Genomic DNA, 144,179 nt, shown 5'->3' with positions numbered 1-144,179 from the left:
ATGAACAAGGATTCTTGCTGCACTTTGTGTGGGTAATCAGGCCAAGTATATGGGACTGAAGCTTCTTTTCCAGGTAGGTTGGTCCTGCTGTGTTTTGTCTTTAGTTGAAATGGGGAACTGGAGGGAGGAAGATTGTGTTTCAGGAGAAACTATGGTATTAGATGAACGTTTGATTCCTGGGTGGCCATGCGGTCACCCATGGTGTGGAGCTGCTCAGGATGCCCCTTCTCCACATGACAAAGCCAGAAAGATGCATGACCAGATTCCCCATGATTGAGGAACTGACAAATAGAAAGTGGGGACTGAAATCGACCCAATAGTCCCACAGACAGTGCTTTTGGATAGATGCAGAAATGGACCCTTCTAGTCTTAAAGCTTGAAACTTACATTTGTTTTATCTGAGTTCATTCCTCAGGAAAGGACCCTCAGCCTCTCAAAAAGCATCATAGACTTGAAACTCAGCAGATGACAGCATCCAGACAATGAGATGTCAGATCCCTCACTCATCATGAGTGCTTCCTCACCCCTCCCTAGTTCCTCTTTTCCCACCCACAGTCACATTTCTTCCCTGCTAAATAAATCCCTCACTTTAGTTGATCAGGGATATTGATTTGAGACTGATCTCCCATCTCCTCAGCTGCAGCACCCAATTAAAGCTTTGTTCCTTGGCAATACTCAACGTCTGAATGATTGGCTTCCTGTGAGCTGAGCAGCAGGGCCTAGACCAAACTCCTGGGCTTTCAGTAACGATACATGTACACTTTTAAAAACCTCAATTAATGGGTCATGAGATATTGAGAAATTGGAATGGCCTCAACTTGGCCAATTCTGAGAAAACACGCTGTGCTTAAATGTCAGGGCCCTGCTTCCTGACCTCGACAGTATATGGTTGATTTTGAGTCATAGCAGATGAGTGTGGCCTGGTTTAGTGTTTTATAGAAATATAAAACATGGCTGATTGCATTCATTTTAAATCCAAAAAAAATTTCCATTTCTGGTGAGAAAATTTTGTTAAAACCAACCAAACAAACAAACAAACATAGAAGTATATGAACAAGACAATGAAGGATTCCCTGCTTCCCAATTTCATTTGATTGCTGTCTTCTGTTATATACTACAGGGAGGAAAGGGGCAAGGTGCCCAGGAAGTCCCATGTCCTGTTTTGACAATCATCTGGCCTCCTTGGGCAAACAGAAAACAGGGAAAGCATCAAGAAAATAACAGAAATTTTGCAGAAATTTCATCTCCAGTCTGGGCGCAGGGGCTCACACCTGTAATCCCAGTGCTTTGGGAGGCCAAGGTGGGCAAATCACTTGAGGTCAAGAGTTCAAGACCAGCCTGGCCAACATGGCAAAACCTCATCTCTACTAAATATACAAAATTTAACCAGGCATGGTGTCCCACGCTTGTAATCCCAGACACTGGGGATTACAGTCACTTGAACCCAGCAGACGGAGGTTGCACTGAGGGGAGATCGCCCACTGCCACTGCACTGCACTCCAGCCTGAGCAACAGAAGGAGACTCTGTCTCAATGCAAAGAAAAAAAGAAAGAAAGAAAGAAAGAAGAGGGGAGGGAGAGAGAAAGAGGAAGGAAGGAAGGAAGGGAGGGAGGGAGGGAGGGAAGACAGAGAAAGAAAGAGAGAAAGAAAGGAAGAGAGAGAGAAAGAAAGAAGGAAAGGAAGGCAGGAAGAGGAAAGAAAGAAAGAAAGAAAAAGAAAGAAAGAAAGAAAGAAAGAAAGAAAGAAAGAAAGAAAGAAAAAAGAAAAGAAAAGAGGAAGAAAGGAAGAAAGACATTTTTCACCTCGGCACAGGAAACTCTATGACCGAGGCTTCAGGGGCTCTTCTCTGGCCCTAAACTCGCAGAGGATTTCTGCCTCATTTTCCGAGGTGCAAATGAAATGATAGAAGTCGATCAAAGGAGAAGGCAGAGAGAAAGCAAGAAGGATGGCTCCTTCCTGCAGGTCCACCTTCCTCGAGTGTTGCTTGTGGGATAATAGAAATGCCTTGACATGAGTGGGTGGGAACTATTGCTACTTATTAGGAATTCAGAGCCTCCAGCAAATTCCCATTGTGAGGTTCCATGGTGTAATGGTAAGCACTCTGGACTCTGAATCCAGCGATCCGAGTTCGAGTCTCGGTGGAACCTTTCTGTTTAATTAGGACGGCAATGCCCTGTTTTACTCCCTAAAAGGAATGGGGATTCCGCTGACGTTCAGAAGCTCTTCGCGGCGGGCCTCCGTGTCCCTTCTGCTCCCGCTGTCTGAGCCTCGCGATGTACCCCGCGCTCCTCATCCCCTCTTCAGTGTTCGGGGTCCCAGAAACCGAGTTCTCACAGTGGTCCAGACCACAGGGAAATCGCCGAATCATCCAATCGGGGTCACCGAGCCTGGAGGGTCCGCTTTCAGGGCCAGCCTCCTGGCACCCAGCAATCGGAGGCCCGGACCCCCCCGCCAGGGACCCGGCGACCCAGCAAGTCCTCACCCCCTCTCAGGGCGGCCCTGGGCCTCGGGGTGAGAGGTCTTCTCCACTAAAAATGCTGCCGCCCCTCAATCCTCGACCCCGAGATTCCTTTCAACCGGGAAATCTCGTAATGGCACCCATTGTCATTTTGGTAAGTAAACGGTGGCGTGAGAAATTCTGATGGGGTTAGCTCAGTCATTGGAGATTGTGTCTCAGTTTAGGATCGATGGTTGGAGACCTAACTTGGGAGTAGCACTGCTTTATTCACGTGGTCCAACCAATTCCGAATGTTAATTTATTCTGTTCTTCATATTCAGATTTTTATGCCGAATTTCTAGCTCCTACGTCTCTATTGAGGGCCCTAAAAGTCGCTGTTTCACTAAGCTTTGGAACCTGACTCCGGGAAATTTCATTCTTTCTTCCCAAGATCTCAGCCGGAAAGAGAGATCCGCGCGGGCTGGGAGCGCGGGTTCTGATCCTCGGCCGCCCTGGCCGAGCTCCCGCAGGACCACCGGGAGGAGGAGCCTCAGCAGCTCTGAGGGGCGAGTCTCTGACGGTGGGGCTCCCCCTTGTCCCGTCAGGACCCTGCCCCAAGGAGAAGACGCCTTAGGACGCTACCAGAGTTAAAAATGTTTTCTCCTGCTCTTCAGAGCACTCGGGATGAGGTTCCTGATGGGTCTTGGGAGCGAACTAAGATGTCACTCCAGGCGCTCAGGACCATCACTCTGATTTTCATATTTTGGGGCTGAGAGTGGTTACGAAGGACTGAAAAACGCCGCAGTCTTTGAGGGGCTCAGTTTGGAGGACAAGCTGGGGGAGAGGGGGTGGTGAGAGGACACCTTGGCTCCTTGAAGTGGACTGTCAGGTAAGGAAACACAAACTCCGTTTCCCCTTGCAGGCTGGACTGCGGGGCCTGGGATGGAAAATTGGACAGTCAAAGAGTAACAGTATTTATGTAGAGGTTGGCTGCATTCATTAAAAATTGTTATCCCTACAGATAAGTGTACGAAGGGACCAGGGCACTGCTGTTCACCACCAGCTTTGCAGCATATGTAACTTTGATAACAGAGTATGGTGCATAAAAAATTCATTCCTGTTTACAAAGAATTGATCACAACCAGTTACAGGTTTCTTTGTTCTTTCTCCACTTCCACTGCTTCACTTGACTAGCCTTACAGGAAAAAAAAATCATCTGTCAATATGATATTGTTTCAGTAGATCCTCAGTCCACCCGTTCCCCACCACCTGAAAGTAGCTGGAACAACAGGTGTGCATCACTTGCTGGGCTAATTTTTGTATTTTTAGTAAAGACGGGGTTTTACCATTTTGGCCAGGTAGCTCTCCAACTTCAGAACTCAAGTGATCTGCCTGCCTGGGCCTCCCTGCACCTCCCTGCTGGGATTACAGGCATGAGCCACCCCACTTGGCCATCATTTGTATTTTGAATTTAAATATTTTGTAATCATCACTCTTCAAAGATTCTGGGTTTTGTTGCATGTGCATGATGGGATTCAGGACATGCTACTCCAAAATATAACATCTTGAGGTATCAAATATTTTATGCTAAAGGAATTTGAGTAAACAGCAGAAGCAGGAAGGTCACTGTCACCCTCCCCCTGCCCTTCTTCCCTGAAGTCGATTGTAAGATTCTTATGTGAGAGGTGCTCTCTCTGTACCCAGAGGAAAGGTGCATCCTGGAGTGTGAAGACACAGGGACACAGAGAAGAGCCTGAACACAGAGGCCTGGCTACTAGCTACACAGAGGCCAGTTTGTTACTGTTAGATCATACTTTCACTGTCTTATCATACTTCTCCATGACTATCCATTCTTCAACAAAACTACTGTTAAAAAACAAACAAGCAAAAAACTGAGGTTTAGCTGTTCCCATGGGCCTTCATTTTCTTTCGAAGGCGTCCCTGTCATGTAAAATTTACATTAAGTAAATACGTCTGCTCTTCTCTTGTTAGTCTGTGTTTTCCTGTAAGGGTCTCAGCAGTGAACCTAGGCTGGGTGAGGAAAAGTCATATTTTCTCTGCTACATGTACAAATGTCTTCCACTGTAAAAGTATAAAAATTTTATTGGGGCAGATTTGAAGCAAGAAATTGAATCATTATTCCCCTTTGGATGAGCTGAACAGATGAGCTAATAAACTCCCAGTTACCCCCACATAGAAATACTTCTCTAGCTTATTCCCTGAAGCTCCTTGAGGGTCAACCCTGCTGGAGATTGAGGGGCCTTCCTGGGATCTCCCAGCCCAGGAGGTTACTGCTGGTGAGAGGATTACTGCAGTCTCCCTGGGAGGGTGCACGGCCACTGGAAAGTATCACTGCTGTAACTTCCATACAACTGGTTTTCATCACATCTGCTCTTTGTGCAGTGTTGCAGGCAAAATACAAGAGCTAACATGCACATGAGTAACACATGCACATCATCAACTGTGCAATCACAAAGTGCCACATGTCACGCAGAGTTGATGAGTGTGTGTATGTTTACTCATTTAGTCCTTACCTCAGGCAGAGGTCACACCATCACCTTCATCTTCCATATGAGAAAACTGAGATGCACAAAGACGTTAAGTGAGTTGCCCAGGGTCACTCAGCCAAAAAAGGAGGATTTGAAAGTGGGAATTTGAAGTGAAGGCAGCCTATCTCCAGAAGACATTCTCAGAACCACTGTGTTTCTACTGCTCCTAACAAAACCACCCTTGCAAAGATTATGACAGTGAGAAAAACCTGACATAGGAAAACTATGACTGTGAAAGAAATCTGACCTAACTGACTGCATCTTGCTTCTAACCTCTGAGCTGCCTTTGTCCATTCCTGGGCATAGGCCAGGCTAACTATGAGAAGAGTTTAGTTCCAAGTCTAAGTCTGAAACAGAGATGATTGCCCATTTCTGAGACAAACCCTTTCCTTTCTTGGGGATCAGACCTCCTTAGCAAAGCTAACAAAGCAGGTACGAGATTGGAAATTATGGCTCAGGAGCCATGCAGCCAGAAGCCACATGATTCCTAAGCTCCCCAACTGTGCCTTTATATAACAGTATTAGTGTCAAACCTAAGATTTGACAGGGTGTTCAAGGTATTTTTCAGACCCTGCCTTAGGATGGACTAGCTGGCACACCCAGACCTGTAAACTGGCTCATCTGGTCCTGTGGCCCTCACCCAGGGACTGACTCAGTGCATTCAACAAGCTCTGACACTGTGATTTCATCCCCAACCCAACCAATCAGCTTTGCCCATTTCCTAGCCTCCTGCCTGCCAAACTATCCAACAAACAAACAAACAAACAAACAAACAAAAAAACCCTAGTCTCTGAATTTGTGGGGAGGCAGATTTGAGTAATAATAAACCCCTGTCCTGGTCCCTCAGCTGCCACTGCATTGATTACATTCTTTCTCTATTGTAGAAAGCCTGCTGTTCTCAGCTGCATTGGCTTTTCTGGGCAACTAGCAAGATAAACCTAGCGGGCAGTTACACCAATAAAAGATAAACACAAATGGTAAGCATGCTTGAAAAGAAATGTAAGTCTGTATATTTCTTTTGAAGAAACACAAAAGGAGGAGGAATGATAAGACAGGCAATACACTGTCCTAAATATTTTCATGATTCTCCTGCCTCCCCCATTTCCTTCTTATCTCAACGACTGCTCCCCAGAAAACTTCAACTTTAACATGGTCCTGCCAGAACTGGGTTTGTCCTTCCCTTTACATTTTCCTGTCACCTGCCCCACACCCCTTCCATATCAAATCTGTTCTTTCACTTCCAGGTCATTGAGTTTTTCCATTTAAAAATATGAAAGACACAGAAAGAAGAAGATAATTAGTCACCCATATTAGCATCACCTGGAATTAAGTACTCTTCACATATGTACATATTTTTCTTCCAAACAATTTTAAAGTTACTCTCATTAAAAAAAAAAATTATACATGCTTAGCACAGACCAATACACCAATACAGAAAAAGTACAGATACATAAAATTTCTGATCACCTTAAGTTCAAAATAACTTGTTAACATTAGGGCAAAACTCATCGAGTCATGTTCTTCTGGTATATCTACAGAGAGAATGTATATTTTAGCTAGACTGTCCCCCCTGCCCCACGCACCCATAAAAGAAAAAGTAGAACAATAAAGATATATATATATATGGGAGCTATATATTTTATATATATCCATATATATATATCTATATATATGGGAGCTATATATTTTATATATATCCATATATATATATGCTTTTGTAAAATTGAGGTTAGACTGTATTTTTATTTTACAAATATTCCATTTAATAGTGCACGAATTTAACTGAAGACAGAGACAGAAACACAAACGAAGGAATTCCTGAACTCTCAATCACATTTAAAGAGATACTTTTCTAAAGGAATCTTCTAAAGCTAAACGTACATTAAATTAAGTAGAAGGCATTATGATTTGCAGTGTTTTGTTTTTTTTTTTTTTTTTTTTTGAGATAGAGTCTTGCTCTGTCACCCAGGTTGGAGTGCAGTGGGGCGATCTCGGCTCACTGCAACCTCCGTCTCCCAGGTTCAAGCAATTCTCCTGCCTCAGCCTCCCAAGTAGCTGGGACTACAGGTGCACACCACCACACCCAGCTAATTTTTGTATTTTTAGTAGAGATGGAGTTTCACTATGTTGGCCAGGATGGTCTCGATCTCTTGCCCTTGTGATCCATCCGCCTCAGCCTCCCAAAGTGCTGGGATTACAGGCATCAGCCACTGCGCCCAGCCTTTTTTTTTCTTTTCTTTTCTTTTTTCTTTTATTTACTTTTTTTTTTTTTTTAGCATGGCATCACTCACTCTGTCACCCAGACTGGAGTGTAGTGGCGCCAGCTCAGCTCACTGCAACCTCCACCTCCCAGGTTCAAGAGATTCTCCTGTCTCAGCCTCCTGTGTAGCTGGGATTACAGGCCCTCGCCACCACACCTAGGTAATTTTTTTTTTGTATTTTTAGTAGAGATGAGGTTTCACCATGTTGGCCCGCCGGTTTCAAACTCCTGACCTCAGGTGATCCACCTGCCTCAGCCTCCCAGAGTGCTAGGATTACAGGCGTGAGCCACCGTGCCCAGCCCGCAGCCTGCAGTGGTTTTCTTATTACTTTTTACAATCAAATTGATTAAGACATTGGTTGAATACGGTACAATGCATCCATTTCAAGTTTGATGACATGTCTATTACTCCAAAAGGTTCTTTTGTGCCCTTTGTAGTCAGTCCCCTCGACTCCCTGACCCCAGCAATCAATGGTGTATTTTCTGTCACTATACAGGTTAGTTTCACCTGTTCTAGAAATTCAGCTTGATGGCGCCACACAGGATGCACTCTTTTCATCACTCAGCATGAGGTTTTTGAGATTCACCCATTCTATCTCATGTTTCCATAATTTGTCCCATCTTCCACTGGATTAATATACCACAATAGGTCCATTCACCTCTTGATGCATGTGAACCATTCCCCGTTTCGGGACTATTGTAAACAAAGCTGCTAAGAACAAGTTCTTTTTGTGAATATATGTTTTGTAAATTCCATTTGTCATTCTTTAGTATTAACTTATTTTGTAAAAGGATGTCACCTTCACAAGTGCAAAATTCATTCAAATGTTTTTTTAAAAAAGTTGAGGTCTGAAGCAGAAGTCTACACAATTTTCTTTATTATATTTCATAATTAAGAGGAAGAAACTTTATCTGGGATATTGTTTCCTATCAGCAAATCCTTAATGTAAGTCACACAGGATGCTAGCTGTACTATTAGACTATCTTCTGTAATCTGTGCAATAACTCGAAGAAGTACTTCATGTTATTATTTTCCTGTAACACTTTCCAACTTGAAGTCTAGCAAATTGAAGGACCTGGCCCAAGGTCAAACAGAAGGCAAGTGGCAGAGCCAGGACTGGAAGAAGGCCTTCCCAAAGGCAGACTGAAGCTCACGTCTTTGTCAGAACCTCGGTATTTCTGATGCACCTGGAAGCCAATATCCAAGTCGTTCTCAGCCACTGGATTGGTGGACTGCTTTTGCTCAGAAACTCCTCGATCAGGAATCTCAAGCATACGTTAGTGATGACGGTCTCGAAACAAGGGACATTTCTTAAACATTCTAAAAACCCGTTTGCTCATCGGTAACGCAATGAAAGTTGTTTTCAGTCTTGGTTCATGTATTTTATATTTGAGCAAGGCAATGTCCGCTGCTGAGGTTAGAAGTAAATGGCTCGACTTCATCAAGCTAGCTCAGTCCTTAGGACGTACGGCTTCCACTCGCAGTGTCCTGAACACTGACTGGGCGTCCTGTGCGTTCTAGCCTGTTTTCTTTGGAGCTGCGGGTTTCTGCACTGCACCGGGATCGGGATGGCAGAGGCTTCTCGGGACATGCGGATCTATGAGTGCCGTCCCCAGTGTAGCCACCAGGGGACGCCATAGGCCTTCATGCCGTGGTCCTCCTTGCCTTTTCCGTTTGGGCCAGGTAGTTTCTATTGACCAGGACATTACAGATCAGAAGTGGGTGGGGTCAGAAAACACACCCTGGGAGAGGCTGGCAAAATGCCCAGAACCGCCATCACTAGGCCTGGGTTTTTTTTCTGTAGTGGAATTCTCGTGCTCATGTAGTGCAGGGACAAAACCAGTTAGATACTTCTGGGAGCTAAAAAGAGATGAGCTTACAATGCCATTTGAGAAGGGGTATTAAGGAAACGTCCGAATTTGCCAGGATACTGATGCTTGTCAGGTGCAAAACGCAGGTTGAGAGAGAGCTAAGTATTTTCTGTCCATGATGGTGATAAGCGAGGGCCTGAAGAAAGAGGGACGGGGGAGGACACTGGCGCCAGAGATAGAGGCGGCTTGGGGGTGGGAAGGATGGGTCGGGGTGCTATTTAGAAAGTTGCCTGGCAATGGATGTAGGATGTGGAAGGGAGACATCAAACAAGAAGCTGTCACTTAAATGAAGTCTGAAGAAAGACTAGATATGTAAACGGCAGGAGATAGTGGACCCGGCTGCTCATAAAATTTCCCGCCTTATATTTCAGGGAGGATCGCAGCGCATTTTCGCCAAGACAGGTGAGACTGCGGTTCTGACCTGAGGGTCTCGGGATGAATTGCGTTCGGGCACCTGAGCGCTGGCAGACCCCTTCCCCTCCATAAAGTAAACGTGTTATGTCTACAACCCAACGGGGACACTAAGAGCCCCAAAGGCCCTGCTTTCATCCCAAAGAACAGCGCCGGTCTGCGTAGTTTGTACCTGGCTCTACGAGGTGAGAACACATTCCCCGCTAGCACAGAAATCCTACAAGCTCCTGTGGAAGGCTGCGGTTAGAAGCAGAGGCTGTGTAAAAGATGACTGGGTGCTAGGGAAAAACACGAAGATTTTTACAGAGCGTGAGACCCCAAGACACTGGAGACCATGGACCAATCTCCGCAAAAAGCAGCCTCGTGTTGAAAGGAAGGAGCTGTGCGGCCTTCGCCCTACTTAGTTTGTGTTAAACAGGAACATAACGCCGGATGCTTATTTCTCCCGCAGGAACGACGTATCCCTGTGGGAGAAATAAGTTACTTTCTGTTTCCCTGCCATCTGGCTGTAAGAATAACAGGGCACCACCAAGATTATACACTAATAAAAGCAAGAAGTAGACCTTTGAATACAACCTGCTTTCGCACTGCAAAATTCAGGGAAAGCGTGAACGCAGTCCCCCACTACCACAAATTATGCAGTCGAGTTTCCCACATCTGGGGAAATCTCAGAGAGTCAGCACATCCGGAGTGCAACGGATAAGCCTCGCCCTGGGAAAGCTACCTTCATGATCATGGTATCTCCCCTGCCAGGTAAGTATGAGTTCATATACCTCCGCCCTGCCACAGCTCCATAAGCCTCAACCTTTACACACACGGTCACTTGCCCCGCGCACCCTTCCCCCGCCGCCGCCCATGCCACCCCGAGCCCACCTAGCCCTGACACATAGCTGGGACTCTCACGTCCAACCGGCGGTCCTGGACTTGCTCCGAAAGCAGGAGAAATCCTTCGTGGGAAGCAGCAGCCCCTGAGCTGCCTCATCTACATAGGAATCGCCTTATCCGTGATGTCACCAACAGCCCTTTCCCGGTCCCCGTCTGCTCTTCCGCCCCACCCTCCGCCACTTAGCCGATCAACCAGCTGCGGGAGCCGGCGGAGGAAGTGACGCCTGCCTCTATCTCCTTTCCCTGCCTTCCCCGCCCCTGGTCTTTCCCAAATAAGTAGTTTCTTAGCCTGTGATGCCAAGGACCCCTTTGGCGGCCAGCTGGAGCCTGTGCGCTCTTCTTCAAATAATGTCTTTTAATGCGCAAACTAGAAAGTTTAGGATTACAAAGAAAACCGGTTCTTTTCACATACGGTTATCCTTGTGATACAGCATTCCGCTTGACATTGGAAGTCGTTCAATATCAGAGAGAAACCGTATCTATGAAACTATAGAGGCTGCTCAGATGACTGCAAACCAGCCATCCTTACTTGTTTTATCACTAGGAGTGTTATAAAGACGGTTGTCCAGTTTCATGAATCTTGTAGGGTTTTTTCAAATACAGCAATGTACAAAAATGTGCTGTCCCAGCAGAGCACACTGGACACTCAGGCATGGTGCTGGAGTCGTTTTGTCGTCTCTTCACTGCCTTCTCTAGACCTTAGCGCTTACCTCATGTTAACATTTTATATGCTGCAAAGACAGAAACAAAGTCATCCAAATTTGGCAAAAATATTTTGGGGAAATGTTATTTCAGGTGTTTAACTGATTACTTATAATATGTAGACTACAACACCAAACTCTGACAATACTCCGCAGACTTATTAATGGTTTCCACCCCCATCTCTGCAAATCTGTCAGGCAAGTTTTTCCTGCTCTTTACTTTCATATAAACTGAGTCATACAGTGTGTAGTGGGTTTTTTGGGGGGAGTGTTACTGCCCAACAGGTTCACTTTGCCTGCTGCCTAGACAGAGCCAATTTTTCAACACAGGGGAATTGCAATAAAGAGTTATTTAAAGCCAGCCAGTTATTTAAACAGCTGGCTGTGTGGGAGACCAGACTTTTATTTTTACTCAAATCAGCCTCCTCAAGCATTCTGGGACCAGTTTTTAAGGATAATTTGGTGGATGGGGGCCAGTGAGTTGGGAGTTTTGATTGGTCAGGTCGGAGATGAAATCACAGGGAGCTGAAGCTGTCGTCTTCTGCTGGGTCAGTTCCTGCGTGGGGGTCACAAGACCAGATGAGCCAGGTTATCAGTCTAGCTGGTGCCAGCTGATCCACTGAGTGCAGGGTCGGCAAAATATCTCAAGCACTGATCTTAGGTTTTCCAATAATGATGTGATCTCCAGGAACAATTTGGGGAGGTATAAAATCTTGCAGCCAGAGGCTACATGACTCCTAAACCATAATTTCTAATCTCGTGGCTAATTTGTTAGTCCTGCAAAGGCACTCTAGTCCCCAGGCAGGAAGGGGGATATTATCATTTTTGTTTCACAGCTAAACCGTAAACTAAGTTCCTCCCAAAGTTGTTTCAGTCTGAGCCCAGGAATGAACAAGGACAGCTTGGACGTTACAAAGAAGGTGGAATCAGATCAGATCTCTTCCACCATGACAATTGTCCCAGTTATAATTTTTGCAAAGGCAGTTTCAGAAGCAGAGGCATAGGTTTGACTTCTTTCACTCAGTCTTATGTCTATGAATTTTTCACCTTATTCATATGGTTATTTGTTTCTGTGTGTCTTAAACTTTGTATGAATATACATTAACTTACTTATTCATTTGACTATTGTTGAACATGTTGACCTAAAAGAAAGAGGCTGAAGCATAAAATATAATTTAGAGTTTACTTGAGCCAACATGAAGACAGCTGCCTGGAAGACTCACACCCAAGGAATCTTGGATCTGAGCTCCCTTTGGCCTTTGTCACAAGCAGGATTTTAAAGGTCAAAAGTGGGGACAGACAGTGGGCTGATAGGTGCCTGTCAGGAATTCTCATTGGTTTACAGGAATAACATTGCTTGGTGATTGGCTATATGTTGTTAAGTTATAGGGTATGGGATATAGTGTTTGGTGTGGCATTATTAGGATAATTTACAGCTACTTGAGGTGATATCAAGCAGTTTCAACAGATGAATACATAGCTCAAAAGGAAGGAATGGAAAGGGGTTGCTGTCTCTATTTAATGTCTCTCTGGGCCTGATCATTTGAAAGGGCTCACATTCCTCAGATAAAATTTTTTTTTTTAATCTTTCTTCTTGAAAGCATTGATGATCAAAAGCTCAGTCAAGGTGTCCCTCTTTGCCAGAAAGGCTCATTCCCAGATAGTCCTATCCCAGGCAGGGGACAGGGGACAGGGGACAGGGGAGGAAAGGAGCCACCTCACTGAAGAATTTTAAGAATGCCAATTTAAATAATGTCCAATTTAAAGGGCATTATGACCAGACACGGTGACTCACACCTGTAATCCCAGAACTTCAGGAGGCCAAGGTGGGTGGATTGCTTGAGTCGAGGAGTTCAAGACCAGCCTGGGAAATATGGCAAAACCCCATCTCTACAAAAAATACACAAATTAGCCAGGTATAGTGGCACACACCTTAGTCCCAGCTACTCAGGAGGCTGAGGTGGGAGGATTGCTTGAGCCTGGGAGTTCAAGGCTGCACTGAGCTAAGATCACACCACTGCACTCCAGCCCAGGTGACAGAGTGAGACTCTGTCTCAAAAAAAAGAAAAGAAAAGAAAGAAAAAGGGCATCATAGAACAGAAAAAAAAAAAAAAAAAAACAGAGGCCTCAGTTAGGTCTACAGCTGCTGTCACTTGTTGAATCATCTCTAGTCTTCAGAATACCATGAAATTAGTTTTCTCAGAAGTAAAACAATGAGAAATACATAACAATAATGACATTGCACTTCATCATTCCATGCCCTTAGACATTTATGGGGCCATGGATGGTGATCTTTTCAAGAGACAAAAATAAACGCTGGTGCAGAACAGGTAAGTGCTCTATAATTTGAGTACATCAGCTTTTGGGCATTTAAATCATGGGTCAGAAATTTACAGCAAGAGAGCAGGTTGGATCCTGATAGCAGGAGGGAGTGTTTTTCTTTTAACTTTCAAATGGCATCATGGTGTTTACCACTTTCATTTCAGAGTGAAGTGACAATTTTTTGTTTGGTTGGTTTTGTACTTTTTATTTTTATTATAATTACTTTTTGAGGCAGGGACTCACTCTGTCTCCCAGGCTGGAGTTCAGAGGAAAGATCACAGCTCAGTACAGCCTTGACTTCTTGACCTCCAAGGCTTAATGGCTCAGCCTCCTAAGCAGCTGGGATTACAGGCACACACCACCACACCCAGCTTATTTATTTATTTTTGGAGACAGGGTCTTACTCTGTTGCCCAGGCTGGAGTGCAGTGGCATCATCAGGGTTCACTGCAGGCTCGAACTCCTGAGCTCAAGCCATCCTCTCACCTCATGCTCCTGAATAGCTGGACTACAGGTGGGCACCACCACACCCAGCTAATTTGTATATATTTTGTAGAGTCAGTGTTTCACCATTTTGCCCAGGCTAGTTTCAAACCCCTGGGCTCAAGTGATCCTCCTTCCTTGGCCTCCCAAAATGTTGGGATTAGAGGCCGTTATTTTGACAATACGATTATGATGGGTTAAACTGAGACATGAGGCAGGAAGGTTAGGGTGAGTCAGACAGATTCAATAAGCAGGCTTTGCTTGATATGACCCTGAGTTGCATCGTGAGTGCAATCAGGAGGAATACTGGTGAAATTTAGCACAGGATGTACCAATGGGTCATTATGGCCAAAAGTGGTTGGTGGTTTAAGGTGGCAAACCCAGCACCTTGTTAAATTTCCCACAGTGCAATGGTTTGTGAGATTGTGATTGGAGAATTATCCCTCCCTGCTATAATCAAATTAGGGACAGTAAAACAGAAATCTGATCATAGGTATTTTGCTGTGTATGTATGTATATGTATATACACATACACGCAATAGGACTAGAGTGTCATATCTTAAGAGAATACATATAAGGTGATTTTACCAAAACCACTAAGAGAGGACCCCTACAACTTAAAGGAGCTCTAATGGTGTATGTATTCCAGTCAACAGGAAATGAGATTCTTTCAGGTGTAGTGAACACTGGAATTGTACTGTTGATACAGGCCAGTATCTTGGGCAAAAGTGGACTACAACAGATGTCAGCTACTTGCCATGTCTGTCAGGAAGATTGAGTTACCTTTAAATGAAAATCTCCACTGACAGATATCCACTCTGACAGGGTTGCCTTTTACAAGAGAAACATGAATCCATGTGTCAACGCCCTTAAGTTTACTGGCACAGATTGGTTAGTAATACCTGTTGTGAGTCAGGTGCAGTGGCCCATGCTTCTGGTCCCAACTATTTGGAAGGTTGAGGCAGAAGGATGGCTTGAGCCCAGGAGTTCAAGGCTACAGTGAGTCATGATTGTGCCACTGCATTCTGGCTTGGGGAATAGAATGAGATCCCATCTCAAAAAAATAATATAAAATAATAATAATAACTGATGCGGTCCCTTCCAACAGTCTTGGGAGGAATATTTTATTTGATGTTGTTTCCAGTAAACAACAACATCTCCAGGTTATAGGCCAAGATTTTTGATATTTTCATCTCCCAGGAATTCATTATGAAAGGAATCCTGTGTTAATGTGGAGTTCTTAGTAAGTTTTGTGAGATCTTAGCAGTAATGGAGAATGTCACCTTTAAGAAGTACAGATTCATAAGCACCTTCACCTAACCACTGCATGGGTCTTCCTGTTATTTCAAAGAGAGAGAGTGTGGACATTTTCCAAAACCAGTGGGAGATCCTTGGCCAAGAAAGATTAAAAACTTCTGTTAGCTTTGCCAATTGAGTTTTTATTGTATCTTTAGTGCATTCCATCAGCCCAGAAGATTAGGAGTGATATACACAATGGAAATGTTGGGACATAGACAAAACATTGCAAGTGGATCCAATTACCTGACCAATGAAGTGTGTTCCTCAGTTGCTATGGAGTTCAGATGGCACTCCCCATGAGGAATTACCTTTTCTAATCACAATCTACCTACTACTTAGGCTGTGGCTCATCGGCATGGTAATGCTCACCCCAGTGAGCACATACAAATTAGCACCAGAAGGTATCTGTAACCCTGAGATGGAGACAGCTGGGTAAAGTCTAAGTGCCATTTCTCAAAGGGTCCTAAAGGTAAAATGTTCCTGTGACCCATGAAGGGGTTTTCCAGGGTTATGTTTGGGACAGACAGTATAGCAAAAATTAACCTTTTCTGCAATCATAGGCAATGATTTTCAATACCATTGCTTTCCCCATGCTAACATTTTGTCTGAATTCCAATGAGTCAGCTTATGAAGTACTGTAAAAAGGGTAATTGAAGCCTAAGGGGTGGATCAGTGTATCATTGGGCCCATACCATAAGCCTGTTTCTGGAAGAAACTTGTTTCCTTTATCCTTCCAGAGATCCCTCTCCTGCTTGGGAGCTCCCACTTATGCTTCTTCTTCTTTTTTTTTTTTTTTGAGCCAGAGTCTTGCTCTGTCACCCAGGCTGTAGTGCAGTGGTGCAATCTCTGCTCACTGCAACCTCTGCCTCCCAGGTTCAAGTGATTCTCGTGCCTCTGCCTCCCAAGTAGCAGGGATTATAGGCATGTGTCACCATGCCAGCTAATTTTTCTATTTTTAGTAGAAACAGGGTTTCACCATGTTGGCCAGTCTGGTCTCAAATGCCTGACCTCAGGTGATCTGCCCACCTCGGCCTCCCAAAGTGCTGGGATTACAGGCATGAGCCACCGTGCTCAGCACACTTGTACTTCTAATGAAGTCTTCAATGGGTCACAAGTCAGCAAGGTCATTTCAAGAAGTTCTGTGTCTGATGTCACCTTCAGAGCTGCATTCTTAGCTGCAGCATCAGCAAAATGGTTGTCCTTGCTCTCCGGAATATCTAATTTTGAATGACCAGGAATTTTGATGATGGCCAAAGATTCAGGCTTTCAAATTGCTTCTAAGATGTCAGAGACTTATTGGTCATTTTCGATGGCTTAACATGATGAAATCAGAAACCTATGTTGCTTCTAAAGCATTCCAAAATCATCACCTACTCCAAATGCATCTCTGCTGCCAGTGTAAATATTAGGCTGAGGTGAGAGGATTGATTGAGCCCAGGAGTTCTTTCAGGTCCAGCCTGGAAAACACAGTGAGACCTCCTCTCTAGAAAAATATCAAAAAACTAGCTGGACATTGTGGCATGCACCTCAGCTACTCGGGAGGCTGAGATGGGAGGATTGCTAGAGCTGAGAGATTGAGGCTGTGGTGGGCCATGATGGAGCCACTGTACTCTAGCCTAGGTGACAGAGTGATAACCTGTCACAATAAATCAATAAATAAATCTCAACCATTTAAAAGATGAATGGCAGATTTGCTTGGCCTTTTAAGTGCATTGCTGAATTCTCCAATCTACATTTTTAGGAACGACCTGGGGAATGGCAACATGGAGGTATTTGGCCAAAATGCAGACCCTTTCATTGTGTGCTTCAGTCTGTTTTTAAGAATCTTCTAAAGGATTATTCCAATTTGCCCTTTTCAACCATTTAGTGGCCCTGCCTTCTTGCACCAGCATTTGCATTAATTGATAAAGATCAGAATGTCCAGACTCAAAAGTTTGGACAATTAAGTCAAATTTCCTCCCACACACTATAGGATATTGGAGGCTGCTTTAGAATTAGAAGGGGAAAATGTGTTTAAATTTCAATCACGGAAGTCTTTTTTTTTTTTTGATACAGAGTCTTGCTCTGTCACCCAGGCTGGAGTGCAATGGTGTAATCTCGGCTCACTGCAACCTCCACTTCCCAAGTTCAAGTGATTCTCTTGCCTCAGCATCCTGAGTAGCTGGGATTACAGTCATGTGCCATCATGCCTGGCTAATTTTTGTATTTTTAGTATAGATGCGGTTTCACCATGTTGTCCAGGCTGGTCTTGAACTCCTGACCTCATGATCCACCCACCTAGTCCTCCCAAACTGCTGGGATTACAGGTGTGAGCCACCACGCCCGGCCCAGGGAAATCTTTTATGATATTCTTAATTCACATTTTGGTGAAGCAGTATACAGAATGGTAGGCTCCCCTCTTCCTGTGGGTTTTACCTTGAAAGGGGCTGTAAGAACAGAAGTTTCAGGGAAGAGGCCAGGGCCCTGGGGACATTCCTCAGGTGATGGTAATGGAAGAACAGGCAAAGCAGGAAAAGAGGGCTCAGGTAAGGGAGACTATGCAGGTACAGGGGCAGGAGAAAAAGGAGCAGTTGGGGGCAAAAGAGACAAAGCCTCTTCAATGTTTCTCAATTCAGAAAACATGTCAGTTTACCTCCTTCAGTTTACTTCCTCACTGGAGGCAATTTTCTCAGTTCTTTTAGAAATTTCTAGGTATCATTGGAAGTAAGTCTCCCATTTAATTTGGTTCTAAAACCAAATTCTTCCAATTGTGCACACTAATAAATTATTTTAAGCATTTCAAAAGATCCGAATTTTCTTCATTCTGCTTATGACTTTTCCTGGTTAGGTGGGTCCAGTTTCTTGGATATTTACAGGAGGATGCCTCATAAGTGTTATACATAAACCCAGCTGGTGTTTCTAAAGGCGTTTGTTTCTTCACAGTGTGCTAAATTTTGAAGCTCAATTTCCCATAATTCCGGAGCTTTTCAGATGACCAAGGCCTGCGATGTGTTTTGGGTCACAGTGTGGTGCTTATGAAGTCACTCCTACAGATAACACCAGAGTTGTGTATCGCTGTCTCAGTGGTTCCCACTGTTTCTAACCACCAGGTGGCCACAGAGTTCATGTGCTATGGGGGACTCGTCCCACATATACCCTCCCAGAAGAGCAGGAAAGGGGGTTGATAAAAGTGTTCTTCTGATGGGGAGTGTCCTACAAGGCCACCTTCACATGGTGAGTAATGACCCCAACACCTCTGCAACATCCCCGATCACTTGGAGGATCAGCAGGAGCAGATCACTTCTTTTCTTCAGGGCAGGGGAACACACCTCCGCGTGCACTTTCCAGTTAAGAACAGGAACTAGTCACAAATGAAAAGCTAAGTCTGAATGTTCAAAACAACATGCTACATAAAACGAAACCACCAGGGCCTACCTGCCAGTACCTTGACCCAGAACTTCATGCTGAGGACCAGAGGCAGTAAAGGCAGAAGCTCTCTGGAGAGCTCTTTGCCTGACTGTGACCCAAACCTTCTGTCCTGATGCAGAGGTGGAAAAGGCAGTTATTTCCCCCTGAAACTCAAACCTCTTACTCACATGGTAAAGACAGAAAACCTCCGTTCTAGAAAGGGAGAGCTGGAAAGGACACTCAAGCAAATTCCAGGCCTTCATCCAAAGAGTGGGAAGGTCCAGATTTCAGGAGGATTCTCCACTTACTACTGCCCAACTGTTTCTCTCAGAGTCAGAACTCAAGGGCTTCAGAGCTGGCCAGGCACCCAGTCCAGGGGGAATGTGGTGTGATCTGAGAGATGAAAATACATGCCCCCTTATAGACTAAGGCAGACTCTAAGGTTAAGGAAACAAAAGTTAGCTACAGGTCAAGGGTTCAGGGCTCATCTGGCATGGCAACTTCCTGAATTCCTATGGCTACAGGAAAAACCACACTCTTGCTAAACTCCTTAACAATAGGAGCTAGCAAGCAAATTGTCAAAATCTTCCCAGCCCTTCTCAACCTGATTTACAGTCCAGATCACTAGACCTCAGATGGGACAGAGGAGTGGCCTTCTATTCTCTCCTGATAAGCAACTGCAGACCTCAGGCCAGTTTCAGCCATGTTACAGGGACTGCACACAAACCGACTTCGTGTCCAGTAGTTCACCTTTTGACATAAAAAGCCAATTTCCGCCTTATTTTAATGCTAAAATCCCTTCCCAATGTGAAGATGGGGTACATGTTACATATATGTTTACCCGTTGCACATGAGCACAATACCCCTCAGAAATGGACTTTCACCAAACCTGCTGAATATGTGTAACTCCATGGTGTGATACACACCCTGTAAGGCACAAAAACCAACCTGCCTTCTCTCTCTCTCTCTCTCAAGAGAAAGCACCTCTTCAAAGACACACACCGGAGACTGTCTCTTCCTGGACTGCAAACTGATCTCACCAATAAAATTCTTACTACGATTTAGCCACCCTGGAGGCCTTTGAGAGGACAGTCAGATGGTCAGATATGAGTTGCTCTGAATCCTGCTTCCAGGGCAAAAAACGTCGGCCTAGAAGGAAGGGGCTTAAGCACAAAATATGATTTATAGAGTTTATTTGAGCCAGTGTAAGGATAGTTGCCTGGAAGGCTCAGACCCAAGCAATCTTGGATATGGGTTCTGTTTGGCCTTTGTTATAAGCAGGTTTGTAAAGACCAAAAAGGGAGTCAGGGAGTTGGCTGGTAGAAAGTTGCTTGTCAGGAACTCCCAGTGGTTTACAGAAATAACATTGATTAGGGATTAGCTATACATTGTTCAGCTACAGGGAGTGAGAGATGGTGTCCAGTGCACATGATTAGGTTACTTTATAGCTAACTGTGGCAATAGCAAGCAGTTTCAGTGGATGAATACATAGCTCAAAAGTGGGGAAGTGGCCAGTGGCAGTGGCTCACACCTGTAATTCCAAAACTTTGGGAGGCCGAGGTTGGTGAATCACCTGAGGTTAGGAGTTTGAGACCAGCCTGGCCAACATGATGAAACCCCGTCTCTACTAAATATACAAAAAAAAAAAAAAAAAAAGGCAGGCATGGTGGTTCATGCATTTAGTCCCAGCAACTCAGGAGGCTGTGGCAGGAGGATTGCTTGAACCTGACTGGAGGAGGTTGCAGTAGGCCAAAATCCTGCCACTGCTCTCCAGCCTGGGCAACAGAGTGAGATTCCATCTCAATACAATAAATTATTTTTTAAAAAACTTTAAAAATTTTAAAAAGCAGGGAAGTAGGATGTGGTTGCTGTCCCATTTTAGTGCCTAGCTCTAGGCATGCTAATTTGAAAGCACCCATTTTCCTCACATGAAAAAGTTCTTTTCTTTCTTTTCTTTTTTTCTTTTTCTTTCTTTCTTTCTTTCTTTTTTTTTTTTTGGAGAAACACTCTCACTTACTGTACCACCCATGCTAAAGTGAAGTGGCATGATCTCTGTTCACTGCAACCTCCATCTCCAGGGATCAAGCGATTCTCATGCCTCAGCTTCCTGAGTAGCTGGGATTAGAGGCGCCAGCCACCATGCCTGGCTAAGTTTTGTATTTTAGTAGAGACGGGGTTTCACCATGTTGGCCAGGCTAGTCTTGAACTCCTGACCTCAGATGATCCACCTGCCTCAGCCTCCCAAAGTGCTGGGATTACAGGTGTGAGCCACCATGCCCAGCCAAGGCCATTAATTTAATCTACAGCTAAATCTATTATTTTTTCATGTTACACATTCAACAAGAAAAGTTTTCCCTAATGAAACATCACATTTAAAGCATAAGTAGTGAAAAAAAAAAAAAAAGTAAGAGATAGGGTCTTGCTGTCATCCAGGCGAGACTGCACTGGTGCAACCACAGGTGACCAACCTGGAACTTCTGGGCTCAGGCAGTCCTCCCAGCTCAGCCTGACTTTTAACATTCTAGACATGGCATCTTGCCCTGTTGCCCAGGCTGGTCTCCAACTCCTTGCCTAAAGCAATCGTCCCACCATAGCCTCCTGATTTGCTGGGAATACAGGTGTGAGTCAACCAGCCTGGCATTGCAAAAAAAAAAAAAAGTCATAAATTATTCTTATTCTTTATTTTATTTTGAGTTGAGGTCTTACTCTGTCACCCAGGCTGGAGTGTGGTGGTACCAATGATAGCTCACTGCAGCCTGGATCTCCTGGGCTCAAGTGATCCTCCTGCCTCAGCCACCCAAGCAGCTGGGACTACAGACATGAGCCACTGTGCTGGCTAGTTTTTTTTTTTAATTAGCTCATTTTTTTTGAATTTGTAGAGACAGGTGTCTCACCATGTTGCCTAGGCTGGTATCGAACTCCTGGCTTCAATCCTTCTTCCCTCCTTAGCTGCCTAAAGTGCTAAGATTACAGGTGTGAGCACCACACCCTACTTAATTTTCATATTTTAATTTTATATATGTAATTATTACTGTCCTTAAGATAATTGAGGCAGTAATCTCTTTAAAGTTTTAGAGACTTAATTTAAGTGTCCACTCCACTGGAAGAGTATGCCAATTGGTTTCATAAGAAAATTTATTTATAAATCAGAAAAATTCTTTCCACCAAACTAGGGGGCATTCGAAAGCAAATAATTGCCTTAAGTAATATCATTTAAGGTGTAAACAGATGCAATGGTATCTATTAACAATGCTTCTCAGTGTGGGAAACAAACTGAAAAAATGAACATCATTAGATCCTTGGAAAACCCTCACTGCTGAAAATCTGAGTGATTGTGGGATACCCTTTTGAGTCTTGCAGGACATTCTCTTTCCGGAGCATATAAAAGTGAGTAAATCATTTCTTTTCATCCATTTTAATTAAGAGCTGAACTTCCTTGATGTTCTGGAGATTATTAAATTTGATTTGTGACCAGGCTCAGTGGCTTACGCATGTAATCCTAGCACTTTGGGAGGCCAAGGTGGGCAGATCACTTGAGTTCAGGAGTTTCAGACAAGCCTGGCCAACATGGCGAAACCCCATCTCTACTAAAAATACAACAATTAGCCAGGTGTGGTGTCACATGTCTGTAATCCCAGCTACTCAGGAGGCTGATGCACAAGAATCACTTGAACCCAGGAGGCCAAGGCTGCAGTGAGCCAAGATCATGCCACTGCACTCCAGCCTTGGTGACAGAGTGTGACTCTGTCTTAAGCAAAAAAAAGTTTTGATTTGTATAGTTGTGAGAAGTGCTTATATTGCTGACTCCATTGCTTATTTGTGATCATATAAATCCTTTTCTCCTTTCTGTAGTGTGATTTAACCTTAATCCTTAAAGGACATGTATTTCAGCTGGTTAGAGTTTTTTAGCTAGTAGAAACCCGAGTATACAAATCAAAGAAAACTGCTCCTTACCTGCCACAGACTTAGTTTTCTTTCTGTACTAAGATTTCTTTTAGGTATAGTAATTTGTTAAAGCCATGAGATCCTATGGAATGAAGTTACGTGGGAGGGGGTCATTCAGTAGTAAGATCATCCTTATAATAGAGATGCCACTCTTGCAGATATTGACAGCTATTGGGCCCAAAAAATTGTTACCAAACATTGGAAAGACAAGATATGAGCAAATTCTGATTGCTGCAGTCTCAAATATCAAGAAATACCATTATCCTCAGGACAATGAATAGACAATCAAAAAAGACTCACAGACTAGATTAGCTGTCATGTATCACCAAACAGGGACTGGATCCTTGTCAAACACCACCCAACAGAGATTGTCCCCAGAAATTCACTTCATAACATCAAAACCAGAAACCCACACTGATGCCACTGATGGCAGAAAACAATGATGCAAAAATGAGAGAGAGAGAAAGAGAGAGAGGGAGATAGAGGAAGGACTTGTCCAATTACCATGCTTAGTATATAAAAGCAAAAGAGATCAATTTTTGCTCATGAACACAGAAGAACTGAGGGAACAAGAGCCAATAGCTGTAAGGATCCAGGTCTGCACCAGGGGCCTGCAGGATTCTGTTGGCTCCAATAATGGGTCTCAGATGGGCTAATTTTTATGGGCATAGCCTCTGAAAAAAATCAGTCAAGAAATAATATAGAGAAACTTATCTGCATGCTCATTCTCCATTAATATAGAAGGGAAACTGGCATTAGATGGTTTTCATCAAATAAAAGTAAAATCAAGATTTATAAAGAAAAGAGAAAAGAGGAGGAGAAAAAAAATGTCTGGGACCATTGTGATTTTGCTCCCTTTGGATAAGCGACTTGGCAGAAAGCTATCAAAGAGGTCACTATGACCTGTCTTGTCTGGACCAAAGTGACTTGGTCACCACAGGAAACAATTACAGGCTGGGCACAGTGGCTCATGCCTATAATACCAACACTTTGGGAGGCTGAGGTAGGCAGATCACTTGAGCTCACGAGTTGGAGAGCAGCCTGGGGAGAGCAGCCTGGGCAACATGATGAAACTCTGTACAAAAAATACAAAATTTAGCCGGGCGTGGTGGTGCACACTAGTAGTTCCAGCTACTCAGCAGGCTGAGGTAGGAGGATCACCTGAGCCCAGGAAGGTTGAGGCTGCAGTGAGCCATGATTACACCACTGCACTCCAGCCTGGGTGACAGAGTAAGACCATGTCTCAAAATAAATAAATTAAACTTGAAAAAGAAACAGGGCCAGGCACGGTGGCTCACGCATATAACCCCAGTACTCTGGGAGGCCAAGATGGGAGTATCACGTGAGCTCAGGAGCTCGAGACCAGCCTGGGCAACACAGTGAGACCTCATCTCTAAAAACTACATACATATATATATTAATAAATATATATAATAAAATATATAATCAAATATATACATATTATACATAATATATAATTGTATATATTTATTTTCATATAATTATAATAAAAATATGTATACATTTTATTATATATATAATAAAATATGTATATATTTTATTATATATATAATAAAATAAAAAAGAAACAATTACAGATGTTGGAGGACTTTAAAATATCTCAGCCAGGTGCAGTGGTTCAGGCTGGTAATCCCAGCACCTTGGGAGACTGAGGCAGGAGGATCACTTGAGCCCAGGAGGCTGAGGCTTACAGTGAACTACGATCGTGCCACTGCACTGCAACCTGGACAACAGAACAAGACTCTATCTCAAAAAATAAAATAACATGTCTTAGAAGTTTAGCTGTCCATCCTATGCAACTGAATATCTGTGTGTAATGTCCACCATGTCCTTCTGTTTTATCTCCCCCTTACTTAAGCCAGGAAGGCACTTGTCCTCTTATTAGAATATCATTGGCACATGACCAGGCGTGGTGGCTCATCACTGTAATACCAGCATGTTGGGAGGCTGGTCAGGAGTTTGAGACCAGCCTGGCCAACATGATGAAATCTTGTCCCTACTAAAAATACAAAAATTAGCCGAGTGTGATGGTGCAGGTTTGTAAGCTGAGATCACTCCAATGCACTCCAGCCTGGGCAACAGAGCAAGACTGTGTCTCAAAAAAAAAAAAAACAAAAAAAAAACAAGGAAAGAAAAGAATATTATGGGCACATGTATAGAAAGTTTGTTAAGCCGGGTGCGGTGGCTCACACCTGAAATCCCAGCACTTTGGGTAGGTCGAAGTAGGCGAATCTCCTGAGCCCAGAAGTTATGGCTCCTGGGGCCAACCTGGGCAACATTTCAAGACCCTATCTCTCAAAAAAAAAAAAAAAGTAGGATTTCATGGTGCACATCAGTAGTTCCAGCTATTCTGGAGGATCACTAGAGCCAGGGTGGCAGGGACGGGCGGTGAGTTTGCAGTGAGCTGAGATCAGGCCACTGCACTCCATCCTGGGTGACAAAGTGACACGTAGTCTCAAAAAAAAAAAACGGGGGGCGAATTTGGTGTGTCGGCAAGTAAATGAAGAAAGGTACATTATTAGAGTTGAGAAATAAATTGGAATATGATTTGGTAACTTTCCCACAGAAGATAAGTTTGCTAAATGTGCTGAAATTAGAAGCATTATATAAGGCCCTGTGCAGTGGCTCATGCCTGTAATCCTAGCACTTTGGGAGACCTCGGAGGTGCCTGAGCCCAGGAGTTTGGGGACCAGCCTGGACAACATAATGAAACCCGTTCTCTACAAAAATACAAAAGTTAGCTAGGCCTTTCGGATGCGACAACTGATTGTGCCACAGAGACACAACCCTAGTGTCTTGGGACTCTGGGAAGATATAATCTCCCCCGTTTATCTAGTGATCGATAATGCACGAATGCTTTAAAAGCTGGAGCAGGCGGCTGGGCGCGGTGGCTCACACCTGTAATCCCAGCACTTTGGGAGGCCAAGGCAGGCGGATCACGAGGTCAGCTGATCGAGACCATACTGGCCAACAAGGTGAAACCTCCTTCTCTACTAAAATACAAAACGTTAGCCGGGCAGGGTGGCGCGCGCCTGTAGTCCCAGCTACCCCAGAGGCTGAGGCAGGGGAATCTCCTGAACCCGGGAGGCGGAGGTTGCAGTGAACCGAGATCGCCACTGCTCTCTAGCCTGGCGACAGAGCAAGACTCTTGTCTGAAAAAAAAAAAAAAAAAAAAAAAAAAAAAACTGGAGCAGCCGTCCCTCAGTGGGTTCTAGCCACCAACCTTTAGATTAACAGCCGAAGGCGCTAACCGATTGTGCCACAGAGACACGTAGTGTACCTTCTTCTGGGCGCTATAGGAAGGTGCACTCACCAAACACTCCCCAACCCTCCCATCCTCAGAGCCCACCAGACAGTAGGACTGTGCAAGGCCTTGGAAAACCGGAGAGATTACAGCGGTGAATTGTGTTGGTCTCGTTGGAGACCCGCAGGTTGGGAGATTCTGGAACCAGGACGACCTTGCCCCTCACCTGCATCAGAAGCCCCCAGAAACGCCCCGGCCCCGACCAGGACCTGAGCCGCCTGGGGGCCCAAGGGAAGCTGAATGCCCAGTAGGCTCCTGGGATGGCTCTTCCCGTTCTTTGCTCAGCCTTCACCCAGTGAGGGAGCCTGTGCCCACCCTGCCCAGTCACTTTAGAGGCCGCTGAGGAACTTCCGCTGCCATCTTCGGATCCTGTGTCCCGCACGGGGGCTCCACCAGAGCAGGGATCATGGTGAGGATCGCTCGTGGGTCCCCTCGCGGGGAGCAGGGTCTGGCACTCACCAGAGCGCACAACTAGGACTTGTTGAATTAATCCATCGCCCCTTTAGCTTTTACTCCTTTGAAGGGCCCTGAAAATGGAAATCATGAAATATTTTTCCATGGGGAAGTTTTGTTTTGTTTTTTTGAGATAGGGTCTCGCTTGGTCGCCCAGGCTGGAGTGCAGTGGCGCAAACATGGCTCACTCAGCCTCGACCTCCCGGGAGCCATCGTCGCCTTTAGCTTTTAGTCGCTTGAAGAACCCCAAGAATAGAAATCATGAGATTTTTTCCACGGAGAAGTTCGTTTTTCAAAGCGTTTATTCACGTTGATTTCTCGGCATCCCCCGGGGCGGGCAAGGGGGAGGGCCTCCAGTGCACCTTCTATCGCGGTGGAGCCGGGGCGGCTCAGCTGGGCTGTGGTCGGGTCCTAAAGCAGAAGGGCAGGAGCGGGGGAAGGGAAAAGCAAAAGCAGGGAAAGAAGCCGAGGAGCGGTGGACCAGACATCCAGACCCCCTGAAAGCCTCTTGCAGAGGCACAGGCTAGATCTTCTGGAGGTGAGAATTGTTTTTTGTTGTTGTTGAAGCAGAATGGGGAGAAACTGAGGGGAAAATTGAGAGAGAACATGGAATAGCTCCAAACGCGAGGACCTATAACTCCCCAAGAATAACATCTTCCAGAAGAACTAGACAGAAAACTAGGCATCTGGGAACCCTGAAATCCCTGGAGGAGTAGCATCATCATGACCCTCTGTGTTCCTTTTGGCAAAGGACTTGCTTCCTTTGTTTATACGATTGTTGGTGTTTGTTAAATAAATAAAACCCTTTTCATATATCTTTGAAAGTACATTGCCTCTATTATTTTATGATTACAAATAATGCTGCAGTCATCATTCCTGTACACTTATCATTGGCCACTGGTGTATTTCTATAGGGTAGAGGCCTGGAGAGCAGTTGCTCCAGCATAGTGTTTACATGGTTTTTATATCATTCCATTTTCTTTCCTGTCTTGGCTTATTAGCTATAACTCTTTCTTTCGTCTGGTCCACCGCTCCCTAGCTTCTTTCCCTGCTTTTGCTTTTTCAGTGATGACTTTTGGGTTTCCAGAATACATCTTTATCAGTGCCATCTAGTGACATTCCACCTCCCCTTCTGGCCATTAGGCTAGTGTTGTCATGTAATTTGATTTTAGACATGTTATAAACCCCACAATCCATTATTATTGCTTTTGTTTAATCTGTCCAATTTTTTAAAAAGATTTATATAATAAGACCATATATATTTAACTATATACATACCGATTTCCAGTAGTCTCCATTTCTTTGTGTAGATCCAGTTTTCTGTCTTGTATCCTTATCCTTAGGCCTGGAGGACTCCTTTTGCATTTCTTGTAGTGTGGGTTGCTGAATTCTTTCATTTTTTGTACATCTTTAAATGTCCTCATTTCAGTCACATTCTGGAAATATTTTTCATGTTGGCATAGAATTCTAGGAAAACTTTATTTCTTTCAGTACTTTAGGATATTGCCACTTTGTTTTCGTAAAACTGGCATAAAGTGGGCTTCCTGTGCTTGTTATACAATTTTTGGAATGTGTATTTAAATTAAAAACATTAAAATGGGCTGGATGAGGTGGTTCATGCCTGTAGTCCCAGCACTTTGGGAGGTGGACACAGGAAGATCACTTGAGGCCCAGAGTTGGAGACCAGTGTGGGCAAGATAGCAAGATGCTGTCTCTCATATATATACACACACACATACATACCTACATACATCGTGAATGTCCTAGATTCATCTTAAGTTCCACCAACAGTGCACTTAAAGTAAAATGTGCCCAACCTGAGGGTCAAACTTACCTGCTGATGTGTAATATGTGTTTGTGACACATTCTCAACAGCATTTGCTTGCCCTAGCATAGTGGTTATTGTGTTTTCCTCACATCTCAATGTCTTAAGTGCAAAACCTGTCAGAAATCATTTCCTTTGCCAAAAGATTCAAAAATACTTTTTTTTTTTGAGATCAGCTCACTGCAACTTTCACTTCCCATGTTCACAGGATTCTCCTGCCTCAGCCTCACGAGTAGCTGGGACTACAGGCCAGTGCCAACACACCCGGCTAATTTTTGTATTTTTAGTAGAGACGGAGTTTCACCATGTTGGCCAGGCTGGTCTCAAACTCCTGACCTCAAGTAGTCCACCCACCTTGGCCTCCCACAGTGTTGGGATTACAGGCATGAGCCACCGTGCCTGGCCTAAATTATTCTTACTTCAAGTAAAAGTGCATTAAAAACAAAGTTCTCAGTTGCATCCCTGGAATCCACAGAAAGCCCAGGAGAGACAATCAAGTGCTACAGGATCAAGCGCTAAACAGAAGAGGACAAAGCGTGGCTTCCTCACTAAGAGTCAGGGCAAAGTTTTCTGCTTTGGTCTCCAATGGAGACCGGAACTCGGTGCCTTCAGATAGGAAATCTCCTAGGATTTCTTTCTTTCCCTTGGATCTACTCCCAACACCTCCTTTCTGTTTCTTCAAGACCTTTTTGGGATCCCTAATGTGCAGGACCTAAGGGGCTGGTGCCCTTCTCTACCCTCCTTGCCTGGGTGTCTTCAGTGCCCAAGATCACCCAGAATGTTACCACCTGCAGGAGACAGCAAGAAGACCAAGGCGGGCGTTGGATGCAATGGGAACCACAGAGTCACTGTGTACCTGTGCCTCGTGGGCTCCTAGCAAATTGAATAAACACCTCCTGAAGCTTCTCTGCAGGTCACAGGGAAAGGGTGGCTGCTGACTTGGTGGGAGAAGCATCAAGAAGTGTCACGAGGATCTGGCCCTACCCCTGGGCCTTGAAGACAGGCCTGGTTAGGCTGATTTTGATGGGTAGGCCCAAAGAAAAAGGGCAAGTGTGGCCCAAACCCTGGCCCTCAGATTAAGGCTTTCAAATGTCTGATCATTTTGATGTCAGTCAGTAGAATCCATCTTGTCTTTATCAGGAGACTCCTTTGCCAGCATTCAGAGATCTGGCATTCCTGCTGCTTGCTGCACAGAAAACCAATCACTGAGACGATTATTGCAAAGGAAGGGGTTTTAATAGGGTGCTGCAGTGGGGGAGATGAGAACTCAGTCTCAAATCCATCTCCCTGACCAATCAAAACTAGAGGTTTAGATGGCAGGGAAGAAATGTAACAATGTGTAAGAAAACAGGAACCAGGGAGGAACAAGGAAGCAATCATGATGAATGAGGGGTCCCAGCGTCTCATTGTCTGGATGAATTTCAGTTCCTTGATAGCTTTTTTGAGAGGCCTGAAGGTCATTTCCTGAGGAAGGAGCTCAGAAAAAACAGATATTAAGTTTCAAGCTGTAAGACCAGAAGGGTCCATTTCTAGATTTATCCAAAAAAGCTACATAGGAGACTATTGGGTGGTTTTCAGACCAAGAAAGAAAAAGATTGTGCAGACCAAAGTCTTCAGTTAACCAAAGAAAAAACATAATTTTCTGACCAATAGGATGTATGGGGCCAGAGAATGACCAGCCTATAGAAGAACTGTTTTTTGTCCTGAGCATAGGGGAAGGATGAAGTTGCACCAACTAAGGTGGAATCAAGCTGCAGATGGGGAAAAATCTGGATTTTGGTTCAGAGCCCTGGGGTCTTCCTTGAAAGTCTCTTTCCTTGAAAAAGGAACCCTGTCTTGGTTTCTGCATCTCTCTGAGTCCCTTTAGAGGTTGAGGATGCTGAGGTCTTGGTGCTTGGCCCCCAGTAACCCTGAGTGCTTCCCCTCCTGTGGGGCAACCTGGCCTAGTACCCAGGCCCCAGCTCCAGCAGCCATTTCCCCCAAAGACCATTTCTAGGTCAGTTGTGAGGTACAGGCAGGACAGGGCAACTCATTCTGAGATTTTTCACCCGGGAAGGCCTTGAGCACTGTGGTCCTGCAGAACCACTGTCTCTCTCTTTTGGAGAAAGCAGGGAGGAAATGACCTGTGCAGAAGGAAGCAAGGGCTGCACCTGCACAGGGGAGCTGAGGCAAGCAGGGCAGTTCCAGCCTGTCAATGTAAAGGACACTTGTCATCTAAGAGATTGGGCTGTTATTATTAATTTTGAATTTTGTCAATATGAACTGCATGGAAATTTGTCTTATTTGTAGGAACCTTACAAGACCTCTCATCTTATATTCCAGGGAGAATTGCTGCATATTACACAAACACAGAGGTGAGGCTGCCTTTCTGACCTGCAGGCCTGGATGCCCTATGCAGGGGCACCAGGGCACCAATAAAGCCCTTCCCATACAAAGAGCAAGCGTGTTATGTCTGCAACCCAATGGCACCAGTTCCAAGTACAATTTCTACTTGGCTCTATGAGCCAAATACACGTTCCCCCCAGCACAGAAATCCTACAAACTCCCATGAATGCTATGGTGAAAAGTAGGGGCTGTCCAGATGTGATGGATCACACCTGTAATCTCAGCAGTTTAGAAGGCTGGGGCAGGGAGGATCACTTGAGTCCAGGAGTTGGAGACCAACCTGGGCAACATGGTGAAACTTCAACTCTTAAAAAAACAAAACAATAACAACAACAAAAAAAACAAGAACAGAAATTAGCCAGCTGTGGTGGCTCATGCCTGTGCTACTCCAGAGGCTGAGGTGGGAGGATTGCTTGAACCAAGATCCCACCACATACAATGAGACTCCGTCTCAGGGAAAAAGACAAACAAAAAAACAAAAAGAGGCTGTGTAAGAGGTGATTCTGGGGACAGCAGAAAAACACTGAGGTTTTCAAGTGGTGTTAAAAGCCAGTGGGCCCTGGGAACCATTGAGCAATCTACAAAGCAGGGAAGCCTAGATCCCTGAGCTCCGCCTGCCAAGTTCCACTGCAGCTAACGTGAGAGACCTCCCCCACAGAGACTGAACTTTGCCTCCCGAGGAAACAAGTGACTACAGACATCTGTCCCAGAACAGTAAACAAGAAAACAAGGTCTCACAAAAATAAAAACAGCTGACCACACTATACAATCACTGAGACCGAGCCTGCGACTACAGGAGAAAAAAAATGCTGTTTATTATTCATACCATGAAAGACCAGGGGAAAGTGCGAACACAGTCCCCCACTACAGTTGTGGGAATCAGGAGACCAGAGAGACCAATGTGTGGGACAGGAGGATTTTGAGTGCACTCAGGCCCAGCGGATTAACATCCAAAGCCTGAGCCTGGAACAAAGACAGGGCTTGACTTTTTTTTTTTTTGGCGGAGTCTTGCTCTGTTACCCAGGTTGGAGTGCAGTGGCACGATCTCGGCTCACTGCATGCTCCGCCTCCTGGGTTCACACCATTCTCCTGCCTCAGCCTCCAGAGCAGCTGTGACTACAGGCACCAGCCACCACACCCAGCTAATTTTTTGTATTTTTCATACAGACGGGGTTTCATCGTGTTAGCCAGGATGGTCTCGATCTCCTGACCTCGTGATCCACCCACCTTGGCCTCCCAAAGAGCTGGGACTACAGGCATGAGCCACCGCATCTGGCCAGGGTTTGACTTTTACACACTCTTCTGAAAGGGGGTTGGCTAGTTTGAATTGCGCCACGGGAATTTGCTGTCATGAAACTCGCTGGGCAGGCTAGAGGGCTTACAGAAGCAGAAAGAAGGCAGTTAATCAAACTGACAGGTCTTGCAATGCAAGCATAGCTGGTGACCTTGCAGCTGCACTGAAAGGAAATCAGGAACTTACAAAACCAGAAATGGTAAGGGGGAAAGAGAAGGTAGTAAAGGCATTTGTTGTTTTTTCCTCTTATCCGTGCTAGGGGCAGACTGTGTAGAGAGAGTCTCTGGAACTCATTCCTTGGGGCTCTGGCTTTTCAGACAGTGTTACCAAGGATCTGCTAGGGCTCTATCTATTGCTGGCCTTGGAGTCAGTCAAGTACTGTGAAGCTCAGTTATGCAGCTGAGTTTCACACATTAGGGGAAACAACAAGAGAACAGCACATCTGGAGTGCAATGGATGAGCCTCAACCTTAGGACGAATCTCTCTGGTAACCATAGGATTTCCCCTGCCAGATAAGTGGCAGTCCGCATACCTCCGCCCCACCACAGCTCCATATGCTTCACCCTTTACACGCACGGTCACTTGCCCTGAGAACCACCCCCGCCAATCCCCAACCACCCCAAGCCCTCCTAGCCCTAACACACAGTTGGGACTTTCACATCCAGCCAGTGGTCCTGGACTTGCTCCTACAGCACAAGAAATCCTCTGTGGCAAAGCAGCAGCCCTGCGCTGCCTCATCTACACAGAAACACCCTATCAGTGATGTCACCGACAGTGCCTTTCCCAGTCCCCTTCTGTTCTTCCGCCCCACCCTCTGCCACTCAGCCAACCAACACGCTGTGGGAACCAGTGCGGTAAGTGATGTCTGCCTGTCCCTCCTTTCCCTCCCGCCTTGTCCTTTGGAGAGGTGTGCCGAGACCCTGCATCTAGTCTCTCCCAAAGAAGTGACTACTTAACCTGTGCCCGGTGGAGGGCCCTTCTGGTGGCCAGATGGAAGCCTGTGCACCCGTCTTCAAATGAAGGCTTTTAATTCACAGACAAGAACGTTTAGGATAACAAAGAAAACTGGTTCCTTTCAAACCTGGTTATCTTTGTGAAGTAGCATTCTGCTTAAAATTGGAAGCCCTTCAATATCAGGGAGAAATCATATCTATGAAACTAGAGAGGCAAACCAGCCATCCTTACTGGTTTTACCAGTAGTAGTGTTATAAAGAAAGTTGTCCAATTTCATGAATCTTGTAGGTTTGGTTTTTTTGTTTTTCAAATACAGTATTGTACAAAAGGGAAGTGGAATGCGGTTGCTGTCTCAATGTAATGCCTCTCTGGGCCTGAGAATTTGAAAAGGCTCACACTCCCCATAAAAGTTCTCTTCTTCACCAGGCGTGGTGGCTCACGCCTGTAATCCCAGCACTTTGGGAGGCCGAGGTGGGCAGATCACCTGAGGTCAGGAGTTTGAGACCTGCCTGACTAACATGGTGAAACCCCGTCTCTACTAAAAATACAAAAAAATTAGCCAGGTGTAGTGGTGGGCACCTATAATCCCAGCTACTTGGGAGGCTGAGGCAGGAGAATCACTTGAATCCGGGAGGCAGAGGTTGCAGTGAGCCAAGATTGTGCCATTGCACTCCAGCCTGGGCAACAGAATGAGACTGCATCTCAAAAAAAAAAAAAAAAAAGTTCTCTTCTTTCCTCATTCTCCCTTTAGATAAAAAGTCCTTCTTGAAAGCATTGTCTATCAAAAGTTGTGTCCCTCCTTGCCAGAAAGGCTCATTCTCAGATAGTACTGTCCCACACTGGGGGCAGGGGAGGAAAGGAGCCCTCTCACTGAGGAATTTTTAACAGCACCCAAAAGCTGAATTGGTGTGGCATCAGAGAATGGAGACAGAGAGAGAGAAAGAGAGAGATCTCACCCAATCCTATAGATGCTGTCACTTGTTGAATCATCTCTAGTCTTCAGAGTACCATGAATTTAGTTTCTCAAAAGAAATAAAACAATGAGAAACACATAACATTAATAATTTGAGTAGTAGAAATATAATGCACACAAGAATGATAATCACAAAGCGAGTCTGTATCCTGGAACAGCAAGGGAAACTTACTGCCTATTCCATTAGGCAGCCAACTGAAAACATCAGGGAAAACATCAAATCCCATTTCTTCTTTAGTGATTTCTTGTAGCCAAGTGGCTTCTTTTCTGATTTTTGTTAGAGAAGGTTCTACTGCGTGGGAAACATTTATGTATATGCAACAAAAGGTATTTGCCACCACACATACATCTCCCTGCTCAGCTAAATATATCATCTAGAGTGATGTGATTTTCTAGTACAACCTTAGCCAGTGAATAAATAGCTTTTTATTGAGCTGCAAAAGAGGCTGCAGTTTCATCAGCAATGTTTTTCTTTTTCTTTTTCTTTCAGAGACAGTGTCTGGCTCTGTTGCCCAGGCTGGAGTGCAGTGGCTCCATCACAGCTCAGTGCAACCTTGAACTCCTGGGCTTAAGTGATCCTCCTGCCTCAGATGCCGAGTCACTGGGATTACAGTCCAGAGCCACCATGCCTGGTTTTCATCAACAATGTTTCCTGAGGTTACAGAAAGATTTGTAATCCTGGGAGGAAACACTCCCTTGAAGCAAAAGTATTCTCCCCCCAACAAATGCAAGGAGCTATCTTCTTGATAGCCAGGCAGATAATTCTCAGGTTTTGCCCCACAGAATCTCTATCTAAAATAGAGCAGTGGTCATGCCTAGTGAAAAGTTTGAGGGAACTCGTCCAATGTTGGGTTTCTTCAGAAATATATATATATAGCTCTGAAGAAGACATATATATAGATCTTGGTGAAGCGGTGTACACAATGGTAGGCTCCCCTCTTTCTATGGGTTTGGGTTTTACCTTGAAAGGAGCTGTCAGAACAGAAGTTTCAGGGAAGGGGCCAGAGCCCTGGGGACTTTCCTCAGGTGATGGTGATGGAAGAAGAGGCAAGGCTCAGGTAAGAAAGACTATGCACATGCAGGGGCAGGAGGAGAAGGAACAGTTGGAGGCGAAAGAGACAAAGCCTCCTCGATATTTCTCAATTCAGAAAACCTGTCAGTTTACCTCTTTCAGCTTACTTCCTCAATGGAGGCAATTTTCTCAGTTCTTTTAGAAATTTTAGAAATTTAGAAATTTCTAGGTCTCATTGGAAGTAAGTCTCCCATTTAATTTGTATGGTTGTAAAATCAAATTTCTCTTTTTTTTTTTTTTTTTTTTGAGACAGGGTCTCACTACATCACCCAGACTGGAGTGCAGTGGTGTGATCTCGGCTCACTGCACTCACTGCTTGCTGCATGACAGCCAGTAAATCCAGGGACAAGGTGTAGGGGCAAGGAAGGTGACTTTATTCCAGAGAGCCACCAAACTGAACAGATGGTGAACTAATATCCTAAAGAACCATCTTAAATTAATACGATTTTCAGACTCCTTGTATGTTAAGGAAGGGAGGAAGAAGGAGGTGGTTGAGGTGAAGAGGTCTGACAATGACAGACTTATGGGCTGCAGTGAGAGCCAAATGGGATGGGGAAAATTATTTGTCTTTTGTCAGGTCACAATGGTCTTACAAATCTTCAACATAACACTGTTACTTGTGCATACAACCTCTTTATCTTCTCAGGAGTCAGTTTGGGGAAGGAATTATGATCATCTGTGCTTTAAAGTTAAACTGGAAGCTAAATCCCTCCAATAGATAGCTTGGGAGGGGCCTATCTGCAGAAATAAGAAAAAGCAGTTAGGCTGAAAGATATCACCACAGGGTAGGAAGGGTTAGGAGCAAAATGCAGTTAGTCATGCTAGGCCTCCTTTTCATTGTTATATATTTATTTTACATTGTTATATATTTAATTTACTTGAACACATAATTTTAATTTTTTATACTTTTTTTTTTTTTTTTTTTTGAGCTAGAGTCTCACTCTGTTGCCCAGGCTGGAGTGCAGTGGCGCAATCTTGGCTCACTGCAACTTCTGCCTCCTGGGTTCAAGCAATTCTCCTGCCTCAGCCTTCTGAGTAGCTGGGATTACAGGAGCCCACAACCAAGCCTGGCTAATTTTTGTATTTTTAGTAGAAACAGGGTTTCACCATGTTGGCCAGGCTGGTCTCGAACTCCTGACCTTGGGCTCCTGAAGTGCTGGGATTACAGGTGTGAGCCACTGTGCCCAGCCTAAACAAGATCATTAAACCATTCTAATCTGTCAAAAGAGTCACACTGATTTTTAAAAAATAATGTAATGGGCTGGGTGTGGTGGCTCATGCCTATAATCCCAGCACTTTGGGAAGCCGTAGCATTCAGATCATGAGGTCAGGAGTTCGAGACCAGCCTGACCAACATGGTGAAACCCCGTGTCTACTAAAAATACAAAAATTAGCCAGGTGTGGTGGTGTACACCTGTAATCCCAGCTACTCAGGAGGCTGAGGAAGAAGAATCACTTGAACCTGGGAGGCAGAGATTGCAGTGAGCTGAGATTGCACCACTGCACTTCAGCCTAGGTGACAGAGTGAGACTCCATCTCAAAAAAATAAAACAGAATAAATAAAATAAAATAATAATGTAATGAACATTTTCATGTCTTTATATATTAAATATTTACATTATTTAAATTGTTCAAAAGCATCAAGGATTCCTATCAACTTCATTTCATTCATTTTATTGTCCAAACTATCAAGACCATTAATTTAGTCTACAGCTAAATCTATTATTTTTTCACGTTAGAAATTCAACAAGAAAATTTTTCCCTAATGAAACCTCACATTTCAAGCATAAGTAGGCTGGGCGAGGTGGCTCACACCTGTAATCCCAGCACTTTGGGAGGCCAAGACAGGTGCATACCTTGAGGTCAGGAGTTTGAGACCAGCCTGGCAAACATGGTGAAACCGCGTCTCTACTAAAAATATAAAAATTAGCTGGGCATGGTGGCATGTGCCTGTAATCCCAGCTACTCTGGAGGCTGAGGCAGGGAAATAGCTTCAACCTGGGAGGCGGAGCTTGCAGTGAGCTGAGATCGGACCACTGTACTCTAGCCTGGGCTACAGAGCAAGACTCTGTCTCAAAAATAAATAAATAAGCATAAGTAGTAAAAAAATAAAATAAAATAAAAAATAAGGTACAGTGTCTTGCTCTGTTATCCAGGCTTGAGTGCAGCAGGGCAATCACAGCAGACCAGCTTGGAACTTCTGGGCCCAGGCAATCCTCCTGGCTCAGCTTGCTTTGCATTATTTTAGAGATAGGGTCTTGCCCTGTTGCCCAGGCTGGTCTCCGACTGCTGGCCTAGAACAATCCTTCCGCCTCAGCCTGTTGAGTTGCTGGAAGTACAGGCACAAGACATGCAGCCTAGCATTGTAGTAAAACAATTTTCAACAAATTCTTAATTTTTTTTTTTTTTTTTTTGAGTAGGGAGTCTTACTCTGTTACCCAGGCTGGAGGGCAGTGGTGCAATCATAGTTCACTGCAGCCTGCCTCAGTCTCCCTAGTAGCTGAGATTATAGTCATGCATTATCATGCCTGGCCAACTTAAAAAAATTAGCTAATACTTAAAAATTTGTAGAGACAGGGGTTTCACTATGTTGCCCAGGCTGGTCTCCAACTCCTAACCTCAATTGATCCTCCCTCGTCAGCCTCCTAAAGTTCTGGGATTGCAGATATGGGTCACCATACCTGGCTTAATTTTCTTAATTTTATATAAGTGATTCTTATTATTCCTAAGATAATTGGGGCAGTGACTCCTTTAAAATTTTAGAGACCTAATTTGCCTATTCACTTCACTAAAAGAGTATGCCAATTTTTTTCATGAGAAAATATCCTATATTTATAAAGCAGGAAAATTCCTTCCACCAAACTAGAGGGCATTCTAAAGAAACAAGTTTTGTTAGGTAACATCACTTAAGGTGAAAACAGAGGCAATGGTATCTATTAACAATGTTTATCAGTGAAGGAAATAAACTGAAAATACTAACATCATTAGATCCTCAGAGGGCCTTCATTGCTGATAATCTGAATAATATTGTAATACCCTTTTGAGTCCGGCAGGACATTCTCTCTCCAGGGCATGTAACGGTGGGTGAATAATTCCTTTCATTCATTTTCATTAAGGGCTGAACTTCCTTAATGTTCTGGAGATTATTAAATTTGATTTGTATAGTTGTGAAAAGTGCTAATATTGCTGATTCCATTGCTTATATGTGATCATATAAATCTTTTCTCTCCTTTCTGTAGTGTGGTTTAAACTTAATCTTTAAAGGACATGTATTTGAATTTTTCAGCTGGTTAGAAACCTGAATATACCAATCAAAGAAAACTGCTCCTTACATGCTACAGATTTAGTTTTCTTCCTATACTAAGATGTCTTTTAGATATAGTAAATTTGTTAAAGCCAAGAGCTGCTATGGAACGAAGTTGGATGGGAGGGGGGACCTGGAGTAATAAGATTACTCTTGTAACAGAGATGCCACTCTTGCAGATATTGACAACTATTGGGCCCATAAAATTTTTACCAAACATTGGAAAGACAACATATGAACAACTTATCATTGCTGCAGTCTCAAATATCAGGAAATACAATTTTTCTCAGGACAATAAACAAACAATAAAAAAGACTCACAGAGCAGATTAGCTATCCAAACAGGGACTGGATCCTTATCAACACGACCCAAAAGAGATTGTCCCCAGAAATTCACTTCATAACATCAAAACCAAAAACCCACACTGATGGCAAAAAATAATGATGCAATAATGAGAGAGAGGGAGAGAGAGAGAGACTTGTCCTATAGCCATACTTAGTGGGTAAAAGCCAAAGATCTCAATTTCTGCTCATGATACTTAATAGAACAGAGGGAACATGAGCCAATAGCTCAGTGGGTTCAGATCTGCACCAAGTGCCTGTTGGATGCATGATTCTACTGTCTCCAATAATATGTCTCAGATGAACTAATGTGTTTTTTTTGTTTGTTTGTTTGTTTGTTTGTTTTTTTGAGACAGAATCTCGCTCTGTCGCACAGGCTGGGGTGCAATGGCGCGATCTCGGCTCACTGCAACCTCCGCCTCCCGGGTTCACACACACCACCACGCTCAGCTCCTTTTTTTGTTTGTTTTTTGTTTTTTTTTTGGATTTTTAGTAGCGACGGAGTTTCGCCATGTTGGTCAATCTGGTCTCGAACTCCTGACCTCAGTTGATCAGAAGTAGATGAGGTCAGAAAACACAACCTGGGAGAGGTTGGCACAATGCCCAGAACCGCCATCGCTAGGCCTGGGGTTTTCTTCTGTAGTGGAATACTAGTATTCATGTAGTGCAGGGAAAAAACCAATTAGATACTTCTGGGAGTTAAAAAGAGATGAATTTACAGTGCCATTTGAGAAGGGGTTTTAGGGAATTTGCCAGGGTACTGACGCGTGTCAGGTGCAAACCGCAGGTTGAGAGAGAGCTAAGTATTTTCTGTCCATGAAGGCGATAAGCAAGGGCCTGAAGAAAGAGGGACCAGGGAGGACACTGGCGCCAGAAATAGGAAAGGGCTGCTTGCAGGTGGGAAGGAAGGGTCGGGGTGCTATCTAGAAAGTTGCCTAGCAGTGGATTTAGGATGTGGAAGCGACACATCAAACAAGAAGCTGTCGCTTAAATGAAGTCTGAAGAAAGACTAGATATGTAAACGGCAGGAGATAGTGGACCCGGCTGCTCATAAAATTTCCCGCCTTATATTTCAGGGAGGATCGCAGTGCATTTTCGCCAAGACAGGTGAGACTGCGGTTCTGACTTGAGGGTCTCGGGATGAATTGCGTTCGGGCACCTGGGCGCTGGCAGACCCCTTCCCCTCCACAAAGTAAGCGTGTTATGTCTACAACCCAAAGGGGACACTAAGAGCCGCAAACGCCCTGCTTTCTTCCCAAAGAACAGCGCCCCTCTGCGTAGTTTGTACCTGGCTCTAATAGGTGAGAACACATTCCCCGCTAACACAGAAATCCTACAAACTCCTGTGGGGGGTGCAGTTAGAAGCAGAGGCTGTATAAAAGGTGACTGGGTGCTAGGGAAAAACACGAAGATTTTTGCAGATCGTGAGATCCCAAGACACTGGAGACCATTGACCAATCTCTACAAAAAGCAGCCCAGGGTAGAAACGGAAAAGCTGTGTGGCCTTCACGCTGGTTACCTTGTTACAACAGCTGAGGCTTCTTATTTCTCCTCCTCCTCGGGCAGAGAGTCGACATGTTACTTCCTATTTCACAATCTTCCACTGCAAGAATAACACCTAGGACACCACCCAAGACACAAACCAACAAAATGAAAACATAACTCTTAGTATACCGGCTATTCTTTAAAGCACAAAGAAACAGGGGAAAGCGCGAACGCAGTCCCCCACTACCACAAATTATGCAGTCGAGTTTCCCACATTTGGGGAAATCGCAGGGGTCAGCACATCCGGAGTGCAGTGGATAAGCCTCGCCCATGGGAAAACCACCTTCGTGATCATGGTATCTCCCCTGCCAGGTAAGTATGAGCTCCTATACCTCCGCCCCGCCACAGCCTCACACGCCTCACCCTTTACACACACGGTCACTTGCCCCACGCACCCCCAAGCCCTCCTAGCCCTGACACACAACTGGAACTCTCAGGTCCGACCAGCGGTCCTGAACCCTCTCCCACGGCAGGGGAACTCCTTCCTGGCGAAGCAGCAGGTGGGGAAACAGCAGCCCCTGCGCTGCTGCATCTACATAGGAGTCGCCCCATCCGTGATGTCACCGACAGTGCGTTTCCCAGTCCCCGTCTGCCTTTCTGCCACTCAGCCAACCAACCCGCTGCCTGAGCTGGCCAGCGGAAGTGACGTCTGCCTCTCCCTTTTTCCCTCCCGCCCCCGCATCTTTTCTCCCTTGAAGAAGCTGGTCATTAACCTGTGTTGCAGAGCAAATTTAGGCGGCCAGATGGATCCTGGGCACTCTTCTTCAAATAATGGCTTTCAATTCACAGACTAGAACGTTTAGGATTACAAAAGAAACTGATTCTCTTCACATTCTTATCCTTGGGACGTAGCATTCCGCTTGAAATTGGAAGCCGTTTAATATCAGAGAGAAACCATATTTATGAAAGTAAAGAGACTGCTCAGATGACTGCAAACCAGTCTTCCTTACTGACTTTATCGCTGGTAATGTTATAAAGACAGTTGTACAGTTTCATGAATCTCGTAGTATTTTTTTGATGTTGTTTTTTTTTTCCAAATTCAGTATTGTAGAAAAATATGCTGCCACAGAAGAGATGATTGGATACGTGGTGTTGGACTTTGTCATCTCTTGCACAGCCATCTCCAGACCTTAGTGCTTACCTCATGTTGGTTTTTTATATTCTGCAAAGACAAAACCAAAATAATCCAAATTTGACACAAATACTTGGGATACATCTTATTTGAGATGTTTAATAAATGTCTGGGTCATCTTTTCTTACATTGGATTATAACGCAGGAAACACTGTGAAGTAAGCAAAGTTGGAATTCCCAAGTCAAAGACCATTTGAATATTTACAAGTAGATTTGAGACAGGAATAATACAGGGTGGTCGCAGGGTAACAAATTCTAGGCAGCAGATTTACATGACTTGAGGCTATGGGCTGATAAGACGCTGAAAAACCAGAGTGTGGACCAAGCTGGCTAAGACTGACTGGACCCAATGTGGTGCTGGATTTGATGTAGGTTTTGCCTAGGCCCTCATTATATGCTCATTAACATACGAAATCACACACTCACCAGTGCCATGACAGTTCTGAGACTAATATGTGATGTAAAAATGGATGGCACCACAGTTCCGAGAAATCTCCACCTTTACCCAGGAATTTTCATGAATATTCCACTCCTTGGTTAAAGAAACCCATTGAGATGAAACCCCAGAATCCATTGTTCTCTTTTGGGTATGCCTGAACTTCCCTTTCTTGAGTGTGTACTTTTTGCTTTGCAATAAATCTCTTCTTTCACTGTTTGCTGACTCATCCTTGACTTCATTCTTGAGATGGTGTCAACAGCCTGGACACCACGGCTGGGGTCAAGATCCCACCAATGTCGGGGGACCTTTCCCAGCCCACCAGTATCAGATTCTATTCCATTGCTCAAATCACAAAACCTCAAGTGCAGAGTTCTCCTTGGAGATCATAAAGTAAAGATTCTGTGGCATGGGGGCCAGTTAGGCCACTGGAAGGCATGGCAAAATATTGAAAATGAGGGATTAGGTGACAGTGTAGTAGTAACCGCTGAATACTAAATACTTCAGCCAGGCTCCATTCCCTGGATACTGATAGGGAGACACATTGTCCAGGTACTAGTGGAGAAATACTTTCTGGGTATCTGACCAGCCTTTGTGGAAAGAACTGGCACCATCCTGTAGATGTAACTGCCTGATGGGTTCTTCCTGCCCACTGTACATACAAAATCAATTCATGGAGACCATGGCATTGCAGTAAAGAGTTTAATCGACACAGGCCAGCCACGACATGTGGGGGACAGAGTTATTACTCAAATCAATCTCACTGAAGGCTTGGAGGTAAGGGCTTTTTCAAAGATAGTTTGGTGGGGAGGGGGCTAGGCTTTGGGCAGTGCTGATTGTTGGGGATGAAATCACAGGGGTGTGGAAAATGGCCCTCCTGCACTGAGCCAGCTTCTGGGTGGGGGCTAAGGGACTGGTTGATTTTCAGGCCAAATGGTGCCATCCAGTAGTCAGAAATGCAAAAGCCTCAAAAGACATCTCAAGAGGCCAATCTTAGGTACTACAATAGTGATGTTCTTCACAGCAGTAATTGGGGAAGCTGCAAATCTTGTGACTCTGGAATAATGGCTGGTAATTATTTAACAAGGCATACATCTTAGCAGAATTCAGGCCCCTTTCATCCTCCTGACTTGGTGGCCTTTCATTAGTGTTACAGGGGTAATTTAGTTTTGGGGAAGGTTATCATTTAAACCAAACTTTTTGGCTGTCCCCAATGTTTTTGGCACCAGGGACTGGTTTCATGGAAGACAATTTTTCCATGGAAGGGGGTGGTGGATGGTTTCTGAATGAAACTGTTCCACCTCAGGTCATCAGGCATTAGTTACAGTCTCATAAGGAGTGCGCAATCTGGATCCCTCACATGCGCAGTTCCCAATAGGGTCCAGGCTCCGATGAGAATGTAATGCCGATGCTGATCTGACAAGAGGCGGAGCTCAGGTTGTAATGCTCCAAAGCCTGCAGCTCACCTCCTGCTGTTTGGCTGGGTTCCTAACAGGCCATGGACCAGTACCTGTCTTGTGGCCCTGGGGATTGGGGACCCCTGATTTAAATTATAAACTCAATTTTTCCCAAAGATAGCTTGGGAGAAATTGCACAGGAATGAACAAAGACAGCTAGCCTGTGAGGCTAGAACCAAGATGGAGTCAGCCATGTCAGATTTCTCTGATTGTCATAATTTTGCAAAGGTAGTTTCTGAGGGACTACACTGGACACTTGTTAAAAACATCAGGCAGGTTTTATTGTATGTACTACAGTAGGCAAGAGAGACCAGCAGAGAACTGAACTCAACCTCAAATACAGCAGGAAGAAGTTGAAGATTATAGCCAATTGGCGAGATAAGAAAGTCAGTAGATGGAAAATTACTAAAAGGAACTTGATTAGCTATCAAAGATGGTTGGGAGGACTCTTGCTAAACTAGACTCAACAGTATTCTTTTCTAAAACTGGACTTGGCAGGCCAGGAACTAATAGAGAAAAGGGCTCAGAGGAAACTACTAAGGTTTGGTCAAAGATGGAGTGCCTTGTCAACTCTGCATTGAAGCTTCTGCAAATAAATGAAGACCAACCAAATGAAAAAAAGCAAAGGCGATTTATTCTGAGCTTGCTATAACAGGGAGTCAGCCACTGTACTTGTGTTTTGTCAGAGACTTGAAGGCAGTCAGAAGGGTGGGAAAGCTTTTTAAAAAGAAAGGCTTCAGGTATGCTTCAACTGGAGGCTGTCAGTATGGTGAAGCTGTAGATAGATGAAGAAAATAAAAATATTTTACCCCAGAATGTATTTCTTTGGCATATTTTAAGATGGCTGTCAGAGAGCCAGCAAACAGAAGTAACTCTTCAAAACTGTCTTTTGTAGGGGAAATTTACACCTGCAGAGAATCTGCATTAATCCAGCCTTCCCTTGTCAGGATTGAGAAATAAAAATAAGCCCTAGGCCCTATAAACAACTGAATGGACTCTCACTTGGCTGACAGGACCACAGAGAAACCTTGAAAGCTGTTTCTGGCTGTGACAGGATAGGAGGTCGGACATGCCCCCTTAAAACCCCTCCCTCACTAACTGCCATTATGAGGCAGGAGAAACAGCAGAGGGAATTGGAAGTTGGATAAAAGGCAGAATGAGTAAAGGCAGAAACAGAAGAAAGGTGATGGGGCAGGAGAGCAAGAAGCAAGATAGAAGGCAGAAGCTGAGCAGCCAAAACAAAAAGTAAGATTAAAAAAAGCAAGCAAGGCCAGGCGCAGTGGCTCATGCCTGTAATCCCAGCATTTTGGGAGGCCAAGGCGGGCAGATCGCCTGACGTCAGGAGTTTGAGATCAGCCTGGCCAACATGGCGAAACCCCATCTCTACTAAAAATACCAAAAATTAGCTGGGCGTGGTGGTGCACTCCTGTATTCCAGGCTACTCAGGAGGCTGAGACAGGAGCATCGCTTGAACCCAGGAGGCGGAGGTTGCAGTGAGCTGAGATTGCACCACTACACTCCAGACTGGGCAACAGAGAGACTCTGTCTGAAAAAAAAAAAAAAAAAAGCAAGCAAAGACCCCATTGCTGGCAAGATCCAAAGCAGTAAAGGGGCAGCTCCTCAGAGATAGACATGTGCATTCAAGAAGAAAAGTATCCTTAACATGACTCCATATGATAATCAGCTCATTAAAACTCATGCATATGGACTACATATCATGCATGTACTTAAAATTATGGGATGGAGGCAATGTGCAAGCACACAAGGGCCAAAGTAACTAAGCAACCCACCTATCAATCTAAAGGCAAACACTGGCTAAAGATTAGGCATCCTTGGGAAGAGAAGAAAAAAAACCACACATAAAAAGACCCAAAGTACACCAAACTAATACTGATCTCATCTCCCAGAGGTCAGCCCACTCTCCCCACTCCAAGAATGTTACTGTGCTTAATAAACTTTTGCTTTGCTTTGCTGCTTTGTGTGTGTCATGTTCATTCTTTGGGACACCAAGAGCCTGGAACAGCATGGCACCATCTGGTAAGAATTAGGATTTTTTTTCCTAAGGGTTAACAGACCAACTCTTTGGAAAGACTTGCTTCACTACTGTTATCAACCAACAGCCTGATACTTTCTCTCCCTTTTGGTGGTTTTGACAAAGCAAGCAAGCTGCATTCCCTCCTGATAAGAGACCACCGATCTAGGAATGATTCTGGCCAGACTACAGAGGATGTACAGTGAGGGTTTTCATATCCTCTGCTTCAGCTTTTGAAGTCAAAGGGCCACAAACTCCACTCTCAGATGATTGCTAATGCCACCATTTTATGAACATGTGCCCCATGGAGAGGCACGAAGCTCAATTGCACACCTGCATATTTTTCCTCTTATAAATATTCATATTGGAATATTATTTGGTACTGCTCCCATGAAAGATACATTTGCAGAATGTACTCAAATTAGAAGCATTATATAAACAATATAATGTAGAAGTGGTGCATCCAGTTCTCTTTTTTTTTCTTTCTTGAGACAGAGTTTTGCTCTTGTTGGCACGATTTCGGCTCACTGCAACCTCCGCCTCCCGGGTTCAACTGATTCTCCTGCCTCAGCCTCCTGAGTAGCTGGGATTACAGGCATGTGCCACCACACCCGGCTAATTTTGTATTTTTAGTAAGGATGGGGTTTCTCCATGTTGGTCAGGCTGGTCTTGAACTCCTGACCTCAAGTGATCTGCCCGCCTCAGCCTCCTAAAGTGCTGGAATTACAGGCGTGAGCCACCACGCCCAGCCACCAGTTCTCTACACTATACAAATATCTGCAGTGTAGACATTTCCACAATGACCAAAGATACGTGTACAAGAATGGTGAGTGCAGCATTCTTTGTAATCCTAAAACCATGAAATCAACCTCATCCCAAAAACATTTTTTCCCTTTTTTTTTTTTTTTGAGATAGAGTCACACTCCGTTGCTCAGGCTGGAGTGTAGTGATCTCAGCTCACTGCAGCCTCCACCTCCCAAGTTCAAATGATTCTCCTGCCTCAGCCTCCTGAGTAGCTGGGATTACAGGTGCATGCCACCACACCTGGCTAACAAAACCATTTTGAAAAGAGTTAAATAAATCATGCACAAACTGAGGAAAAATAGTGTTTTCAAAAATGATGGAGAGGATCACTATGATGATGAATGATTCCACTGGTCACATTATTGATAGACCAATCAGTAAATCCAGACACATCCTGGAGATACTACTAGACTCCTATTACTAAAATATGAAAAAATGGAGGCACATAAATTACTCGTTTAAGCGTATAACGAACTGAATTAGAATTTTATCACACCAAAAGTGGGTTCCTAGGTGTCTGTTTCAGGATCCTGAGTTACACAGGTGTAAACCCGCCATTTCAGGAGATACCCGGTTAAGAATCTGATCGGGGAGGTGGGCTGGACCTTGACATGGATCAGTCATGAATTAGTGGCTTGGGGCTGGCCCTTGACATGGATCAGTCATAAACTAGTGGCTTGGTACTCCGGGAAGATAAAATCTTCCCAATTTGTCTAGTGATTGACAATGCGTGAATGCTTTAAAAGTTGCAATAAGCGTCCCTGGATGGGCTCCAGCCACCAACCTTTCGGTTAACAGCCGAACGTGCTAACCGATTGCGCCACAGAAACAAGCACTACCGGCTCTACTAGGCAATATAGGAAGCGCACACCCACTAAACTTCCTCCCTCCCTCCCATTAGCGCCAGCCCGGCAGGACGACCGAGCAAGACCTTGGAAAACCGGAGAGATCAGAACGGTGAGCTGCGCTGGTCAAGTTGGACACCTGCGCGTTAGGAGATTCTGGAGCCAGAGGGAGAGCCGAATGGCCTTCGCCCGCCCTGCCCCTCTCTTGCTTCAGAAACCCCCAGAAACTCCCCGGTCGGCGACCCAGCCCGAGCCGCCTGGGGTCCCAAGGGAAGCTGAACGCCCGGTGGGCTCCCGGGATGGTTCTTCCCGTTCTTTGTGCCGCCTTCAACCAGTGAAGGAGCCTGTATCCACCCTGCCCAGTCGCTTTTGGGCTGCTGCGGAGCTTCCGCTGCCATCTTCGGATCCTGTGTTTCGCACGGGGGGGCTCCATCAGGGCAGGGATGGTGGTCAGGTTCGCTCGCGGGTCCCCTCGCGGGGAGCAGGGTCTGGCACTCACTAGGGCGCACGAGTAGGACCTGTCGAAAGAATCCCTCGTCACCTTTAGCTTTTAGTCCTTTAACTAGCCCTGAGAGTGGAAATCAAGAGATTTTTTCCATACGGAAGTTCTTTTTACAGAGCGTTGATTTCTCGGCACCCTGCGGGGCGGGCAACTGGCAGGGCCTCCGGTGCACCTTCTGCTCGGTGGAGCTGCGGGGGCTCAGCTCGGCGGGGGTCGGTTCCTGGGGCCGTAGGGCGGGAGCGGAGGAAGGGAACAGCAAAAGCAGGGAAAGAAGCCAGGGAGTCCTTGAACCAGACATCCAGACCTCCTGAAAGGCTCGTGCAGACGCACAGGCGGGATCTTCTGGAGGTGAGAATTGTTTTTGTTTGTTTATTTATTGTAGCAGAATGGGGAAATGGAGAGAGAATCTGAAAGAGCCCCAAACTCGAGGACCTATTGCTCCCCAAGAATAACATCTTCCAGAACTAGACAGAAACTAGGCGTCTGGGAACCCTGAAATCCTCGGAGGAGCAGCATCATCCTGACCCTCTGTGTTCCTTTTGGCAAACGACTTGCTTCCATTGTTTGTTTGTTCAATTGTCTGTTTGTTAAATAAATAAAACTCTTTTCATATATCTTCAAAATTATGTTGGTTCTATTACTTTATGGTTACAAACAATGCTGCAGTCATCATTCTTGTACACTTCTCATTGGCCACTGGTATATTTCCATAGGGTGGAGGCCTGGAGAGCAGTTGTTCCAACATATTGTTTACATAGCTTTTATTTCATTCCGTTTTCTTTCCTTTGTTGCTTTATTAGCTATAACCCTTTTCTTATTTCAGTGGCTGCTTTAGGGGTTCTGGGATACATCTTTAATTTATCACAGTCTGCTTTCAAGTGTCATTATATCTCCCTTTCTGGCTTTATCCTAGTGTTATGTAATTTTGCTTTATGCATTATAATCTTTGTGATTCATTATTATTACTTTTATTATGTCAAATATTTTTAAAAGATTTAAATTATAAGAAAAAGTGTAGTACATGCTTTCTAAATGCCATTTCCAATATTTGTTTCTTTGTATAGGCCCACATTTTTATCTGGTATCCTTTTGCCTCTGCCTAGAGGACTCTTCAAGATTTCTTGTAGCGTCGGTTGGTGAATTCTTTTAGCTTTTGTATGTTTTTCAATGTCCTTATTTCACTCACAGTTTTGAAATTTTATTTTTGCATAGAATTCTAGGTTAACTTTTTTTCTCTAGGTACTTCAAAAACGTTGCCATTTATTAAGCATTGTCATTATAATATCATCTTTCTTTCCTGTGTTTGTAAGAATGGCATAAAGCCGGTTTCTTGTGCTGGTTATATAATTTTCAGAATGCGTATTTAAATTCAAAATATTAAATTTTATTAAAAAACTAAAAATATTAATCATGAATGTCCTGGATTCATCTTAAGTTCCACCAACAGTGCACTTAAAATGTGCCCAACCTGAGGGTCAAACCTACCTGCTGTGGTGTAATTTGTGTTTGTGAGACATTCTTAACAGCATTTGCTTTCCCCAGCTGAGTGATCTTCCTCACATCTGAATGTCTTCAGTGCAAAAGGAAACCTTTGTCTTTGCAAAAATACTTTCAAATATTCTTACTTCAAGTAAGTGCATTAAAAACAAACTTCTCAGTTGCATCCCTGGAATCCATGGAAAGCCCAGGAGAGACAATCAAGTGCTTCAGGATCAAGACCTAAACAAGGGAGGACGAAGATGGCTTCTTCACTAGGAATCCAGCCAAAATCAACTGATTTGGTCTCCAATGGAGATCGAAACTCGGTTCACCAGCGACGTGAGGACCCGGCCCAGAGGAGGCGGACTTTCTCTTCGTGGTGCCTTCAGATAGGAAATCTCCTAGGATTTCTTTCTTTCCCTTTGATCTACTTCCAACTCTCCCGTTCTATTTCTTCAAGACCTTTTTTGGATCCCTACGGCGAAGGACCTAAGGGGACGGTGCCCTTCCCTAACGGTCCCTCCCTGGCTGGGTGTCTTCGGAGCCCAAGCTCACCCAGAACGTTACTGCCCGCCGGAGACAGCGAGAGGATCAAGGAGGGCGGCGGGTGCGGTGGAAACCACAGAGTCACCGCGCACCTGCGCCTCGCGGGCTCCTAGCAAATTGAATAAGTGACCCCTGAAGCTTTTCTGCAGGTCACAGGGAAGGGGAGGATTGCTGCCGACCCGCGGGAGAAGCTTTGAGAAGCATCGGGAGGACCTGGCCCTGCCCCTGGGCCTTGAAGACAGGCCTGGCCAGGCTGATTTTGTCGGGCAGGCCCAACGAAAAGGGTCAAGGGCGGCCCAAACCCCGTCCTCGAGATTAAGGCTCTTAAATGTCTGACGGTTTTGAGACTCGTCAGTAGAATCGATGCCGCCTGTATCCGGAGACCGGAGACTACTTTGCCAAAATTCAGAGACCAAGAAAGAGAAAGATTGGGCAGATCAAAGTCTGTAATTAACCTAAACAGGAAACGTAATTTTTCTGAGAAATTGTATGTGTGCTGTGAGAAAAAGAGTAGCCTCAAGGAGAATCTCTTTTTTTTGGCTTGAGTGTAGGGAAGAATGGAGTTGCCACCAACAATGGTGCGTTGAAACGGCAGGTGCACCAGGCTGTAGATGTGAAGGAATTAAAAATAGTTCACCCCAAAATACATTTCTTTGACACATTTTCAGATGTCTGTTCAGAAAGCCAGCTGCAGAAGTAGCCCTGAAAAGTTGTCTTTTGTTGGGGAGATTTGCATCTGTAGGGAATCTGCATTGATGCAGCCAAGTCTTCCCTTGCCAGATCTAGGAAAGATTAACTGAGAGTCTGACACCTGTAAAGGTCTGAAAGAAAGTTTTAGGGTTTATTCTCTCTGAGAGCTGCTACCTGTAAGGTTTCATTTACATATTAAGACCACCTTTGCTAGCCAAGCCTCCTCTTCTCTCCTTCCCATAACCTGTCTTGCCCACAATAAATGGATATACCTCTGACTCTGATGGTACCTGGTTTTGGCCATGATTTGAGCCCTCATTCATTCTGTTGCCTCGAGATGGTAAATAAGCCTCTGCATCCCATTGTGGGTAGGGTAGGATAATCACTCTGTGGCCCTCCCCATGTACATTTTAGTACATTTTATGCCTTTTCTCCAATTAATCTGCCTTTTTTGAGTTGATTTTTGAGTGAAACTTCAGAGGGTTTAGAGGGAGGGTTTCCATTGGTCCCTACAGTTATGGAGCTGTAAGCAGGATAGCAAAGCTCTGCTCTACTGGAAGCTGCAGTGAAGAACCCAGGATCTGATCAGCTGCCATAAGGGTAAGAATTTTTTTACCAGCCAGGCTCCTGGCCTCCTTCTCTGTGTGGAATCTGATCAAGCGGACAGTAAAAATCACTGTTTCTTTTCCCTCTCCAAAATCTTGATTAATGGGAGAAAAGGATTTGTGTGACTAGTCTTGGGTGTGGTGACTCTGGTGTGCTTTTTTGGTACTTTGTGGTACCAATTTATATTGTTTAATCCTTTTCTTCCCAGAAATTGTCTGTTCCTTTGTCTTTGTCTCTATGTGTTATTCTGTCATAAAAGGGGGTACTGGTTGAGGTTCCTTCTCAACTTATTTTATGTCCTTGACAGCTTGACTTGTGACCAAGTGGGAGCACTTTCTCTTGGTTTCCGCTATTGGGTAAGAGGTGGTAATTTTCAGGTCATATTACATGGCCTGTCTGAAAATGGCTGGGAACCCGAGTACATTTTTTGTTATAACTATGTCAAGCTCTTGGGGTTTATCTTAAGAAGTCCCATCCCTTCGAGGCTTTTGCCGTCTCAACTCTTGTTGCCTGATTAGTCCTAGAAAACCTCAATCCCAAGAGGGCCTACCTGGTATCACAGATTCACAGGTCTGTGACGGGAAGCCCCCACAAATTTGTGGGTTACTGGAGGAAAACATCATCCTTAACCATCTGTGGCCTACTCCTTACATTGAACTTTTTTCTTGGAGGGGAATCTTTGGGATTGCCTCTTCTATGCCCTTCTCAGGAAGTTAACCTGGAAAATGACATCCTGGGCTTTCCACAAAGAGGCTATTTTGTTGAATTGCTATTGGAATAATTACACCATTGGATATTCTAGTTGCCAATGGCCTGAAGATGGATCCCTGAAATTAGACACCTGAATTAAAAAAAAAAAAATTAGAGATCTCTTATTTGAAACAGTTGATAGGAAGATCAAATTAAAAGAAAGGCACATACTTGTGTCATAGCTACCCTTAAAAATTCTCTTGATAATATTATCTGTGTTCTGTAGGGGAAAAAACATCTCTTGACTAAATTAAAGAGAAAAATTTGATCCAAAACAAAGTTAACATTCTTCATAAGCTCAAACTGCCTGCTCTGGATCCCTTCCAGGATTCACAGTAAAGTCTGCTCTACCTTGCAGTTCAGTACTTAAAGTTCTGTACTTTTGCTGCCATAGCCTGGGTTCAATTTCCAGTCAGGGAACCAGTTTATTTTGGCTTGATATTTGTGTGACTTTTGACTTTTTGGAATACCCATTTATTGATCCTTTTCCCGTTCATGGGCAGCTTTTTTTGTTCATTTGTTTGTTTATTAAGACAGAGTCTAACTCTATCACCCAGGCTGGAGTGCAGTGGTGTGATCTCGGCTCACTGCAACCTCTGCCTCCCAGGTTCAAGTGATTCTCCCACCTCAGTCTCTGAAGTAGTTGGGATTACAGTCACCCACCACCATGCCTGGCTAATTTTTGTATTGTATTATTAGTAGAGACAGGGTTTTGCCATGTTGGCCAGGCTGGTCTTGAGCTCCTGACCTCAGGTGATCCGCCTGCCTCGGCCTCCCAAACTGTTGGGATTATAGATGTGAGCCACCACTCCTGGCCATTGGCAGCTTGTGATTTCCTGTCCTTCCAGCTTCCAAAGTTTCTGATGACAAATCTGCTGATAATCTTATTAAAGATTTCTTCCATGTGATCAGTTTCTTTTCTCTTACCAATTTAAAGATTCTCTGTTTTTGACTTTTGAAAGTTTGATTATGATGTGTTTTGGTGTAGGTCTCTTTAAGTTTATCTTACTTGGAGTTTGTCTGGCTACTGTGTTTGTATTCATGTCTTTCATCAAATTTGGGAAGTTTTCAGCCATTATTTCTTCAAATATTCTCTCTTGCACTTCTCTCCTTTTTCTTTAGAAATTCCACAATGCAAGGCTGGGTGCGGTGGCTCACACCTGTAATCTCAGCATTTTGGGAGGCCGAGGTGGGAGGATCACCTGAGGTCAGGAGTTTGAGACCAGCCTGACCAACATGGAGAAACCCTGTCTCTACTAAAAATACAAAATTAGCCAGGCATGGTGGTGCATGCCTGCAATCCCAGCTACTTGGGAGGCTGAGGTGGGAGAATCACTTGAACCCAGGAGGCAGAGGTTGCAGTGAGCTGAGATCATGCCATTGCATTCCAGTCTGGGCAGGAAGAGTGAAACTGTGAAACTCCATCCCCACCCCCCACCACCCCCAAAATAACAACAAAAAAGGAATTCCACAACGCATATGTTGGTACACTTGATAGTCACTTAGGCTCAGTTTCTTCAATCTTTTTTTATTTCTGTTCCTCACAATCTTTTTTTATTTCTGTTCCTCAAACTGGATGATTTCCATTGCCTTATCTTCAGGTTCACTGATTGTTTCTTCTGCCTGCTCAGCTTTCTTCAAATTTGACTTTGAATCCCTCTAGTTAATTTTTTATTTCACTTATTTTACTTTTCAGATCCAGCACTTTTCTTTCTTTTTTGATTTTCTATCCTTTATTTATATTTTCATTTTGTTCATGCATCATTTTCTTGTCTTATGCTACATCTTCCTTTAGTTCTTTGGGCACCTTTAAGACAGCTGTTTCAAAGTCTGTCAAGTAGCACATCCAGCAGGTTGTTTTTTTTCTCTCTCTCTTTAATTATTTCTTATGTTTCTTTTCATTTTTTTCCCCTATGACCGAATCTTGACTATCAGGCATTTTTCAGTAAGAGTTTCTGTTGGTTCATTTTTTATTTTTATTTATTTTTATTGTTGTTTTTGAAAACTGGACATTTGAACCTACTAGTGTGGTTAACTCTAGAAATTAGATTCTCCTCCTTCCCCAGGGTTTGCTGTTTTTCTGTTATTGTTTTGTTTTTTGATTATCGTAGGTTGTCTCTACGCCAAGGATCAGCCTGAGGTATAAACTTACGGTCTTCACAGATGTTTTCTGAGCCTGAACCTTTCCCTGGGTGTGTGGTCACTGCCTAATTTTACCTATACATGCAGTTATTCTTGAATATTTTATCCTTTAATGTCTGGCTCCCGAAAGGGGAAAAAGAGAAAAATTGAGGGAGGGTGAAAAAAGGGTAGCATCCCTTTAAACTTTCTGGAAGTTGCTTCAGCTTAGGGTGAGGACCTTGCTACAGTGGGGGAAGGTACAGCAGTAGCTGCCAGCCTCTTTGTCTCTGTGCTGCAATCAGCCATTAGAGAACAGAGCCCCAATGTGTGTGTGTTTGTGTGTGTGTGTGTGTTTTGACATGGAATCTTGCTGTGTCACCCAGGCTGGAGTGCAGTGGCATGATCTCGGCTCACTGCAGCCTCCGCCTCCTGGGTCAAGTGATTCTTGTGCCCCAGCCTCCTGAGTAGCCGGGATTATAGGTGCCTGCCACCACACCTGGCTAATTTTAGTAGAGACAGAGTTTTACCATGTTGGCCAGGCGGGTCTTGAACTCCTGACCTCAAGTAATCCACCCACCTTGGTCTCCCAAAGTACTAGGATTACAGGCATGAGCCACTGCACCCGGCCCAGACCCCCAATATTTGGAGACAGCATCCTTTTTGCCCGTTCTGGATCCTGAAAGATGTGTGCAGCTTACTGTAGGAACACAAGCTGACTGCCTTGGGGGTAGTGTTGGGTAGCTGCTGTTGTGCTAAGGGCTGAAATTGACTGGATTTACCTACAATTTACCATCTGGGCCTTCCTCTGGAAGTTGCAAGTCTTCAGTAGGCTCCAGAGTTCAGACAGATCCTGCCCGTGCAGTTGTTGTCTAGATTCCAGGTGCTTCTCATTCCACCATCTTCCCAGGATACCCTCTGACCTTCTGGATTTTGAATTCAGTCAAGCTGTTCTGTAACAGCTAGGGTGAAAGCCAACAAAGATCCTGCTAAGAAAGCTCCCTGGAAAAAAAATGTTCAAAAGTAACACAAATATCAAACTGGAAAGAAATTGATTTAGGAACCGAACCCAGGTTGTCATGGTGAAAAAAGGGGCAGAACCTTAGCTACTGAACTGCAGCCTGCGGTATGAGGTGACAACCATTGCTTTTTTAGTTTGGTTTGGCTAGCAAAAGTGGCCTTGTTATATAAATAAAGCCCCTCAGGTAGTCAAAACCTTTATTTTCTGTTTTTTTTCCCTCTCTTTTTTTTTTTTCTTTTTGAGAAGGAGTCTTGCTCTGTCCCCCAGGCTAGAATGCAGTGGCATGATCATGGCTCACTGCAAGCTCTGCCTCCCAGGTTCATGGCATTCTCCTGCCTCAGCCTCCCAGGTAGATGGGACTACAGGTGCCCACCACCACACCCGGCTAATTTTTTTTATTTTTAGTAGAGACGAGGTTTCACCGTGTTAGCCAGGATGGTCTTGATCTCCTGACCTCATGATCCACCCGCCTCGGCCTCCCAAATTGTTGGGATTACAGGCATGAGCCACCGTGCCTGGCCCTATGCCCGGCTAATTTTTAAAAATTTTTTGTAGAGGCAGGGTTTCGCCATGCTGCCCAGGTTGGTCTCAAACTCCTGAGCTCAAGTGATCCAACCACCTTGGTCTCCCAAAGTGGTGGGATTACAGGTGTGAACCACTGCACCTGGCCTCTAAATCCATATAAATCAATTATTCACATACTGAGCAGAATATTCAGGATTTTTTTTCTTATAATATAAATGATGTGGAAAACTGGAGAACCAAAGAAGAACACCAAGACTATCTAAAAGTGTTAAATTTTTCATTAGAAAGAAAATGACTTCATGACAGTCCCTAAGACAATGATCGAACTTGGGGAAATATGTATTCATTGATGTTTTCTATGCATTTGCAATAATAAACAATGAAAATATTGTTGAATTTTAGAAAAAGATAGGCCTGTGGTATTGTCACAAGGTATACAAATACTGAGAATGACTGCTGAGGCAGTGGTCTCCATTGGTTGTGACCTTCAGAAGAGACCTGTTTTTCTACATGGCCTAGACACCTGGAAGGCAGAGATCCTAACATTCCATGACACCCCCACCTTCTAGTTCTGTTATTGTGACTCCAGACCGTTACCTGGCACTGGGTCTTACTTCTGGCATTCCTATCAGAGCCTGAGCCACAGACAGTACCTTAGACTCTAAGCTTAGGCACCTTGTGCCTTGTTTTTGTGGCTAAGGATTCTCAGAGTTGTGGGATGCTGACAAAGTTTATCCCAAAAGTAAGTTATGAATCAGATCTGCTTTCTTTTGACTTTTTTAAATCCTTTGTTTAATGTAAAGAAACTTTATTGAGGTATAATTTACATACTATAAAATTTACCCATTATAATTGTACAGTTGAATAATTTTTAGTAATTTACCCAAGTAGTGCAACCATTACCATAATCCATTCATTTGTTTTTAATTTATTATTTGTTTGCGTTTATTCCCCACTAGGTTCTGATTCTACTTCCTCCACAAACTTCGGCATGGCAGTATCTCCCACCACTTGTTTTGGTCCAAGGGCAGAAATGAGCATCCTGGAAACCAATCAGTACTTGCACTCTGAACTGGAAAAGTGCAAAGAGAACCGAGACCTCACAGAGAAATTCCTGACATCCAAAGCTACTGCCTACTCCCTGGCCAGTCACCTGCAGAAATACAGTAGGTCCCACAGGGGCACGGTCACCAAAGTGATAAATGATTGTCCATCTTTCCTCTGTGAAATGAAACACTGAAGACTTTATTCTCTATCAAAATTAATTTTATTCTAACTACACTCCCAGAAAGGTAGAAGTGGGCATTTTACTCTCAATTTGCCAAGGACAGAAAAACTGAGGCACAAAGGTGTAAAGTTTGCAGGGCGAGTGTAGTGAGGAATAGACACTAAAACCTTGGTTTAGGCATGAAACTGTCTTTCCCCTCTCAGCAATGAATATCAGATTCTACAAACATGTAACATCACTGTTGGTTAAAACATCTCAGGATTCAATTTAAACTTTTTTAAGACTGCCCATTTGCAAAGCACTGTGCCAACAGCACCAGGGGTGAGAGAAGTAATAGTATACCCTATCTGCCTTGAAGGAACTTAAAACTACCTATTCTCAACTGAGTCACAGATATGTGGAGATGCGAACTTCAATAGCAGACATGGAGAAAAGTCTTTATGATACCTGGATCAAGATTCTCCTCCCACATAAGTTCAGATAAGCCATTCTTCATGCTCTGGTTAGATTGAGGGTACTTCCAGAAGAGTCAGAGACTTTGTAACACCCTTTCTGTCTCTCCCTGAGTATCAACTTTACAGACAGCAAGGAACTGCAGGTGGACGTCCAGGATCAGAGCTATAAGACATATGGCCAAAATGAGAACAAGGCCAAGTGGAACAGACCGCCGTTCTCAATAGAAGGCCAGGCCAGGTTAGGGGCTGACCCCTTCCTCTCCAGAGTTAGCTCTCACATTTTTAAATCCAGTGTAAAATCCCAAACCTGTTACTAATAGTCAGGGAAGGGGGAAGCTGTAATGACAAGAAAATGTGGGAACAAGGGCATGAGAGGAACAGGGATATTAGAAGAAGATTCTGGTTAACATTGAAATTGAGTTTGCTTTCCAATTTCTACAATTATTTTAAAATAAATCATTGTGTGGAGGGCGGCTAAAAGTTGCTGTCTAACTTACTGTCATAGAAAACTAAAGCCAAAAGCCCACATTAAAGAAGTGAAAAGATGAGCTTTGGTGTGTGGAAAAACTAGTTTAAAAAAAAAAACTTCATTCATTATAATTGTAGGAAAAAAATTTCTCAAGCCACAGAAGAAAGATATTACCTAAGACCCTAGCATAAAGGTATTATTGTGCAGTGACTAAAGAGCATATACCCTAGGGCCAAATTTCCTGGGTTCAAATCTAACTTATTGTCACTGTGCCTCAGTTTTCTCATCTGTAATGGTAATAGAGTAGTAACTACCTCTTTGGATACTGGTGATGATCATATGATGATAATTCTTAAAAACCTACTGCAATGGTACCATGACAAACACTATGTGTTGGTTCTCCCTTTAAAACACCACCTGTTAGCTTTTGGGCATATATCATTTGGATCTTTCTCCTCCATATACAGTTTTACACAGCTGTATACAGATAAATGTTTAAATCTTTGAAATATTTTGAGATTATTGAAACTCTTGAAACAGGAGGACCATCAGCCCTACAGTTCTTAGTATCTTCCTAAACACACAGGAAGTCATTATTTCATGCCCTTATGTTCATGTTTTACTTAAGAGGCTGTAAGGCTTGGTAAATTGGCCTTAAGATTTGAAGTCATGGCCGGGTGCAGTGGCTCACTTATTGTAATCCCAGCACTTTGGGAAGCCAGGGTGGGCAGATCATTTGAGGTCAGGAGTTCGAGAGCAGCCTGGCCAATATGGTGAAGCCCTGTCTCTACTGAAAATACAAAAACTAGCAGGGTGTGGTGGGGCACACTTGTAATCTCAGCTACTTGGGAGGCTGAGGCAAGAGAATAACCCGGGAGTCAGAGGTTGCAGTGAGCTGAGATCGTGCCACTGCACTCCAGCCTGGGCAACAAAGTGAGATTCCATCTCAAAAAGAAAAGAAAGGAAAAGAAAAAGATGCGGAGTCACACCCCAGGGGATGTGAATTCTGACTGCCTCATTCCAGTTGAATCATCTTGTCAAGTGACTTTGGCCTGTGGGCTTTTCTTTCCTCATCTCTAAAACAGGGAGTAGTTGAGAGACTGAAGAATAAAGATATGGAAATCCCAGTGTAAAGCCTGGTACTGGGGATACTTTTATCCTTGAGATAGACCCTGCCTCCTGCCCTGTAGGCAGTGACCACAGCAGCACGGCCAGCCTTCCATGATGCAGGCATGTCTGTCTTTTCTCAGAGTGTGAAGAGTGCAAAGACCTTATAGAATCTGTGCTGGAGGAGGAGCTGCAGTTTCAGGAGAGGGAGCTGGCCGAATTGCCGAGGACAGCTGCAAGGCTCCGGTAAGGAGGTACCTCTGTGGGAAGTGTATAAATACTTTTTGAAGTGGGGCAGCCCAGGCTGTAGAACAAAGAGCAAATTTGTGCAAGGACAAGGGCAGAAATGTACGAGGCAGGCACAGAACTAGACTAAGACACAATGAGGCTATGGTCTAGTTAGGTCTCTAGGATTTTCCATTAAATATCATATTAGTGAAACAGAGACAGCTGCCTGTGTTGGAATACTAGCAATGTGGCTTCTATTTGTGTGTCCTTGGTCAAATTTACTTCACTTTTCTGCGTGTCATTAACCTAGGCTACCTCATTTATAAAATGGAAATACTGACAGTATCTACCTTAGAGGGTTATGAAGATTAAATGCACAATTGCAAGTAGTTAGAACCATCTCTAACACATATAAAACTCTGAACAACTATTTTCTGTAATTATTATATTTGTTCCCATTTATAGATGTGGTGATTGTCACTAATATTTTCTATGAGAGATATTTTCAAACTTTCCAAAGTGTCTTTCATGATAAGAATGTTTCCCCTCCAAACTTTTTAAAAAAGTATTACACTAGGTGGAGTATTAACTGGTGGGGCTATTGAGTAGATAGATGGTTGAGCAGCTGTTGTGTGGAAAATGAATTATTAATTCACTCAGGACCAGCAATGACTATCCTTAGAGGGTTTCAGACATAAGCTAGATTGTAGCATTCGAAACATTTAATCCATTGTTGAAATGAAATCACAGAAGCTCAAATGTGTAAAACTCACCAAAGCAGAGATATTTCATTGAAGGCGGGATAGGTCTGGAGCCCTTGTTTCTCCCCAATATGTGTCTTTACTTCCCCTGACACTTTCTAGTAACTCTAAGGAACAGAGTTTGAAAGAGGACCTGCAGATAACTACTTAGAAAAATAGCGGGGAGAAAATTCAAGCATTAGATGAGGTAGATGACTGTAAATGTTCAGTCCAGCTCTGGGATTACATGGTTCTAAACATTAACTGAATAACTACTTGTATGTGTACATACTACTGGGTGCTGTAAGTTGGGTAATAGGGGCACTGTCTTTAGACTCACAGAGCTCACACTCTACATTGGAACCCATGTGTATTAGTCCATTCTGACACTGCTATAAACATGTATCTGAGACTGGGTGATTTACAAAGAAAAGAGGTTTAATCGGCTCACGGTTCTGTGGGCTGTACAGGCTTCTGCTTCTGGGCAGGCCTCAGGAAACTTACAATCATTGCAGAAGTCAAAGGGGAAGGAGGCATGGTCTTCACATGGCCAGAGCAGGAGAGAGAGAGCAAAGAGGGAGGTGCTACACTTTCAAACAACCAGACCTCATAAGAACTCACTCACTATCACGAGAACAGGAAGGGGAAAATCCGCCCCCATGATCCAGTCACTTTCCTGCAGGTCCCTTCCCCAACATTGGGGATTACAATCCAACATGAAGTTTGTGTGGAGACACAGAGCCAAACCATATCACGATGAGAAATATTTAAACAATAATTAGAAAACAATGAAATCCCACTTAGAGTAATGAAATTACTACTCAGAACTTTACTTTTTATTTTTGAGATGGAGTCTTACCCTGTTGCCCAGGCTAGAGTGCAGTGGTGTGATCTTAGCTCATTGCAACCTCCACCTCCCAGGTTCAAGTGATCCTCCTAGGTCAGCCTCCCAAGGAGCTGAGAGTACAGGTGCACACCACCATGCCAGCTAATTTTTGTATTGTTAGCAGAGATGGGATTTCACCTTGTTGGCCAGGCTGGTCTCAAAACTCATGACCTAAGGTGATCCGCCTGCCTTGGCCTCCCAAAGTGCTGGGACTACAGGCATGAGCTACTGCGCCCGGCCAAAACTTTACTTTTAACTGCCTTCTTCCTGATTATGGTCTATCTTCATGTCATTCAAAAGAATACTGCCCTTCTTGACGTTTTCACTGATTTTTCTTTTTAACTTTCGATGAATACCAGAGATACCTGCCCAACACTTTTGAATCGGGCTTGTTTTTTTTTCCTGCCTGTTACTGCATAATGCTTGATGTATATTGTATGAAAATGTACTTGGGCTAAAGTGGGGAATCAAAGGGGCATCTTTTTAAAGAAAAGTTAGTAAAATAACAGACAAACCCAAGGCTGTTTCTTCATTCCTTCTGCCACAGGCAAGTCACACAACTTGTACAAGAATTCATCTTGGGCCAGGTGCGGTGGCTCATCCCTGTAATCCCAGCACTTTGGGACACCAAGGTGCACGAATCATTTGAGGTCTGGAGTTCGAGATTAGCATGGCCAACATGGCAAAACCCCACCTCTACAAAAAATATATAAATTATCCTGGCAGAGTGGTGGGCACCTGTAGTCCCAGCTACTTGGAAGGCTGAGGCAAGAGAATTGCTTGAACCTGGGAGGCGGAGGTGGAGGCAGAGGTAGCAGTGAGCCGAGATCACGTCACTGCACTCCAGCTTGGGTGACAGAGTGAGACCCTGTCTCAAAAAAAAAAGAAAAAAAAAATTCAACTTGGGAGTTCCTTACAGGGATTCTACGAGATCTCTCCTCTGAAACTTCTATAATCTATTATTCACTACATTTCCTCATACATTTTACTCTTCTTTCCCACCTTAGGATACATGATCCCTTAATTCAGGCTCAGGCTGAGGAACTGACCCACTTATGACAGAAGATACAGGAAGGGAGAGGTGTCTGCTACCTTTTCACCCAGCACGTGAAGAACACAGTCAAGTCTTTTGGGGCCTTCTCAGGAACACTGGCATTGCCTACTACCAGAGACAGAGATTCTGTGAGCAAATGGTAAAAGGAAGCCAGCTGACAGAGATCCTTGTCAGAAAACTTGCCACAGGTAAGTTGGCTACGGGCTCTGAAGACCCTTAGCTCCTCCCAAGTGCCCCAAAGTGGGGAGGAAAAATGCAAAGTTAGCTCCATTGTAGATTTTATTTTAGTTTTGACTATGGTCCTTAATCTGCATTCTATTGTTTTCTCTTTAGAGCACTCAGGTAATCACTTTTCATATTCTTTCAAGAGTTCTGAGTTTTGTTTTTTATTTTGAGACAGAGTCTTGCTCTCTTACCCAAGCTGGAGTGCAGTGACATGATCTTGGCTGACTGCAATCTGTGCCTCCTGGGCTCAAACAATCCTCCCACCTCAGCCTCCCAAGTAGCTGGGACTACAGGTGTGTGCCACCACAGCTGGTTAATTTTTGTATCTTTTGTAGAGACAGGGTTTCTCCATGTTGTCCAGGCTGGTCTTGAACTACTGAGCTCAAGTGATCCACCTGCTTTGGCCTCCCAAAGTGCTGGGATTACAGATATGAGCCACTGTGCCTGGCCTGAGAGTTCTTAGTTTCAATCAGTAAGAGAGGTAGAGTATAGTGGATTACTTCATCTTGATGAGCATAAGAACTCACCTTCATTTCTGGAAGATGTTTTCACTGGATGTAGGATTCTAGTTGACAGTTTTTGTTTTAAAAAAGTGTTTGAAAAGTGATACTCCACTGTCTTCTGGCTTACATAGTTTCCAACAAGAAGTCTGCCATAATGCTTATTTTTGTTCCTCTGTACATAATATGTCTTTTTTCTCTGGATGCTTTTGAGATTTTCTATTTATCACTGGTTTGAAGCAGTCTGATTAAGATAAGACCTTGTATAGTTTTATCTTTTACATATTGTTCTACTTTATTTAGTTTCTTGCATCTGCATGTTTATAGTTCTCATCAAATTTGAATAATAATGACATACATAGTCTTACCTATAGCATATACAATATATTATATTTGGCATATATATATCAAATATATATAATGTATATTCTATTCTTTCTCTCTATCCTCTCCTTGAAAGACTCCAGTTATATTTGTTATTAGCTGCTTTGAAATTTTACCACAGCTGACTAATGGTCTGTTCATTTTTGCTGTATCTTTTTTTTTCTCTCTGTTTCTTTCTATTTCCATGTCTTGGAATTGATTAATCTTTCTTTAGCAGCATCTAACCTGCTGTTAATCCTATCCAGTGTATTTTCATCTCAGACTTTATTTTTAATCTAAATTTAATTTATGTCTTTTTTAAAGGTCTTCTATGTAACTCCTCATCCTTTCATATTTTCCTCAAGCTTCTTTATTTTATTTTATCCTATTTTTTGAGACAGAGTCTCGCTCTGTTGCCCAGGCTGAAGTGCAGTGGTGAGATCTTGGCTCACTGCAACCTTCACCTCCTGGGTTCAAGTGATTCCTGTGCCTCAGCCTCCTGAGTAGCTGGAATTACAGGCATGTGCCTCCACACCCAGCTAATATTCATATTTTTCAGAGAGATGGGGTTTCACCACATTGGCCAGGCTGATCTCAAACTCCTGACCTCATGTGACCCACCTCGGCCTGGCAAAGTGCCGGGATTACAAGCATGAGCCACCACACCTGCGTAGCTTCTTTAATACAAGGTATACAGTTATATTTGTTTCAATGTGCTTGTCTATAGATTCTGTCATCTGTGTCCTTTTTATTGTTTTTTAATTCTCACCTGATGTGTCCTTTCTAAGTCAGTTTAAGTAGATTGATTTTTTCCTCCCCTTCTTATCATGGATTACAGTTTTCTGTCTCTCTGCATTCCTAACATTATTTGATTTAGTGTTAGACATTGCAAATTGTAACTTATTGAGTGCTGGATTTTTTTTGCATTTTGTGTTAAAATTCTTTTAGCTTTGTTTTGCTATACAATAAAGTTACTTAAAAACAATTTTCATCTTTCCAAGCTGGCTTTTTAATTTTTTTAGGCAGGATAAGAGCAGCTATTAGTCAACTGCTATTTTTTTTTCCCACTATGGAGGCAAAATGACCTTTAAGAAAATAGACCTTATTTTTTAGAGTAGTTTCAGATTCACAGCAAAATCGAGCAGGAAGTACAAAAAGTTCCCATATACCCCCTGCCTCCACACATCCATAGCCTCCTAGACTATCAACATCTCTCTCCAGAATGGCACATTTGTTACAGTTGATGAACTTACATTGACATGTCATTATCACACAAAGTCCATAGTTTACATTGGGGGCAATACTCTTTTGAAGATTCTAAGCCAGTGATCTCCCACAGATTTGGCACCAGGGACTGGTTGCATGAAAGACAATTTTTCCACAGACAAGGTGGGGGTGGGGTGGTAGGGGTTGGGAATTGGGTGGTTTCAGTATGAAACTGTTCCACCTCAGATCATCAGGCACTAGTTAGAGTCTCATAAGGAGCATGCAACCTAGATCCCTGGCATGTACAGTTCACAATAGGGTTTGTACTCCAATGCTAATCTAATGCCATCGCTGATCTGACAGGAGGCTGAGCTCAGGCGGTAATGCTTTCTCCCTGGCTGCTCACCTCCTGCTGTGCAGTCCCATTCCTAACAGGCCATGGACCAGTGCTGGGGGTTGGGGACTCCTGTTCTAACCAATGCTCCCTCTCTTAAAAGGGATTTTCACACTAGCTGATGGAAACACCAAGTGTTGCAAGCTCTGTGTGAGCTACAGAGTTTATTCCTTTTGGGAAGTTCTTTGCCCTGCTTTGCATAATTTCCTCAAATACATGTACTAATCAGTACTTAGCTGAAGATTGAACACAGATATCCAAGGCATTTTCTCTGTGCAGCAACCTCTTCTCTAGTCTGTCCTGTGATGTCTAGCCACCCTGACTTCTTCAAACTTACTACCAGGCTCTGCCTGGGTCCTCCCTCCCTGCTCTGCAGTTGACAATCTCAGGCAGCAAACTGGAGCAATCATAGGGCTCACCTCTTCTATTTTCTCTATCTCAGGGATCACTGTACTGTACTGCACTATATCCAATGTTGAAGCTAGAGTTTAAAATACTTTTTCCAGTTTCTTAGTTGTTTAAGGTGGAGGACAAATCTGGTCCCTATTACTCCAAATTGGCCAGAAGCAGAAGTCTCCATTCCATCTTTGTGGTCAGAAAGAACAGTATGACAGAAGGCAGCTTGTTAGAATGGAAAGATCCATGGACTAAGAATCAGACTTACCTAGGCTCTAGTCTCAGCACTGTATTTACTAACTTTGTGCAAGTGATTTATCCTTCCTGAATTTCTGTTTTCTCATTTGTAAAATGGGTCAAATCATAATTCCACGGCTGCTGTACAGATCAGTTGAAGTAGTATCTTAATGTTCATAAGTGTATTTCTCTTTCAGGGTTATTTATTTATTTATTTTCAGGTCCCAATAAACTGTCCAAATCTTTTGGGGTTAGTTCAGGCACTGTATATAGTAGAAGCTGGTGTTAGAAAAATTGATTTATACTGGAATATTTTTCACACAATCACCCCCAATTCTCACCAACAAACTGAGAAGAAAAAAAAAAAAAGAATTACCCCCAAGAACATCTGAGGAAGCACAACAGGGACAGACTTGAAGGTACCTGGGCAGTCCTCTGGTTTTGCAGTAGAGGTAGGACAGGGCTATTTGTCCTCTCAGAGACTGGAGCAGGTTCTGTGTGTGAGTAGCTATGGGACAAACAGTCATGGTCTGGCAACCAGCCTGTGGCAGGAAGGAAGGTTACAACTGAAGAAGTCCAAAGGGCAGCCAGGCAAGTATTCTTTGAGCTGGGGAACAAAAGACATTTTAAACTTTTTGCTCTGCTTCAGGCAGTTGATGTCATGGTGATGATTTACCGCATCAGGAACACCCTGTCCAGTGGGCTCAGGCAAGCCTGCCAGGCCACTTCTCTAAAGACACAACCTGAGGCCTCCTGCAATAATTCTCATAGAGTATTCTGAACACACATGTAAAGTGTTATGTCCCTGATCATATAGGCCCCAGGTGTGCAATGTGTGAAATGGGACTTGCTTAATTTCTGACTAGCTCTTTCTAATTTTGGTTTGCAGAAAATCACAATGGTAAGTAAAATGAAGACAGGCAAAAGCCACTGGCTCCCAGGTAACTCTAAATGATGAAGCAGCTGATAATGGACTGACGAAATCTAGAGAGGATTCCAGAAGCAAGGACTCAAGAGGTTAAAGGTCCCAGATCTAGAAAAAGCAGAAACTGCTGATTGTTCCTTTTTTTGCTGACTGATTATACAGTGTGTCCTTTTAAAAATGGTTGTCTGTTCTCTTTGCAGTTCTTGTATTGGTTCCTAGTTCCTAGTAATTTCTCACACTTAGTTAACTAGTCAGTCTTACCGAAAAGTAAACTAACCAGGGATCCCTGGTTTCTGTATCTTTAAAACCTATAGGGTTACAAACCAAAGTGAGATGCCTATCTGGTTTCTGCACAGTTGTCCTGAATTACGTTGGCAGATATTTTATACCTAGAAATTCACCTTGAAAAATAAATTGAAACCATACCAAGTATTTAGAGCTAGGGATCTAAAGTCTGCAAAAGCCCTGGGAGGTTGCGTTGTCTCAAGAGCCAATATTCAATGGACCACTCCACATCATATTAAATAAAATCTGAACACAGCATTTTGAAGCCAATAGTATGGGTCTCTGTGTGTCCTGCCCTGAGTGTATTTTAGAGTAGTTGTTGAGTCTGCTGCCTTATCTGTGTGTTATGGGGTTAATGCACTGATCACCGGCTGTTTTCACTTCTATACTAATTCTAGTCACACTCTACTCCCAGTCAAAAGTGGATTGTATACGTCCTCTTTGATGTGATGGTCCCTTTGGTTTTGGTGCCTCTTCCATGAGCTTCAGATCAGAACTAGCTATGAAGCTCTGGTTCCAGGCTGCCTTGGTTTAATCCCTTGTCTTGCCTACTCCACCAGGCTCCGGAGGGACGTCCAGGAGGAAGAAATGGATGAAATCCTGGAGGGACTTCAAACAGTATTTGACCCATTCCAGCCGCCATGACTCCTACCAGCTTCCCAGCAGCAATGCCTTCGTCTTTGATGCACAGGAAGGCCCCTCTGCTCTGGATATAGCCAGTGAGTGCTCCTTTGATAAGAAAAATAAAGCTCCATCAATCTCTCAGTAGCTCCTACATTCTACATGCTCACCACATCTGTCTCAACTGAGAGATGTTATTCTCTGCAGGCAGGCCCTAAAAATTCACTTTAAAATAGTGATTAGGCTGAACACAGCTCTGGGATCAAGTCTCAAGTACAGGTCACTGGTGGGTCAGGTAATTTGCTCTGTTCCTTTCCTCACCTCAGTCCCTCTGGCCCCGACTGGCATCTGTAAGCCGGTATACTCAAAGCAGGCCAGAATGGAGAGAGTGAAGAGATTATGGCAGACTCTCTGCCACTACTGCCACACATGTACAGATCTGCTTAACAGTTCTCCTTCTTTAAAATGGGACATCTTATCTTTCCTGAAATATATTTTTTTTTGAGACAGGGTCTCTTGTTCTGTCACCCAGGCTAGAGTGCAGTGGCATGATCTCAGCTCACCACAACCTACAATCCAGGGTCAAATGACCCTCCCACCTCAGCCTCCTGAGTGGCTGAGACCACAGATGCATGCCACTACTCCCGGCTATTTTTTTGCCTTTTTGGTAGAGACAGGATCTTGCCTTGTTGCCCAGGCTGGCCTCAAACTCCTGAGCTCAAGCAATTCACCCACCCCTGCCTCCCAAAGTGCTGGGATTACAGACATGAGCCACCGCACCCAGCCTTCCTGAAATATTCTTGATAATTATAGTTCCTGAACAGTTTTCCCAAGCTGTTCTAGCCATCCCAAGAATGTTGGCAGGCTTGTCCATATGTTTGGAGGTGCAATTATAATGGTTCCTGGGTTTCAAGCTCCAGTCTCCATCTCCCCTCAGGTGCTTGCTTTCCCATAAGGTTCCATCTGACTGCTAGAATATCAGGGGATTTCCATAAAGACAAGACTTTGATCTTGGCAACCCTTTGGTAAATAGCCAGGGTTCTCAATCTTTGTGCAGCACGAAGGTATTTTTAAGACGTCTGTTAGTTTAGTCTCAGTGTTGTAATTCAATGTAAATAAACAATGAGGCTGACTGCTGGAGAAAAGGCTGAATCTAACAGCAATGCCACCAGCATGCCCTCTTCCCAGAATAACTCCATGCTAGCCATTGTAGCTTCATTAGGTATATAAGAGCCCTTTAGGTTGGTTACCTCACTGGTGAGTTTATAGATTAAAACCTTGACCTATATCTCCTCTCCCTTACTTGAATGTTTGACTTTACTTTGGGGGCAAAAGTTTGGATTGTTAGGGGACTATATATTTTATATACTCTTCTACGCAATAGAAAGAGATTATATTAATTCACTCATTGAGCTTTCATAGTAATATAAACCATATTAGGCCTGTCATTTTGTCAGTGATGGGTGTAAGTATGTGGCTTTTATTACTCATACCATCCTCTGACACAGGCATCCTTATTTCTCTTTCCAATTTCACAATAAGGTGCAGAAGAAGGTCTTTATCATCTGTTAAAGATGTTCAGGGCTGGGCACGGTGGCTCACATCTATAATCCTAGCCCTTTGGGAGGCCTAGGTAGGTGGATCACTTGAGGTCAGGAGTTCGAGACCACCCCGGCCAGCATGCTGAAACCCTGTCTCTACTAAAAATGCAAAAATTAGCCAAGCATAGTGGTGCACGCCTGTAGTCTCAGCCACTTGGGAGGCTGAGGCATGAGAATCCTTTGAACCTGGGAGATGGAGGTTGCAGTGAGCCAAGATGGTGCCTCTTCACTCCAGCTTGAGTGACAGAATGAGACTGTCAAACAACAACAACAACAAAAAAAAGATGCTCAGGAGAGATATTTTGTAGAGAGGAAGATATTCCCTAGTACCTATAAGTCATCTCAAGGAGGTGGTCATACCTTTCGAGTGCTAGAAAAGCCCTATTCAGAGACCTTCAGTGTTTTTCCACTTACTGTCAACCTGCCTTATACTTCACATATCTCCATGTGGGAGGCATCCCTGTGGAGTTTGCTTAGCACTTGGCCATGCTTTGTTTGAAACCTTAAAAGCTCTTAAAGAAAGTTGCCTTATGTTCTCTGATGAGAAGATGAAGTTGGCAACAGAATGGTGAAAGGTAGGGATCTTTATGAGAGGCCTCTGACTACCCCTTTAGTGATCAGCATTCTTCATTTCCCATCTCATTCCATGTCCTGGTGGAATGGCTGCAGAAGATGAGATCCAGAGACAGTGGTAGCACATGAAGGAAACCCTTTTCATCAACAATTGCCTGCAAGGAAAGCTGGAACGTCATCTCAGCAGCTTTGACGAAGAAAATGGTGGGAGAGGCCCAAGTCGGTCTGCTTCTGGCAATATGTATTTTTCTAAAGGCATGTGACTGGGGCAGAGTTTTATAGATTTCAAGCACTTTGACATACTTTACTTCACTTATTCATTACAAATGTCCCAGCTAGAGAGGTAGGGCAGCTACTAGCATTCCTATTCATAGGTAAATAAACAGGCTTAAAGATTTGCCTCCATCTTAGAAGTATCTACCTCTAAAATCATTCTTGTGATTCCTAGGCTGTCTTCTGCCTTCTGTCTGCTGCTGTACACTGCCTGCTGTCTCTCTGCTTTTCATGTGATTGGCATTCAGTAGAACCCAGGCTTCTGAGCACCTCATGTAGCAGAATGAGAGTCTCCTCTGCTGCCATCCTCATCAGCTTCCCTTATGTCTCGGTTACTCTTCATTCTACCACCCCGAGGTGAGTGGTTCTCTCCAACCCCCCTCCTCTTAGATTGCTCTCACACAGAGGCCATCATTTCATAACATTGTGCTGGGCCAGAAGATCCGTAACCAGGTCCCTTCCCATACCAAAGCAGCAACTATTGCAGAAAAGCCTCCTTCATATTGCAGCCATTGGACATGATAATACATGTGATGTGCTGGCATTTGTTGAGAATCATGTGAAAATTAAGCTTCTGCCCCATCACACTAAAGTTCCAGCCCTGAGTCCCCACACTTTTCTCCCTAGGCTAAGATAGAGAGGAAGAACATGAAATATGCAGAAAGCATTCTCTTAAGCAAATGTGTATAATTTGCCTAAATTGTAATTATTTCCTGGAACAGGATGCACCTCTAACCTCTACAGGCATATCATAGATTCCATTGTCCAGCTGTATAATGAAAACAGAGTTCTCAGAGAATACCGGAGACTCCCCCGACTTGCCTGAATCAAGTTTCCAGAGGTAAGTGGTGAAAGGCCACAATATGAAGTCACTCTCAGATGGGTCCCTTCTCTTGTCACACTCCACTGTAGAAACAAAAGAGGACGGGGAAGCCAGAGCTGCTCAAAACCTTATAACCCACAATTGTCATAGTTATTCTCAACTTAGGGCTGCTTTGTAGACGCACCCCCTCCAGGCCCCCAGACTGCCAGGCTCCAGGAATAAGTAGCTCTGAGAAATATAGTATTTCGGTGCAAGCCACACTCCACTATTGCAAATTGGAGAAGAGAAGGACAAACTTAAAAGGTGAAAAGATTTAAGAGAGCAACACGGTGAAACCCTGTCTCTACTAAAAATACAAAAATTAGCTGGGCGTGGTGGCATGCGCTTGTAGTCCCAGCTACTCAGGAGGCTGAGGCAGGAGAATCATTTCAACCAGGGAGACGGAGGTTGCAGTGACCCAAGATTGTGCCACTGCACTCTAGCCTGGGTGACAGAGCAAGACTCCTTCTCAAGAAAAAAAAAAAACAAAGAAAGAAAGAAGAAAGAAAATAATTATTATTTTAATTGAATACATTTTGTCAAGATTAAATCAACTTTCCCCTAGGGTACTGATAGAATAAGCCATCATAATGTAGATTCTAACTTACTGGTCTTTGAGAAACTGTGAAAACCAAAAAGGTGCCATAAGTCAAAAAAGGAGCAAAAGTCCTAATTTTCAAGCTGATGAAAATAAAGAACTAAAAAATTGAAATCGTCATAGTTCATCTTGGTCCTTGGCAAAATACAAATTTATTGATTGAAAATATAATATCCTAGCTACCTTATTGTGCCTAGCTCTTACCACTGAGGAGAAAAACCAAACGCAAACAAAAGTATGTTCAAATTGGCAAAAATGTTTACAAACCTGTAAAATCTCTTCAGTGTATCCCTTAAACTCCAGACTTGGTATTTACTAAGCTATGCTGTGTACAATACCCACCTTAATATCCATTCTTGCACAAGTTCTGTTAGGTATAAGCCAAGATCACATGGGATTTTTTTTTTTTTTTTTAACCCTCTCATGCCTATGTGTGCTTTTGCTTCCAAAGACCCTTCTGAGTAAGGACTGTCCTCAGACTACTGGAGTCACTTAGTCACAAGCTTGTCTGAGGCTCAGAGCTGGCAATACCTGGGAGTTTATGTCAATCCCACAGCACCCAGCAACCCTGCCTGCAAAGTATTTACCCATGATTGACAGGTGCAGCTGTATGAAAGTCCAGCTCCTTGACTTGAGGGGTGCCTTTGTGGTGAATTAGCTTTGGGAAAAGGGAATCCAGAGGCCAACTTTGTAAAAATCCAGATAGATAAATGGAAAGAAATCTTTGCCTTGGAAGTCCAATTGAGAAAGATAGTGATTTACTTCAGACTGTGAAAAGAGAGACTAAAATCTTTACTTTCTCATGGGAAAGAAGCCTATGGTGAAAGAGAAACAAAGAGAATGGTGGGAAATAGGGTGGGTCTACTCCGTAGCTTTAAACCATTCCGTCATATTATAAAGCCTGGTGAGGTTTTAACTAACACAAGTGCCTGGACTCTACACATAGAGATTCTGATTTAAACGCTTCCAGGTGGGTGGAAGACATTAGTAGTCTTAAAAAGCTCCCAAGTAATTTTCACATGTGGCTAGAGATGAAAAGGACCATCTATCTACTAGAATGTGAAGTCGCCAGCATAGAAGTATCCCAAATGTGCAGCTACCTCACAGAAAAGGCTTAACACCACCCATTGATGGAATTTGCCTTCCTCTCTCCATGGTTTTGTTTGCATAGCATGCAAAAAAGAGAAGAGAAAAAGAGGTAGATGGATAGATTGAACCTATAATTTTCCTATGTAGAGCAGTTTCTCAAACTTTTCTGACCACAAGATGCAGTGAGAAATATACAATTCTTTGTGATCAGTTTTTAAAAAATCTTTCATTATGTTTAATCCAACCTTCCTAGTATTTAAATAAAGCCTGTAGTAGTAAGCAGTCCACTATATTGATTTCACAACCCATAAGTTGTTCAGAATTGCAATTAGAAAATTTTACTTTTGGCCAGGCTTGGTGACTTGAGCCTGTAATCCCAGCACTTTGGGAGGATCACCTGAGGTTGGGAGTTTGAGACCAGCCTGACCAACATGGAGGAACTACATCTCTACTAAAAATACAAAAAAAAAAAAAAAAAAAAAAATTACCTGGGCGTGGTGGTGCCTGCCTGTAATCACAGCTACTTGGGAGGCTGAGGCAGGAGAACTGCTTGAACCCTGGGGGTGGAGGTTGTGGTGAGCCAAGATTGCACCATTGCACTCCAGCCTGGGCAACAACAGTGAAACTGTCTAAAAAAAAAAAAAAAAAAAAAAAAGAAAGAAAGAAAAAGAAAAAAAGAAAAATATATTTTTCACTTCTGCTCAGCCTTTTTATCAAGCAAAATCCCAAAAGAACATTTACTGTAAAAGAACATTGACAATAAACATCTTTCTGTGAATCCTTATTTCTGTCCCAGCCACCATGACCTAATAAGCTCTAGAGCCTGTTAGTGTTCTCCAGATTGAAGCCTTCCCTCTAACTGCTCCTAAATCTGTGATGTAGTGGAAAAAGTTTGAGGCCTTGATTCTCATCCCAGGTTTTTCACCTACAGATCATATGGCCTTAGCCTCTTGACACCATTGTCTCCTTATGGCCAAAGATAGAACTGTACTTGGGTGGTATCTGAGCACCCTGTTGGCTTTGACATTCTAGGGCTCTTCCCTTTGCACCACTCTCTTATTTAAAAGGAATAGGATGTGGACTTAGGAGGGTTATTTCTCTGCAAACTATCCTCTCTTTCTTATGACAAGCTATTTCTGAATGTGCACATTTGAGGCCAAGAAATCCCTTCCTGGGAGGTGTGAAAGACCTTTATTTCTCTCTAGAGGAGTATTATGGAAAGTCAATTGATGCTGAGGAGGTGGTAGAGACCTAGCTAACTCATCTGCAGCAGCTTTGAGCAAGGCTTTTAGAATCATAAGGTGGCTGGGGTCCTGTGTCCTACACCACAGGCCAGCTAGTTCATTTCAGGAGACTTTCTTTTCCATCTATTATTACTATCTTCTTCTAGACTGGAGTTCACCACCAGAGATTATCCACTTAGCTGCACTCAGTTTGCACCTGGCATGTAGCAACACTTAGCTCTCACTCCAGCCTCAGTTAGGTATCAGCAAGACCTCACCAAAGATTATTGTTTCATTGTATATGTGTGTGTGTTTTTGTTTGTTTCAGGTAACAACTAATGTTGGAACTATGAAAAGCTCTTCTCTACTTTTAACAAAGCTTAGTCACAAACATTTCCCCAGTTGATGAGAACAACTAAAACAACAGAACAATTGAAAGTCCAAATTTGAAAGCTCCATCTCCGAGAAGCAAATTTTACAGCCACTCCAGATTTGTATTCCAAATGGATAGTTTGATTGTAGAAATCACATCCGTTCAGCCTGCAAATGTGATAACTGCCCAAGAGACAGTGATGCCTAGATCCATAGATAATCCCCTTTCCCCCAACCTATATATAACTGGAGTCAACAGCAGCTGGAGGAAAATGGCAAGGACTCGGAATCAAGATTAAGTTAGAATAACACTGCTGTAGACTGTTTATCAGCTCTTCAGCATATGTCTGTTTTCCTTGAAGGATGAGCGTTTAGAAACCTGACAATAAAGTTTATTTTACACACATTCTCTTGCCGATAATTTTTTTGTACAAATCACAATTATAAAACTTTCTTGCTCCAGCTAAAAGCAGGAAACTCAGTCACAAATGTGTTCACTCCATGTATACCACAGAATGACAGCAACCAGTCTGAATGCATCACTTGATTCCAAAATTAAATGTTAGCACTCAGTAGTGAAACTACATGTACCTCCAACTCTGGAAGCCATAGGCAAGATACTCCTTTCCTGCAGGGAAACAGATCTATAAGCAGGGCAGCAGTCTCAAACATGTACACTCCTGGGAAATCCAAGGAAACAATGATAGTGACGCAGGGCAGGCGAGCCCCAAAACTGGTTTGTAGCCTGGGAAATTTCTCCCAGACTGTAGTCTCCTTGGCTTTGCCAAGTAAAGAATTCAAGGATAAGCCGCTGGTGAGAGAAAGCAACTTTTATTGAACTGGTGCTGCTTCTTGCAGAGCAGGGCTAACCCATAGGCAGTGTGCCCAGAGTTGGTGCCTGTGGGCTGCTAGCTAGTTGTATTTAGACCCACTTTTAATTGCATGCCAATTAAGAGGTAGGTTATTCAGAACTTTCTGGAAAAGGGGCAGGGAGTTTCCAGAACCATATAAAGTAACTTCAAGGCCATTGCCAATGTGTGTTGCCATGACATTTGTAAACTGGCCATGGTCCCAGTGGTAGTGTCTTTATGCTCATAAGCAGTGACGGCAACTAGAGGTCACTTTCATCATCATCTGCTGGTTTCAGCAGGCTTCTTCACTGCGCCATTTTGACCAGATCCTGCTCTGTTCAATGGGATTGTGACTGGAAAATAAGTCCTTCCGGTCTCCTACCTCATTTCCCCATCAGAGATTATATACTCCTCCTTAATCTTAAGGGGCTTACAGAAGGGTGGAGTTTCATCTTCTATAACTGCTTCCTGCTGATGTTGTGGACATAGACCCTGCCTAGCATAGGAGAAGTAAAATCTCTGGATACCTGTTCTAAAAGGCCCAAAGGTAGGATGTCTTTATTTTCTGGGTCAGAAGAGGGGATGGGTTGAAAGCCTTGTGCCAGCATCATCTTTACATGGAATTATTGTAATCTAGAAGACACAAACTTTACAAGGAGGTGTTAAACAAGCAATGAGCAAAGATTAGTAATAACAAGATATCTGTTAAAGGTCCTAGGAAGGGTAAAAACCAACTGTCTGCTGGTAGAGATTCCTTTTTTTTTTTTTAAACTGTAAACAGGTTCAATACTTAATTGAATTCCATCAGCAGGGCAAAGCGGTAAGAGAGAAAACATTATAATTAGGAGTAAGAGAAAAACTTTCATGCTCATCCATAGCATCACGTTATTATTGTTATCTGTGCATGTGCAAAACAATAGCTTTAAGTCTTCTGGGCATTTGCAAGTATAGGTCACAGCATCTTCCTCTGACATCTGTGAGGACTCAAGAATCTTTGAGGGCCAGGGGCGGTGGCTCACGCCTGTAATCCTAATACTTTGGGAGGCCGAGGTGGGCGGATCACGAGGTCAGGAGATCAAGAGCATCCTGGCTAACACGGTAATACCCCATCTCTATTAAAAATACAAAAAAAATTAGCCAGGTGTGGTGGTGGGCACCTGTAGTCCCAGCTACTCGGGAGGCTGAGGCATGAGAATGGCGTGAACCCGGGAGGCGGAGCTTGCAGTGAGTTGAGATCGCGCCACTGCACTCCAGCCTGGGGACACAGTGAGACTCCGTCTCAAAAAAAAAAAAAAAAAGAATCTGTGAGGCTGGGCACAGTGGTTCATGCCTGTAATCCCAGCACTTTGGGAGGCTGAGGCAGGCATTTCACAAGGTCAGGAGTTCGAGACCAGCCTGGCCAACATGGTGAAACCTCGTCGCCACTAAAAATACAAAAAAAAAAAAAAAAATTAGTCAAGCATGGTGTCACGTGCCTGTAATCCCAGCTACTCAGCAGGCTGAGGTAGGAGGATTGCTTGAACCCAGAAGGTGGAGGTTGCAGTGAGCCGAGATTGAGCCATTGCACTCCAGCCTGGGTGACAGAGCAAGACTTCATCTAAAAAAAAAAAAAAAAATTAACTTTGGAGTTTAACAGCAGTGGGGGTGCTTAATAATGCCTGATAGGGGCCCTTTCCATTTTGGTTGTAATTGACTCTTGGGGGATTCTTCTAAGTTTTTAGTAAGACTAAGTATCCCGGTTGAATGGGGGAGTTAATCCTTTTACTTGTGGGAGGAGGTTACATTTCATTTCCATATGATTGAAGGGCCTTTTGAACCTGGCCTAAGTTGATAACCTATGTGTCTCTTCATCAAACAGAACGTCTAAAGTTAAAAAGGGCCTTCCGAGCTGCTCAGGCGACCCAGCCTCCCATCGCTGATGCTCTAGTGCTCCGCTGGCCCGGGCCACACTCAACTGTAGGGAGCCCAGGCCAAGAGGCAGCCTGGGCCTTCTGCATTGCGAGGTGCCGGGTCTCCCGTGGCGCTCTGCTGACTGGCTGCAGGCAGGCAGGCGGGAGGCGTAGTGTGGGTCATGGTCGTGGCCCCCGCCGCCGGCCCTGGCCGCGACATCATGAACATAGAGGTGGAGTTCCACATCCGGCACAACTACACCTGGAACAAGTTGCCAGCCAATGTGAGACAGTCATTAAGTGGAGATGGCTCATCATGGAGGTCTTCATCCTTGTCTTCACAAGTAGGCTGAAGAGGAGGAAATACAGGAAGTAGTATTGGTCTTGCTGTTCAGGGTGGCAGAGGAGGAAGAAAATCCCAGTCGTCTTGGAAATTCACAGAGAGAATATGAGAAGCAGGTTGTCCTGTACAGTATCTGCAATCAGTTACGATACAGAAATAACTTAAACATGTCAAGAAAGATGAATGCAGATACTATGAGGAACTGCTAAAGTACAGCCGAGATCATCTCATGCTGTACCCTTACCATCTACCGGATATTATGGTGAAGGGCTTGAGGATAACACCATTTTCATCTTATACTGGGATTATGGAGAATATTATGAACAGTGAGAAAAGTTATGATTCATTGCCCAATTTTACTGCTGCTGTCTAAGGCTTCTTGGCATAGGAAGAAACCAGTATATTGATCTATGAATCAGTGTAGCTCATCAAAAAAATTCTTCAGAAGGAAAACAGCCCATGATCTTCTACCAATAAAGCCAGTGGAAATTGCCACAGAGGCGTGGTGGGTGGTGCAGGCTGGATATATCACAGAAGATGACATCAACATATGCACTTGGCTTGAGAAATGTGCTATTGATAAGATCATCGATTCAGGCCCTCAACTCTCTGGATCACTAGATTACAATGTAGTAAATAGTTTGTATAACAAAGGATTTATTTATCTGGATGTACCAATATCTGATGACAGTTGTATAGCAGTTCCACCTCTTGAAGGTTTTGCAATGAATCAAGTGCAAGGTGATTATTTTGAAACTCTACTCTATATTTGTTTCAATAGATGAGCACATAAATGTGGCAGAGCTTGCAAATGTCCTTGAGATTGACTTATCCCTGGTTAAGAATGCTGTTTCAATGTATTGCTGATTGGGCTTTGCCCATAAGAAGGGACAAGCAATAAATTTGGATCAACTTCATTCATCATGGAAGAATGTTCCATCCATAAACAGATTAAAGAATACCTTAGATCCACAGAAGATGCTATTGTCATGGGATGGAGGGGAAAGTAGGAGTCCTGTACAAGAAGCTTCATCGGCAACTGATACTGATACAAATAGTCAAGAAGATCCAGCTGACACAGCCAGTGTAAGCAGCCTGAGTCTGTCTACAGGACACACGAAATGCATTGCATTCCTGTTTGACTCCAGTCTTACTGCCTTCTTAATGATGGGATATCTTTCACCAGTTCAGAGCACTGGTGAAGGAGAAGCACTACGATATTTTGATCATGCACTTACTCTGAGAAACACAATACTGTTTCTGCATCATAACAAAGATCTAGTTGTGCAAACTGCACAGCCAGACCAACCCAATTATGGTTTCCCTCTGGATCTCTTATACTGTGAAAGCCTTCTTGGTCTGGACCCTGCAACTTGCAGCAGAGTTCTAAACAAAAATTACATGCTGCTTGTTTCCATGGCTCCCCTCACCAATGAAATCCGGTCTGTCAGCAGCTGCACCCCTCAGCATATTGGACCAGCTATCCCAGAAATCAGCTCTGTCTGGTTTAAACTGTACATTTATCATATCACTGGATAAGGACCACCATCCCTTTTATTGTCCAAAGGTACAAGACCTCAAAAAACTGCCAGATATATTTCAGAGTTATGATCGATTGCTAATAACATCTTGGGGTCATGATCCTGGAGTAGTTCCTACCTCAAATGTGCTCACGATGTTGAATGATGCTTTAACACATTCTGCAGTTTTAATTCAGGGGCATGGTCTGCATGGGGTAGGAGAAACTGTCCATTTCCCATTTCCATTTGATGAAACGGAACTATAAGGAGAGTTCACTCGTGTCAATATGGGTATTCATAAAGCATTGCAGATACTAAGGAACAGTGGACTTACAACATCTCTGTGGATATGTCACCATGTTGAATGCTTCCAGCCAACTTGCAAATAGAAAACTCAGTGATGTTTCTGATGAGAGAGGAGAACTTGATTTGGCTTCTGGCTCAGATGTAAATGGGAGTACAGTGTCATTTGAAATGGTCATTGAGGAAGCAGCTATAGATTCAGCAAAAAAGCAAACCTCTGGTGCCACAACAGAAGCAGACCGGGTTCCTCTCGAGCTGTGCTTTGGAATTCCACTGTTCAGTTACGAATTAAACTGGAAAGTTTGTAGGAAAATTGCCCTAAATAACTTATCAAAAAAAAATCATTCATATTTAAACATCTTCTCAAACGACAGCCCATTTTCTGGCACAAACAAGGAAGCAGTTCTCAGTGATAATATCTGTCCAAAATCAAGTGCACTCAAATCATCATTTTCTTGTCTGAGTAGCTTGGGCTACCACTCAACCAGTAATACATCATAATGTTCTTAATTTTCTAAACTGACAAGGCTATATAATAAAAGGTACAAAATGTATATAACCATTCATCATAGGTAAGTGGAGGATTTTGTTTCAGTAAAGAATTTAAATACTATTATTCTTCAACAGTCAAGCTAGACTTACTTTCTAGGTCTTATATTAATGTTAATTGAGAACTTTCATTAATTACTTCCTATATAAAGATGAGAATTATCTGACTTTGAATTTCTATCATATTAGTATATACTTTAAATCATATATGTGAGTTTGAAACCTACATCAATAATAACATATAAGTTCTAAATGAATTGTAGAATATTGTCCAAAAAATTAAAATATTTACGTATCATTATCCCCACTATATGCATTGGAAGGAGGTTATTCATTATGACATATTCTGGTGTATTTCCCAGTGAATCTTTATCTCTTGTGAAGTTTCTTCTTATGCAATGCCTGCTCACCAGGGATCTACGAGGTTCATGATAGAAATACTAATAGCAGTTACTGAAGTCTGAGCTGACTTATGCGTTGCAGATGCTGTGTGTCAGAGTGAAGTATTCTTATACAGTAAAGTACATTTACTTAAGTCCAGCTGTTCCCTAGTTTTCCAAGGTCAAGGAAAAAAATGAGTTATAAAATGGAAATGGAAAAACTCTCTCTGGTTGGCTTTGTGGTTATTGCACCAATATCTATTTCTTAGAAATTTTCCTGCTAGCCAGGTACAGTGGCTCACACCTGTAATCCAGAGCTTTGGGCAGCCAAGGCAGGAGGACCCCTTGAGCCTAGGACTTCCAGACAAGCCTGGGCAACACAGCAAGACATCATCTCTACATAAATTAAAACACAGCCAGTGTGGTGGCACACACCTGTAGTCCCAGCTACTTGGGAGGTTGAGGTGGGATGATCATTTGAGCCCAGGAAGTGGAGGCTACAATGAGGCAAGATTGTACTTGATATGGTTTGGTCACTATCCAAATCTCATCTTGAATTTCCACGTGCTGTGAGAGGGACCCTGTGGGAGGTAATTGAATCATGGGGGCAGTTCTTTCCGGTGCTGCTTTCGTGACAGTGAGTAACTCTCAAGAGATCTGATAGTTATTATATGGGGGAGTTTTCCTGCACAAGCCTCTTTGCCTACTGCCATCTACGTAAGACGTGACTTGCTCCTCCTTGCCTTCCGCCATGACTGTGAGGCTTCCCTAGCCACGAGAAACTGTAAGTTCAATTAAACCTCTTTCTTTTGTAAATTGCCGAGTCTGGGGTGGTCTTTATCAGCAGTGTGAAAACAGACTACTACAGTAAATTGGTACCAGTGGAGTCGGGCCTGCTGAAAAGATACCCAAAAATGTGGAAGCGACTTTGAAACTGGGTAACAGGCAGAGGCTGGAACGGTTTGGAGGGCTCAGAAGAAGACAGAAAAATGTGGGAAAGTTTGGGACTTCCTAGAGACTTGTTGAATGGCTTTGACCAAAAACCTGATAGCAATATGAACAATAAAGTCGAGGCTAAGGTGGTCTTAGATGGAGATGAGAAACTTGTTGGGGACTGGAGCAAAGGTGACTCTTGTTACGTTTTAGCAAAGAGACTGGCAGCATTTTGCCCTTGCCCTAAAGATCTGTGGAACTTTAAACTTCAGAGAGATGATTTAGGGTATCTGGTGGAAGAAATTTCTAAGCAGCAAAGCATTCGAGATGTAACTTGGGTACTGTTAAAGGCATTCAGTTTTATAAGGGAAGCAGAAAATAAAAGTTCAGAAAATTTGCTGCCTGACAATGTGATAGAAAAGAAAAACCCATTTTCTGAGGAGAAATTCAAGCTGGCTGCAGAAATTTGTAAGTAACTAGAAGCCGAAAGTTAATTCCCAAGACAATGGGGAAAATGTCTCCAGGGCATGTCAAAGGTCTTCACGGCAGCCCCTCCCATCACAGGCATAGAACCCTAGGAGAAAATGGTTTCATGGTCCAGGCTCAGGGTCTCCAAGCTGTGTGCAGCCTAGGGACTCCATGCCCTGCGTCCCAGCCACTCCAGCCCCAACTAAAAGCACCCAAGGTATAGCTTGGGCTGTTGCTTGAGAGGGTGGAAGCTCCAAGCCTTGGCAGCTTCCATCTAGTGTTGAGCCTGCAGGTGCACAGAAGTCAAGAACTGAGGTTTGGAAACCTCTGTCTAGATTTTAGAGGATGCATGGAAATGCCTGGATGCCCAGGCAAAAGTATGCTGTAGGGGGCAGGGCCCTCATGGAGAACCTCTGCTAGGGCAGTGCAGAAGGGAAATGTGGGGTCAGAGCCCCCACACAGAGTCCTTACTGGGGCACCACCTAATGGAGTTGTGAGAAGTGGGCCACTGTCCTCCAGACCCCAGAATGGTAGATCCACTGACAGCTTGCACCATGTGCCTGGAAAAGCTGCAGACACTAAACACCAGCCTGTGAAAGCAGCCAGGAGGTGGGCTACACCCTGCAAAGTCACAGGGGTGGAGCTGCCCAAGACCATGGGAACCCACCTCTTGCATCAGTGTAACCTAGATGTGAGACATGGATTCAAAGGAGATCATTTTGGAGCTTTAAGATTTAACTGTCCTGCTGGATTTTGGACTTGCAGGGGGCCTGCAGCCCCTTTGTTTTGGCCAATGTCTCCCATTTGGAATGACTGTATTTATTCAATGCCTGTACCTGCAATGCATCTAGGAAGTAACTAACTTGCTTTTGATTTTACAGGCTCACAGGTGGAAGGGACTTTCCATGTCTTGAATGAGACTTTGGACTGGACTTTTGAGTTAATGCTGAAATGAGTTAAGACTTTGGGGGACTGTTGGGAAGACATGATTGGTTTTGAAATGTGAGGACATGAGATTTGGGAGGGGCCCAGGGCAGAATGGTTTGGCTGTGTCCCTACCCAAATCTCATCTTGAATTTCCATGTGTTGTGGGAGGGACCCAGTGGGAAGTAATTGAATCATGGGAGCAGGTCTTTCCCATGCTGTTCTTGTGACAGTAAGTCTCAAGAGGGGAGTTTTGCTGCACAAGCTCTCTTTGCCTGCTGCCATCCACGTAAGACGTGACTTGCTCCTCCTTGCCTTCTGCCATGATTATGAGGCTTCCCCAGCCACATGGAACTGTAAGTCCAATTAAACCTTTTTCTTTTGTAAATTGCCCAGTCATGGGTATGTCTTTATCAGCAGCATGAAAACAGACTAAGACAGTACTCCAGCTTGGGCTATAGAAAGAGACCCTATCTCTATAAAAATAAAATAAAAAATGTTCCTGCTATTCAATACTACATCATATCTTCCTCAGGATAGTTCACTTGGGAATCGCTAAGTTTACCCCTGACTCTAGGGATGGGACATAGAATTTACACGTAAAATAATCAGCTTCTGAAAGGATGTCCCCTCTCTGGATATGGAAAAGGAAGAACTGCAGGAGTTGTATGCAGCTGCCTTGCAATCCCATGGGAAACAACGCTAGCCCACAGGAAGGCAAAAGCTGACTGTTGAAAAGAAACCAAGTCCTTGAAGACATTGTTAGGCCCCAAACCAATCAACCCAGAAACCCATTTACCACTGAATCTAGAGTTAAATAAGCAAGAAAATCCCCTTTTATTTAATCCAGTCTGAGTTGGGTATTCTGTCATTAGCAAATGAAGGCATCCTGACATATGGGAATGTCAAGACACACAAGCTCTTGTGCAGTTTTCCATGCATGGGGACAGTGCCCTGGCATTCCAGAAATCCTGGCTTATTTATCACCACTCTCTAATCAACTGCAAATAACATTTTAAAACTAAGTGCAAAGAGAATGATCAGGAATATCATAAAATCTGCATTTCTTAAAAAAAAAAAAGGAGCTTACAGTGAAGTAGTCTCAAGCAACTGCTTTCTAAGTGGGACGGCTGAAGCAAGAGACCTTAAATCACTTGACCGTCTTCACAAAACAGAACTGAAGCAGAACCAGAAGTCCCCTGATAGCCTTTCAGGCACACCACTTACAAATACACCGTAATCCCTCATACTCCAAACGCCACTTAAGGGAAAGGGACGTGAGGCAAGAATACAAATATATACCATTTGTGACACTTCCTAAGCTCCTGGCTTCCGAGTAGCCATCCTGATAATTATTTTTTAAAGTCCACAGTATAAACACACAAGTTAAGTGAGTTATGGAAATCATTCCAGATACTGGTTCACCAGTAACATCAGTTTAGCCCTAAATATTGTCATAAGTTCTCTGATAGGCTCATGTGGTTTAAGCTGGTGCTCTGTCAAGACTAGACTTAGGCATTTTACCCTTTTTATGACATTATGTATGTTGAAGAGAACATATGAATATATTTTATATATATGAATATATATAAAACCTTCATTATCACATTATTCTCAATCCAGCATTTTTTCAACCCTTGATTTTCATGTTAGTTCAGCATTCTTACATCTTTACAGATTTTCATCTAAGACTACATTTCTATTGTTTTATATAATCAGCCCCCCTAAGATCAACATGTCCACATTTTTTGGCAAAGACAAAGCCTACTGATTTCAGGACCATTATTTTCCTTTTTCAAAAGCACAAACCCAAACTGAGAAATAAATCAAGAGAAATTCTCCTCTTTTCTATGCTAATTTAGAAGTAGAGTCTTTATTTCTTTTCAAACCCAAAGAGAATCAGACATACAATATGAATTTATCTACTTTCGCTTGCTCAGACTGAGAGAGGAAAGATTAATATCTTCAGGCTGTTAGTCAAAACTGTTCATTCAAATATTATTTAATAAAATCCAAGAACCAGCTAAAAAGTCACTTAAGTTAAGAAACCTTCACCAGCCTCATGGGAAATTGTGTACAGTTTTCTACTAGAATAGCCTATAAAAGCTTACTGAAAATGTCTAAGTTCATATCTTGGTAACTAACACTTTAATTCAATCTGCAGAATAATATATGCTTCTTTAGTGCTAAGATATGAATATTAGAGGCTTTCTTTCTTAAAATTTCTACTTAGTTATATTTTCACAAATAACTATATAATATTAAAATTCTGCATGTGGCATAAAACATATTTTAATGGAGAAGGTAATGTGTAGGGAGTTTATTTCTGTTTGCTATTAGAACTTGTGTTTATTCTTGGTTAAAAAAACTGCACTGATTACAATGTAGAAAAAAACAAAAGTATGTTGTATGTCTCTTACAGTAGAAGATAAAGAGTAGTTCTAAATTTAGAAAGGAAAAATAAATATACACAGTGAAAATATGTGTCAGTGAGATGTTAATCAAAGATCAACTATTGCTGAGACCAGCAATATTAAATCCCTGCACAATTACTCATATTATAATGAGAATTTTAAAAAGAAAATATGAACACATAACATAATGAGGGCAGAAGTCACTCTCATCCTTCATCTTTGTATTCCCAATTCAGGAAGCTGGTATAGTATCTTCATTGTAATTACTATTCAACAAACATTTGTAAAATGAATGAATAAGGAATGAATGACGAGAAAAATGATAAACATCTCCCTCTGTCTCCTGGGAGTTAACTGCACTACTTTCTTTTAAATTTAATTAATCCTCAATGTCCTTGTAAAATAGCCAAGGGAAAATGTATTTACATTACTCTAAATATTGATGGAATCTACAAAAAGGGTTAAACAACTTCCTCAAAGTAAATAAAACGTTCACAATCCAGCTAGGATAAAAGGATTTAAATCATTTCCTAGGTAGAGGGCTTTCAATTAGAGCCCCTGCTGCATTAACCATGGGAACTCATCTCACTCTCTTCATGATGGAGCCCTGAGTGTTGCTGCTAATCTGTACTCTACCATTCTAATGCTTTTAAGGTTCCTTTTCAGCCCTTCCTCCTCCTAATCCACAAACACCGAGACCAAGGCATTTTTTGGGTCAGTCCTAATTTCAAGCATTCTATCCTGCCCTCCCCAAATGAACTCACACTTATTAGACCACATGTTCCTATATTAGTTCAGGAAGGGAGAAAAAAATGTTAATCACACTTGTATATAAGAGATCATAGAAAAACAGTTTACTAACCTGTGAAAATACCATTCATTCTCCACAGCTAAGCAATCAGTAGGATATAAATGTACCCTATGTTCACTATTCAGTATTCATAAGGATACTACTTACGAATTGGAAATCTGACACAACATTTACATGACCTAATTTTGAAAATTTAAAATAGTGTAAGGCCCCTAGGCTTAATTTTACAGGGGAAAGATTAAAGGGACACAAGCAAACATATATTCTCTCTCTGTGCTGTGGGACACTGGTAATTTTTTTTTGACTTAAAATATTTGATACTTAAAATGCCAAACTTCTACATTTCTGCAGTAACAAGGTAGTTATCATATTGAATACCATTTCTTTCTCTCCAGTAAGTAGAGTTAATATTAGCACATGAACTGAAAATATTAAGTGATTATAAAAAAGTCCAAATAAATTCATTAAAATTTAGCTTGGCAAAATGTTAGTTTCATGTTCTTGGTAGAAGTCCTTTTATACTTATATTCAAATGAAATGAACAATTTACAAGCAAAGGAAATGGCATCAAATATTTGACACCCTGCCTCCCAAGGTGTATTTATTCACGCTTTTTGCTCAGATCTAGGTTTCTCCACTCAGGAAAAGTGGAGAATGTACCCATACTTGGGAAAACAAGTTTCCAATGGCACAGCTTTGATCAAACAGCAAAATTCTATCCATCTATGTATTGCCACCTGACAGTACGACAAATGGTCCCATGTGCAATATTCACACTGCATTGTAGCCAAACCTGTAAGTCAAAGGATATGAAATAATAGTAACTATACATTAAGCACAGAAGAAAATGAAACAAACAAAAAGGTTTTAAACCAACCAAAAATATATCTTATTTTGGATGTTCTACACGTTCTTACATTCTCTCAGGTCTTTTGTGTCATTATGAACACAATTCTAACAAGCTTGATTATTTTATTTCCATTCACATATTACAAGCAACAAGCCGAAAAAGTAGAACGGGGTGTAGAGAGACAGGACAAAGTAGAGATTAGGGCTTGAAGTGCCCCTGACCAGTCGACAGCAACCACATGGAATAATGACTCATGTGCATTAATGATCACACTAAATGATATTTGCTTTTTTACCTAGTCCTTCAACTCATAGCTTAAAGAACTTCAGGTTGGAAGAAACCCTGTTCTGATTCTTGAGTCTCCTCTACAACTTCAGAGAGGACTTTCATTTTATTTTGGATCAAATGCTCCACAACTAGTTGAAACTGGAATTAAATTTTATATGAAGTTCCTAGATGATTTAAAGCTGTGAGAAGAATAATAATGAATCATAAGAAAACTTGCTGCTACAGATATCAAAAAGGAATGTTACCATCCCTCATGCTAATCCTTTTCATTTTAAATAAACAGGATCTAAAAAAAATAATGCTTGGAAGTCCTAACCACATCAAGAATGCCTCAGATCATTGACCCAAGGAACCTTCCAGAATGGATGAAATAGACTCAAAGCTGAATTCACCTATTTTTAAGGCCAAAAACCCAAAAAACAAAACAAGACCAAAAAAGTCTTCAGATACTGGGAGAACAAATCTCAGTTGCTCAATTGTATCCTATGAAAACAATTTTTCAAAATAAAACAAGAGATATTTAAGATTCATTAAGTTCTTGTCATTTCAAATTTTAAGAAAAATATTTTCTAATGGGATTACATATATTTGTACGATTCTTCTAGTTATATCCATGGTAATAAGCACTCTTTTTAGTTGGAAATAAAACCCATTTGTGCTATATTATTAGGGAAAATATCTACATAAATTAGTTTTTAAGATAACTAAAGTCTATCTTTTGAATTCATAAGCATAAAATTTTAACCACTTGCAAAATTTCTAACACACTTAAGGTAGTCAGATGCCTTGTCAAGTAGGGTAACAAAAGTGATTTTCACCTGTTTGTTTTAATAACAGTGCATCGATTTTACGAAAATCAGGCATGCCCTCGGGTCCTAACAAAGTATACAAAGCTGAATGGATCTATGCCAAATATGCCAGATTTGACTTTCTGAGTCTGATTTTATACTTCTGTCCTCTTTCTTACCACATGGCTTCCAGCATCACTTACAGACTAACCCTTAGAAAGGAGAAGGCTAAGTTACTAACATTTGGAAGGCTTATGAAAGTGAAGCATAGTTATGAGCCAGCAATGTTTTTATTTATGGAATGTGTGCAAACCATACACTTAAGCAAGTTTTGGGGAATGAGAGTTGGGGGGAATCAACTCTTTTATTTGCTAATTGTTATTTCCTTTAAAAGATAGATTTCTTCCAGATTTTAACTGTGTTAATAGTTACTCTAGAAAAATTGGAGATTTGTGTGCATATATTTTATGTTGTAAACAGACACACACCCAGAGACACTGAGAGAGACAGACAGACAGTAAACAGAAGAGCACTAACCACAAACGGTTTACAAATGACCTCTGTGCTCATTCACCTGTCTGTTCCCCACCTTGCCTTTTATAGCAACTATAGCAACAGCCATGAGAGTCACTGTGGAAAGAAATAAAATAAAATAAAAAAATCCTGGAAGCTTGTAAAGAACGTGAGCAAAGGGGAGGAAGTTGTGAAAAAAACGAATAAAGGGCACCAATCCAGAGCACTGAAGAAGGCAGAGTGGACAGCCTAGCAAGGAGTATCTGGTACCCCAGTATCCTCTCCCACAGAATCTGTACAGCTTTCCGTTTATGACAGTTTAAACTTAATTTAAATTATCAAACAGACACTTTCCTCAAACATATAAATCATGAGGCAGTTCATTCAGGCTGTATATATAAAGTTGTTCCAGCTACCTTTTTCTAATGGCTTCTCTATATCTTTTACATGGAGACAATGAGAGATTTGCTTAGGACAATTTGACTGTAATTTAGAAGCAGGAAATGGGAAGTATTTGTATCTTCTTTGCCTAACTCACATTAGTTACTCAAGTAAGCATTTCTTCCGTTATTGCATTTTCCTGATTACAAATTTTATGTTTTCTCTAAAACACATATCAAAAGAAACTTCCTAAGCACTATGCAGGGGGAAGCCATGATATTTATCCGCCACTGTCAGCAAAAACATGAACTTAGCCCTCAACAGAATATTTCACTTCATTCTAGTGTCACCTCTGCATCACCTGCATTGGAGTCACCACTTGCCTGTTGGGTAAAACCAGGATGCACCACTGAAATAAAGGGTCAGACAATACAAGAAAAGCCAGTAGAAATTGCCAAATGTATCAGAATACACACAGGCTTTCTAAGGATATGGCCCAAGAGGAAGGCTCTAGAGCCCACCCTGAAACAGGATTTTTGACTTCACAGAGAAACTATTTAATTTTCAATAACACAATTCAACTAAAGAAAGGGAAATACAAGGCTAAACAAATAAGAAATGAAGACAAAAACCCAACCTTTCAAATCTAAAGAAAATAATCTGTTTTAAAGACACAGGTGAAGATCAGGAACCCAAAACAGAAGAAAGAAAAAGCAATTAACGCTGGCATCTGATAATAATGAAAAGTATGGAGTCTGGAGAATCGCTAGACTCTAAAAATTATAAAGGTTTAGACTTGGACTTTGTACACTGAAGAAAAGAAAACTGCATGCATTTATATTGATCAATGTACACTATTGCTGCTTTTTAACTTTTGTGTATATGTAGGGTAGATTTTTTTTTCAAGTGAAAGCAAGTTTATTAAGAAAGTAAATGAATAAAAAGGTGGCTTCTCCATAGGCAGAAAACTAGTGTAGTTTTTTCATTAGAAATTGTTATTCAATAATAGTACATGTTACAAATAAATACCATTTTAAACTGAAAAAATTGTAGACTTTCAAATCAGTTAGGGTGGTCACTTTACAAAAGGGCATTTTTTTTCCCCTTAGTCTCCTTGTTCATGTTGCTCACAACAAGAATTGGGCTAATGCTATGAATAATAATAACAAACACTGCCTTCTGTCAGGCCCTGTGCTGAACACCGTCTGCATATGTATAGGAAAGGGTTAACTCAGCAGGCCTTGTTTGCCCATACTCTGTACATTTCCAAGAAAGGTCTGCCTTTAGGACTGGTCCTTGGCCAGCTCCTGGAGAATGAGCTCTCGGCTTTTAGAAAATTCTATCTGATAAGAGTAGTTTTGCACGTCTCAGGTCTTGGGCCACAAAATATCAGTTTAATCAGATGGTTTATGTTAACAAGTGTGATTTACGGCAAACATAGATCTCTAATCTCCATTTGTCTCTCATATATCTATATTTATCTATCCATATATATGTACCTATATATATCAAATATGAAGATATGTTTATAGCAATTGTAGATACATAGAGAGATAGTATGAAGAGAGACATAGATATTATTCTTCATTTTATAATGTTATCTTGGTATGTTTAAAAGGAAAAGCTTAAGATGTGTTGCAATTGCAGTATGAGTTTCAGGTATGTATATGTTATGTGTGCGTGTGAGAGACACACACAAACACATTTCAAACATGTTTTATGTTTAAGCTCAATATTCAAACATCAATATAACATCAATTCTTAATATGTTTTATTAAGAAATATAACATCAATATAACATCAGAAATATAACATCAATTCTTAATATGTTTTATGTAAGTACAGCAGCAGCATTATTAAATACTGTATTTCTATGGTGATTGAAAATTAGTAGGCAGAGAATTTTTGTAATGGTTCTTAATAATTTTTGTAATAGTAATTACTTTTTGTTTAGTATAGTTTTATAATCTATATATGAATAAAGTTGATATTTCTATTCATATAAAAATGTGATTTACTCTCATGTACTTATCTACATGCTAAAACCATAAGTTATCAATTTTAGTTCTGTGCCAAGGCACTTTTACAGAATAAAAATAATCAGCTAATTTTATATTTTCCTGATTCAAATTTATATGCCTGTGTAATGTACAGGGTATTTTTTTTTTAATTTCTGTAAATCAGAATATTCAGATGTTGAAAAAGTCTTTGCCTTCAGATTTAAAAGATACCTTTGAAATGTAGCATATCCCAAAATGCAACCCAGAGGCTGGCAATGTCAACATTTTTCTGTTTTAAAAAACCTCTTATGAAAACTATTGCCATACTAAATTTTTTACTTGCTGACAACTTACAGCTGGAAAGGATTCTGTACATATAAGACATCAAATATTGAGGATACTGGAACTTTTAAATTAATGGCAAAGAAAGTCAACAAAGGAAGTTCATATGAAATCAAACAAGTAATATGATTACAAAACAAAAATAAGTTTAAAATTTTTCTTGGCCCCAGTCTCATCATTTCTGAGCCAAATACAATTCTCATTGAAATTACCTAACTGAAACTGAAATCACCATTCTAGGCTGGTTTTCCCATAAAGATGGACTGCTCCAAAAAGAAGAATCAAGAAAGAATTTGGCTCACAGTGAATTATTCACTTTGTCTTAGTTAACTAAAAATAAAATCTGACTGTTAACTACAGATATCATTTCAAATTCTGTGGTGATAATAAAGCAATGACCGCTTTTCAGCTGGAGGGACTAACTTTTTTTTTTTTCTCTATATCTAGCTGTGGTGCATTTTAATGAGAAATGATGAATGCATCAGCTTATATCCATGGAGCAGATTTTAGCATTCAGCTTGGGTCTCCCAGTCAATATCTACGAGTCTCTTCCTAAGATCAATGACACAGATACATACAGACTAACAAATGTGATACCAATAATCAAGAATTCACTCAGTTAAGATTTTGCACACTGATTTCCACACAAGAAACCTAGAATTTACTAGATTCTTGTGCCTGTGAGGCTCCACTCGTTTCCCTGAATCACAAAAGCTACAGAGTATTTAGATAGAAATATACCTACTCTTAACATGAACCATTTTAAATATATGTATTACTGTGTACACAGGAGTACACTTTAAAGGAGGGACTTCACTCTTCAATCTCTCCAATCATGTGTTACCTAAAGTGGCATGTGGTTCCCTAAAGTTTAATAACTGACATTGCCTTAAAAAAGGGGTTTGCTTCCCGACTAATGTGGAAAAAGTCTGAAAAATGATTTTAAATCTTTCACTAAATTTCTCATTTGGTCACATGGAGGAAAATGATTTCACCAAATAGATACTCTCATTGATTTTTTAATGTAATTTATCAAAGAAATGAAATATTTAGATAAATTCCAGATTTCCCCCACCATGAGCTTCTCTGAAAGTATACTCCATCACAGACTGCTCACTAAGAAGTTCTACTGCAGTGAAAGTGACCGAATTTAAGAGGACATAATGACTACTTCTGCTACACAGAATCATTATCCATCTCTAACACTTCCCTATGAGACGGAAGACGGACTTCTAATCAGGTACCAGAGAGGGCTCTGCCAACTTCAGGGCTTTGATGAATAAGAATGGTTGAGAGCCCTCATCATAAATGAATTCAGTATAACTGAGTGAGAAAGTGAGAGAACCAGAGAAATAAATCCTCATGTAGAAAAGTTAGGGGCATGAAATGCCAAATGCCGGTTAACCAAAGCTTTCTTTGTCATAAAGCAACTTCTATAAAAATTGCTGAAAATAAATTCTTCATGGCTCAATATGAATCAGTAATTTCCATTTCTATTACACTGTTGTTTACCCAAAAACTATTTTTAATGAATAAGACTCAGAGTTTGCCAAAGTGTTTTCCACAAAACGACTGTTTTGAGATACTCCAGATCTGTAATCAAGTAAGTCTGAAAAACCCCAAATACTTCACTCACCTCTTGGATATGCATAAAGCACACTAATATATAACGTTCGAAAAAGCCAATCATTAAAACTGTTTTATATTGTTTAAGCATTTCCTAGACATATTTGGCTACAAATCTAACATCTAATTAAACAGTTTGGGAAATGCCATCACATAATGTAGGAATATTACTAGTCATCTAAGAAACTAGAAAATATTTACTATATTCTAGGCAGTTGGCTAGCAGTTAGCATTCTAGTCTCTAAACAAAATACTGACTTATTTCCGTGACTTTTTTTTTTAATGTGACATCACTCTTTTAAGCAGCTCTGTGCTTCACAATTTTTTTTTTCCTGGTTTGTTTTCCACTTTTGTCTGTACTTTATTCCTTCACAGATGTGAAAGGCTAATAAATGTAAACTAGTTATATTAATCAGCCTCTGCCTCAGTTCTACACTTCAAATACAGTATATATTCTATCAACAATTCTTGGATAATAACAACCTGTACTTGTTTTTTAACCAATAAAACAGGCTGTGCGCCATGGCTGGCTCACACCCATAATCCCAACACTTTGGGAGGCTGAGGCGGGCGGATCACCTGAGGCCAATATGGTGAGTTCGAGACCAACCTGGCCAATATGGTGAATTCCTGTCTCGACTAAAAATACAAAAAAATTAGCTGGCCGTGGTGGTGTGTGCCTGTAATCCCAGTTACTTGAGAGACTGAGACAAGAGAATCGCTTGAACCCGGGGGGGCAGAGGTTGCAGTAAGCCAAGATCATGCCACTGCACTCCAGCCTGGGCAACAAGAGCGAAAACTCCATCTCAAAAATAAAATAAACAATAAAACAATGATGAAAACACAAATAACTACAGCACTTCGGAGTTAGTTGACAAATCCACCTTTTCAATCTACATTTCAAAATGTTCAGAAAGATACCATCCTAGGGGAAGTCAACCAGCAGCAACCTCTCTGCTAATTTTTGTACACAGAAACTTGACCTGACTGCACAAAGGTTTCAATAGATGTCTCCCTCTAAAATTAATATTGAATGACTTGTCATCTTCCATTTAATACCAAGAGGGTATCAGCCACAAACTGAAATATCATTCATATGCAAATAAATAACATTCAAGACTTTTATCGTTGTGGTTATTAATCTTGTAACGGATGGACATAAATCTATTTACATTCTCATCCTATCCTCAAATTTCACTATCCTCTCCTTTCATTCTTACTTTGTTCTACTCATATTCTCACTCTATCCTCCTATGCATAAAATATTATGTATTCTAATGAACAGAGATACCATTCGTGGGCAAGGAAAAAATACAATGAACTGCTCTTTATGATAAAAAAATCCATGATCTTGACACAGATGCTATCAATCAAACTTTACACAGCTTTACACTAAATTAATACAAACTGCTGATGAGTGGGTGGGGGGTGGTCACTAAGCAAACAGAAGCATGTAGGTGTTAGGAAGCATAAGAAACATATATCAGTGGGCAGGGAAGGCAGCTCTCAAAGGCCAAGAATGTAAGTTTTAAGTCTATATGGAAAAAGCTGTGGTCACATTTGAAGGCTTCTGAGCAGATGAATGATTAATTTCATGCTTAAAGAGTTCAGGTGTAAATAAACTGGATGGATAAGAAACTCAAAATCAAGAATTTTAAGACACTGGGTTAAGGTGATTGATCTAAGTCAAAGCCAACAGGGCATGGGCTAAATGTTGACATGGGATGGGATGAAGAGGCCAACAATGTTTCAAAGTAGAGGTTGCCGGAGCTTCAGGAACCAGAAGAGGAAGACTTGAGGTGAAATCTGAAACTGTAATCCCCAAACCTGGCTCAAAAGATGTGATACTGACTAGGAAAAGGCTGGAGAGAGAAGCTTCTTTTAAAGAGGTAATAAGGGATTGTTTTGATGTGCTGGGTTGAGGTGAAAATGACAAATATTCAGGTGGAAGTGTCCAGCATTCAAGTAGGATAACTTGGAACAGAAAGCCCAAATTATGTCATGGTGAAATGAGGATAATAAGTCTTATTAATAAAAACACGTCTTAGTAGTCTTTCCTGGGGAACATGAAAGATGGAATTTCAGAAATTTAGAGAATGAAAAAGGAAAGATTACAACAGAATAAGTTGATTAAAATAGACTAAAATAAACTGATCAGTGGCAGCTATCTTAAAGCAAGATATATCTTCTACAGCACAATCTACCCAAATGCAAATCTGGGCAGAGAAATACAAAATATTTTTAGGACTGATAAAATTTCAGCTATATGTCTTTTTAAAAATGCTGCAGAGAGAAATTTAGATGGATTGGCCAAATATTTGCATAAGGATTCCACAGCCGACATACATAATTTTCCAACTATTACGGTTAGCACTGGGCTTAGGCACTACCTTTGCCAACCAGTAGATTTTCAGTATTGCCCCTGGCAGACATCCCACTAGCAATCTCTCCCCATTCCCAAACATTCCCAACTATTCTAGTCATGCCAATTCAACCAATGTCCCATAAGCCAACATTGACTTACACCTAAATGTATCCTACGGCTCTAACTGTAACTTACTTAAATCACCCAAGCCTCTGTTTTCCCTGCTATAAAACATAAAATAGCTGACAAAATACCTATTTGTGTTTTTTGGAAACACGGGAAAAAGCAAGGCAAGCGAAAAGAACAGCAGAGACAATGCTTAATAAATATCACTAATAGGATCACCTTAATCCATGAAGAAAATGGAGTTTAATTTTTTTAATACAAAAAAACTCAATAAAGTTATACTTATGTTAAATTCGTGGTTATTTTAGGTCAGTGGTTTTAAAACTCAACAATGAAACTGTTTTCAAAAAGAGTTGTTATACAGAACAGAAAAAAGCAGCCGCAATTTTAAAAAAGATATGAAGACCCAGATTCTCACTAACTCATTCAGCTCCCTTCACACTCCCTCCCCACAGCCACCCCAGCTTCTGAGGCAGGTTCCCAGGGCTCCAAGGAACACACTTTTAAAAAATCAGTATTTTGAATATATAATAAGTGATGTAACATAAAAGTATGGTGAGAAAGTCCCATTGCCAAGAGAAACATGTTAATTTTTTATTTAAAAAATCATCACTCTTTTCATTGTGACATCTTGAAGAACGCTGAATGGCTTCAAAATAACTGTATATGCCAAGATTTCTGGAGTGGGCACGTTTGATCTTCTTTCATAATGAAAACTGACAAACCTTTTTAAGGGGATAGTATTGTTTCTTCACCCTCCCCCTCCTCACCCCTGCACACACATACATTTCTCCTTCCTGGGGAACTCCAAAGAAAACAAAGGCCCTTTAGCAATCAAGTAGATTGTCTCTCTTGATGGCATCCCATGAGTTATGGAATTACATACTGCGGGCCCAGGTGGATTAGGGCCCCTAGAAAGTTTGCTTCATCAACAGAGCGCTGTTGATTTTCAACTGAATTAATTACTCTTGGAGTCCAAACTCTCCAGTGTGCCACAGTCCTCATCACTCCCTAGTATCTTAAATATTGCATTATCTGTCCCCTAAAAGTATTTGAACATGTGACCCAGAGGAGAGGACTTACAACTTGACTAGGCAACTTCTGTCACACTGGATTCATATGAAATTCCACTGCAAGTGACATCACCAGATTGGGGACCCTGAAGTGTTTGAGTATCTTTTCCACACCTGGTCATTTGGGCTAAGAAATTCCTTCTTGACTGCCAGGTCTTTTAGCATTCATTTTGTAAGTCTTTCAACACCTACTTACTGAGAAGGAATGCTGGGCTAGACAGTGTGCTAGGGGCTGGGGAAACTGCAATGCATAGGAGAGAATTCCCATCTCCAAGAGGCTCACAGTCAAACAGACATAAATGGGTGATTACAATATACTGCAACAACATGGTTTTAGAAACACCTAGCAGAATCATAGAGACGAAGATGCCAGGAAAGGCTTCTCAGAGAATCTGGCTTAGCAAATATCTCAACAAAGAGGGCTAAGCAGGGATGAGCCGAAGGAGAGGATGGAAAGTAGGTTGTGGGTGTTTTCCAGGCAGCATGTGCAAAGGCCCAGGAGAAAGAGGAAGGAGCCTGTGCTTTGAGGAATATTCGATTACTATTATCAGTGTCACACTTGCTATTCATGTAGACAGAAGCTCCTGAAACAAAAAGGATACACTTCAAAAGATGCCAATATATCCATGACCACACAGAGTGTCTAGTCATATAATAAAGGGTGTACATATGCAGGCAACTCACATCCTGCCAAATATTAAATTTCTAATTTTATTATAATTTCTAATAAAACATTAGATTTATTATTATACAGAGTCATACTCCTTGATTGGGAAACTCAATAAACATTCTTTAGTCTCATGTCTTTTCTAAAGGAGAGAAATTAATGTTATATTCTTGGGTGAAAAAAATGTGAGGTCTCAAAAGAGTATAATACAATTTGGGGATGCATATATATTTTATATGTATATAGACAAATAAAACTAAAAGAATAAATTTTAATATGTTAACAGAAGACAGAAGTCATGTATTTTTTACTTTCTTCTTTTTGGCATATCTCTAACTTTTTTTTTTTTTTTTTTACAAAAAACAATTCTTATTTGTGTACTTTTAAAACCTCACAGTAATATTCTCACAATACATTCTTGGCTGAAAGTTCACACTCGCAATTCCAGAGCAGTCCATGGCCAGGCCCACTGGGCTCCCCTTGCTCTCTCCTTGGCTTTGGTAACCACTGGCCCCAGGGACTCAGCCTGCTTTCCTATCCATCCCCTCAGTAGCTGTCACCATGCAGGTTAACCCTTCTGTTTCTTCTACCACTAACTCCATGTCTGGCTGCAAGTGAAAGGAACAGAAGCCCAAACCTTTGGGTTTTAAGGAGTTTATTGCTAATCTGTAAAACAGAAAGAGACAGGAGATAAGCATGACAAAGTATAGGGAAGAAATGACTTTTGCCTAAACTTCCAAATTGTGTACAATTGAAGCCTCTGCTTTATAGTTCTTAGCACACCTCTCAAATAAGAAGGCAGTACTGGGAAGGCTCTGAACCTGTGGCAGAACCACTGATAGCTGTGGAGCTATTCCAAGGAGTCTGGGAATCAGGGGGATTATCAAGATCATTGTTAGAATAAATTAATCTTACTGTACATATAGCAGAAGTTTTCAAGCATATGTAAATGCTACTAATAACCAAATAATTACACCTTGTTTTTCTTTAAACTGTAACTCTCAAGTATGTCTCTACATAATTTTTTGATGGTAAAGTGTCTGCATGCTCAAAAAGCTTGAAAATACTAATGGAGGAGAAGGTCTCGGGAGTGTGATGGAACAGGTTTACATGGCAGCTTCATCATTTAATTGGTGAAAGTGACTATGTGTCTTAAACTCTCTGAGCCTCAGTTTGCACATCCAAAAGCAAGGATATAATTCCATGAACCTTTCCACCTCAAGTCCACAGGGCAGAATAGCAAGATGTTAACTGCCACTCTGAGGACCACCAAATAAAAGGACAATTTATTAGGCCACTTGCCAGCACGGACACAATCGCCTCTTGGCATTTCTTATTATCCACAGAAAAATTAAAAGTATAAATGTAGGACAAAATTATTGTATTTTTTTTAATAGTAACATGTAAGATCAATCTTTGTCTTTAAAATACTGTGTATCTCATTCTTGGAAAGCGTCAAAATGAAAATGATATAGTAAGTTTTATCTACAACTTGAATTAAAATTATTCTTGAAATATGTTCTGAATGGTTAGATGAAATGGTAATTAAATACAAATAGAGATAATCATATACTCTCTCTCCATAAGGCTCCCACCTCCTTCAATGAAGTCTAGTTCACCTAAAATGGCACTATTAATTCAATATTATAAGTTGATAAGCACATTAAATCAAAACACAGCAAGATTATTTTAAGAGTCTGACTGAAATGTCAGGATGAGAAATAGATTAATAAATATTGGTTTCTAATGTCGGTAATGAAAACAAATACGTTATTTTCAGAAAATAAAAGGTCTTCGCCATTAGGTACAAATCATAAAGGAATTATCTACAGTTACTACACTGTAACAACTTTTTACATATTGTATTATAGAACAAGCTTTTGAGAAGACAAAGCCAACACATCAGCAGTTTAACCAATCGTCTTTCTCTTTTAACAGGCTGGTCCACATTAGATTAGACATAAAAGGCCCAGGTATTACTTGTGCTCCATCTTAGCCAAATGGCTGAGAGACATCCAGGTGCATTTAAATCAGTGACAAAAGAAAACATTACCCCTTAATAAAATTACATAAAATAGGAAACATCTCTTACTTTAAGAGCAGCCTTGGTACTTGTTCCTATGGTGAAAACTGATGTTATCTCAATTAGTTATTCATCCCAACACCTGGCCTTGCTCCCTTTTCCACCTCTAGCTATGTTAACACTAGAGTTCAATAATTTGCTGATAAAGAATCTTAACTGCAGTATCTAACAGATCTTAGTGATTAAGCATGACTTACCCTTTGATTGTACAGATAAGTAAACTGAGGCCAAAAGAACTGAGGTATCTTATTAAAAATCAGAGAGCTAGTTAGTTGAAAAGCCCACCTGTCCTTCCTTTCCACATATGTCACCAGAAAAACAGCAATGGTGAAAAGTCAACTCTGTTTTTAATGGGCCACTTTGTATATTTTAACTGTTAAAATAATCCAAGAGGATATCCGTCATATACGAAGATCCTTTAGATATAATGTGTAGGACCAGCATTAATTTAATCAACCAAGTCTCCTCTCATTGTTATTAATTCATAATTATAAAGATGACATTACAGTAAATTAAGAAATACTGTAATTTCATTCTCTCCAAAAAGTATACATTGAAGTTTGGTGAATACTGTTATATTTTCAACTAGTAAATCAATGTGCCAATTCTGGGCCTTAGGCATATTGTATATACTGGAATGATACTCACTTTAATTAAATTTGTTTTGAGATGTAGAATGTAATACAGATCCTACGTGTTTTTAAAAGTTCACATCAATTTCAAGCTTTTAAAAATGTATGTACACAAGAAAGCTTCTTTTGCAATTTATATGTTTATAAATGTTGCCATTAGCTAAGATATATTTTGGAATGTGATCAAACAATATTGAATGTCAAGTCTTAACAGCAGGGCTGGTCTAAGGAATTCCCTCTAAGCTAAATCTGATACTTCTCATATGTGGCTACTGCTCTTTTAAACTACTGTATCCCTAAAGGGCTAAAAGGAAGAAAATCCTAACTTAATAAGTGAAGGCAGCAAGGCATAGTATTTGAATGGCTACCTTTCATTTTAACTCTACTTCTTAAATTCAAAATTGGATTTGGGTTTGTTTCAAGTTGTTCACAATTTACTAACGAAATGTGCATCTCTCATTCTTCCCCCAAAAGAAAGAAGTCATCCACTCCAGCTACATATAAGTCTCCAATTTCTTTCTTACAACTAAACGTGAAAACGGAAATACCACTCATTGAAAAAAAAAAAAAATGTATAGAGAATTGGCAGGCTGCATGTTTATGTGAACCTTCAGAAAATATGGAAACACGCAGCCGCAACTCACCAGGAAAATCAACACTAGTCATCAAATTATTTTGTGACATTTTATGTCTTCTATACATTTCACTTCATATCCAGTATTCCAGTTTTGCACCGGCTTGCCTGTATCAACCCCAAACCGCCGAGAGCAATCTAGTACTGTAGCAGAACAGTTTCAACATGAAGAGTTCTGCTCATTGCCTGTGGTGTGGTCTTCGAAACACCCGAATCAAACGTTGATTCCCCTCCCCCTGCTATTTAAAACCGAGGGACGTCAGGCTTGGGTTGTAGGTAAAGAAAAGCCACAATAATCAAACGAACAAGAAACCAAAATACCCGAACACGGAACACGCTAAGAACAAAGGAAACACAAGACTGTGAACAGGAAATGAAGCAACTCTACACACATAAATACCTTCTGGGGCCACCAACGTAGGTAAAAGTAAAGGTGGAGTCTGAGTATCTGAAATCTGAAACAGAAAGTCCTGTCAAAAGCTACCCCTGGAGTGGATTTGTTTTAACCCCGATCAGGACTTGGGCCCCCCATTTGGTGGAGTCAGGGGAGGCCTGGCCGGGCGGGAGGCGAGGGCTAGAGGGCGGCGAGGTCTCTCCGCGCAGCGTTCGAGGGGATGCGGCGCGCCCCCGACTGGGTGCAGCTGAAGGCCGCCCCCCGCAACAAGTGCCGGGTGCCATGGCAACGGCGGGAATTTCCCGTCGGGAAGGCCGGAAGCAGCCCTCGCCGGGCTCGCGGCAGCGAAAGCAAAATCCGATTTCTCTCCCGGGGGAGCAAAATGGACGAAAGGAGACCCCCCCCAGGCAGGGGCGCTGGGTGCCTTGGGAATCCGAGGAATCCCTTCTCTTTGCCAGTCGGAGGGGACTAGAGGGAGCCGAAGGGGCCGGAGATGGGCCAAGCGCTGCCCCCCGGGGGTCCTTGGCGCCTGGCGCAGCTTACGAGCGCAGCGCAGCGCAGCAAGCTCCATTCCCGGCCGCCGGCGCTCAGCCCATCACGCAAACCTGGCGGGTCCAACCAACCCCGCTCTGCCGCCGCTGCTGGAACCCAGGAGGCGTGCTTGGAGGCTTCGGGCACTACGCGGGGCTGGAAATACCACGCACTGCCCGTTCGCCTAGACCCCCGCTCGGGCCACGCGGGTTCTGCCCTCAAAGCTGGTAGCTGCCCCAGACTTGGGGATGGGGGGAGGGGAAGAGGCGAGGCTGGCGCCCCCTCCCGCTTTTGGCTCCCGCGTTCGTTGCAGCAGCTGTTGCCAAATGAACCCCAGAATGGTGACGTGCAAACCCTCCACCCCACCCCCAGCCACACACGTCGCGGTCAGAAAACTGGGAAGGGGGCGCTGGGTCCGAGGTTCTGGAAAAGCAAGAACTCACCTGCAAACAGGCAGTCCTCAGCTCTGGACTTCTGGATCACGACGTCGATATCCTTCTGAATTCGCTTTTGCCTTGAACACATCCCCATTAAATAAATCCCTGGAAAAGAAGCAGCCGCTATTTCCACCCCACCCCACCCCCGCCTCGCACACTTCCAGCTTTCGTAAATACTCAGTTAAAAATGAAACCTCTGGCCGAGGCAGGAGCTGAATGCCAAGTGGTTTCGGAAGTGATCCTGGGTGAGAGAAGAGGAGGACGTGGAGGAGGAGAAGGAGGGGGAGGTCGGCTTTCCATTCCCAGATGTGACCGCCCAGCTGCTGCTCGCCGCTGCTGGATTCCAATTTCCTCCCCTTCTGGCAATGGATTGGTGATGACACCGAGTCTCACTTTCTCCGTCCCCCGTCCGGACCAACCGCCGTTGGGGGCCGAGGGTGCCGGAGACGGCCGGAGAGCGATCACCGGCTGGGCGGCGGGCCCCGGCGAGGGGCGAGCCCCGCTCCGGCTCAAGCGCGCACACCCCTCACGGCCCGCACTCCGGCCTTTCGCACCCGCGCACACTCGCTCCCGCGGGCGGCGGCAGCCGTGCCCAGGCTGCTGCAGCACCGCCCGCCGCCTAGTCACCCGGCCCGGCCGCGGCCGCCGGGGCTCGCAGAGTATCAGCCATCCCGGGCAGGAGTCTCGTCTCCCCACCCCGACCTCCACTCGGCGCCGGGAGCTGAGCGGCAGTGTAGGTAGTGAAGACTCCCTGGGGCTCCCAGCCTTCCCTCTCCGCGCCCCTCCCCCCATCACTTTTATGAATTCGACTACACTTTCTAAAGGAATTATGAGTCTTGTGGCAAACACAAACCGGAGTGGCTGGGAGGGGGAAAAGGGGGGAAAAGAAAATCTTTAAAAATTAAAAAAATAATAAAACGAACAAATCTTTACTTGTTGCCACATCAGATAACACGGAAAAAGCCTTGAAATTACTCCAGACGTGCACCCTCCCCTTCCCTCAGTGCCTGAGTCTTTTTCCTCCAGATCGAAGCAGTTCAGCCCTTTTGGGGCGCCGTTTACGAAACACAGCCCCTTTTGAGGGACTTCCTCCTCTTGAAAAGACTCACCAGTTCTCCCTTCCTAGGAGTTTCTGTTCATGAGAAATTGTCAGAATCAACTGGCACGTTCCAGGGTCTTCCTAAAGGATGGAAACCTGTTTGGCTTGTTTTTTAAAACCACCTCTTTTGACAGTCAGTCAAGGGAAAGCTACAATCCAGGTGTTCAGAAATGAGATACTGCTCTGATTCTCGCTTTCTGTTCTGCCTAAGGACACCTCAGGCTGACGTAGCTGCCCCACCTCTATATCGGTTTATGCCCTAGGAGAGGTCTCCAGCAGGCACTTTTCTTGCTGATCTTTTCTCCACTGAGGAGGCTCCCGCCAGTAGACCATGACTCGTTCTGCTTTGCATTCTCAGTGCCACGTACAGTGCCTGGAATACAGGAGGGTGACCTAAATGTTGGCTGAATGCATGAATGGTCATTTTTTGCGGCCTTTTTTCATTACCCTGTCTCATCAGCTTTCTTATCAGCATAAGTACCCAAGAGTTGCCAAACTGTTTCAGACCCTTAATCAATTTAGTTCTAATTCTGACTGTGACAACATGATGTTCAGCATCGTAGGAATGACTGCCATCCCTGAAGGAGTCTTAAGATTCTGTAGAATCAATGAAAGATTCTATGTTCTAACTCCTTCATCTTTCAGGAAAGAAATTACAAAATAGTTTCGTTGTCCAGTCATATTCACTATGAGTTATAAAAGGAAACATTCTTCTGCATTATCCAGATCCACTGCAGCCTTTGATGTAGTAAAGCCACAGTCACAACAGGCTATATCTCCTGTTCAGTCCTCTCCTGAAATGCTTCCTGTTTATGGTAGGACAGGCTCAAGCCCTTAGTCCTTCCTGGATATGTTGCTTTGTGTAGGCCCTTTGGCTGCCAAAAACGCTTTCTTCTCTTCCACATCACCACTGAGAATCATGAGTATTTCTTCTTCCATTATGTGCTCTAACTTCTCTGAAAGGTTGAAAGTCTATTAACTCACAAGAATTTATTTGATAGTTATCTAGCCACAAGGCTTGCATCTTCCAAGTAGAACCCTTACTACAAATAAATGTGAAATAGTTTTAAAGCTACCAAATTTTTTTTGTCTGGATCAGCTCTTAGTTTACTACTCACTCCTTAAAATAAGGCCTTCTTGTGACTTGTCCTGTATTTGATTTTTTTTAAGCTTCACGGGCTGTCCTGTTTTGGTTAAACAAAGCTAACCTCACCCTGTTCATGCCTTTAAGGTGTGATGTATTTAATAAATATTTTTACATTTGAAGGAGTAAGATTAAAAAATAAAAACTAACCTTTCTATCTAGTATGTATTTCTGCAAGATAAATTTCTCTAATTAAAAACTATACCAACCTAGATCCTTCCAAAGATCTTCCAGGCTAGATCCTTGTGGAGCAATTTGCTCAAAGTAAGTCAGCCCACATCCAGGATCCTTTCTTTACCTTGCCCCATCTCCAGATATTTAAATGTTTATATTATGTGTGCTCAACATACTTCCCTTATCAAAAACTATATGCATCTTTGAGATGAAACAGTTCTATCCCGCCTTAAACACTCATGAGCATACAACATACACACACATGCATTCAGGAACATGGCACATAAGAGGCCCTTCACCAATTTGTTAAATAAGTAAAATCAATATTTACAGTGAGGGAGAACTCAGGTGGTATCCCTAACTAAATTGAAGATAATAATCTACATGTTGGATGATAGACTCTACTGAGAAAATTCCACCAGTTTAGAATAATGATTCTAAGCCAACAGATATAATTTATTAGCGAAAAATATAAATTTTTTGCCTATGCCAAAAGGCCCAACTGCGGAAGTGTAAGGTAATGGACATGTGGCATTAAGTTCAATAATGTGATGTGGGTATTAATAACTAACATTTATCCAGAACTGGTAGAAACTGTTCTAAAAGCTTTACATATAGTAACTCATTTAATATTCACAATAACTGTATATACTAGCTGTTATTTTTCTCATTTTACAAAAGAGGAAACAGGCACAAAGCGGTTAATTCATCTAAGGTGAGACATGGACTACAAGAAACTTTTTTCTCTCTCCAAACCTTTCAGCAATTGAATTGAACTTAAAGGAATAAATATTTACAGAAGTCACACTAGGAAGTAAACAGCCCTGCCAATGGCTGCAGGCCAGGAGTGAAGCCAACAAGAAGCCCTGTGATGGATTTTGAGGAGGGCTGAAGCCTATGGGCTCTCAAAATAGCCTCTGCTAGTGGCAGTTATATTTCCCTTTCTTGCATTCAACTTCCTTTCCCAAATGACCCAGCCGTTAGTAGTCTTAAGAAAAGTAAAAGCCTGGCCTCTGCTATTCCATGGTTATTAAGAAGAGGATAGGAGTCAGGATTAGCAAAGAGGGGAACAGCCTTCTTTGCCAAATGCATGATAGTGTCATCAGTGGTAAATGCCCATGGGAATGCCTACCCTCCTTGCTGGGATGTGGAAACAGCACTGGGACAGTTTGCTTTTGTGGCAGAATCAGTGAAGGAGGGACAAGGTAGGGGCCGAGGCATTGCTGTGAGAAGACACCACAAAGGGCCTTTAAACAAGGGTAAGGAAGTGGGATTTCATCTGAGAAAAATGGAGAACCACTGGAAGGAAGATGATCTGAAAAGTTCTTTCTAATTAGTAGATTGATATAGCTTCTCCTTGCGGTGGTTCTGTAATGGAAAGAAATCTGTAAAATTCAAAATGCCTGCTAAGGGCCCAACTACCTTCTTCTAAGTAGAGGGACTTGTGCAGTTCTTTCCTTATAAAGCTGCTTGGCTGGCGTGGCGGCTCATGCCTGTAATCCCAGCACTTTGGGAGGTTGAGGTGGGAGGGTTGCTTGAGGTCAGGAGTTCAAAACCAGCCTTGGCAATATTGCAAGACCCCTGTCTCTACAAAAAATAAAATAAGATAAAAATTAGCTGGGCGTGTGGGTGAATACCTGTAGTCCTAGCTACTTGGGAGGATCCCTTGAGCACAGGAGTTTGAGGCCTACTACACCACTGCACTCTAGTTGAGATGACAGAGTGAGATCCTGTTTCTTAAAAAAGAAAAAAAAAAAAAGCTGCCTTTGGAAACTAATCCTACTTTTCTGACCTCTTCTGATAGGTCTACTGTGAGAAACCAAAGTCAACTTTGAATAAACTTGACAAACTGAAGGAGAACTTTAGGTGATGTACTGTGGAATTTGTCACACTTTGGTTCTTACCATACCCCCGTTAGGTTACTAAGGTCAAATGTGACATCACAGGGGAGATGTTGAGGTTTTATGGCCCTTTCTAGCATCTTAACTAACCTAAGTAATACTAGAGCTACAGCATGAAACCTTAACTCTTCTTTCTAGTTCCAAATTTCACTTTAATTTAGATCCATTTTTCCTATAAAATTTTAATTCCCCTTTCTACCTAGAAGCATTCTAGACCATAATTAGATGAGATGCCTCATTGTGCCATGCAAGCAAACTCATTCTTAGCTTGTACTCACTCATATTAATTTCTTCTTTTGAATACCTCTTTTTCTTTTTCTTAGAAAGTACGTAAATACTATATGAATATATTCTCAGCACAAATGATTTAAGACATATATTAGTACATAAAATAAAATGTGAAAATTCTTACCTATCCTGACCCCTAATTCCACTCTTCATCCCAGAGGTAACTAGTGTGAATAATTGTATGGGAATGTCTTGCGTTATTGCATTCTCATATCTTCACACAGATGTACATAGGTTGACAGATTTATACATATAAATTTTAATTTAGGCTGGGCATGGTAGCTCATGCCTGTAATCCCAGCACTTTGGGAGGCCAAGGTGGGTGGATTGCTTGAGGTCAGGAGTGCGAGACCAGCCTGGGTAACGTGGCGAAACCTTGTTTCTACTAAAATACAAAAATTAGCTGGGTGTGGGGGCATATACCTGTAGTCTCAGCTACTCAGGAGGCTGGGACATAAGAATTGCTTGCACCCAGGAGGCGGAGCCAAGATCGGGCCACTGCACGCCAGCCTGGGTGACACAGTGACTCTGTCTCAAAAAATAATAATAATAATTTAATGGAACTGCATAATATATATTGTTTTACAACTTGATTTTTTTTTTTTTTTTTTTGAGATGGCGCTTTGCTGTGTCGCCAGGCTGGGGTGCAGTGGCATGATCTCAGCTCACTGCAACCTCCACCTCTGGGTTCAAGCAATTCCCTTGCCTCAGCCTCCCAAGTAGCTGGTACTACAGGCTTGCACCACCACACCCGGCTATTTTTTTGTATTTTAGTAGAGATGGGGTTTCACCATGTTTGCCAGGATGATCTCCATCTCTTGATCGTGATCCACCCTACTCAGCCTCCCAAAGTACTGGGATTACAGGCGTGAGCCACTGCACCTGGCCACAACTTAATTTTTCTGCTTGTCTTGAAGAGCTTTCTTTCTTTGTCATGGAAAGAGATCTAGCTCATTCTGTTTAGCCACTGCAGAGAATGATATTGAATGAATGCACTATAATAAGTGTTAACCATACTTCTGCAGTCATGATGGCTTTTGCAAAATGTTTTGTGATTAAAACAATTTACAACAGATGCACAACTTTATGCACAGTTTCAGCAGTTTGTTTGGGAAGTGAATTGACTGGGTCACAGGGAACTGGCAATTTAAAAATTTGATAGATACAAGCAAATTGCTCTCGAATTTACTTTATCATTTTATACTCCACTGTTTTTGAGAATACCTAATTCCCTGCAACATTCCCAACAGTATATACCACTCGTCTTTAATTTTTTTTCTAACCAGCTAGGTGTAAAGTATTCATCTTGTTTTTGTCTGTAGTTCCCTGATTATTAGTGATATTGAGCATTTTTTCAAGTGTTTATTGACAGTTTGTGTAGTCTCTGTATGATTGCCTGTCATTTCCTCTATTTTTTAATTGATTTTTTTGTTTGTATTATTTATTTGTAGGAAGTTTCTATATATTCTAGATAGCAGTTCATTTTCTGTTATAGATACTCTTTACTTACACAAAAGCCTTAAATTTTTATTTGTTAGAAAATAAAAAAATACACTTTGGGAGGCCAAGGCAGGCAAATCACCTGAGTTCAGGAGTTCGAGACCAGCCTGGTCAACATGATGAAACCCCGTCTTTACTAAAAATACAAAAATTAGCTGGGCGTGGCGGTGTGCCCCTATAGTCCCAGTTACTTAGGAGGCTGAGGCAGGAGAATCACTTGAACCCGGGAGATGGAGTTTGCAGTGAACCAAGATCATGCCATTACACTCCAGCCTAGGTGACAGAGGGAGACTCCGTCTCAAAAAAATAATAAAAAAAAGAAAGAAAAAGAAAAGAAAAGAAAGAAAAGAAAAAAAAGTTTTAAGCCAACTCCAGACCAAATGCTACCTTCTTCAAAAAATTGTCTTGATTTTTCCAACTCGCTAATCTTCCCTCATCCTTGAACTCCCCATTTCCAGACTATAAGTTCCTCGCATGCAGGAACTGTTTTTATTGATCTTTGTAACCATGGAAGAGGTTACCATAGAGACTATCTTAACACACAAATGGTCCCCAATTTATGATAGCTCGACTTTAGATTTTATAACTTTACAGTGGTGTGAAAGCAATACACATTCAATGGAAACCTTACTTCAAGTGCCCATACAATCATTCTGTTTTCATTTTCAGTACAGTATTCAAAAATTACATGATATATTCAACACTTAGTTACAAAATAGGCTTTGTGTTAGATGATTTTCCCAACTATAGGCAAATGGAAGTATTCTGAGCACATTTAAGGTAGGCTAGGCTAAACAATGATGCTCAGTACGTTTGTATATTAAGTGCATTTTCTCCTTTTGATATTTTCAACTTATGATGAGTTTACTGGGACATGACCCTATCATAAGTTGAGGAGCATCTGTAATGCACAAGAAGGGGTCTTAATTATTGTCTTTTATTGCTGTAGTTTTTAAATTTCTTGAGACTTGAATTCTGCCTGCTACTTCTTCTTTGTTTTCACTGCCCCTAAATAGGCCATAGAACAACGCTTAGTAGGTTGGAGCCTTGCTCTGTCACAAGGCTGGAGTGCAGTGGTGCAATCTCGGCTGATTGCAACCTCTGCCTCCCGGGTTCAAGCGATTCTCCTGCCTCAGCCTCCCGAGTAGCTGGGAGTACAGGCACGTGCCACCTTGCCCAGCTAATTTTGGTATTGTTAGTAGAGACGGGGTTTCACCCTGTTGGCCAGGATGAGCTCAATCTCTTGATCTTGTGATCCACCCGCCTCGGCCTCCCAAAGTGCTGGGATTACAGGTGTGAGCCACCCTGCCTGGCTGGCAGTTTCTTTCAAGTAACAAAGAAAATTTTCCTTTGGTAATCCCAAATCTGTGACATTCCAGCTTAGTAAACTCAGCGGGGGAAGGATAACCTTTTTTTCTCCATACTCTAAATATTAATCTCAGGATAAAAATGATACCATTTGCTGCCCACTTTGGTTCAAGGGCCTGTCTTTGGGACAAGCACTGTTGCCAAGTGGATGAGGTAGTAAGATTTGCTGAGCCCAAGTCAAGTACCTATTCCTGTGTTGAGTGGCAGTATGTGGAAAAGGTGAAGGCAATATCTCTCACTGGTCTACTGCTAGTCTGATAAAAAGTCCTTTGCTATACCAATTCACTGCATTTCCCAGACTGGATCTGGCGTAGCCATTCATCTTTTTGAGGGTGAATCATATTTTTTAAAAAAAGGATGATTTTGTTCCTCACAGTTTGGATTTCTTCTAATTTTACTCTCTCAGTGCAATAATTATAGTTGCAGGCTATGCTCCATGTCGGTGCCTGTCCTCTGTTCTTAGCCCGTGTTATAGCACTTACCACATTTACTGTTTGTCTGCCTTTGTAAGAGGCTAAGCAAATGTTCTTGAAGACTGAGTAATCTGCTCTCTTCAACAGTGTTTCTCCCAGACGTAAGCTAATGTGTGAAACAGAGAGCACCCAATATGTACTTGTTAAAAGAAAGAAAGATCAAAACCTTCCAAGGTACAAAATAGAACACAGACAAGAACTCAGATTGAATTGGGGATGGAGGTTTGGGGGTGTCAGAGTTGCTGAGTATGGAAGGAAGAGTAGGTGTGGAGAATGTAAAGAACATTCTAGGTAGTGGGAAGGCATAGAGACAGTGGTGCGCTGGAGCTGGCTCACATAAACTTGCAAGAACACTTGTGCACTTCTCTTCCCAACTTCACACTCAGGGATTGCACACTGGTAGGTGGATGTCAGCCATGGTGGGAGTATTTACATCACAGAAATTGGAACAAGTACAAAGCAAGGCTTCTGTTCTTTTGCCAGAGAGCTGACCATTAAATATTTGCCATGCCACCATATAAAAGCATGAAGGAGACAGGAATATTGCTATAGATGAGGCTATAAAGGTACCTGGCAATCAAGTCATGAAGGAACGGTGTTAAGCACAGGCTGGGCGCAGTGGCTCACCCCTATAATCCTAGCACTTTGGGAGGCCGAAGTAGGTGGATCACCTGAGGTCAGGAGTTCGAGACAAGCCTGGCTAACATGGCGAAAACTCGTCTCTACTTAAAATACAAAAATTAGCTGGGCATGGTGGTGCACCTGTAGTCCCAGCTACTCGGGAGGCTGAGGCAGGAGAATCACTTGAACCTAGGAGGCAGAGGTTGCAGTGAACTGAGATCGTGCCTCTGCACTCCAGCTTGAGCGACAGAGCGAGACTCCGTCTCAAAAGAAAAAAAAAATTAAGCACAGTAATCCGAATTTCTTAGCCACTGAAAGATTTTGAAAGGGAAAGCATGACGTGACTTGATCAATATCTGCTGGCTAGCATTCTTCAACAATAGTTTTGCATAGCAAACTTGGCAGAAGGTGGCATAAATAGTCACTTTATATTAAATGCTTGCAGTTCTAGGGAAGTTATTACCTGTCCTAGCAAATCAATCTTATCCTACAGTTTACCCTAGAACTATGCCAGGCCCAATCTAAGCTTGATTCCATCAGAGCTAGGTGTAGCCACAACAGCAGCACCACTTTAAATCTGTGCCAGTAGTTCATATATTTTATATAATACAAGTCTATTTCCTCATACCACCTGGCACACCAGCCTGCATAATGTTGACATTAGCAAGCTTCCAACAAAAAGGTTGGCAGCATTAGTCATATTTTTTCTTTTCTGTCTAGTTTATTTTAGGTGTGGTCCTGCTTAATACCAGAGGCATGAACTAAATAGGTTTTCACATTGCTTCCAAATCTATGAATATATATATAGAAAAGTTTATTCATGAAAGAGAGAAGGGAGGAAGGAAAGAAGGAAGGAAGGAAAGGAGGGAAAGAAAGGAAAGAAAAAGAAAAAGGAAGGAAGGAGAAAGTAAAGTAAGTCCAGGGAGGGAGGGAGGGAAGGAAAGAAAGAAAAGAAAGAGAAAGACAGAAAGAAAATGAAAGAGAAAGAAAGAAAGAAAAGAGAAAGAAAGAAAAGAAAAGAAAGACAGAAAGAAAGAAAGTCAAGTCAGTCCAGGGAGGGAGGGAAGAAGGAAGGAGGGAAGGAGAAAGAAAGAGAGAGAAGACAAGAAAAAGAAAGAAAGAGAGAGAAGACAAGAAAAAGAAAGAAAGAGAGAGAAGACAAGAAAAAGAAAGAAAGAGAGAGAGAAAAGAAAAGAAAGGAAAGGAAAAAGAAAAGAAGCCAGGAGAGAAAGAGAAGAAAGAAAGAAAGTTATAATGCTTTTGAACAGGATGTGTCTCACCTGTTCGCAAAAGGAGCAGTGTTCTTCCCAGGATTGTTGAGATGGTAATTCATAAAATGCTTAAAGCAACAGCAGCACAAGCAAGTTGGATGAATTGAGGAACTGCATTGGAGCACTCTTTTCAAAGTCATTTTGTTGTTTTCCATTTAGAGTTTTGCTTTTATGAAAGCCTAAAGTGTTATCAGTATACGGGCTCCTGAAAACTTCTTACTTGACATTACAGCAGTTAAAGTGCCTTCTCTTTCCCCAGTTGCTAATCTCAGTTGCCTTGAATCTGTCTCTCTTCTCTTGGGGTCTTTGGCCTTTTAACTGCCCCACATAGGGAATCTGTGTTTAAAATGATTTCTCTATCAGTTTAAACTTCTTATAGGTTACTAACAAAAAAATGTAATAGAACCAGGAATTAGAATGAATATTTCTATCGCTAGTTACTACCATGGAAAAACATTTGCGGGAAAACCTGGTGAATTTAAACCCATTAAAAATGTATTTTTCTTCTCCCTTCTTATGAAAGTGAGTGATCCATGAAATAAACCGTCATAGGGCAAATTTGTGCAAATCAAAATACTTCAAGAATTTACAAAACAGGCTGGGTGCGGTGGCTCACACCTGTAATCCCAGCACTTTGGGAGGCTGAGGTAGGCGGATCACATGAGGTCAGGAATTCGAGACCAGCCTGGCCAACATGGTGAAACCCCATCTCTACAAAAATACAAAAATTAGCCGGGCATGGTGGCATGTGCCTGTAATCCCAGCTACTTGGGAGCCTGAGGTGGGAGAATCGCTTGAACCCAGGAGGCAGAGGTTGCAGTCAGCCAAGATCGCACCACTGTATCCCAGCCTAAGCAACAAAGTGAAACTCCGTTTCAAAAAAAAAAAAAAAAAAGAATTTACAAAACAAACTTACAATAATGTTTGTATTGAAATAGAATAGATTATATTATTCTTCAAAATCCTCTTTCCCACTAATCTGCATAGGAGAGGTGTACTTCTTATTGTTGTTGGATGTGAGACCATCTTTGACTTTGTGCCGGGTGGAGTGTGCATTGCTTCCCCTTACCTTTGAGCTTACTTATTGACTTGTTTTGATAAATAAGCTGTTTGCAGGTATGAAACAAGCAAAAGGTTGAAATGTGCTCATATGGTTGGACTTGCTTTCTTGTACTTCTGCTATAGCTGTGAAGAACAAACAAACAAACATAATTTAGGAATCTGGTTGTTTCCAGAAAAATGACAGACATGCAGGGCAGACCTGGATTCAACTTGCAACTTGGAGACAAGTCCATCTTAGTCCAGCCTCAATCAGGCAACTGACACATGAATGAGAAGAAATGATTGTTGATTTTAAGTCACTGAGTTTAGAGTAGATTTGTTACTCAGCATTATTGTGGTAATTGCTAACCAAAAGAAATCAATAAAAATGATGCAAAGAGTTCACTGAAAACTTGCTGTTATGATTAGACAACTTTTTCTGGAAAAGAAGACCCTTGTACAAAAACTGCCAACTTTACGCCTGCGAAGATGCCTTCATGCTTTCATGATGGTGCCTTTTGTCATGCTCAGCTCGTGCCTTGTAAGCTGAAGGTGGAAATCTGCAAACAAACTTTTGTAAAGTCAAATTCTTGAAATCTGAATGTATAGTTTGTCTAGAAATTATACCAAAATGTTAAGAGTGATTATCTCAGGATAACAGTATTAGAAATATTTTTATTTCCTTTTTTCTTATTTGTAGTATTTCAATAATAACATAGATTACTGGCATAATTTTTAACATTTTAGTTTATTTTAAAAAGAACAAATTTAGCCTGATTTCCAAATTATAGATTTTAAAATTATCACCTATTTTTCCATGGTGGGAATTTCTAAGCTCAAAACAATGACCAAGAAAGAGAGAGTTAATACTGTTATACTTTGGCCGGGTGCTGTGGCTCATGCCTGTAATCTCAGCACTTTGGGAGGCCAAGACAGGCGGATCACTTGAGGTCAGGAATTCGGGAGCAGTCCGGCCAATGTGGTGAAACCCCGTCTCTACTAAAAATACAAAAATTAGCCAGGTGTGGTGGCACATGCCTGTAGTCCCAGCTACTTGGGAGGCTGAGGTGGGAGAACTGCTTTAACCCGGGAGGCAGAGGTTGCAGTGAGCCAAGATTGTGCCATCGCACTCCAGCCTGGGTGACAGAGTGAGACTCTGTCCCAAAAAAAAAAAAAAAAAAAATTGTTATACTTCAAGAAATACAGTATCTATTCTACTTTTACTCTATTTTTAATAAAATAAAATATATTTAAAAATAAACTTCTGTAAAATTCTATTTTGAGGGGCACATTTAGATATTATATATCTGACGCTGGAGAAAAAGTCTGTAAATCATAGGGTATATTTTACCAGGGTTCGAGGGCAGGATTTTCTCTTCTTTAAAAACCGGCCCCCACCTCTCCGCTCACCACACACACACGCTTTTATCCAGTATCATTTTAGGGATGTCATTTTCCACCCCTACGGGCACAGAGAGGGATCACTTGTGATCCCCAGGCACAATGCTGCCGTTGGTTCTGCACAGGGTGAATCTGCACAGGTCACAGAGGGGAAGTTTAGTGAGCACCACCCCTGGGGTTAGGCAACATACTCTACTTATGCAGGAAAACAATGAGAGTGCTGATCAGGCTCAGCTCTCTTGGGCCCCCAGCAATAATACCTCTTGCTGCGGGTCTTTGATGCAATGTTCCTCATTCCTATCGGAGTGACTCTTTAAAAGTGGCTCTCTCTTTCTAGGTCTTAAATTTCTTTCCACTCTGAATATCTTCCCTCTCTCTTCTTCATTTTGATCCCAGAGGATTTTGGATTTGAGTTTGTTTTGTTAATTTGTTTTATAAGAAGAAGATGAGGTGAAAGTCTACTCTGCTTCTAAACACCTTAAGTCTAGAATCCTCTTTATTTCCTCAGGACTGAGAACTTTAGAAACTACAGCCAGAAAACATTTTTTCTCTGCTTTATGCTGTCACATCCCTCCCCAGAGGCAATGAGCACAGAGTGGTCTAGAAAGTACATGAAAGCATTGGATGAGAAAAAGAGAGAATAAAAAGTAAAATAAATTAGTAGCAATATACAGAGGTAAACAGAGATATATGTTTAATAAATTAATGGGCATATTATCCGCTCATAATTACTTTTCTGTACTAGTTTTTAGAAGACAGTATTTAGCTTTCCTCTTCTAGAAAGGATAACCTTCCATCCACTAGCCTGCTGTTTCCCTGGCTAAAGACTATGGGACTACTGGTATTAACTATTTTAGAGAATGTGCAGTCAATATTAAAGAAACTATTATCAAATGATACTTGTTAAAGCATGGTAAGTGCAGGCCAGGCACGGTGCTCACACCTGTAATCCCAACACTTTGGGAGGCCAAGGCAGGCAGATTGCCTGAGGACAGGAGTTGAGACCAGCCTGGCCAACATGGTGAAACCCTGTCTCTACTAAAAATGCAAAAATTGGCTGGGCTTGGTGGTGGGTGCTTGTAATCCCAGCTACTCAGGAGGCTGAGGCAGGAGAATTGCTCGAACCCAGGAGACAGAGGTTGCAGTGAGCCGAGATCACCCCACTCCACTCCAGCCTGGGCAACAAAGCAAGACTGTTTCAAAAAAAAAAAAAAAAAGCATGGTAAGTGCTGTAGTTTGGATGTTTGTCCCCTCCAAACCTCATGTTGAAATTTTATCCCTAATGTTGGAAGTAGGCCCCAATGAGAGATGTTTGAGTCATGGGGGTGGATCCCTCATGAATAGAGTAATGTACTCCACTGGACAGAGATGGAGAGTGAGTTCTCACTCTATTAGTTCCCACAATAGCAGGTTGCTAAAAGGAACCTGGCCCCTCCCCCTCTTTCTCTTTCTTGCTTCCTCTTTCACCATGTGATCTCTGCACACTCCATCTCCCCTTCACCTTCCACCATGAGTGCAGCAGCACGTGAGGCTTTCACCAGAAGCAGATGCTTGGGCCATGCTTCCTGTGCAGCCTGCAGAACTGTAAGCAAAATAAACCTCTTTTATTTATAAATTACTCAGCATCATGTATTTCTTTATAGCAACACATAACAGACTAAGACAGTAAGGAAAACTTTATTCAGGACCATTGCCATAGGTATAGGGACCATGGCAATGGCGTCTTACATTGAAGAGAGATATTGGGCTCAACTCCAAATATGGCATGGGCAAGTGGGAATTTATAATCAAGGAGCAGTGTAGTGGTCAATGGATAGAAAATTACCAAGAGAATCAGGAGCAAGAGGGAGATTCTGGCTAAACCAACCTAATAGGATTCTTGCTGAAGATAGGCCTGGGTCATCAGACATCACCTGGGGTATGATGAAGGATGAGAAGCCTGATCAGATATGGAGGATGATCAGATATTGGAGATGGGGGGTTCTTGCTAAACTGACTCAGAAAGGTTCTTTGTTAAAGTTGGATTTTGCAAGGAAGATAGACACCTGACTAAAGTTTGGCCAAGCAAGGAATCTTTGTAGTACTACTTCTTGTTTAAGGAAAGAAGAGACATTCATCTTTCCTTCAAACAATATAAGTCTCTTTTCTTGTTTGATCACTTTTTATTCATTAAGGACCAGTTGAATCTGTTGGGACTTGGTAGCAGAGGATATTTCTTGGATAGTGTGAGCTATCAGGCCTTTAATGTGGGAAGTTTCGTTTCTATAAAAATAAAATTAAAAAAAGATTAATAGTTGGAACGAACTATAAAGACAGTTTCTGAGCCCAGAGGGCAGCTGATCAGTAAGATTTCTAGATGCTGGGCTTGTAGTATCTTCAGCTGGAGTGAGAAGAGGCATTGGATTAGATTGCAGTTTGAGTGCCATAAAGATGGGCCACACACAAGCTGTTGTGGTAATTTTTCTGAAGCTTATGTTAAGTCATCCAGTTTCAGTTTGAAGGACTTCAAGAAAAGAAAAGTTTATAATTTTAGTGATTCCAAGCCAGAATAGCAGAAGAAAAATGAAATATTAATTTGGAGTGTTGTAGCTAAATATTGTAGTAAACTAGAAAAATTGAGGATCTATTGCAGATTGCAGGTAGATAATAAAACCTCAGAAAAAAAATAAAACAGAGCTAGAATCTAATATTGGGTGCACTGCAGTTTTCTCTCAAAACATAACTTTTCTCTATATTCACTCTCATTTCTGTCAAAGATAATCAAAGTCAGATTGATTTGTTTGCTAAATAAGTTTAATCTCATTAAACTTGTACTGGTTATGTACACAAGTGCAGTAAGAGTAGTGATTGACCATTTAGGCTCTTTTAAAGGTTGCGTTTGTCAGATAAGAAATCTCAGATTAAACTTTTTGTTTTTGTTTTTTTAGACGGCGTCTCCCTCTGCCTATCAGGCTGGAGTGCAGTGGTGCGATCTTGGCTCACTGCAGCCTCTGCCTCCTGGGTTCAAGCAATTCTTCTGCTCAGCCTCCCGAGTAGCTGGGATTATAGGTGCGTGCCACTATGCCTGGCTCATTTTTTGTATTTTTAGTAGAGATGGGGCTTTCACCATATTGGTCAGGCTGGTCTTGAACTCCTGACCTCGTCATCCACCTGACTTGGCCTCCCAAAGTGCTGGGATTACAGGCGTGAGCCACTGTCTCCAGTCAGATTAAACTTTTAAAAGCCACTTGAGGCTGGGATACAGGCCCAAAACTTGTCATTAGTCTGCACCTGTTACATTTATAGATTTAGATAAATTTCTCTCTTCTTGAGGTCTCTAAAATATCCCAAGGTTTCCAGACCTGCCAAGAAGCGACATTCTTTACTTACCTGTAAGTCTGGGAACCCTAGAGCCAGTTTTTCCAAGATGGTACTTTATTGGTTCCATAAAGCCAACCTTAGTCCCATAAAGCCTTCTGGTCATATCTGAAAACATGATGTTTCAGTCAAAGCCTTGCTGATATAACCTGTGTTTCCAGTTTGTCCTGTTACGAAGACAACAGATTCTTATTAAACTTGTGCAATAAATACATTGCCATAAAAATAAGAATATGCACAAATAGTTTCCAAATTCTGGAGGGATAAGTTAGGGAGAAAAAGTAAATGTTTCCATTTTGCACAAAAGTATTCTTTACTGAATTGGTGTAAGCTAGAGATAGCTTAAAAAAAGTTTTCTCAAATCCGGAAAACAAAACATTTAAAGAACTAGCAATGTTTCAAACAAAAAGTCATTTTAAAAATTATTCTCATCAGTTCATTCAGTACCATGTAATTAAATCTTGTTTTCCTTGATCTTGGGTTAGTAGTTACATGAACCCATCAGTTTTATTAGAGTTCTGGAAATTCTTACCAGTCCAATTGTATGATGTTAAAGTTGTTCAGAAACCTGTATTCCAGAATACTCATAAGAGTATTTTCCATAAATCTCCTTGAAGAAGAAGCCATTTTGGACTGTAGCTAATTTCAAATGCTTTTAGAGAACAATTAAATTAAAACAATAACTGTCTACAGATGACAAGGACTTAAAATGTCCATAGTTAAAAAATCTAATGAGAGTTCATTACAATGATGCAATTTATAAGAAAATTTGGTTAGCATGGCATACAGCATTTTAACATAATAACCAAAATTATGACTGATAACATACTAGATTTCTAGGAATCTCATACAACTTTTGTACATTTATCCCAATAATATATCCATAAATATAACTTAAAGATGGCTTAGCATCACTTATTATTTGAATGCTACACATATAATTTAGCATATCAAATAAATCTAATTAGTTTAATCTCTCTTTCATACCAAAAAAAATATTCTTTGTGGCTTTCTGAGAGTCCAATATGGAGAATTCTAAGTTAATTTGAGGTCAAAAAGACTTAATTTAGAATGTGATTTTGGGAAGATTGTCAAAAATGTCAAAAAGTTTAAAACATTTAAAACAATTAAATATGACCATAGTTATCTATTTAATAAAAGCTCCATTAAAAGATTTTAAAGGCAAATTCAGGTTACATAGTTGTGAACAAGAACTTAGCTCCTTTAATATTGAGAAGACTCACTTTTCTTAAGTAACCAAAAACCTAATAAAACAACATGAAACTCAAGAAATTATGTTGATGAAACAGAGTCTCTGTTTCTGAGGCCAATTACTTAAAAGGAAAAAAATACCCTTTACATTCTCAGACCAACATTCCAAGAAAACTTCACCATTTTAACAGAGAAGATCAAATTCTACTTTTGAATCAATGTATTACTAAAACTAAGTTTTAATAAAACCTTATAAATAAATCTATCCAATCTCAGTCAGCTTAGACCATACAAGATAACATTTTCACAATCCTTCTAGACATCTTTTCTTCTTTACTTTTGCAACAGACATACACCAGGCAATTAAGCAATTTACTTTTACTATATATTCTGTTCTTAGGTTGAATTTATGGTTTTATGCCCTTAAACATCTAACAGTAACAATACAAACTTGTCTAATCAGCAAAGCCAGGTAAAATAAGTGTATGCTGACAATTCTGAAAATGTTTCTATTTTTATTTTACCAATATTTTTTAAACTAGCTTTTATTTACTAAGGAATATCCCAGATTATGTGAACTTCAAAAAAATTGGGTCAGTTTCTGCTTTTCTGAAAATTGTATACATTCTTATTTGTTTGAGTGCTTATTTATCCCTAGCCAATTTGGGTATTTTAGTTTGGTAATAACGTTGGAGGTAGAAAAATATCACATATACATAACATAATAACATAGATACACACATGTACACATACACAAACATATAGACTGATGTAACCAGATCTTATGACTTTTCATTTAAAAAATTTTAACCAGGCCAGGTGCAGTGGCTCATGCCTGTAATCCCAGCACTTTGGGAGGCTAAGGCAGGTGGATCACCTGAGGTCAGGAGTTCGAGACCAGTCTGGCCAACATGGCATAACCCCGTCTCTACTAAAAATACAAAAATTAGCTGGGCATGGGGCATGGTGGCACCTGGCTGAGGCACAAGAAACACTTGAACCCAGGAGGTGGAGGTTGCAGTGAGCTGAGATTGCCCTGCTGCACTCCAGCCTGAGCAACGAAGTGAGACTCTGTCTCAAAAAAAAAAAAAAAAAAAAAAAAAAGTTTTTAACCATGAGGCAGTAAAACAGAGTAATACAAAAATACAAACTCACTAGTTTATCTCCACTTTATATTGTTATCCAAATTGTGTTTCTGATGAAAAAGGGATAAGTTGAGTTGACCTACATAACAAAGGCTAAAGTTTTTTACCAATATTTGTGGAGAAGTTTTTTTAAGATTTTTTTTTTTTTTTTTTACTTTCTCAGTTTCCAAATAGTTTCTTTTTTTCTACTATTGTCGGCCCCAGGTGCTTGTTTTTGAGGGGCCTCTGAGTCCCTTGAGAGCCCCCTCAAAGGAGGGTAGGATAGGGGTCCTGAAGTTCAGCAGAAAAGAAACGGGTCTGGCAAGAGTGGACAGAGAAATAGTCAGCAGAGACTTGAGAAGAGGGGTTTCAGGTGACAGAGTTCCCATGGGAGAAGCAGGATCCAATAGAGAGAAGAGAAAGAGCAGAGTGGTTTTATAGAGAGCCAGGAAGAACAATTTGTAGCCCAGGGAATCAGGGAATAACCCTTCACTCAGAAAAAGAGAGCCAGAAAGAAGAGACTTCTAGTCTAGGGACTCAGAGAATAGCCCACTCAGAACAAGAAGCCCACACGATTACCTTCCTGCCCAGAGGATTCCTTTCAAAAGAAGCCTGGGTATCTACCCCAGCTTCAGAGAGAATACTCATCCCTTAAGATTAAAAATCTGTCCTTAGCCGTCAAAGGGCTTTTGTCTGGAGCAATGGCTCAGGAATCTGATTCACCAATGGATCCCTAATCAGTCAGAAATGACAACAAAGTCTTCAAAGGCATGCATTTAGGGTCCTGAGTGAGAGGCCCAGGATCCAGTGATGAATCTGTCGTATTTGAGTTTCAACACCATAATTGTTAAAGAAAAAATTATTCAGTGATACTTTAAATGCACAATAAAGAAGACTTTATTTGGGACCATCACCATAGATATAGGAACCACTGCAACACAGTCTTGGAGCTGGGGAGAGAGATGGGCTTAACTCTGAATACAGCATGGGCAAGTGGGAATTTACAGCCCAGGAGCAACGCAGGGGTCAGTGAATGGAAAATCACTAAGAGGAAACATCAGGAGTAAGGGAGATTCTGGCTAAACCAACCTAAAAGAATTCTTGCTGAAGACTGGCCAGGGTGATCAGACATCACCTGCAGAATGGTGAAGAATGAAGAACCTGATCAGATATTGAGAATGAGGGGTTGTTTGGGAAACTTTAGCAGTGTTCTTTGCTAAAGCTGGATTTTGCAAAAGTGCACAGTTTAGCCTAGCTGAAGATTTAGAAGCCTGACTAAAGTTGGCCAAGCAAAGAATCTTTGTTATCAACATATTCCATCAAGCCCCACATCCCTGCCTTAAATGATCAAACCATCCATACTCCTGTATGCTACTGTTCTCCATGAAAAGTTACTTCTTCTTTGTCTTAACCAAAATCTAGCCATTCTAGAAAGACACCAGAAGGCTTTCTGCAGCATCTAAAATTTCCCCACATTCTAGGCCCAAATCCTTTTACTTTCCCTGCTGCTTTTAGATCCACATTGTGTAACCCTCATCTAGAAACCTCAGTTTCTTGGAGTCATTCTTTTTTTTTTTTTTTTTTTGAGACGGAGTTTCCACTCTTGTTGCTCAGGCTGGAGTGCAGTGGCACGATCTCAGTTCACTGCAACCTCCATCTCCCAGGTTCAAGAGATTCTCCTGCCTCTGCCTCTTGAGTAGCTGGGATTACAGGTGCCTGCCACCATGCCTGGCTAATTTTTTGTATTTTTAGTAGAGACAGGGTTTCATCATTTTGGCCAGGCTGGTCCCGAACTCCTGATCTCAGATGATCCACCTGCCTCGGCCTCCCAAAGTGCTGGGATTATAGGCGTGAGCCACCGAGCCAGGCCATTCTGTCTTTTTATATAATGTAATTTGTGCTTTTATGTAGTAAGTTATCACGATGGTGTCAGACACTCTGAGGAAGAGTATTTTACTGTATCATTCCCATTACCCAATCAGGAAGTCTTAACAGGCAGATTTTAACAAAAATATAAGACACAACTGTGCCCTAGCTTTTCTCACATACTTCCTACCTCACACTTCACACATTTCTTTTTCTCAGCACCCACTTTTAAGTAATAATTTATTTCCCCTGAATATTATTTACCTTCTGTGGGCTACCTTACATATCATCTGAAAGCATGATCAAAACAGTTATATTTGTGAATAATTTTATTTTGGTTTATTTCTTAGCAGAAGGAGGAGTTAATAGTAACATTTGTAGGCCAGGCACGGTGGCTTATGCCTGTAATCCCAACACTTTGGGAGGCCGAGGCAGGCGGATTATGAGGTCAGGAGATCGAGACCATCCTGGCTAACACGGTGAAACCCTGTCTCTACTAAAATACAAAAAAAATAGCGGGGCGTGGTGGCGGGCACCTGTAGTCCCAGCTACTTGGGAGGCTGAGGCAAGAGAATGGCGTGAACCCAGGAGGTGGAGCTTTCAGTGAGCCGAGATCACGCCACTGGACTCCAGCCTGAGCGACAGAGCAAGACTCCATCTCAAAAAAAAAAAAAAAAAAAAAAAAAAAAAAAGGTAACGTTTGTAATCTCCCAGAGATTGCCAAGGAAAACATTCTCCTGGCTGAATTTATGTAGAGTTCATCATCTAAGCATAAAATATTTTATAAACGAATGGGCCAATCAAATAACTGCTATGCAGTTGACACCATAAACCAAGTTAGCTTAGTACCGCTCTAAATAGTTGCTAGGAATATAATGATTTTCAAAGACATGATCTCTAGAAATAAATAACTAAAAGAGAAGCACGGTGTCATGCATTTATGCATACACATAAGCAGGGACTAGAGACCAAGCACAGAAATAAAGGAGGTTTTTACACTTGGGGTGGTAAGGTCGCAATGATTTATTTGGAGAGAAAGCAGAAGCCCTTCTTCAGTAAATGCAAAGCACCATGTGTTTAATGAAGATACATGACCTAAGCTTTGAAGATCGTTTAACTAATTCAATAACCTTACCAAGTATCCAATACTACATCTCAACAATCAAATTTACAGTGACATCTTTGAGTTAAATCTCTCCACAGATGTCCGGAAACAGCTTAATTCTGTTAACTGCTGCCCATTGAATTATGGTTTATTTGGCCGTAGCATTTCATGTCATCTGTTATTCTCCCTCCCAACTTGGGAGGTGTTATTCCTGTATTGTCTGTTCTCATTGTTGATGAAGAGAAGTCTGTGATAAAGTAATTGTCCTTCCTTTGCAGGTAATCTTCCTTCCATCTCTGGTTGATTTGAAAATATTGTATTAGTCTTTAGTATCTTGCATTTTACTGCGGTATATCTACATATGGATTTATACTTATTGAGTTTGCTCAGAGCTTGGAGTATTTCCTCAGTCTTAAAGGCCCTAGTTGTGAAAATGTTACTACAGAAAAACTTTCTTTTTTTAACTTAAAATCCTTTTTATTGGGAAATAAATTTAAGATTATAGATAAGTTTGAAAATAAATGAATTGTTAGAACAAAAAATACTCATATGCCTGTTACTCTAATTTGTCTATTATTATTTTATTAAATTTAGGTTACCATTTGTTCTCTCTCTCTCTCTCTCAATATATATCCCAATTTTCAGTCTTTAGATCTAAATCTTTCAGCAACCTGGACTATCATGGCCCCAGTGTAACGCTTGGCTTTGTACCTCATGAGGGAAGAAATTTTCTTTTTTTAATTTTAAGTTCTAGGGTACATGTGCACCACATGCAGGTTTGTTACATAGGTATACATGTGCCATGTTGGTTTGCTGTACCCATCAACTTGTCATTTACATTAGGTATTTCTCCTAATGCTATCTGTCCCCCAGCCCCCCACCCCCTGACAGGCCCCAGTGTGTGATGTTCCCCACCCTGTGTCCATGCATTCTCATTGTTCAACTCCCATCTGTGAGTGAGAACATGCGGTGTTTGGTTTTCTGTCCTTGTGATAGTTTGCTGAGAATGATGGTTTCCACCTTCATCCATGTCCTTGCAAAGGACATGAACTTATCCTTTTTTATGGCTTCATAGTATTCCATGGCACATATGTGCCACATTTTTTAAATCCAGTCTATCATTGATGGACATTTGGGTTGGTTCCAAGTCTTTGCTATTGTGAATAGCACCACAATTAACATACGTGTGCATGTATACATCTTTATAGTAGCATGATATATAATCCTTCGGGTATATACCCAGTAATGGGATCGCTGGGTCAAATGGTATTTCTAGTTCTAGATCCTTGAGGAATCGCCACACTGCTTTCCACAATGGTTGAACTAATTTACGCTCCCACCAACAGTGTAAAAGCATTCCTACTTCTCCACATCCTCTCCAGTATCTGTTGTTTCCTGACTTTTTAATGATCATCATTCTAACTGGCATGTGATGGTATCTCATTGTGGTTTTGATTTGCATTTCTCTGATGACCAGCGATGATGAGCATTTTTTATGTGTTTGTTGGCTGCATAAATGTCTTCTTTTGAGAAGTGTCTGTTCATATTCTTTGCCCACTTTTTGATGGGGTTTTTTTTTCTTGTAAATTTGTTTAAGTTCTTTGTAGATTCTGGATATTAGCCCTTTGTCAGACGGGTATATTGCAAAAATTTTCTCCTATTTTGTAGGTTGTCTGTTCACTCTGATGAGAGTTTCTTTTGCTGTGCAGAAGCTCTTTAGTTTAATTAGACTGCATTTGTCTATTTTAGCTTTTGTTGCCATTGCTTTTGGTGTTCTAGTCATGAAGTCTTTGCCCATGCCTATGTCTTGAATGGTATTGCCTAGGTTTTATTCTAGGGTTTTTATGGTGTTAGGTCTTACATTTAAGTCTTTAATCCATCTTGAGTTAATTTTTGTATATTGTGTAAGGAAGGGATCCAGTTTCAGGTTTCTACATGTGGCTAGCCAGTTTTCCCAGCACTGTTTATTAAATAGGGGATCCTTTGAGGGAAGAAAATTATTTCTAATATTTTACTCCAGCTATGTATGTAAAAAGAAGTCTTTTTCATATTTTATCTATTATTTCTGTATGATTGGAGTATGAGTCAAACATCTCAATATAAATAAAAAGTTACATTTCAGTAATTTTTTTCTAAAATTGCAAAACACTAGTGGTCAAAAACACTACTATTTCCAATTCTCTTTACTTTGTTAACATTACTTTTTGTACTTATGTGAGAAGAGTTTGCAATCCAAAAAGAGCAGGAAGGAAGAGAGATTTGAGATTTTTTTTCCCGCTTGCTCTATACATATGACATATTTATATATCTATATATCAACAGTTGACCTTTGAATAACACAGGTTTAAACTGTGTGAGTCCACTTATAGGTGGATTTTTTCAGCCAAATACAGATTGAAAATATAGTATTTGTGGGACATGAAACCCACATATGTGGAGGGCAACTTTTCATATGTGAGTTCTACAAGGTTGACTGTGGGACCTGAGTATGTGCAGACTTCGGTATATGCAGGGTTCCTGAATCCAATACCCCACTAATACTGTGGGATGACTGTATATGTCTCTATCTACTCTATCTCATATATATATATATATATATATATATATATACACACACACACACACACAAATATGTGTATATATGTATATATATATTTACACACACACAAATATGTGTATGTGTGTGTGTGTATTATATATATATCCTTCCTATATTACTTTGCTAGGGTTGTTATAGCAATTACTGCAGACTGGATGAGTTAAACAACAGAAATTTATTTTCTCACAGTTCTGGAGGCTAGAAGTGTGAGGTCAAGGCATCAGATGTGTTAATTTTATTCTGAAATTTCTCTCCTTGGCTTTTAGATAGTCATTTTCTCATCTTGTCTTCTCGTAGTCTTTTTTCTGTGCACATGTATGTCTGTACCTAAATTTCCTCTTCAAATAAGGACACCAGTGATATTGGATTAGGACCCACACATGTGACCTCATTTTACATTAGTTACCTCTTAAAAGTCTGTATCTCCAAATATAGCCACCTTCTGACATACTGGGATGGCAGGGGGCAGGGTACAGCATATTAATTTGGGGAAAGGACACAATTCAGCCTATAGCATATGCAATATATTCTTCCCTGATCTATATTATATAACTTTTATATGTAATGCATATATAATTTAATATACATTTTAACCCCTTGATTAATTTTCTCACTGCAGAGAAAACTAGACTTAAAGAAAAGCTTCAGGTGATATCGTTTTTGAATGAGTAAGAATCGAGCCTGCCCTTAACACAAGAATGAGGTAGAAATAAACTGACTTAGGGAACAGTATAAAAAAGTTCTCTTATGAGTCAAGATTTCAGTGTGATGTCATCAATTTTTCCAGGGATTAAATGTTAGAATATATTGCATGCCCGTATTGAGGTGGAATCATAAACTTATTTCAGACTTATTATAATGGCTCATTTTCTTATACCTTCACCATTGAACTTGTACTTAGCTGGGGAATGAGCTGAAAATTTGCCTTTTCTGTATCTAGCATAGTTGCACCAAATCTGACCTTAATCCTAAATTTTCCTCTCTGTAATATCTTCTTTCCAAATCTGAGGCTCACATTGAATTTTCTCTTGTTAGAAATATAACTGGCAAGGCCAATCAAAACCATTCATTCCATTCAGTTGCCTGTGAACAAGCTTGATTTGCTTTGTTATTAATACAGCTTCTTGTGTGTTAAGTAGAAAACTCTTTTGTAAATATCCCTCAGTTTAAGTATATATAGTTTACATTTCCAGGTAAACTATAAATTCTCTGAGAAAGGCCCAGCGCGGTGGTTCAAGCCTGTAATCCCAGCTCTTTGGGAGTCTGAGATGGGTGGATCACTGGAGGTCAGGAGTTTGAGACCAGCCTGGCCAATGTGGTGAAACCCCATCTCTACCAAAAATACAAAAATTAACCAGGCATGGTGGTGCACACCTGTAATCTCAGCTACTCAGGAGGCCAAGGCAAGTGATTAAACCTAGGAGGTGGAGGTTGCAGTGAGCTGAGATCACACCACTGCACTCCAGCCTAGGTGACAAGCTAGACTCTGTCTCAAAAAAAAAAAAAAAAAAATACTGTGAAAAGATCTGTGATTCCATTCTCCTTTATAGTAATTGTTAAGCACTCACAATTAGATGGTTATAACAACTATCAAAGAAAAACAATTATTTTAGTAAATACTTTTCATCATTTTCTCCTTTCTAAGCCCTACGCTATGCACTAAAAACTGCAGAGGAAATCAACACATTTTCTATCTCACAGCAGATTACTTGGAGAGAGATGGGGGTGGGGAGGGGAATAAGGGTTGCTAAATGTTGTCAACTTTGTAATACAGCTCTCAAAGGGAGATAGTTATTAGGGAGGCAAAGTGCTCAGGCTCAGATTTCAGGTTGCCTAGATTTGAATTCTGTCTTCACTGCTTCTTTTATGATTTGCCCAAATTACTTAAGCTCCTTAAACCACAGTTTCCTCACCCTTAAGATAGGGATAATAAATAGAACTTATCTCATAAAATTACTGTGAGGATTATAAGTGATTATGAAGTTGATTAAATTTTCCCAGTGCTTCATATAAAGAAAGGACTCAAAGGATATGCTAGTTCATAGTAGGGGCATAGAAGAAGATATCCCTCCTCTCCTGGGATATAGAGTATGCATAACTGTCCACTATAAAATTGAAGATAGGCTAGAGAAAAGTTAAAAATGAAGAATCTAATAACTCTTTAGCCAAGAGAAAATGAAACATGAGAGAAAGGGAGAAGTTCCAAATGAGGTCCACTTTTGTCATGGGCCACTGAATGGTGGTGCCGTTCAGGCAGAGGAAACCCAGAAGGAGGAGTCATTCTGTAGGTAGAGGGCACTTAATGAGATAATATTAGAGATAACTGAGGTTGAGTTGTTGGTACATATCTGCGTGCAAAGTCTCCATAGGTCCGGAATTTTGCATAGTTTTCTGGAGTCATCTGGTTATTGTTAAAGCCAAGAGAATTGGTGAGATCACAGAATACAATAATGATCAGTGAGAGGGAGGGGAAGAGAGCCAAGAATGGGACACTGGGAAGCACACACATTTAATTAAGATTTGGTAAGGTGAAAGGTGTCAGCAGAGAATGTAAAGGTGAAATAATGAGAGAAAAAGGAGGACATCAAGGAGAAAGTCGTGTTTTGAAAAAAACAAAAAGGACACATTTTCAAGAAAGACATTGTCAATAGTTTAAATGTCACAAAATAGTAGAGTATAATGACAATTTAAAAAAACAAAATCTATTGCTTTTGTTAATTAAATAACTAGTAACCTCGGCTGCAGCAGTTTCAGTAGAGTGATGAGAGTTGACACCAAACTGCACCAGTGGAGTGAAAATAAGCGGGAAGAAAGAGTGAGGAAGTGGAGGACAGTCTTTTTTTTTTTTTAATAAAAATATTTTCCCAAACTGTCTTTTTTGGAACTTCCAACATGTCTGCTTAAGAGCTTGTCTAAGTTGAATTCATTTGAACTTCTTGAACCTAATTTGTTTCTTTTTGCTGTTTTTTTTTTTTTTTTTTTTGAGATGGAGCCTTGCTCTGTCACCCAGGCTGGAGTTCAATGGTGCAATTTCGGCTCACTGCAACCTCCTCCTCCTGGGTTCAAGCAGTTCTCCTGCCTCAGCCCAATTAGTTTTAAAGACACTGCATATACTGGCAGGGAAAACCTAGAACACAAAGTCAAACTTCCAATTATCTCCCTTCAGTGCTCAAATCAATAGTTCATTTGTTGCAAGGAATGGGGATCTGGACTCCAGGGAGAAGAATAGAGTTTTAGGAGGAGAGTTCTCCTAAAACTAAATGGAAGGAGGGTTCTTTGAGATACCAAGGATTTGCAGGACTTTATTTACAATGAAATGTTAGTTTCAGACAGCCCAGGAGGAATAGGTCTATTAAAGGGAAGCAAGAGTAGTTGGCCTAAGGAAACAACTTGCATTGGAGCCTGAGAGTGAGTATAGTAATGACCACGTGAGAGACCCATTTGACTCAAGTACTTCAAAACATTGCCAGTGTTAGTCTTTGCTCCATAATCAAGTGGGGAAAAAGTGAAATGTCTTTGAAGAGCATTTCCTGTAGGTGGCCTTTGAGGAGGTCCTGAAAATTCCAAACCTACAAGTATTAATGGCAAAGAATAAAAATTTGTTTATGTAAAATACTTTTAAAAATCTTTCTAAATAGCAAGACATTATATATTATCATTGTTAAAAGATAAACGAATTGAAAAATATCATTAGAATTATATGCAGCAGATAAAATGGTCATTTTTTTTTTTTTTGAGACGGAGTCTCACTCTGTTGCCAGGCTGGAGCACAGTGGCGTGATCTTGGCTCCTTACAACCTCCAGCTCCCTGGTTCAAGTGATTCTTCTGCCTCAGCCTCCCGAGTAGCTGGGATTACAGGCACATGCCACCACCCCGGCCAATTTTTGTATTTTTAGTGGAGACGGGGTTTCACCATGTTGGGCAGGATGGTCTCGATCTCCTGGCCTTGTGATCCACCCACCTTGGCCTCCCAAAGTGTTGGGATTACAGGCGTGAGCCACTGCACCCAGCTGAAAGGTCATTTTTTAAACTTAAAAATTATTAAGAAAACAGTGAAAACAATATTTTAAAAAGTAGAAGATAGGGAAAATTATTACACAGAAAAAGATAAACAACAGAGAAAGATAAATAAATTGCCAGTGAATATGTAAAAAGTTGCTCAGCACCAGTGGTAGTTCAAATCCAAATAGCACTGAGTTAGCATTTTTTAACTAATAAATTGGCAAAAATTATATTTTGATAAAACCCAGTGTTGTTGACATCCCAAGAAAAAGGGCTATGCTCACACAGCCTTGGAGCATGTGTACATTGATGAATTTTTTGGCATAAAAATTAGTGGTTTCTATTAAAATCAGCAGTGTAATTCACAATCGCTAAGACATGGAATCAACCTAGGTGCCTGTCAACGGTGGATTGGATAAAGAAAATATGGTACATATATTCCATGGAATACTTTGCAGCCATAAAAAAGAATAAAATCATGTCCTTTACAGCAACATGGATGCAACTCGATGCCATTATGCTAAGCGAATTAACACAGGAATAGAAAACCAACTACCACATATTCTCATTTATAAGCAGGAGCTAAACATTGAGTACACATGGACACAAAGATGGGAACAATAGAAACTGGGGACTACTTGAGGGTAGAAGGAGGGAGGGGGTAAAGGTTGAAAAACAACTACTATGTCTAGTACCTGGGTGATCGGTTCAATCACGCAGCAAACCTCAGCATTACACAACATACCCATGTAACAAAGCTGCACATGTACCCACTGTATCTAAAATCAAAAGTTGAAATTATAAAAAAAAATAAAATCAACAATGTATATTTCTCTCACACAGCCATCACTATGATATATTTGGAATAATATATGCATAAGGACGTTCATTGCAGTGTTGTCTGCAAGGGCAAAGTGAAAACAATCTGAATAACCATCAATATGACACAGAGTAAGTAATTATTGGTACATCTGTACAATGCCTCATGCAGTCACCACTGACAGCATGGGAAAGAGAGACATCTGTTATGAAAAGACCACTAAGACATACAATTACATGATAAATGCAAGGTTCATGAATAAATAGTATGTATACTAGTATAGCATACTTCTTTCTAAGAAAGAAACCGTAACACACACAAGAATGGACAAGAAATTATTAACAATAGCTAACTTTGGTGATAAGACTGTATGTAGTAAAAAGCCAGACTTTCATTTCTCATTTTAAACCCAAGGAGTTATTTAAATCTAACCCTACTGCATTCATTATCTTTATAATAAAATAAATATGTATAACAATGAAACATAGTTTTTAATTATTTGGGATATAAATTAAACATTAATATATTACACCTCTTAAACTTGGTACTTTAGTATCCCATTTCTCTGTGAGAACTCTGAAAGCTTCATCTTCCACAGTTTAGGTAATTCTTTGGTGTCTTATTTTGTTATTTTCTTGCCCTGAGATTAGCAATGTCAGATCTCCAAACTGCTAACTCTTCTCTTTGGCAGATCAAATGCTTCTTAAAAAAATTAATTTTTTAAAATGTATTTCATAGGATTTTTGTTCTCTCCTCCCTCTTTTTGTGCATACGTGTGTGTGTCTGATTAGCCTTTATTCTCTTAAAATGGTTAGTCCTGATAGACCTCTTTCTTCAAAATTTCTCTCAGTTCTTTGGCAGTTTGCTCTTAGCTTATAATTAAAGATCAATTTCTGACTTGTCTTGTTCTAGAAAACCTCAATGGAAATTACAGCAAGCTGAATAGGATATTAATTAAAAACACAAACCTGGTGAAACTCAAACATAGGGGCTCCAGTTCAAAGATGCTTCCAATAGTTGACATGGCCATTCATTCCTTAAAACCAGCTATTTTTCTTTCGAATGACATTACCTTTAATTCTGTAAATTGGATGTTATATAGTACCATGAAAACTGCTGTGAGTAATTATAATACTCATTGCTGAGTGATGTGACTTCTTCCTCAAGGCTATTTCTGAGGGAAATTTTACAATTAGATCTTTAGGTATTGTGACTTGTTTTGGAAATCATGGTGGCCCTCCAGGGAGCTAATGAATCTCTAATTATTTAGAGGTTCACATGAGACCCCTTACAGATATAAGCACACTAGCTCTGTAGCTAAGGGAACATTTAAAAACAGTAACATGAAATGTGTCAGACATAGAGGAAAGATGAAGAAGCAAGTAGAAGCTAATGCAAACAGAGGAGCTGCCAGCTCTCTGTGGCACTCTGTAGCTCTCTCTGTCAGTATTTGGTTGGCAATGTAGACGTAGTGGATGAGTGCAATTACATAAGTTAGGCTCATTCTGAAATGCAGGAGCCTTTTAAATTTTCATGTAGAAGCCTGATAAGCAAACTACATCTAGGATATACTTCGATAACTTTGAGTTGAGAGCCAAATTTTTGAAGGTAAACCATCTCCCTGTTTTAAAGTAGTGTTTAAAATTATAAAAATATTAATACATCTGTAATATAAAATATTTAGATACAAATACTACAAATGCAAATGAATTTTTTTTCTACTTCTGCATTCAACTTTTCTCTTCTCCCTTTAGGGAAAACACTTTTGTGTAAAGGCCTCCAAAATATATGTAGAGGTGTATGTATGTTAAAAACATGTATACATACAATGTATATCCAAACAAATGAAATATCCTAAACATATGGACCTGAAAATTGCTCATAATAAATTTGAACTGAACATATAGGCATAAATGTGGTTCAGAAGTGTCCAGTTGAAGCAACTTCACTTTGTTAGGTCAACAAAAGTTGGGGACACCAAGATCTACTCCTCTGATTTTGTTCTAGCATTATCTTAATGGAAATGTTTACTGAAATGGAAATACATGTAGTGGACATTGTGGTGGTATCTCAAGCATTCAGTGTTCCCTGCTCTCACACACTCCTAACCAAATAATGAATTTCTCAGCTTCACAATGTTTAAGTGACATGAGTCCCATGCCCAATTCTTGGTCATTGTAATTGGTGCATGAAGGAGCATGTGCCTTCTGCTAATCAAATCAGAATGAAGTACAACTTTTTCATTCCTTGATTGAAGGGGGAAATGCCTTCTTTCCAAATGCAGCAAAGGAAGCACGAGGTACTAGGATTGGAAGTTGTCTACTCATGACATGATATTTTAAGCCATAGAATAAAACTGAGACCTAATGTCTTAGTCCTTTCAGGTTGCTATACCAGAATATCACAGCCTGGATGGTTTATGAACAACATAAATTTATTTCTTACAGTTCTAGAGGCCAGGAAGTCCAAGATCAAGGTGTCAACAGATTCAGGGTCTAGTGAGGATTTGTTTCCTGGTTCATAGACAGCTGTCTTTTTGCTGCGTCCTCACATGGTGGAAGGGGCATGGAAGTTCTCTAAGGTCTCTTTTATAAGGGCACTAATCCCATTCATGAGGGCTCTGTCCTCATGACCTAATCACCCGCCAAGACCCACTGCAAAATATCATCACACTAGGGATTAGATTTAAACATACAAATTTTGGGGAGATACAAACATTCAATCTATACCACTTAAGGTAGAGTGAAGAAACAGGGAGGACAAGAAGCATTTATTTTGTGTCATTATTAAACTTCTGCATTAAACTATCTTGAGCCTATACTATTGTTCAAAATCTCTTTATTATACAAACCAGTTTGAATTTTGATTGTTTGCAACCAAAATTAACCTAATAAATTAAAATGTACTATAATGTTAGATCATAATTCTTCTGTACTAGTAGTATTTGCTAGAGTGTTTAGGGGAATACTTGCTTGTTAACTTTTTAGTAAATATAACACTCCATGTTCAAATACATTTGGAAAATACTGAGCATTTCACACTTTTAGAGACTCAAAACAGGCAGCACATTTTTAAAAAATAAAAATAAAACCAAATAACATTGCATTTGGAGAATGGTATAAAAAAAGATAATTTGATAAACTGGAGTTATCAGAACTCAGTGGATACTATGTGTTAGACATTATTATAAGCCATTAAACATTTTACAAGCTTGATACCTGAGTTAAAAATTAATAACCCAAAGACTCATTGGAAGAGAAAAGTTGACATATTTTTATTATATTAATGACCTAAAAATATCATAGCAGTTAACTTCATTATATTCAACAAATGAATGAAAATAAATAATATTAAATAACTATTAGAAAGTCTCTCTGATTAAGCATAGAAATAAATAGGCAGTGCTTTTGACCAATAAATGGAGGACTTACATTATTTTCAAATACCACACAAAAAGATTCTAAATGTAAAGGTTTTAGGCCCAAAATATGTTAGTCAATTCATGACAGCAGAAATTCAGCAGGTCATATTTTTGGGGTAATGTAAATGACAATAGAAATCATGGACTAAAGTGTAACAAATAAGTAATATCTAGGCAGGTGGAAATTTTAAGATCTTTTAAATTAACTTCTGGACTACACAAAAATTCAAACGAAAATTCATCAGGGAGTCAGGGAGGGTCAAATGAAGAAGCATGGGGATTGAGGTAAAAACCCTGAATTCTACCAACATTATCTTATTATTATTATTATTATTTTTGGAGACAGGATCTTGCTCTGTTATCCAGGCTGGAGTGCAGTGGTGCGATCATAGTTCACTGCAACTGCGACCTCCTAGGCTCAAGGGATCCTCCCACCTCAGCCTCTTGGGTATCTGGGACTACAGACCCTCATCACCACAACACCCGTCTAATTTATTTATTTTTTATAAAGATGAGGTCTCACTTTTTTGCTCAGGCTCACCAGTATTATCTTCATGTTATAGAAAAAAAGTAATTCTGGCCATATATAGGTATTATTCTTTGCAGTGGAATATCATTTCAGAAATTTGTGCCAAACATAAAATTAGTTTTCTAGTAGTAAAAAGCAATTAAACACTTTAAATTATTATTACCCCTAGTATACTGGGGAATGGGCGTGTGTTCCAAATGAAAAAACTTGGGATGTCTAATGAGATGCTGTTTTCTGTCGCAGAAAATCTATGTAAAATGTTTTTTCTCACGTGTACACTGTTGATATTTGAGACAGCACATGTTAACACTTCAAGAAGTAAAATAAATGTGTTGATTATATCCACAGTTTTCATATTTATTAACTATATATTTCATTTTTAATGTAATGCCTATTGAAAAACCTGTAAATAGTTGTTTCTTAAAATTGAAAAATACTGCCTAAGATTTTTCTATATATTTTCATATTTCAATTTTCCTGTGAGGTTAGAATGAACACTTTTAGCTAAGACATTTGGGGCTCAAATCCTAAACCTTTTAGAATGTTAGTTTATTATTTGGTTTTTACCTAATTATTTTCTGCTTATTCAAGAACCTGAGGTCTATCCAGTTACATTTTTATTTTTTATTTTTATTTTTTTTATTTTGAAACAAAGTCTCGCTCTGTTGCCAAGGCTGGAGTGCATTGGCATGATCTCGGCTGGCTGCAACCTCTGCCTCCCAGGTTCAAGTCATTCTCCTGCCTCAGCCTACCGAGTAGCTGGGATTACAGGGGCATACCACCACACCCAGCTAATTTTTGTATTTTTAGTAGAGATGGGGTTTCACCATGCTGGCCAGGCTGGTCTCAAACTCCTGACTTCAGGTGATCTGCCCGCCTCAGGATCCCAAAGTGCTGGGATTATAGGCGTGAGCCACCATGCCTGGCTGTATCCAGTTACATTTTTAAGACCAGCCAGGCTTAATATATATTTGGTCTTTAGCTCAATTCAATTTGTTGCATTTTGTCCATTGTACTTCATGTGACACAGAATATATCTTAATTTAAAAAGACTATGTTTCTTGAGCTATCTGTTACATTTGTGTATCTTGGAATTTTAAAAAATATAAACCACAGAATCCAATTATGGCTGACATTAACAATAAATAGGTTTATCACAGAAATAGTGGGGAACTTGTAGAACTGTTGAGAAGGCTAGAAAGCCAGATCAAAGCTAGGCAGCCAGGAAATGTACCCCAAACCATGCTGTAGAACTCATCCAGGGAGGAAACCACTGTCACCACCAGTAAGAAGTAACACTGAAGCTGCAGAGAGCAACAATTGCAGCAATTGCTCAATCCTAGGCTAACTGCAAAGCCACCAGCACCACTCCCACTTGTTCCCTTTGCAACAGATACTGTAGCAGCTGCTATGTGGCCTCCACCAGAAACAAGAGAAAGCATAACTGAATCTGCTTCTTTTTTTATTAATTCCGAAGTCGAAATTCAGCACTGGCAAACAGATTGGCAAAACCTAAGTCATATGCTTGTACCCTAGCAGCAAAGGAGGCTGAGAAAGCAAGCATTTGGCATTTTAGCTTCTAAAGCAGGAGGTGGTTTCTTGTTTTCGTCAAAACTGATAGGCTGAGGAATTCCTCAAACACAGAAACAAACATCAAATAATAAATATTCATGCTTTAACTTGCTCAATATCAATATAAACTTTCCCTTTTGAAAGTAAACACGAAAGACCCAAGCTTCCTTCTAACAGAGTGCAACTATTTCTCTAATAATTGAACATGTACCTACAATCTCTTGAACAATGAAACAATAAAAAATTCTGAATCACAGCATGTAGTCTAAGTCTAAGAATTCTGGGTTATGTCCATTCCTCTACGAAGTTCTTCACTATACTCTCTTGACATTCTGCCATATATCACTTAAAAATTAAGGTAATCACCCTCAATAAGCCCTGTTTTAGAAAGAGGGACAAATGGAGAGGAAAGAAGGAAACTTGTTAAGATACATAAGTATGCGCAAGACAATACAAGAGAAACAATGTGTTTGGATGTCAAGGCTCTCCTTTCTGCAAGTGGCCACCAGGTCACTGTTGGCATCTATGGCCATGTGCCCTCAGCTAACACCTCTGCTAGTCAGGGTTTTGCCTTGTGAGATGACCAAATATTCATTCCTGACAGAGAAATGTCCTCGATAATCTTTTTGTGTGAGCGTGCCATGGTCATTGTTAATTTCTTTCATTTAAAAAAATAATAGACTTTATTTTTTGAGCAGTTTTAGCTTTATGGAAAGATCGAGCAGAAAGTACAGAGTTCTCACATACTCTCACCTTTATCCCACCCCCAGTTTACATTAGGGTTCACTCTTTGTGTGGTACAGGCCTATGAGTTTTGCAAAACGCATAATGTCATGTACCCATCATTACATTATTACCAAAGTATTTTCAGTCCCTTAAAAATCACCTGTTTCAGAACTATTTATCTCCCTACCCATCCCCAAACCCCCGGCAACCACTGATCTTTTTTGTTGTTGTTGTTACTTAGTTTTTATTTAATAATCATAAACTTAACTCTGCAATCCAGCTAGGCATGGAAGGGAACAAGGAGAACATGGAACCCAAAGGGAACTGCAGCAAGAACCCAAAGATTCTAGGATATTGCAAGCAAATGTGGTGGAGGGGTGCTCTCCTGAGCTACAGAAGGAATGCGTCTGGCGGTTAAAATAAAACACAAGTCGAACTCATTAGAATTGTCCACAGTCAGCAATGGTGATCTTCTTGCTGGTCTTGCTATTCCTGTACCCTAAGTGCTCCATGGCTTCCACAATATTCACGCGTTCTTTCACCTTGCCAAAGGCCACATGCTTGCCATCCAACCACTCAGTCTTGGCAGTGCAGATGAAAAACTGGGAACCAGTTGTGTTGGGTCCAGCATTTGCCATGGACAAGATGCCAGAACCTGTATGCTTTAGGATGAGGTTCTCATCATCAAATTTCTCCCCATAGATGGACTTGTCACCAGTGCCATTATGGCATGTGAAGTCACCACCCTGACACATAAACCCTGGAATAATTCTGTGAAGGCGGGAACCCTTATAATGAAATCCTTTCTCTCCAGTGCTCAGAGCACAAAAGTTTTCTGCTGTCTTTGGAATCGTGTCTGCAAACAGTTTGATGGAGACGCAGCCCAAGGGCTTGCCATCGACGGTGATGTCAAAAAAGATGATGGAATTGACCATGGCTGATAGTACAGGGCTCACAGAGATGGCAGCGTCTGTAAAGATAACCACTGATCTTTTTACTGCCTTTATAGTTTGGCCTTTTCCAGAATGTTGTTTAGTTGAAATCACAGTACGTACCCTTTTCAGACTGGCTTCTTTCACTTAGCAAAATGTCTTTGTTTTTTCTGTATCTTTTTGTGGCTTGATAGTTTTTTCCTTTTAGCACTGAATAATATTCCACTGTATGAATATACCACAGTTTGCTTATGCAGTCACCTATTGAAGGACATCTTGGTTGCTCCCAAGTTTTGGCAATTAGTCTTCATTAATTTTTTTCTTTCTTTCTTTCTTTTTTTTTTTTTTTTTTTGAGACAGAGTCTTGCTCTGTCACCCAGGCTGGAGTGAAGTAGCACAATCTCAGCTCACTGCAACCTCTGCCTCCCAGGTTCAAGTGATTCTCTTCCTCAGCCTCTGGAGTAGCTGGGATTACAGGTGTGCACCACCACGCCTGGCTAGTCTTCATGAATATTTACAGGACTGTATAGAATTAGGAGCCATCAAAGGGGATCCCTGAATTCTTTCTGTTTTTCTTACAAATACCAGTTTTAAGGTTAACTGGTATTTGTAATACCATGCAACAGTGTAGCCGCATTTTAAATTTTAAAATTTTGACTGTTTGTTTAAAGGTCTCAGGCAACCTAAAAGTCTAGATAGAAGTCTCTCATCCTCTAATGAAGGATGGATCATAAAATGGAATACTGCTAAGACTCTCCCCTTGGGTAGTAATTCTGCAAAAACCTAGAATCTCAGAGACAAGAGACAAGTATTTGGAGTGAATCATTAGGTGTAATGACAAAAGGAGTCACTTCAACATTCATAACAAAGATCAAAGATTGTTGTATTTCTTATATGGGAGACACCAGACCAGCTTATACTTAGTTACTAGTTCAGAGGATACACCACCACATCCTCTAGCATGAGTACAACCTTATAAGCCATTGTCTCCAGCTGGCACTGTGATTGAGTCTTTAATAAAATATTCACCATTCTATAATAATAATAATTTTGGTTAGTGATAGGATAAATGGTGGACCAGGTGAGTCCAATGAATATCTACTCATTTGTTATACAACAAGTTCTTTTAATAGAAGGATGTAGAACAGGATATTATGGCAGTATATATAAGGCATTCAATGTACCCATGGAGAGTGGTGATCAGAGAAACATGATGTCAGGTAAAGCAAATGTAATTCAAGGATAAAGGTAGATTCCATTTACAAAATTCCTTGTTGCCTTTATCATAGAGTAGCTCCAGTAAAATCAACAAGTCTGACAAAAGGTGACTGGTTTATCCACCCAGGATGTGTTATTTTGTGCTTAGCCTTGGTCCTTGTTGCTTGTGTGTTGGACACCTAATAGTCTTGACAGCTAAATAGGCTTTGGTAAGGGAGAGTGGTAAAGTCCAACATGTTGCTAAACCTATGTGTATTCTCTACTGCTACCACCATTGTTGCTGTTTATTAGCCTTCTGAGCAAGCAATGTAGTGCCTGGTGAAAGAGGTTGTTTCATACCTTCATATCTGTTTGATAACCTTCCTGATGATAGTTTGGTGAGCATTCATATTAAGCACAAATATTCTTACACTCTGGCTCATTTTCTGTGGTCCATCTACATATTTTTTCCCCAAAACTCATTGCCACCAATCCTTCAATCTTTGTCCTTCCAAGTCCCTAATTATCTTTTTTTTTTTTTTTTTTTTTTGAGACAGAGTTTCGCTTTGTTGCCCAGGCTGGAGTGCAGTGGTGCAATCTTGGCTCACTGCAACTTCTGCCTCCTGGATTCAAGAGATTCTCCTGCCTCAGCCTCCCGAGTAGCTAGGATTACAGGCACACACTACCACACCTGACTAATTTTTGTATTTTTAGTAGAGACGGAGTTTTATCATGTTAGCCAGGCTGGTTTCGAACTCCTGACCTCAGACAATCCACCTGTCTTGTCCTCCCAAAGTTCTGGGATTACAGGTGTGAGCCACCAGGCCTGGCCCCAAGTCCCTAATTATGTAGACAAATTATTAGCTGCCAGATATACATCAATAATATCTCTCCTTCTAGACATCGTGGACAACCAATTACATAGGCTGAATTTCTTTTAAAATTGCATTCACATAGGTTATAATGCCTAAGCAATCTACTTTTGGCTGTTGCTGTGATGTTGTACAGTGACTTCTGTAAATCAAGCTCAATTTTTCCCTCACTGATCAACTGGCCATAGAGAACTTCCCATGAAGACATAGGTATAGATTCTATTATTCCTACCTGCTGATGAAGCAGGATAATTAATTGGAAAACACTTATTTCATGATAAGCAGCTCATGTTGTCATATTTTTTTGCATTGATAGGACTTCAGTTTCTACAATGGTCCAGGATCAATCAAGAGTTCTTTAAAGAAAACATTTATTTTGTCAAAGAAAGAAGCATTTTGTTCCAAATCCTAAGAACAATAGTAGTGGTGTGTCAGGGGCTCTATTGCATCTGGATGTAAAAACAAAGGGGCACAATAATCCTGACCAGTTGGGAATTATTATCTTGATCTCAATCCCATGAAAAGGTGGCAGCATGGCAAGTCATAAAGTAAAAGGACCAGGTGATAAAATGAGGTCTCCAAAATCCAAAGCATCAAAGTTCTCAGTTAGTGGTCAGGGCTGCAAAGTGCCATAATTTTTCACTTTGGAAGGTATATCTTGAGTAAATTGAGTGTATGAGACAAGTTAAAAGGTCATGCAGTTGGGCACGGTGGCTCACGCCTGTAATCCCAGCACTTAGGGAAGGTGAGGCGGGAGGATCATGAGGTCAGGAGTTCAAGACCAGCCTAGCCAATATGGTGAAACCCCATCTCTACTAAAAATACAAAAATTAGTGGGGTATGGTGGCGCCCTCCTGTAGTCCCAGCTACTTGGGAGGCTGAGGCAGCAGAATCGCTTGAACCCTGAAGGCAGAGGTTGCAGTGAGCTGAGTTGGCGTCACTGCATCCAGCCTGGGCAACACCGCGAGACTCTGTCTCTTAAAAAAAATAAAAAAATAAAAATAAAAAAATTTAAAAGTTCGTGATAAACACCTCTGTTAGCCTCTGATCTTTATAATAATTATCACACACACACAAACCAAACACCACACATAGAGGAAGCAGTAAAAGATTAAAGGACACAGCTAAAAATACATTTGTATTATTGCTTCCCAAAGTTCTAAAATTATGAGAAGGGACTAGTGAATCTTTAAAAAATATTGATTATCCAACACTTTGTAATAACCAGTGTAATTGCATTGAAGGCTACTGAACATGAACATATTCCTAAAATTTTTCTGTTATGGTGTCTGGTTTGTGAAAGGAACAAAATTAAACATAGTTCCTTGGCAATTTTTCCCTCTTCCACTCTACTCATTGGCATATGTGCCATGTGTGTTTATTGTAAAATAGGAATAAGATTCAGAGGTCAAGAATTAAAGTAAGTCAGAGTAGGAAAAGCCATACTCAAGCGTAACAGAAGGGCAGAGCCTGTCAAACCCCAAAATTAAAGGGTAAATTTAAACACAAGTAGAAGTGGTTCAAAAGCTAAGGGCAACCTCATAGTTCATGAAAAGCAAGTATTCACGCAGGTAGCAGACTCTAATCTGCTTCAAGCCAATGTGCTATTCTCTTCGTGTTATTTATATCCCTCAGAATACCTCAAAGTTCCCAAGAGCAGTCAGTATTTAATTCTAAACTATATCATATATACAATATATTTATTATATATATAATTATATATATATTTATGATTATATATTTTTTGAGACGGAGTTTTGCTCTTGTTGCTCAGGCTGGAGTGCAATGGCGCTATCTCGGCTCACCACAACCTCTGCCTCCCGGGTTCAAGTGATTCTCCTGCCTCAGCGTCCTGAGTAACTGGGATTACAGGCATGTGCCACCACGCCTGGTTAATTTTGTATTTTTAATAGAGACGGGGTTTCTCCATGTTGGTCAGGCTGGTATCGAACTCCCGTCCTCAGGTGATCTGCCTGCCTCGGCCTCCCAAAGTGCTGGGATTATAGGTGTGAGTCAATGTGCCCAGCCAACTATATCATATTTTAATTGTGTAGTGATAACCCTCATCAAAAGAAGTATTCATTATGGTCAGTGTACTCTGCTTATTTACCACTGAAGCTTAACACAAAATTGTTGAAATAAACATGCATATTGAAGTACTTAGCTAGCTATTGAGGCAATACAGGTTTCTAGATTTACTCATTTTTTTTCACTGTACACACATGTCATGTGTGTCATGATAAACCCACGTCTATGCATATATTGATTAAATATTATATTTCTTTTTACTTTTATTATTATTATTGAGAAAAGGTCTCACTCTGTCACCCAGGCTGGAGTGCAGTGGCATGATCTTGGCTGCCTGCAGCCTTGCCCTCCCAAAGCCCTAGACCCTGTAACATAACAGAATATGTATGTTTCTAATTTGTGCAATATTGAAGCAGGAATACTAGATAGAACTGTCATCTTTTCCTATTGCATTTATTTTGGTGTGGAAAAGTGTAATAATTGGCTTCAGTCACTAAGTCTATTTCATTCAAAAATATTTAAATATAATCCAAACCATCTTAAGTACATTTTGTGATACAAGAGGATGGTATCTTCTATTTGGAAATATAAAATCCCAGGGTCTCACAGTTTAAGTATACTTTCCAGGGGTATGTGTAAAACAAGAATCCCAGTTTACAAAGTTAATAGAAAAAATATGCTAATTGGAAGGAGAGGCTACTGATTGAGGATAAAGTGGAAATTTTCACATACTGCTAATTACACTTTAATGGAGTAAGAAAAAAAGAATTGGAAATAGTACCCTATAAAACTTCTGAAATGAAATTACAGTTTGTCTCTCTCTCTCTCTTTTTTTTTCTTGAGACGGAGTTTCGCTCTTGTTGCCCAGGCGGGAGTGCAATGGCGCTATCTCAGCACACTGCAACCTTCACCTCCCGGGTTTAAGCGATTCTTTTGCCTCAGCCTCCCAAGTAGCTGGGATTACAGGCATGCACCACCTGGGAGGTGGAGGTTGCAGTGAGCCAAGATCATGCCACTACACTCCAGCCTGGGCAACAACAGCAAAACTAGAAAAAGTGCAAGTTTATAAACATGGAAACGTGGACAATTGTAAGCAATATTAGAGAACTGTAGAAAACAATTTTTTAAGTGATATGTTTAACCTATTTAGAATAAAACCCATTAGGGTCCTAGGAATTTCTGGAACTGCCTTACTTGTGAGAAACATGATCCTAAGATGCCCATTTGTTTATCAGTACATCAATTTTCTCCTTCTTAAATTGGTATAATTATTTTCTTCCAAGAAGCCTAGCACACTTTTGTTGTTGTCATTGAAAGAGGGCATATAAGGGTTATGGCTGCTATTTGGAGAAATGCATTAGAAAATAAAAAGCTTGAAAAAGTTGTATTACTGAGAAAAAAGTCGAATGAAAATAAGAAAGATTAAATTGAAATAAATAATGAGTCAGTAAGGTATGCACTGTTAAACACTTGTTGAGATTTTCCAAGTATTGACATGCTGATAACTTGAAACAAGAATGGGAGAAAAGGTCAATCTGAATTCTTAAAATGTTGACGGCTGGGAATAAGAAGTAATATATCACAGAATCTGATAGTAAAAATTTTATTTATTTTATGGGAGAAAATGGGAGACTAACAGACAATGGGAATAGGAAAGAATTAATAGAAATAGCAAAAAGAAGTGTATCTGCAATTATTAATATAATACAAGAGGAAATTGTGCAGAGATATTTAAAGAAAGATTGATGAAATTTAGATTTATGGAGAAATATCCTAATAAAGACATTATTTATAATCAACTGTTCATAATTATTATATAATTCTGACAGTTTTTAGGATATAAGTGTAAGGCAGAATGATCTAATATAAAATGTATAAATGGGACAACATATAATTTTGCTTAGGAAATCGAATAAATAAAGTAGTGATTTACAATTTGCATTAATATAAAAAAATTTAAAAAATGGTTTACATTTTGTTTGAAATGGATGATAAATAGGAAAAGAGTAATTTAGTACATTGAGTAATTTAGTACATTGGAAAATACAAAGAAATACAAAGAAAATACAAAGAAATACAAATTGAAACAATAAGATGCCTTCTCACATCTTTGCCAGATTTGTAGGTATAAAAACAGTGGAAGTTGTATTGGTTGGAGAACAGAAAGATGACACTTTCATATGCGGCTGATTAGAGCACAAATTGGTATATTATTTCTGAGATGTAATTTGAAAATATGTACCATCAGCCTCAAAGATGATTATGACCATGTGTCACTACTTTCTTGGAAATCATTATTACTGCATGTATAGATTGATGTTTACTGTAGTATTACTTAACATAATGAGTTGAGTACAACCTTCACTTCCAAAAAACATGAGGTAGGGGTGAATTAGTTAAATATACAATCACAATGAGCTATAACAAAATGCAGTTACTTAAAAGCACATTTATAAGACTATTAATGGCAATAAACATGATTTGATATAATGTTTTCAAAAATTAGGGGAATTCTATTCCTAGCATTGTGGTAGACTAAATTTGCTGAATCACTATCCTGCTATATAAAATCTACAAATACCAGATAAAAATGTACATGTCATTTTTCAAAAGTATATTACTGACTTGAATAGAAATTAAGGTGAACCACATAGGCCAAGCATAAGGAGAATACATAAATCCAGAGAGGTATGCAGACCCCCCAAGCCAGAGGCTTCCATAAGGACAGTCCTGGCCCTAGTACCCTGAGCTTCAATTTTTATGACCACCTGGGATATGGGAGAGTGTGAGACAAAACCTAGTGCCTGCCCAGTATAACAGTCTTACAGGAGAAAACTGCTAAAAGCCAGAGATACGAAGGACTATAATTTCAGTGAAAGGATAAACTAGATAAAAACCTGTTCCTCAGGGAGAGACAACCAGGAAATTTTCCTGTCTCAAACTCGGTGCTATTTAGAGGAAAAATTACAAGGCCATCTTCACATGAATTTGTGGTTTAAATTTTCACTGTAAGCATAATTTTAAAAAAAACCTACACATCAAACTGATAATTTATTTTATAGTTATCCCATGCTGGTATTACCTCCAAACACAAGATGAAGGCAAAGTGTCTTTGGAGAAACCCACATTCACCCCGTGTCTCAAAGAATGGCCACAGGTAAAATTTCATCCAAAATGAGAAAAAAGTAAGACTCTTACAAAACTCGTGAGGAAATAAACATCATGAGCAGAAACAGAATTATGCCCATAAAGATTTCAGATATTAGAATGATTATATAACTATAAAAGCTATGTTTAATATGTTTAAAAAATCAATGAGGTGTACCAGGAATATAAATTGAGACAGTGTATGTACCTTATATTAAGCAGATTGAAACTGAATTTAAGAGATCTTTTAGAAATAAAAAATATAATGAAAATTAAAAACTAAATGGACAGGTTAAACACAATATTGGATAGAACCAAAAAGAAAATAAGTGAGTTGGAAGTTAGACTAAAAAAATTATGCTGAAGACAGTACAGAGGAGGAAAGGAAAATGGATATGTGAAATAGAGGTTGAAAAATTAGAATATCTAATCAGATCTGCAAAAGAAAAATTGAATTGGGGGAAGGTTATATTTAAGGTTATATTTAATATCTGAGGGCTTTTCATCATTGGAATTTATTAATGTTCAAGGAAACCTGGAAAGTTTTCTAACACATTAAAGGAGCTTTAATTATAAGTTCCAAATTCTTCTTAGAAGAAGAGAACCAGCAGGCCCAGACATTTTTACTGGTGAGTTCTATCAAATGTTTTCAAGAAATGGATTATTTCCATTTTATAAAAACAACTCCAGAATAAAAAAAGGTCCATTTGTTAGTTCATTTTATGAGGCCAGTACAACCTTGATACCAATGTTATACGAGAAATGCGTAAGACAGGAAAATTAGATGCCAACTTTCCTCATGAACCTAACAGCAAACATTTTAAATTAAAAGTTAGCAAATTAAGTTTAGAAATCTATAAAAAAGATAATATAGTATGAAAATTTTGTTTGTTCCATGAATGCAAAGATTTCTAACAATAGAAAAAAAATCTATGTATAATTCATCACATTAACAAGTTAAAGGAGGAAAAGCAAATCATCATTGTAGGAGAGGCAAAAAGTGAATTCAATAAAATAAAATATTTAACTTTGACAAATCTTGTTTAGCAAACAAGAAATAGAAGAGCTTTCCATGTTTGCTTATAAATCAGAAACTATTCTTGGTCTTTCAAGCAGAGGTGATTTAATACAGGTGATTGATTACACAAGTGATGGAAGCCAAACCAGGCTTGGTGAGTCGACAGCTCAAGAGCAAGAAACCAGTACTGCCCCTAGGACTAGAAGGATAATAGGAGAAGGTGTTATTATCAGAGCCAAGAGGCCAGGACTTCAGGCAGGTTGCTAGAGCTAATGGGAATTGGGTCCATGGAGGGAGGGGCTATCTGGTGGGAAGTAGCCCTACAGAGAAGAGGCAGGCTTTTATGGCATCTCTCACTGGATAGCTTACTGGGAAACTGGA

At 41.2% G+C, this 144,179-nt stretch overlaps 3 protein-coding genes, 3 non-coding genes and 2 pseudogenes across 6 annotated transcripts; 4 read left to right on the top strand and 4 right to left on the bottom strand.

Annotated features, from left to right (window-relative positions):
* Nucleotides 1-2,075: 2,075 nt before the first annotated feature.
* On the top strand, nt 2,076-2,147 carry TRNAQ-CUG (transfer RNA glutamine (anticodon CUG)). Its single transcript has one exon. It is a non-coding gene; the product is annotated as a tRNA-Gln (tRNA).
* Nucleotides 2,148-10,125: 7,978 nt separating this feature from the next.
* Nucleotides 10,126-10,290, bottom strand: LOC112130797 (U1 spliceosomal RNA). The gene has a single exon (XR_002913003.2). It is a non-coding gene; the product is annotated as a U1 spliceosomal RNA (small nuclear RNA).
* A 29,886-nt stretch (nt 10,291-40,176) lies between these two features.
* On the bottom strand, nt 40,177-40,341 carry LOC112131670 (U1 spliceosomal RNA). Its single transcript, XR_002913660.2, has one exon. It is a non-coding gene; the product is annotated as a U1 spliceosomal RNA (small nuclear RNA).
* Nucleotides 40,342-41,022: 681 nt separating this feature from the next.
* LOC129058910 (uncharacterized) lies at nt 41,023-100,781 on the bottom strand. The gene is made up of 2 exons (XM_063723847.1): nt 99,996-100,781; nt 41,023-41,183 (listed from the first exon to the last, which is right to left on the bottom strand). Exon 1 carries the CDS (start codon nt 100,779-100,781, stop codon nt 100,167-100,169), a length of 615 nt encoding a protein of 204 aa, XP_063579917.1. The 3' UTR covers nt 41,023-41,183; nt 99,996-100,166.
* Nucleotides 55,757-69,499, top strand: LOC100451771 (neuroblastoma breakpoint family member 6-like protein; annotated as a pseudogene).
* Nucleotides 75,797-78,281, top strand: LOC100455821 (protein FAM91A1-like; annotated as a pseudogene).
* On the top strand, nt 99,242-100,941 carry LOC100451395 (uncharacterized). The gene is given in 4 exon segments (XM_024240346.3): nt 99,242-99,323; nt 99,326-99,420; nt 99,423-99,566; nt 99,569-100,941. Coding segments are annotated over 4 exon segments (807 nt in total). The 3' UTR covers nt 100,055-100,941.
* A 33,893-nt stretch (nt 100,942-134,834) lies between these two features.
* Nucleotides 134,835-135,756, bottom strand: LOC100452142 (peptidyl-prolyl cis-trans isomerase A-like 4C). The gene has a single exon (XM_002810307.4). The coding sequence runs from the start codon at nt 135,537-135,539 to the stop codon at nt 135,045-135,047; it is 495 nt and encodes a 164-aa protein (XP_002810353.2). The 5' UTR covers nt 135,540-135,756; the 3' UTR covers nt 134,835-135,044.
* Nucleotides 135,757-144,179: the final 8,423 nt, after the last annotated feature.

Source organism: Pongo abelii, chromosome 1 (assembly GCF_028885655.2).
Source record: "Pongo abelii isolate AG06213 chromosome 1, NHGRI_mPonAbe1-v2.0_pri, whole genome shotgun sequence".
Lineage (NCBI taxonomy): Eukaryota > Metazoa > Chordata > Mammalia > Primates > Hominidae > Pongo > Pongo abelii.
This window is presented reverse-complemented; position numbering and strand designations above follow the sequence as displayed.

Bases quoted from the DNA above. Each gene is read 5' to 3' on its own strand.
- LOC129058910 (XM_063723847.1), bottom strand. From the start codon at position 100,781: ATGGGGGGAGGGGCGCGGAGAGGGAAGGCTGGGAGCCCCAGGGAGTCT.
- LOC100452142 (XM_002810307.4), bottom strand. From the start codon at position 135,539: ATGGTCAATTCCATCATCTTTTTTGACATCACCGTCGATGGCAAGCCC.